This window comes from Taudactylus pleione, unplaced genomic scaffold (genome assembly GCF_031769625.1).
Source record: "Taudactylus pleione unplaced genomic scaffold, aTauple2 ptg000184l, whole genome shotgun sequence".
NCBI classification, from domain to species: domain Eukaryota; kingdom Metazoa; phylum Chordata; class Amphibia; order Anura; family Myobatrachidae; genus Taudactylus; species Taudactylus pleione.
Genome location: NW_028284586.1, coordinates 12,279,420 through 12,397,970, shown reverse-complemented (window position 1 = coordinate 12,397,970; position 118,551 = coordinate 12,279,420). Strand labels below are relative to the sequence as shown.

At 44.9% G+C, this 118,551-nt stretch overlaps 1 protein-coding gene and 1 non-coding gene across 5 annotated transcripts; both read left to right on the top strand.

Moving 5' to 3' along the window:
• Window positions 1-13,344: 13,344 nt before the first annotated feature.
• On the top strand, window positions 13,345-108,086 carry LOC148519746 (BOS complex subunit NOMO3-like). Of its 4 annotated transcripts, none has more exons than XM_088476183.1 (31): window positions 13,345-13,399; window positions 16,576-16,665; window positions 22,681-22,726; window positions 24,199-24,299; window positions 25,430-25,536; window positions 31,211-31,283; window positions 31,912-32,064; window positions 36,089-36,226; window positions 39,600-39,689; window positions 40,865-40,970; window positions 42,142-42,292; window positions 42,386-42,563; window positions 42,836-42,977; window positions 43,713-43,844; window positions 45,943-46,079; window positions 59,173-59,260; window positions 59,441-59,504; window positions 63,808-63,903; window positions 70,164-70,373; window positions 71,581-71,663; window positions 72,015-72,174; window positions 72,640-72,766; window positions 72,959-73,072; window positions 73,583-73,710; window positions 74,847-74,988; window positions 77,420-77,503; window positions 77,991-78,101; window positions 85,536-85,637; window positions 94,813-94,932; window positions 96,090-96,182; window positions 107,580-108,086. In XM_088476183.1, exons 2-31 carry the CDS (start codon window positions 16,645-16,647, stop codon window positions 107,709-107,711), a joined length of 3,429 nt encoding a protein of 1,142 aa, XP_088332309.1. In that variant the 5' UTR covers window positions 13,345-13,399; window positions 16,576-16,644; the 3' UTR covers window positions 107,712-108,086. The 4 variants fall into 4 exon arrangements, with proteins under 4 accessions (XP_088332309.1, XP_088332308.1, XP_088332311.1 ...); XM_088476182.1 differs by lacking the exon at window positions 13,345-13,399 and adding an exon at window positions 13,885-14,103; XM_088476185.1 differs by lacking the exon at window positions 13,345-13,399 and adding an exon at window positions 14,728-14,746.
• On the top strand, window positions 54,086-54,251 carry LOC148519747 (U1 spliceosomal RNA). The gene has a single exon (XR_015878914.1). It is a non-coding gene; the product is annotated as a U1 spliceosomal RNA (small nuclear RNA).
• Window positions 108,087-118,551: the final 10,465 nt, after the last annotated feature.

Here is a 118,551-nt window from a genome sequence, read left to right as displayed (position 1 = left end):
ACCTAAGGCTTGCTGAACACTGGCACTCTGACACGGGGGTTCCCAGCTGAAAAATACATGTTGAAATTGCCACTGACCCACTGCTTTAGTTTAATGTATTAAAATTATGAGTGAGGAAGTCTAAAAGATAACATACAGAGGGGCTGATTCAGCATTGCACGCATTGTGTTTGTGCAGAATGGGTCCTGCGTAATCGCACGCAGCCCATTCAATGCCTCTGCCTGATTGACAGGAAGAGGCATTTAAGGGGCTGTGCGGGGGGCGGGGGCAGCCGCTGTTGCCGGAAACAGGGGCAGGTCAACCCCGTTTTCTGGGAGTGACCAGGCCTCGTAAGCTGGCCAGCCTGAGTAAGCTGAGGCTTACTCAGCTGACCGGAAGCCCGGATGGTCGCGATGGTGATCCCAGCCTGCGACCTCGGTCGCAGTGCTGAGATTATAAATGCAGCAGGGGGTGTCATACACCTCCTGCAGCATTTGCATATCTGCAAGAACGGAATTGCAATGCTGCCTGCGTGCAGCTTTGGAATTCTGTCCGATGCTGAATCACCCCCAGAGATTGGGGGACGTTTCCTCTGAGAAAATAATGGCATTGTCTCCCAGCAGATAAGGAGAAGAATAACAAAATTGAACATATGTAAATAATAAGTACAATATTAAAATGGTATGCAGGGACGTTTCAAGAGCAGAGGGGGCCCGTGTGCAGTCTCCGTCACAGGCCCCCTCCTCTCAGTCTGGCAGCCGGCAGCGCATTAAGCACAGCACCATACTGATAGACTCTGGACACTAGAGTGTGTCCAGAGTATATAGCGCATGCACAGGTCACTGGGAAAATGGCTGCAGCGGCCATTTTCCCTGTACTGCGCATGGGCAAAACGACGGGAAAATGGCCGTGACGGACATTTTGTTTCCAGGCATTTTTACAGCGCTGACATCGGTGCCGACGTGGGACTCCGGAGAGGTAAGTATAATATGGGTGCAAGGTGTGCGGTGTCGGCCCCCCCCTGAAACCAGGGGCACCGCACACTCTGCACCCATTATAAATACGCCCCTGATGGTATGGTCAAATTACAATATAAGGAAAATGGGCAGAACTCTTGGACAAAGAAAATGAGGGCCTCCTAATTAGTGAATGCTTGACCAGTAGCTTAGTGTAATTTTACAATCCACATTGACAGCCATTGATGCACAGCCCAAATGGCAGTATGTTTATTTATTTATTTACTATATATATATATGTGTATATATATATATATATATATATATATATATATATATACACACATCTATAAACAGGAGATTATGCTGCTGACCTCAGTTCTGCTATATGTTCACTGAACCAGAGCTGACTTTACTTTTTGCTTACAGCTTCTGGGCATACTTGTCTACTCTCCCAAAACATACGGGAGGCTCCCGAATATCTTCTGCAGAGTATATAAAGATAAACCATATCCAGAACTTAGTGTTATATTGTACCATACCTGGGAGCAATGTTACAAAGGCACCCCATATCACCTGCCAAGTATACAAACTGACCCTTATTTCTTTCCAAATAAACAAAGGTGCCACAACAGTGCCAAGTATAATGTACTGTGCAATAGTGCTAAATGTAGTAAGTTGAGCCCCATCTAGTGGCAACCATACAACGTAGAGCCATATCCAATTGCAAGTATAATACGGTTAGGAAAACCATGTGCCACATATACAATGAGATGCAGTATCTGGCATCAAGTCTAATATGCAGAGCCATACTGTACCTAGGACCAATTCTAATATGCAGTGCCATACCTAGGGCCAAGTCTAATATGCAGAGCCATACTGTACCTAGGACCAAGTCTAATATGCAGAGCCATACTGTACCTAGGGCCACGTCTAATATGCAGAGACATAGCGAGGGACAAGTCTAATATGCAGAGCCATACCTAGGGCCAAGTCTAATGTGCAGAGCAATACCTAGGACCAATTCTAATATGCAGTGCCATACCTAGGGCCAAGTCTAATGCACAGAGCCATACCTAGGACCAATTCTAATATGCAGTGCCATACCTAGGGCCAAGTGTAATGTACAGAGCCATACCTAAAGCCAAGTCTAATATGCAGAGTCATACCTAGGGCCAAGTCTAATATCCAGAGCCATACCTAGGGCCAAGTCTAATGGGCAGAGCCATACCTAGGACCAATTCTAATATGCAGAGCCATACCTAGGGCCAAGTCTAATGCACAGAGCCATACCTAAAGCCAAGTCTAATATGCAGAGTCATACCTAGGGCCAAGTCTAATATGCAGAGCCATACCTAGGGCCAAGTCTAATGGGCAGAGCCATACCTAGGACCAATTCTAATATGCAGGGCCATACCTAGGGCCAAGTCTAATGCACAGAGCCATACCTAGAGCCAAGTCTCTAATATGAAGAGCCATACATAGGGCCAAGTCTAATGTGCAGAGCCAGACCTAGGACCAAGTCTGATATGCAGAGCCATACCTATGGCCAAGTCTAATGTGCAGAGTCATAACTAGGACCAAGTCTAATATGCAGAGCCATAAATTGGGCCAAGTCAAATCTGCAGAGTCATACCTAGAGCCAAGTCTGATATACAGAGCCATACATAGTGCTAAGCCTAATATGCAGAAATATAACTGGTGCTAAGTTTAATATGGGGAGAAATATCACTTGCCAAGCTACACTTGTGCATACCTTGTATGAAAATATCCTGTGTGTTCTCTAATGTGTGTCACCATTTATATTGTAATACTCTATATATAACAGAACACAATTACAATATTTAACCATTCTTTCCTATTACTTGTTACAGGATACATAGTTTGACAAATACCCCAACCACAATCTATGACTGCTGTCACTAATAAAGAAATTACTTTGTCTATTTCAGGGATACGTGCTTGCTGGACTCTGCTCATCATACTTCTTTTGCTGTGTATCAAGAGCTAGTGTCTTCGTTACCTTAATGCCTATAACTTTATTACTCACAAAACAAAATTCTTAATGCAAAAATGTGTGACTTTTCTGATGTTATATTCCTCAAATCTATATCTTTATATTCATAAAATTGTAGCATACTATTTACTGTAATAAAGCTTTTGCCTTTAAAATGTAATAAAATCAAATGCACTTCCCTTTATGTTTTATTTTTATTCAACTATATGATAACAAAACAACATACAGTACAAACGGTTTTAAAGTTTAAACAATTCAGCCACTATATAACATTATTGATTGTCAATAGAATCATGCTATATGGCCACCTGCCCTGTTCCCGATACCAGTGGCTGCTCCTTTAAGTATTACCTGTCCCCATCTCGGCACCCCTGCACACAGCAATGCTTATATACACAGAAGTAGATGGCAGACCACAACACAAGGAAGTCCAGGAGTAGGATAACAAGTGCAAAGGTTGGACATCAGTAGACAATATACATGGAAATAATAGGACAGGAACAGATCATATCCCTTAAGCACAAATGATGCTCTGGCACATAAGTGCTATGGAAGCAGTGGTGGCATTGGAGTTGGTGACACCCAGCACAGCAAGTAAACCCCATGTGTGGCTTAAAAGGTCGGCATGGCTTTGCTGGGAGGGGTTGTGGTCTCTCTGCACACACCCCCGTTCCAACAATCTGGGCTAGTGCTCAGCATTCCAGAAGATGCTGGGCGGCCTTCAAAGATTTTCCCTGCACTGCCGACTCCTCCTCACTGACCAGGAGCAGGGCGCTGCACTGTGATGTTAGTGTGTAGTGCCCGGCTCCCTGTCACTGAGGAGGAGCTGTCATTTTAGTGTCACCCAGTGCGGTACTCACCTACCGCACCCCCTTAGTGATGCTACTGTATAAAGGTGGCCATTATGGAAATATCACAGGTACAGATACTCCAGGATGATAATAGGTTTGTATACAGAAACAAGCACTAAAATAGATACTGTAAGCCAGTGTCGGACTGGGGAATGAAGGGCACACTGGGAAAATACAGTGGTAGGGGCCCATGTCAGCCACCACAGACACTTGGCTAACCATTAGGCAAATCTTGGTGTACAGTAGTTTCTATAGAAATTAACCAAGCCCCCATTTTGATCAGTGGTTCTGATCCTCTAGGTAATTGGCTGTCTATTAGAGTAGCAATCTATAATTTGAGGTTTGGAACCTGACACCTAGAAGAAGAAGGTGGGCCCACAGGCAGTGGGGCCCACCAGGGATTTCCCCTGTACCCCTGTGAGCCAGTCCAAACCTGCTGCAAGCCACATACAGTATTAAACAGGATAGTGACATTACATTTTCTAATCTGATAAAACTATTGATAGATTGTAAGCTTTACTGGAACATGGACTGATGTAAATGATTTTCTGTAAAGTGCTTTGTTATATGTAGGCCTATATAAATAACTGTTAATAATAAATAAACTTCCATCAACCTAACTCATCAGTGTTAAAATATGAGTCAAGCTTGGGTCTACATTGGATCCAGTCTTCTGGTAAGGTATAACCTATTACTTCTACAAGACTTCACAAACTATACAGACCAGCATTATCATCTTTATCCCTAAAATGTGCTCTTAATCTCTGGGATTGGTATGTGTAACCTTACTACTCCGTACTCCTCCTTAGCCCTCATCTGGCATAATCCAATTTTACCACTAGGAACAGCAGGAGCCAAATGTAATAGGTGAGAGTTTAGAATATGTGAGTTTAGCAGTAACCTCTCACACTTTTTAAACTCGTCCAATATAATAAAGTCCAAGAACATACAAACTCACATGTTTTTAAACTAAAAAAACTAACGATTTAAACTCTCATCCAGATGTTTTCCCATTTTGAAGGTAAAACTCAACCAATGTGAGAGGTTACTGCTAAACTCTCACATATTCTAAACTCTCACCCTATTACATTTGGCCTCAGGTGTCTGATTATCTATGCAGATTGTCTAGTGCATGTTGTGTGTGCCTATTCTGCTGGCCTCGCTGCCTTCTACTCCTGAGGTCTGTTATTGCAGTCACATGCTATTTATGTCATATAGGGGCTTGTCCTAGGAATGATTCTCATTGCTGCCAGCTGCCTTAAAAAAACACCTGTTGCATAACATATACAGTTTTCCAGCACAGCCTCTTTGTGTAAACCTTATGCTGTTTGCCTAAAACAAGGGATCATGTCCTCTAGTTAAATAAGCAAAAAATTGTAATATTGATGCAAACGTGTAAATATATTGTGTAGGGCGGTACTGGCTGGGGCCAAATAGGTGAAAATAAATTCCTAAATATATATGGTGGTCTATACCACAGCCTTGGAGAACGGAACCCCCAAACAGGTTCCGAAAAGTATATGTGTAATTATATATCAATACAAAGAAAATGTGCTGAGCATTATTTCCACTACATACAGTACATTATAGACATCAACAATTTACCAGACCAAGTATATAGATATGTTAACAGTGCACATACAGCATAAAAGGTACATTATCTAACATTTGCACCACTGTAAAAACTGTGGGCTTGATTCAGAGCCGCTCGCTGTTTGCGAGCGCTCGCTCTGAATCAGGGCGGGGATTTTTATTTATCTTTTTCTCCAGCCTGCTCTCAAAGCTGTGGGTGACCACCCACAGCTTGTGTGAGCGGGCTGGATATGGTCGTGATTATCACGACCATCCGGCTTGCGAGGAGACCCTGTGGTAGGGTCTCAGCTCTCGCAAGCCCGAGTGGACTCCCTGCTCTAATAGAGCAGGAAGTCCACTACTGACATCACGAGTGATGTCAGTAGGGCCGCCCACAAACGCCAGGTGTTCCTAAGGGAACGCCTGCGTTTGTGCAGCCACTCCCCCTCCCCGCCTACAAAACAGGGCGAGCTGTCAATCAACATCGAGAGCCGCCCCGTCTTGTAGCGAGCCCCGGAGCGACTGAACTTCAGTCGCTCGGTGGGGTTCGCGCATGCGCTCGTCGAAGGCAAACATCGACCCGCTTGCAAGCAGGTCTGAATCAGCCCCTGTGTCTCTACTGTTTCTGAGCCAAGTAAGGTATTTTGGTGATGACAAGCTTCAACAAAAGTTTTGCTATATGTGTCTTTTTGCATTTAGATTTACCATATATAGTACTCGCCACTTGATTCTTAACTACATTCTGGTATTACCACACTGTAGCACACAACTTCCATCATATTAATATTTTATTGCACCTTTTTACCTACTGCAACATTATCCCATATTTTCTCTAGCCACCTGTTACATACATACTTTGTCGGTTATAGCACTCACATGGTAGTGTTTCCATGCTCCTGCTGCTGCTCTGAGATATACCCTTGTTTGCAGCCGGTTAAAGGTTAGGGTACTTACCTAGTTGGATCAGGATTCTGACTGTCAGGATGCCACTGTCTATATTGTAACTGCAGACATCCTGACCGCCAGGATCCCCTACCCGACCCCAACAAAAGGAAAGAAAAAAAGCAGAGTCCTTTAATCAGTGCACAGGGGAAATTAATTTGAATGGTTCTAAGTAAAAGAACAAAAGAAAATCCACTCTTAAAAATGTACTTTAATTATATTTGTATTTAGTGTTTAAAAAGAAACTTTAAATTGATTATTTAATAACAATAGCAACTTATTTAAAAATATTGTATGATTGTGGTAGAAAATAAATAGAAAATGTTTTAAAATAAGTTGTAGTACCTTAAATTGATCTAATTTGTTCTAGTATTGGGAATTATAACAAAAATTAAGCTAGGCTAGTCTACCAACACAGGAAGCAATTAATTATCTCTTCAAAGCTAACACTATTAACTAAACAGAAACAATATGTATATATTAAGAGCTTTCTCTGAAATTATACTACTTGCCCATTCACACCCATAATTAATTACATCTGCAAATGTGGGGTCTCCCACATATGAAAGAGGTGAGTCCCCTCTTTCAAATTATGTGGCCTCCTTTGCAGCTATTGTCTGATGATCACCAGACAATACTGCCTAGAACTACGAAAAAAAAAAAAATTCCATCGATGGATAAAAAATCGATATAGTGAAATGAAAACAAAACAAAACAAAACATAATTTTAACTGCAGATTTTTTGTCATAGATTACTGCTCTTTATTATTTTTGAAAGGTGGATTGCTAGCGAAACAAGAACCTCAAAGCATTCCTTTGTGGTGTTTATAAGACGGAAAAAAATAATGTTTTCTGTTGGTTCCCTTTCTTGAAATTTCAATTGGGGTGATGTATTGAGTACACACTCTGTTGATCCAGACGCAAGGCTGACACAGGAGAATGGCACTAGGAGATTGTACATGGATGACGTACTAAGTACATACGCTGTGGCTTCAGACGTAGAACTGGCACAGGAGAATTGTATTATGAGATGGTACTTGGATGAAGTACTAAGTACACACACTGTGGCTTCAGGCACAGAACTGGCACAGGAGAATGGTATGAAGAGATGGTACTTGGATAATGTACTAAGTACACACACTGTGGCTTCAGACGCAGAACTGGCACAGGAAAATGGTATGATTATATAGTACTTGAATGACGTACTAATTACACACACTGTGGCTTCAGACGCAGAACTGAGATGACTCCAGGAGATTGTACTCAGTAGATGTACTGAGTACACAAACCGTGGACAAACACTAGGAACAAGTCACTAGAAGCAACGGAGCTTGGGACCTGGAACGCTGCAACAGCAAATATTCACTGAAAGTAACGACGTTGTACATGCAACTTCCTATTGTCCAGAGCCCAGCTAAATACCCTAAGGTAGCAGTCCATTGGAGGATAGTGTCAGCTGGCAGCAGCCAATGCTACCATTGGGTAAAGGGCTAATCAGGATATAGACTGTCATGGCTGCGTCCATGACGGTAACCGCAGGAACCACATCACAGAGCGAGCACATGGATGTCCTAGCAGACCCCAGGTATAATCCTCAGCGCATCATTCGCCACTGCACCAGGCGTCTGAGGAAGCCGGCGTTGAGGTCAGTAACGGCCGATCCTAGGTCGCAACCTGACAGCTACCCCGGGGTCGGTCTGTTGATGGGTAAGATGGGATAAGAGTAGAGCTGCACCTCTGGGCAGTTGATACATTATATCACACAGCAGCAAGTGACCCCGCACACAGCCTGTCACTGTGACACACACTTTCAGTTTAGCATTCCATAACTTTAATGTAACGTTTGTATGTTATCTAAACTGTAAAATAACTATAATAATAAAAGTGCTTACTACTTGCCACGTCAGTCTGGAGTCCATCAAACTGTAGTAGACTGATGTGAAAAGCTATTAAATTAAAATATTTATTCTCCTTGTGGTTTTCTGTTTAATTTGTTGAATTTTTATCAATTAATCGTTATAGTCCTGTCCTCATTAATACCCCATTTACACCACAGCTAAAACCTGGGTTATTGCTGGATTAACCCAGGTCGCTGCTATGTGTGAAAGGGGCCAGGGTTGGATTCCCGGGTCGAGTGACCCCTCAATCGAATCCGGGTAGTTTGCAGGGTTTAACACAGGAACGACCCATTTAACCCTGCAGTGTAAATGGGTAACCTTGGTCGACCAACCCTGGTCCCATTTACAGGATGGTGATTTCTGGATGATGTCATCTCCAAGCGCTGGCAGACCAGTTCCACTGCACCCGTGTGCAGTGTGACTGGCGCTGCGGTCTGAAGGGGAGCTTTCATGGGTCTGACCCGGTTTGGAACAGTCTTCCAAATACCGGGTCAGACCCAGGAACTTAGTGTATTAGACAGCAGTTTAGAATAGATAAACATTTGGGTATTTATGCCCCCAACTTTTTTTTTTTAAATCATTTAATTTTTTACTGTTCTGAGTATATTAACTTTTCCACTATCACAGGATGTTAGTGAGGACCCTGCAATTGTAAAGTGGGAGCACTGTGTGACTAATACTACTTTTCCAACTGACTGCCGGGTCGCACCCGGGATTAAGTTCACGCACCCATCCCGGGTGCAGCCCAGTTAAGACCCCTCACAGACAGGCGACAAGACCCGGTAATAATGCCGGATCGATTACATCATCTGGATCACGTGATGAGTCAGCATTTGGAGAGGATCTCATCTCCAAGCGCCGGCTCTTCCTATGCAGAGAAAGGGACCCGGGTCACATCGACCTAGGTTACCCGTTCACACTGCATCATGAGCATGTTCAAACCTTCTCATGACCAGTGCCAGATTAAGGTCCACATGGGCCTGGAGCTGAAATTTATGAAGGGCCTATTGTGTGACACCGCAGGGGGTGTTACCAGTGCTGCGGGGGTCTGACCAGTGATGTGAGGAGTGGGACCAGTGCCGTTGGGATATGGTGTGCACAGAGTCTGTGTTGTAGGTCGAGGCTAGCACCATGAAGGGCATATCTTGCACATTGCTAAACGGCCCTTCTTCCTGATGATTAGGAACGTGTAAAGAAACGAATTAAGGCACCAATAACATACTCCTTTTACATTGTGGATAACCAAAATAAGTGATAGGTGTTAAGTGATATGCCAGCAATTTGTTTTGATTATTTACATTGCTGTGAGGGTACTTTGCGCTATGTGCATCCTTCTGACCTTGTTTCGATTAAAATAACTAATAATTAATTATACGACTATTACAGCAGTACGAAATATGGCATAATAATAGTCGAGGGTCTCATTATGCCATAATTTGTACAGTGGGCCTGACTCAGATGTGTAAGCTATTGCTCAGATGCAAGGAAGCGGAGTATAATACCATCCAACTAAAATGCAAATGCAGCAGAAGGTGTCTTTGCTGCATCTACTGCAGCATCTGTATATGTTGCCTCTGATCACCATCTGCCCCCAAAAGGCAAACTATGCTCAGGGGGTACTGCGACCGTGATTGCAGGACTTGTTCTGCGCATGCGCCCCACCATCGTATATGTACATTGACCATTGGGTTTATTTACATATAGGATTCAGTCCCTGTGGCTCTTTACTGAGTATTTATGTGTATATGTATACAATACGGATATACACAGATTCTGTCACTGCACACAAGCATACCTTTTGCAGAGACAGTGCTGCAGCAGGCTTTTGGAACTCCTGGCTCAGCTGGACTGGGTCACAAGGAGGAACAGGATGCAGGGGCCGCCTTTACGGAGCTCAGCTGCTATATCCATGCGGCCACAGTAGTGGGGCGGCATGACGTCACATGGCGAAGGAGGTGCAGGGAGAGCCTGTGCAGCCTTCCACTGTGCCGCCTTTTGTATAATGGTGGCCAAATCCACAGCATAATTCCTGGTAAGGAAACACTCTGCATGTTGGGGAGGCTGTTGAGCACTGGAACCCCGTACACCCACCAGGTGACAGAGGGAGGTGTGTAACCTGGCATGGCTGGGGATATAGGCCCTCATTCAGAGGCGGTCGGAGGATGCAAGCGGTCGCTCAGAAACTGGACGGCCACTTGCATCCTGACCGGCCGCCTCTGTTGCAGTCGTTAGGCTGTGGGTTAACACCCACAGCTCTAATGACCGCTCGGGTGATGGTCGCGATGGTCAGAGACCATCGCGACCATCGGGGCTTACGATGAGACCCTAGGGTAGGGTCTCACTTGTCGTAAGCCCCGGAAAGCTTCTGGCTCTGTCAGAGCCGGAAGCTCTCCACTGACATCACTAGTGATGTCAGTGGGGCCTCCCCCAAATGGCAGGCGTTCCCATGGGAACGCCTCCGTTTGGCTGCCACCCCCCGTTTGGGCTGCCACCCCCCCGGCCCGGGGGCAATCAACATCGACAGCTCGCCCCCTTTGGAAAGAGACCCGCTATGACCGGCGCTGTCGGTCGTAGCGGGTCTCACGCATGCACACGAGGGAGCCGGCTCCCTCGTGCGCATGCGCACTGGCCAAACATAGAGGCGGCCGCCTCTGAATAAGGTCCATTGTCTTGGTGAGTGATGCAGCTGCGGGGGAGGGGGGGAGAGGGAGTACTTCGTGATGCATAGGTGCAAGCTCTTTAACCCAGCTAATGAGAGCTTGCAGTGGAGACTGCTGTGCGACCCTGGGGCCAGAGCAATTGTTACTTGGGAGAAAGCATTAGTTCTCCATTGGTGTGCACCAGGATCCCTAGGTGCCATGCATCACTGCTGCCCCTTGTCATGGAGCTAGCCGCCTATGTGCTAGCTGTGTAAGCATAACTGCGGTTGCAGGACTCTCCCCCCCGGCTATCACTGCCCATCTCATACCTATACGTCTCAGTTCAAGGCAAGCACATTGCGCAGGCACCGTAGCGCTGCCTGCTGCTGCTCTATGGGAAGTGTAGTTCTCAGGGCCATACAGTAGGTGCCCATTGGTCGCTGCGTGCACTGCCGTGCAGGGACACTACAGCTCCCATTGGGCATTGCGCGGGTGGGCGGGGCCTGATTGAGCTCGAGCTCTAGATACTAAAGTTAATTGCAGTGGCAGCAGGTACTGTCCGAGACTCTATGCCCTGGACTCGACCCCCAGGCAGGCAGGGAGGTGTGCAGTGTGAGACCTCAGTCAGCCGCTGACAGGAATTTTTTTTCCTGTCTTCAGCTGATCTGGGATGCTGTGGACCTATTTTCACTGGGGGCCTGGAGTTGTAGCTCCACCCGCCCCATTGTTAATCCGGCCCTGCTCGTGACGGGTCACTTAACCCAGCTTATTTCAGCCCTGCCCTTTCACGCTGCACAGTAAGCCGGGTTGCTGCGCGCTCATGTGCAATAACCCGGGTTATTGCTGCCAGTGTACAAGGGGTATTAATGTGAAGTTGGGGCATTGTGTGGCATAATGTTTACGAAGGCACCTCTGTGGGGGTTTAAACAAACAACTGCTGAGGAGAGAGTCTAGTAGTGTCTAGATTCCCTTTGCGGAGAGGACCCTGACGTCATCAGCTACTGTCCAACGTCATTCTCTACCATCCACGTGGACATAAAGGAGGAATATAATCTTGTGGCAAGCTTAGCGACCCACCGTTCCCGAAGTGTGGCATGCACAGCGTGCTCGCGAGGGGACAAGTTTCTTATTTATGGGCATGGAACCGCACTTCCGCCCTCACTGCACGTCACTTCCAAGTCCCTAGCGCGTAGGGAAAATAAGCTCAACCGTGTCTTCCTAGAAGCATTGGGGCAGGGGCCCTTAACAATGTAGCTATGGGGCCTACAAAGTTCTAGTACCGCCCCATATCTTTCCTCTGAAGGTAAGTGTGATAGATATGTATATAGATAGATAGATACAGGGCTTAAAGTGGTCCTGGAGAGGTGGTGGAACTCATCTCTCCCACCACCTACTCCCCACCCCCGCACCACGAGCTCTCTCTCTTGACTACAATGTTAGATCGCATAAAAAAGAAAAAAAAAATTATATATCATCAGTGATATTTTTCTGTCATGTCTCTGGGTTTTTTATGGGATCCCCACAAACTTGGATGCCCAATGTTTTTTTGCAACCCCTATGTATTGCCTTCACTTGATACTTTCCTTACCCAAATGCTGGTTTCTCTGACGAAATTCAGCCTCCCTAAGCAGACAGTGAGTGGCTCTCTGTTTGTGGGACTTCTGTGCAAGGACTTGGTGGAGGTGACGGAACTCAGGGCCTGATTCAGACCCACTCGCAAGCGGCTGTCCGCTCGCAAGTGGGTCGATGTTGTGCACTGAGCATGCGCACGACGGCGGGAGCTCCGTCGTGCGCATGCGCCAGACGCGACGAGCGAAGGACTTTCCTTCGCTCGTTGTGTCTGATCAAAGGGGGCGTGCTGTCGATGTTGATTGACAGCACGCCCCCTTTGGTGGGCGTGCCTCCCTGACGGGGGCGTTCCCAAGGGAACGCCTACCGTCAGAAGCTGCCCCACTGACATCACTAGGGATGTCAGTGGGAGTGATTTTGGCTCTGATAGAGCCAAAATCACTCCGGGCCTTGCGGTTGAAAAACTCAACCGCAGGCTCCGGCTCGCAGTGGCAATGGTCGCGATGGTCAAGACCATCGCGGCCATCAAACTGCACGCTCGTATAGGCTGTGGGTGGTGACCCACAGCTACACGAGCGTCCAGGAGGACGCTCCATAATTATGGAGGACGGCCCTCATTCAGAGCGTGCGCTCTGCTCAGAGCGTACAGCTCTGAATGAGGGCCTCAGTTCCATCCCGTTCCTGCCCACTTTAACTCCTGGATATATTTCCATACCTCCCAACTTTTCAGTATGGGAAGGAGGGACAGGGTGCGTGCCCGAAAAAGGGTGTGGCTTCCGGAAGGGGCGGAGCCAACTTAAAACGGGCGGAGCCTCGCAGCAACCCCCCCGTTTTCATCACTATAGGGGGCGTGCCCAGCACTCTCCAAGATGCTGGGCATCCCCCCAGGCTCTCCCCAACTCCCCCCCCCACTGCGGGACACTGCGGCCCCCGGGCGGGACAGTCCCAGAAAAACGGGACTGTCCCGCTTTGAGAGGTATGTATTTCTATCTATCTATCTAGCCAACAAAGGTGTGGCACTCAGCAGGTCATATGAAGTTAAACATACGATAGAAGGCTGAACAACTCTGACCAACGTTTCAGAGTTATTGATACACTAACTTCAGGATTATAATGTTAATTTGACCTGAGTACCGCACCTTTGTGGAATCTATTAATTTATTTGAGAAGGCACCGGGCACAGCCATATATCTGGAGTGTATGACCTGTTTTTTTTCTCTCTGTTTGCCCCTGGTAGTTTTCTTTACTCTTCTCACATGTGACCAAGCACAGTCTGACTGGCACTGATGTGTTCACACGACTGTAATTAGTCCTCCTGCCTCTAGATGGAAGAATAGCACCGAAATGGAATCTCTATAGTGGCGTGGCCATGACAACAGGCCAAGCTACCCCTGTCTCCCTGAGCCAGGCAGCAGGGCGCATGCGCACAGTCGCCGGCAGCTCCCAGCAGCCTGTGTCAGCGGCAGGAAGGTCGGGGCAGGCCGGCAGCAGCGTGCTCTCCGCTCCGTGGGAAGAAGGGAAACAGCGGCCTCCGGTTTACGTGAGAAAATGCACGCCCGGGAGTTATGGACTGTGCTCTGCACCCTGTGCCTGGGACGAGTGTGGGGAGCTGATGACATCGTGGTGGGCTGCGGGGGGTTCGTAAAATCTGACGTGGATATAAACTATTCTCTAATTGAGGTAGGTATACTGGAGGCAGGCTGCCATGTGGGGGAGGGGGACTCCTCTGCCCTGCACCCCAAGCGTCTGCTCCCCATGGGGCACTTCCTTCTTTTATGGGCAGGCCTCAGCCTCTCATTCATTCCCTAACTGCACTCCATAGCCCTGACCTCCTGGGTCACTAGTGTGTCAGAGGTAGCTCATGTGGACACTATTATTATTATTAGTGACACAGTGCTATACATTGTATATGTGTTATAACTTTACTCTCTATATTGGGATATTTCAAATAAATACAATTGTGGTCTAGATTCTATTGAAATATTGTTTCACTTTAATAGTGGTTCTAACAGCAGCTAGTGGCCATAGTGCACCATCTGAATAATGTCAGACCCTCCAACAGGACCCCTTCCATCCGGTACAAAATTCTCTGCTCCTGGACTTCCTTCTTAATTGATGATTGCAGACACCTGTGGTGAAACACCTGTCTCATCTAGTAACTAGTTCAACACAGGTGTCTGCAATCATTAATTAAGAATGAAGTCCAGGAGCATAGCATTTTGTACTGGATGGAAGGGTTCATGTTGGAGGGTAGGTAATGTCCCTGATACCAATTCCTAATGTGGGGTACTTACTTTGGCGACGGACCCACTGACCAATTTTGGTAAGCATACACGCTTACCAATCGGCGGCACGATAGGTCTGGCCTGAAGAACCCATTACGGCGCGCGGTTGTTTAGTTTTGTGGACATACATCATTCACATCTTATAGTATCTGTACATACTGTATATTGCATCTCCTGGGCAGCACGGCCGATGCATTATATCTGTGGAAGACGTAGTTCACAAATACATTGTGTGTACACACAGCCAGATGGACTGAACAATATATCATTTGTTGGTTCTATGAACAATAGATCGTCCAGTGTGTACCCAGCAATAAGCTTCACGTTTTGTGATTTGTTTTATGATTATTTTCATAACTGTAAATACAGTGCTCACTGTTACTCAGTCCCCTTTTATATAACAACACCTTCACTCATTGCCTGGTGTATAATAACAATGTATCCTATCAAATGTATCACTGTAGCTGGCACTCTGTCTCAAAGAAGATTTGACGAAGTATTTGTGTTCTAAAATGATAAACTCATCTCAAAATATTTCCTGTAAATACAAAAAAAAGTGTTGGACCTTTATAGGACAATAAGAACATCACATAATGTATATATTGATATTGTATTCTTTTGAAATGCTCCTCACCTTAGGTCTTATCGGTATTCTGATTCTATATACTATACACCAGTGGTCTCCAACCTGTAACTCGCGAGCTACTGGTAGCTCTCGGTTTTAATTTTGGTAGCTCACCTAGCTGCAGTACTTCCAAGTCAACTAGGAGGAAGTGACCCCTGACGTGTGCTCCCCCGTGGCATTGACGCCATGGGTGGAGCCACAGGAAAGTAAGTCAGGTGATTGCCGCATCCTCTACAGCAGTGGTTCTCAAACTCGGTCCTCAGGACCCCACACATTTCATGTTTTGCAGGTCACCCAGCAGATGCACAGGTGTAATCATTACTCACTGACACATTTTGAAAGGTTCACAGGTGGAGCTAATTATTTCACTTGATTCAGTGTGGAGGCATGGAAAACATGCACTGTTTGGGGGTCCTGAGGACCGAGTTTGAGAACCTGTGCTGTACAGCAACCACCTGAAATGGTTCCCAGCGGTTCCACCTATGGCGTCTATGCTACAGCGGAGCAAGTGACTCCCGCCCAGCCCTGGCGGAAAATCACACAGCAGCCCTGCCTATATCTTTTGCTCCTCTAATGCACGTACCTCCTTGCAGCCGGTAATTAACAGTGAAATGTGCCTGTGCTTAAATTTTATTTACAAACTACAACAATATCACTGTGATAATTAAGTGCATTTTTATTTAATATGAATTTTTTTTTTTTATTTCATTAAATGACCTTCAATTGTTTGGTTTTTAGCTAGATTTTTTTTTTTCTACAATTTTAGTAGCTCTTCAGGAGGTTTCATTTTTCTAAAGTAGCTCACACCTCAATTAACGTTGGAGACCACTGCTATAAACCTACTTAACATTTTTTATTTCATTTCATTTTGCAGAATTTCAATTACTGTTGTGGTTTTATTTTTTACATTTTGCTGAGCCTTGTGGGTTAGATTGCTTTATTATTTATTTTCGCAGACTACTGATTACTTTTACAAGGATTTTTCTGAATCAGAATACTAAATGACAAAGTTAATAGGCTTATATATTTAATGATTACATATTAAATTTAATTATCATATCTGTACATAACTTTGTACATTTGCATTATTTGTAAAATACGTTTCAATAGGTTATGTATACATTTATTAACCATAATATTGTTCATAAAACATTCGCTGTATAAGGTTTAAAATTGGTATACGTTCAAGAATAGCATTTCCTTAATTAAAAAAAATATTGCTTTTTTTAAATTTTGTTCTAGATTAAGTTGTACACCAAGCAAGGCACATTGAAATACCAGACAGACTGTGCTCCAAATAATGGATATTTTATGATTCCTCTGTATGACAAGGTAAGTGACCTTTGGCTTATAGTAGTATAGGCTAAAGTAAATGTTACTATGAACTAATGCCACATAATTCAGTATTACTTCAGATACAAGCTGTGCATTTTGATGTTTAGGCATCATGGGGGACAGTCACTTTCCCCAGGTGTTATCAGTCCTGACCAGGGTACCATCTGCCTGGAGTTTATATGTTCTCTCTGTATACTCATGGGTTTTTGTCACAGTCTTAAAACCTACTGTTATAGTAATTACTTCCTATGACACTGAGCTGTATACATGTGTCTGTGGTAGAAGAATGCGTAAGTTCTCTCAGGCAGGGATTTATGCAAATGAATATGTTTTATGCTGCATAATGCCAGTGCTATATGAATAAATATGCACTTGCCTCTACCATTCTAAAGAATAAAAAACCCTCTCAGGATCCTAACATCCACTCTTAACTATTGCCCTATCTCTCTCTTCCCCATTGATTCTAAGCTCATGGAGCATCTTGTCTTCCAACACCTGTCCACGTTCCTTTCCTCCCACTCCCTACTCGACCTGCTTCAATCTGGCTTTCACTCCACAGAAAATGTCCTTACCATTGTCACTGATGACTTTCTCCTTACTAAATCTAAGGGTCATTTTTCCATCCTAAGGGGCCCATTTATTAAGGATCGCATTTTGCAATGCGATCAGGGCATGCAGTACCGCACATGATCGCATTGCAAAATGCGATCATACCGGCCGTATGTATGACCCGGCACATGCAGGGAGACGGGCTCCGAAAAGAGCCCGTCCCTGCGATGTGGCCGGAGCGCATTCTGGGCTGCTGTGCATGCGCAGTCCCGCGGACTGCACATGAGTGGCGCCCATTGCCGGCGGAGGGATCTGGAAGATCCCTCCGCCGGCTGAAATGCGGGTAAGTGCCCATAGGACACAGCGGCTAACGCTATCTTCAGATAGCGTTAGCTGCTGGGGTCAATATCGGGAATGTTTTGCATTCCCGATATTGATACATTTTGCAGCATCGCATCCCCCATAGAAACCTATGGGGGAGCCGGCTGCCGGCAGCAATGGAGGGATCGCAGCAGGTATCGGAGATACCTGCTGCGGTCCCTCTTTCATACATCCGGGGGCTTACTAAGTATTTGAGGTAAACCCCCGAAAGCAGGTGTTTTCGGGGAATTTACCTCAAATGCACTTAGGTCAAGGAGGCTTAGGGGCCCATTTATCAATCAGTTGCCTCTGATACAGGTGCACACCCTCTCCTCCTTCAAACCTTACACACTCGTACACTGCCCTCTTACGGCTGTCCTCCTACCTCTCTAACTGTTCCTTCTCTGTCCCTATATTCAACTTCTCCTCCCGTTTTCTTCCTGTTTGTGTTCCACAAGCTTCTGTCCTTGACACCATTCTTTTCTCTGAACACCTCCTCCCTTCGTGATCTCATTAGCTCCTTCAGCCACCTGTATTATGATGATAAACAAATCTCCTTCTCCCCCTGATCTCTCGCATTTCAAATTGTCTCTCTTCCATCTATTCATGGATGTCTTAGCGCTTACTTAAAACTTAATATGTTAAAGACTGAGCTCATTCTTCCATCCCTTCTCCTCCCCACCTCTCTCTGTTGCTAATGCTGTCCTCTCTTCACGTCCATCCTTGGCTCCTCCCTCTCCTTCATCTCCAGCATTCATGCTATTTCCCAATCCTGCTGCTGTTACCTCTGTAACGTCTCCAGACACAGGCCCTTCCTCAACTGAGGGGCAACCAAATCTCTCATTCATGTCCTTGTCATCTCTTATCTTGACTATTGTAATTTATTGCTCTCTGGTATTCGTTATCCTGCCTCTCCCCTTTTAAATCCATCCTCAATTCTGCCCATCTCATTTTCCTATCTTTTCGCTCTGACTCAACCTCTCCCCTTTTGTAACTCCCAGCACTGTTACAGGGCTTTTCTGAGCTGGCAACGCCCCCTGAGTGCATGACATCATTCGAAGGGGCGGGACTGGCAGTGCCAGGAATTACAGCATTGCACGAAGCTCCAGGAGAGTGTAAGAGCTGCAAAGTGCACGTCTGGAGTGTCCCAAGGATGCTCTGGGCAGCACTACAGCAACGATTCTGGCTGCAGTGTGCCGTTCCAGCTACCCTGCTATCCAGATGCAGGGACTGTGGGTGAGCGGCGGTGCTGCCCACAGGGCTCTGTGCTGTGGTATTGCTCGCACATCCCTAGTAACAGCCCTGGTAACTCCTTCACTGGATCCCTTTCAAATACAGAGTACAGTTTCAGCTCCACACAATCGCTTTCTAACCACTCAATCACTTCTCCTTCTCCCACATTTCCAAATGAATTTCATGCCACACTCCCTCTCCGGTCTTCCTCGATGCTTATCACCTCTTCCTCATCAAAGGCTTTTCCTGCATTGTTCCATTCCTTTAGTAACTCAGACACTTTGTGGCACTATATAAATAAAAGTTACAAGGGTAAAAATAATACCCACAAAAATATACATACATTTTTTTTTCTTTAAGTGCACAAAAGAATAGGGTGGACATTTTAATTTCACTAATGTAAACTGTATTGTGTCTGTAATTTGTAATAATTGTTGAATATATTCAAGATAGTGTAATTGTAGATCCTGATATATTGTACTTGAATCATATGTATTCAATTAAACGTCTAGGTACTGTGCAAGTCCATATTCTACATATGTGCACAAATATGGATAGTGCATTCTGTTTGTTATTGTAAAAGGCTTATTCATTTTCTATATCTAATATTATGTAGGGAATTGATTGGATGTTGCATTGTTTCCCTTTTATTTTTCTTTATTGATAATTTTTATCCCCCCTATAGTTATGGTTGATTTACTTTTCTCTATTTTTGATGGTGTGTACTCACAAATACATGCTATGATTGTGTATTAACATAGAGATAATAGATCTCTATAATAAATTTGCTGTACAAATGAAGCTTATTCTAAATGCCTGTTCTTTTTCAGTCTGTGAACTTTGGAAAAATGTGTGTGATCAGAGTATGTTACTATAGAAGTCATTGATATATCTATTTTAATAACCATTGAAGCTCCTGAGACAAAAAATCTGTATGTACATATCCTGAGTCATCTATTTATTTTGGTTATTTTCTTTTAACTAAAGTATGTACTGCTCCTGTAAAAGGATTTTGCTCTAAAAACCCCAATCTGCTCCAAATGAATCCAAAACATATAATTGCAGTGTACTTACACACTTCCTGTAACTTGCAACATGTTATTGCTTAATGCTGTACTCCTAATTATTATTATTACCAGTTATTTATATAGCGCACACATATTCCGCAGCGCTTTACAGAGAATATCTGGCCATTCACATCAGTCCCTGTCCCAGTGGAGCTTACAATCTATATTCCTACCACATGTACACACACACATACACACTAGGGGTAATTTTTATTGGGAGCCAATTAACCTACCAATTTATTTTTGGAGTGTGGGAGGAAACAAGAGCACATGGAGGAATCTCAGGCAAGCACAGGGAGAATATACAAACTCCACACAGTTAGGGCCGTAGTGGGTATCGAACCCACGACCTCAGTGCTGTGAGGCAGTGCTGTCCCTTTTCCCCACATTTGGTAATTAAGCCATTTGTGATTTGATTTATTACACATTTGTATAATCTGTTTTTATTGAAATCAAAAATAGCACAGTACATATATGGCCTACATAAACACCAAATAAGTACAAATAACAATACAAATTCAATGGACCAATATAGTCACAAAACATGGAATAAAAAAAGAGAAAGAAAAAAGTCCCAGATCGACTAGTATTTAATCGTATTTTCGAACATTACTAAATAAAGTAAAAAGAAACATAATTGATAAAGTAAAATATATAAAAATTGTGAAGGAAAAAGTATACATAAAGAAAGAAAAATAGTGGGGAAAAGGAGAGGGTCGCTATGTCCTAAGAGGCGTTGAGATATGTATTTTGTATTCAGAAGACTCCTTTAAAGTTCAGCCAGTCATGCCAAGTAATTGTAAAATCTGAAGGAGATGATTTCAAAGAGGGGAGATCTTCCATAAACATATACTGATCTATTCTCTGAAACCATCGAGAGATAGGGGGACAAATCGAAGATCTCCAATAACACGGTACAGTAGCCCTTGCAGCATTCACCAGATGACGTAACAAGGATTTTTTGTATATGGAGACAGGAAGGTCTGATAAAGTTAGTAACCAAAACTCAGGTTTATCAGATAAAGGAAGACCAGTGATCAATTCTGATATCTGTCGAACCTTCCTCCAAAAGTCAGCTATTATTGGGCATTGCCACCAAATATGGAGAGGAGTGCCTACTGCTTGACTACAACGCCAGCATAAATTAGATAGATTTGGGAACATCCGGTGAATGTGAACAGGGCACCTATACCACCTAGCCAAAATCTTGTATTGAGTTTCCAAAACTTGGAGTGAGGAGGAACTAGCAAAAGTAATACTAAATATTCGTGACCATTGGTCTTCCGTTAATTCCCTTCCCAATTCATCATGCCAAGCAGAAACATAGGAAGGCATAGATGGATTGGAACACTCAAGACATAATTGATATATTAAAGAAATATGGTGCCTTGGCGGATCATCTGTCATACATAGAGCTTCAAACTTAGTCGGGATCCAGCGAGAACCACCAGTATTAAGAGAAGTAATATAGTGTCTTAATTGGAGATAAACCCAAAATGACCGGGATGGAAGTTGATACAGTTGTTGGAGATCTGTAAAGGATCACATTCCAACAGTTGAAACTAGGTGGGATAGACGTGTAATACCCGCTGTGGACCAACTAGATAAATTAGAGGCCGTAAGACCTGGGGGAAAATCCGGGTTACCTACCAGTGGAGTAGGTAATGAAGCGCATGGGCTAAACAAAGGGGAGTTCCTAAATTTGTTCCAACAACGAAGAGTGGGACCTAGTGTCGGGTGAGATAGGGACGGACATTTGACAATCCAAGGGAGTACATGGGAAGGTTTACCGACTATATGACCCACTATAAGTGTCCATTGTTTAATTTCAGATATTCTAGACATTTCAACAATCCTGGCCAGGTGGACCGCATAGTAATAATTAAGAAAATGAGGTAGCTGAAGACCACCTTTTGAGCGACTTTGAGTCAATACAGCTTGTGACAGTCTGGGCCGACCCGAACCCCAAACAAAGTGACCCACTAGACTTTGTAATTCCTTATAAAAGGAGACTGGTATTGTAATAGGCAACACTTGCAACAAATATAAGACCTTCGGTAAAATAGACATTTTCACCGTGTTAATCCTACCCAACCAGGACAGTTTCAATAGAGATCATCTTTGAAAATCTGCCTTAAATTGTTTAATAAGAGGGGGAAAATTTAGTTGGTACGATTTATTACACATTTATATGTTATCTGTTGTAGTTATTTACTTAAGTGCATTAATCCATGGTAGCACATTTAAACTATGTATTATAGGTTATCGTAATATACAAAGGCAGATTATAGAAAGGACCAGCTGGAGAGGTGTGTCACAACAATAAGATGCACCAAAATAATTAATAACAGCACAACCAATCCTATATCTGCTATTACAATATTCTTCTTATTGCAGTATATGTATAGATGTGTGTGTGTCTATAAATGTGTGTATTAAATAACATATATACATAATACATACATATACACACTTGTAAAAATATTCAGCTCACTAAAAGTCAACAGATTTGTCTGAATTACAAATGAGAGAGATTGTTTTAGACGATAGAAAATAAATACATCCTATTTTATGAATGACATCAACATTTGTTGCAGCAACCACAGGCTTCCTGAATTGTTAGTGTCCTCTAACAGTCTGTCATTTGTATCTGCCTAAGAGGGAAAGGATATGTTCATTACATTGCATCTGTAACTAATAAACTAATGCCATCTGTAGGTAGTGAGTGCTTGTTATGCGATACGGTAAGCATTTACAGCATCATAATGCTAATCGCAGTTCATTTTATCTTTTATTCTTGCAGGGGGATTTTGTTCTTAAGATTGAGCCTCCCCTAGGGTGGAGTTTTGGTAAGTTGCAGTTTCATCGCTATAATAGCAGCACTCATATCCCTGTGGCATTGTCTGTTTATGTTTTACATTCCCTCGTTTCACCTATTTGCATTAGTTAGATGCAATCATCAAATCCCACAGCACTTGAGAGGCCTTGCATGATCTTTCTGAAATCTTTTTGTGTGCTATAATACTGCTGCGTGACCGTACTTTGAGAACTGCCTTCTTGGTGCTCGCTTAATGCCTTCAGTCAAGGGATTAACTAGAACTTTGTGGGCCCCATAGCCAAATTTTTAAGGGGACCCCTCAACTCAGGTCTCCACCAGTGTGTGTATATATGTGTATATATATATGTATATGTGTGTGTATGTGTATATATATATATACACATATTAGTTTAACAATTCATATATCAGAAAGGCATGTCATAAAAATGGGCATAATACTCATCTAACTTCACCTGATGAGAGACCAAAACTGTGACATTAGTCCGGCGCCCTTTCAGTGGCAATCCACCTTCCTCATGAGCATCAGTCAACTAACAGAACCAGAGGTAAAATTGGCGCCATAACCAGAGCATGAAAGCCGGACTCACCTGTAACACTAAACTGCCATGGTATCAGTCGGTAGCCACGTCCCGGAAGTCATCGCTAGAAGTCCAGCAAGACCCGGGTCCGGTGCGTCGCTTGGCGCCAACGTCATCTGTATGCAGCCATGGGGAAACAGCTCCAGTCGCCAGCCAATCGGAACTCGCGGACCAGCAGCCAGTCAGCAGCGGCTGCTGGTCTGCGAGTTCCTATTGGCTCGCGACCGGCGCCATATTAAAAATTACATCGATGCTGTTCCTCAAGAGCTGCCGCATCTGCATACAGGTGCTGGTGGCCAAACACCAAAAAAGTAAAAAAAAAAAAAAAAAAAGCAGGGTGCAGTGGGTTGCTTGCAGGGCCAGCGGGCCCCCTAAGCCGCCGGGCCCCATAGCAAGAACACCCCTTGCACCCTCTGTAGTTACGCCACTGTCTTTAGTATCTGCAACTTATAGGGACAAAATACAGGGGCTAGGAGGAGGGTGAGGACGTCGGAGAAGTATTTTATCGTACAGTCCTCATGTGACAGATGCTTTGTACATACTAATACGCTTACTATAGCGACACATCCCTGTGGCATCACTGAAAGTTTTAAGGCAAATTCTACTGTGATTAAAGCGATTTATGGTGAATGAGACCAATAATATTCTATCAAAGAGCTACATTTGGAAGGCTATACATTTTAAGACTGTTGTATTTGCAAATGCTGTTTCATTTACAGACCGGTTTATAATGTATATTGGCACAGCACATTGCTAAACCAGTCTCCTCATGCACACTGTTGCTTACCATTGCAATGTGAGGCCCTGGGTCAAACAATGTGGACCAGCTGATATTGTACAGTTTAGAAGATTATATATAAACGATATACAAATATCTGCAAATGTGTATTTCTGTTCTGTGCAGAGCCAGCAAGTGTTCCCCTTCATGTGGATGGAGTAAATGACATTTGTACAAAAGGGGAAGATGTCAACTTTGTTTTTACTGGATTTTCAGTCAATGGAAAGGTAATGAAATATCATATACAGTTTACTGTAAATGAGATTAACACTCGTATAATTTAGTCTCATCATACATTGAGATGTGCTGTTCAATAATTATATAATAATTCTACTTGGTCAGTCCCGAGTCAGTGGGAGCATGTCTAACTTGGGACAGACTCATGCCTGTGCCACCCACCCTGCTAATGGCTCCCACTGGTGACAGAGTGAAGAGAAAGTGTGACCAGGGTAAGTGTAGGCGTCAATATGCCAGTATGTAATCATTTCTCAGGGTAGTTGAGGCCTTCAAAAAGATTTTATGCCCAGTTTTTGCTGTGGTCCTTACAGCCCATTCTAATTATCTTGGGTTGCAGGAAGGCAATATCTGGGGTGCACTCAGTCCTCTTCCATAGTTTGGAAGCGGAAGGCAATAAGCAGAGCTCCTGTAACAGACAGTGCAGGGTACCTGTCCAGTTGGTGCTCGTACTTGCTACACTGTGACACATGAACTCTGGAGCAGTCCATTTTCTTACCAATTCCAGGGCAGCTAGTGTAACACCAGGGAATCCTGTAATATCCCAGAGGAAATACACCCACACAAATTTAATGCATGCAGGAGTTTGCAAAATCGCATCCACAAACACTGCTGCAACTGCCTGTAAGCCTGCATCTGCTCTGTAACTGACAGCAGCAGAGTCCAGTGTTTGGTCCAGGAAACAAACTGATTTGGTTCCTGGCTACACAATCACACCACCAGGCATTGCAAGTAAATGCTATGGAGCTATGACCTTCTGTATTCATAATAGGAAATCCTTGTGACCTCACAAGGAATTCCATGCTCGAGATAAAGGACAAATTAATATGCAGTGGACATGAATTGGGTCTTCCATGAAAAATGCATCTACTAGCGGGTGTGAGCAGTTATAAGCATTAAATGCTGTCTCAGGGCTGCTGACTAGTTGATAGTGGGCCTCTAATTGAATAGCTCTAAGCACTTTGCCGGGGAGAAGAGACTGAAACACAACCCGCGGCTAATTGAATCTTCTCCGTAGGCAAAATGTGACTCTACCTGGACTACTCCTTCTTCAATGGCTATTGTATTCAGAGAAATCCATGGGTTTAATAACTGATCCTAAAATCTAGCAAATAACTTGCAGGTTCTCAGCCGAAACCAGAATTTGGGTCCAGTTGGAGTTCAGGTTGCAATGAGAAGAGTTGGGAGTGGAGTGAACCTACAAACAACAGTTACTCAGACAGGAGGAAGGTACGTTTATAAAAAAGTTAATGAAAATCTAAAAATTGTTCAAACTTTTAACAGGTTACAAAAATAAACTTGTTCCTACATACACCTATACTCTAAGGCATGGACTTTGCAAATTGGCTGCACCAGGCGCACCACCAGAGACACTATCACAAAATATGCGTATTATTTGTATGACTAATACGATAAAGGTACAATGCTAGTGTACCCTGAATACTGATGCTAACAATTTATGTAGCTTGTGTGTGCGACTTGGTCGCTATTCTGCTAAAATGGCAAAAGACGGAGGCTTGATACGATTGGGCCGGACCAACCAACCATGCCTCGCGCCACACATCATTATGCTTAATCTGCGACTTTATTTCAAATCCTCTGCAACAAAAATACTAATCCTAAGTACTTAAAACACTATAAGTGAATTTGTACGTGGCTATGATATGGATAAGACTCAAACTTCAGTAAAAAGTACAGGAATCACTACCTATGGCTGAGTGTCTTAAATCGTGCCAAAAAGGATGGGTGTATGAGGCTATATCTGATCTGCAGGTGGGTAATATATATATTAATGCAGCATAATCACTACAGAGTCACTTATATATACAGGACTTTTGATTATTTTAAGATGGTATGGATAGATATGATCTTGGATTATTGATTGTGTTATTAAAACATTGGAAAAAGTGTATGTACTGTATATTTGTATGGATATTTAGTTGTCTTAAATTAAACTTTGCTCGTGCTATGGCAGTAAGTGGTGTTATAGAAAATCTAAAGTTACCCCCCTTCCCCAGTCATTCATGTATTGGCCCCAATTCCAAAGCACTCTATCTAGTCCCACAAGCCAGTCACATAAGGAGGACTCAGGCTGCCATCATGGGGATATGGGGCTTCACTTCAGTAAGGATCCTGGGCTGTCAAGGGGGTCCAGCACTGATTATGCTATCCGCCACTTTACTGAGAGTTCTTCACTCGCCACAATTGTACCATGAATTTGTTTCCAATTCTGAAGCCATAGGGGCTGATTCTGAGTTGGGTGCAAAGCAAAAAAAGCAAGTAACTTTGTACCTGGACAAACCATGTTGCACTGTAAGGGGGCATATACATTTATTTATTTTTTCCTTCATGCATCTGGGGGACACTGCAGACCATGGCGTATAGTAAGGGCTTAGGTGCTAGCATTTAGTGGTTTAACTTTTTACTAGTATAAAGATTCTCCCATTCCTTAGTTTTAAATTAAGACTGGAAGAGTAGTTCAGCACTACCACAGCCCCTCATATCTTTACAAAGGTTGCGGCAGTCATGGCAATACTTCTAAGCCCTATGGGAGCAAAGGTTGTTCCTTACTTGGGAAATTTGCTTTTCAAAACGGATATTTTAAGGGCTGTGAAAGTGATGTGTGTGGCCAGTGACGGAATAATGTGATGTAACGATACTTCGCACGGGTCGTGCACACTGCACAGTTCGGTGTATGATGGTTGCGCAATGTGTTAAATGTGGTGCATTTAACAGAACCACGTTGTTTATTGCATAGTCCCATCTGTTATACAGTACAGCAGATGGGACGATGCGATGAAAGACCCTTGTGAACGTGAAATCGGGCGCACAACCTGCACGATCCATACGATATTTCAACGTCTGAACAATATATTGTGTAGTGTTTTAAAGCCCAGCTTTCAAATTCCACTGGTGGAATATCCGCTGGCTGGAGTTCAATGATCCTAAGTCAGCACATGAAGTTTTTAGGTCTTTTTGCTTCCCAGTTCAACAATAAAACAGCTAGGTTTTGCTGCACATTTCTAATAGATACCATTGTAGTATCATGGAGGTTCTGACTAGCCCTCATATTTCCACCAATTCCAATGTTCCTTTGAGTATTTACAAAATAGTTGCCACTTTTTGAACCTTTGCAGGAGGTGGAGTTGAGGTTTGTAATTTGGAGGTTGTTTTCTTCTAGAGACCCCTTCTGCTAGAAAAGTCTCCGAATGAAACGTTTTGACGTGTAAGCCTCCATTTCTATTGATGCATGAATATAGTTCAGTATTATGCACACAGCCATCTTTTCAGCCTAAAGTGGGGTCAACTCTTCATTCTTATTAGGAAATTGTAATACTGGCCTTTGCTAAATAAAGTAAGTCAACAGGGTCAGTTATGCCAGTTAGATGTGGTGAGAGTTTTAAAGGAAAACTGACCATTTTTTACATTTTTACGATCAGAAAAAAGGTTGGCGAGCATCTAAGCAGACTATAGCTAGATGGATTGGGACCATGATTCAGCAAGCATATAAGGGAGCTGAATGAGCAGTTCCAGCTCGAATTTTGGCTCATTCTACTTGCTCGGTTGGGACTTTGTGGGTGGAGTGGCAGAGTAGTCATGTGGAGCAGCTATATGGTCCTCTGTTCATACTTTAACCAAGTTTTACCAATTTCGTGAGTTTGATTCCAGGGGTGCTTCTTTTGGACAGTAAGTTTTGTGTTCAGCCACAGTTGAACATACCCTTCCATAGGGGCCGCTTTGTAATGTCACCATGGTCAACAGTGACTCCTTTATGGAGAAAGATTTAACGGTAGATACTGAAAATCCTATTTTTTTCCTTCATCTGAGCCCATCTGGGTGACACTGCGATCCCTTCCCTATATTGTTATGGGTGAGAATACTGCGACTTCTATCCTTATTTTTCTTCAACCTATTCTTGGGGCTTTTTAAGTTTAAACTGAGGAAGGGGTTAGAGGGGAGGAGCTTTATACTAGAAACAGTTAACCAGTTAAGTGCTAGCTCCTAATCCCTCACTATACCCCATGGTCTGCAGTTTCCACCAGATGGACTCTGAGAAATTTAACGGTAGGTACAATAAAAATCTTATTTTTTCTAATGCAGGTTAAATACTGGCTGCTTTTGCATGTAGCCCACAAATGCTGGACAGCTTTTTATTTATTTTTTTTTCCAATACATTTTTATTGAATTTTTAAAAAAGAAAAAACATAACAATACAATAGAATAAAATAAAATACAATACTGATAATAGCAATAATTAAGTAAAATAAAAATACAGGGGGAGAAAATATACACAAAAAAAAAATCAAGCGGTGAAAGGAGGGGGAGGGTACCACAATTCACATAAGTGAATATTACACTGTACAATTACGAAACATAAAAATGAAAATACAGTAATAAACAGATCAAACAGATGGCATAATATAGAAGAGTATCAGAACCAGGATAAAGTCTAATAATATAAATAGCTTATTTTGATAAAGGCATATTCCTAAGCAAAAGATCCTCACCATCAGTTACAAATTCCTGCCACTTAAACCATAGCATCAGTGGTGATGAAGTGAACGTGGAATAAGTAATATCTGCTGTTTCCATCAAAAATGCAAATTGTACCTTATGGATAATCTGATAGATAGATAGATGGTAGGGTAGGGGATTTCCATAATTGTGCTATTGCTGGCTGGACAGCTTTTTTTACACTGCAATTTAGATTTGAGTTTGGACACTCCCCTCCCAAATCTAAATCTCTCTGCACATTTTACATCTGACCCACCTGCGCTGCAACATGGTTTTACCAAGGTGCAAAGTTACTTGCTTTTTAATTTTGCTTTGCTCCTAACTCAGAATCAGCCGCATAGTGTCTGAGTTATTTACATTAAGCTGGCCACACACTAGACCAACTTACATCCAACCAGCCAACTTGTTGATTAGTTGGAATGAAAATCTGGTAACGTATGGGAGTAACTGATGATCAGCAATTTGCTCCTAAATGCCAGAAAACAGATGAAAATGGTAATTCAAACAAGTTTGTTAAATGTTTGATCTAAACTATTTGTTCAAACAACAGTTTTGGTCCATTTTCCAGTGTTTGGGAGCAAATTGCTGATTGTATTCCTTACCAGATTTTCATTCCAACCAATCAACTAGTTGGCTGGTTGGACAGATAATCTTTAGGTGTGTGGCCAGCTTAAGTCTCAGAATGGAGAGCTTGGAGTTCTACTTGTATGCCACAGGGAGCTACTGGATGCTATTCTCAGTCTCCATTCTGTGTGTCTGTGTCAGTGTGTGTGTTTTATCCCATGTTTGTCTGTGGAATAGACATGGTTGGGGACACACAGGGTTAGGGAAACATTGCATGTTTCATTTGTACATTGCCTCACAATTTCTAATGGCAGCCTAGTGAGGACCATAACGTTTGCATACATCTGTGTGTTGGATCCACTCAGATGCCACTCAGATGTTGGGTTTCTCACACCGATCATTCAGTGCCATTCTGCTACAGCTTTGTAACCATTGGATATTCAGTTTTGTCAATTACTGTTCATAAAGTTTAAAATTATTTATTTTGCATTTGTACTCAGGTTGGCATCCAAGTTGCACACAGCAGCTGCATGTAACTCTAGCTCTTGTGCATTGTACTTTTGTCCTGTTAGTGATGTGAATAAGATGCATATTCACTACAAAAGTGAGTGGCAGGATGCATGACGTGTCCGAGTTGCAATGTCCGTGGCATGCCAAATGGGGCTGTTTGGCGTGATTTGCGAATAGGTGTATATGGACACATCTGTAATAGTTTTCAGGCAAAACCAACCTTTTAAAACTTATATATATCCATGATCTCCCTGGACTCTCTATCAGTCTCCATCCTAGAGGGAAAAAATAATAAATTTTTTGGTTATACGGTTGTGTCCTCACTCACCTTTGCTATAGTCGCGTCAAACAGCCCCTCTTGGCGCGCTTGGTCCTGTGAGACTCTGCTAGAGCCAAGTGTCTTTTTTTTCATCATTCTTTGTCAAAAATGCGTCTAAATGTCACATATCAAATGAATTGGTACAGTCTCCTGGTGTGTCCTAGTTGCATTGCATTGCGTCTTCGACGCATTTGCGGCAAAGAAAGACGCTCCAGATCCATGCTAGCAGAGTTGCACGGATCTGACGGCTCGCTCATGCCAGGCATATCACGCTGCATGTTGTACTGAGGCTAGATGAGCAAGTAGACATCTGTATGTCTATCCCCCCTGAGTCCACAGATGAATTCTTACCTGGAAAGCTGTCATATTCCTGGAATTTATATCTGTTTTTTTAGCTAGCAGTTGTGTGAGTTTGACATTATAATATTTTACTTTGCAGTTAAATTTGGACCATTTTGATGCCTTTCATGTTCTTTACTGGGGAAATTCAATGTTTTTCTGATAATTTGTGTAGTTATATTGATTTAGTTCACTAAAGTACTTTTCAGTATTTATTTAAAGCAGTGGTTCTCCACCTCAACCCACAAGTTTTCTGTTTGTGGAATAGTTACTGACCCAGTAAAATAGATGAACTCACCTGTGCAAGATTAAAGAAGTCCATAAAACATGACCTGTTGATGGTACTTGAGTACTGGAGTTTAGAACTCCTGCTTTAAAGTATTAATTACATTTCTATGTACATTTAGGATAATTTTAGTACACTAGGAGTATTTGTTCCCTAGTTTTGATAATTGGACAGTCCATTTCCGTGTAGAGGCTTGTTAAGGTGCTTCTAAGCATCTTATGGAATTCCTTAGAACCACTGAAGTGATGACATCAGAACTCCACATTTTTTTCCTATATTATTTTCAGTAGTTTATACATTTATTAGAATCGCTTGTGTATTATAGTTCTGTAATATATCTTGCACACTTGACTCAATATGTTTTGTTAAAGGTTTTCCTTTAATAAAGTCCTCCCCGGAGAATATGAAATTGTTGCGTCTCATCCCACTTGGACTTTAAAAGAGGTAATCTTGTTATGTTTTATTATTGTCATGAAAAATGATAGGGTTATTCATGTCTCACGGCATCTTTTATTAATACAAACATGGAATGGCTATTTCAAAGAATCTTCTCATTTACTAAATTGCATTTTATATTTATTGAAGATTATTTTTAGCACACCCATTTAAAGGACAACTATTGCAAATTAAAGAGAAATAACAAACACAAAGGTTTTCATCTCAAAACATAATTTTTTTTTTTTTTAAGTGCATTGGCATACTAACAATCTTAATTTAAATATTTCAGTTAATTGGTGATTGGATTTTATTCAGATGCCCTCACCTAAGGCTTGTTGTGTCCATAATGCATCACACTCTGCAATCGTTCATTTACATGCGTTTGTAAGCATGTGCTTTTGCATAGACCCCAAAGTGGCCAGTATTTACTATGTATGATGAGATCATACATGGAAGTAGGACTGTATGTGTGGATAGTCTTAGAACATGTGTGGCAATATGCCTAAAATAGTGCATTTACTAGTATTGGCCACCTAAAATGTTACATTCTTTAATTATATTGATGGTAAAGATAGCAGAATGTGTTTTCTAACTCTATGCTGTCTTGTTTCCCTATTTATTTTCTATGTCTCAGGCAACAACAGTTGTTCAGGTGACTCAATCAAATGCCCATGCAGCAAGCCCTCTTATTGTTGCTGGCTATGACGTCTCTGGCTCTGTTCGGAGTGATGGGGAACCAATGAAAGGTGTAATGTTTCTGTTGTTCTCGTCATCCATCACGAGAGAGGTACAGCAACAATATTTTTATTGTTTTTGGAGTAATGAAGACATAGGGGTCAATCCAATTAGCTGCGATGATCTCGCCCCATAGGGCTCTGCTGCTAAATTCTGCGAATTTGGGTTCGGAGCCAGCTGCGAGGGGTGCTAGATGTGGTTCCGTTGCTGGCGTTTTAATGCCGTGGATTGAACCCATAGTGTCTCGTCATTATAAGAATTCTTTTGTGTTTGATGTTCATGAGTTATTTACAGATATGTCCTTATCTAGCCTCAATACGCCAAGCAGCGCAATATTCCTGGCGTCAGTGAGCCACCAGGTCAAGTGCAACTCTGCTAGTGTCAGGCGTCTTTTTTTTGCCAAAAATGCGGCTAAGTCGCAATGAGTTGTGGCTATGCCACACCAGGAGACTGTACTGATTAATTTGATATGTGACACTTGTTTATCGGTGTGTAGCTAAGGCGAAAAGTCGAGCTGCAATGTTTTCGCCACCTTCGCCTGTTTTTAGGCGATACTTTTTCCCTGCGCGTTCCCGCTTATCTCCGTATTCTATTCCAAAAGACGTGAAATTGGAAACACGCATAATCGGCGAATAGCGAAACTGGTGAAAAGTACCTAAGATTTTGAGGAAATCAGGGGGTCATTCAGACCCGGTCGCAAGCACCAATGTGCTCGCACCGATGTGCTCGCACCCGGGTCGATGGGTGGCCCTGCACACGCGCAGCGGCCGCACTGCGCGTGCGCAAGCCCCGGAGCAAGAGAGAAGCTCGCTACAAAAAGGGCGCGGCTGTCGATGTTGATCGACAGCTCGCCCCTTTTTGTAGGCGGGCCGGGGGGGTGGTTTCCAAAATGGAGGCGTTCCTTAAGGAACGCCTACCGTTTTGTGGGCGGCCGCACTGACATCATCAGTGATGTCAGTGGGGAGCTTCCTGCTTGATCAGAGCAGAAAGCTCCCTGAGACTTGCTAGTGCCCAGACCCAACCTTAGGGTCTGGTCGCAAGCCCCAATGGTCGCGATGGTAATCACCATCGCGACCATCACCCTGGTCGCTAGCTAAGCTGTGGGTGGTAACCCACAGCTTAGCTTGCGACCAGGAGACTGCACCAAAAAGCCAGAAGCAGCCGCCCTCATTCAGAGAGAGCGATCGTTTCTTGCGATCGCCTCTGAATGAGGTCCTCAGTCTTTACCCCAGAAAAAGCTGCACTAACATTAGAGATCAATATAGAAGTGGACTAATAGCCCTAATAAAAGTGTGTTGTGTTCTTAAAGTATCAGAATTGGCTCTTATATGCATAAGTGCTGAAAAATGATAGAAAGCAATTTCTTTTGTGAAAAATAAGTACCAAGGTTAAATTTAGGGTACATGAAAATGGGTACTGGCATATTTTGAATTCGCTAAAGTGAAGATTTAAAAAAATCTTATAAATACACATGCTGCAGCCTCGTGCAATCCCCAAAACACCCATCCTATCCATATAGTCCCCCCAAAGTACCAGGCCCCCCACTTTTTACCCATTTTCCAACACATTATACATTTTCTTCTAATAATTTTTTATTTAATCATCGAGGGGGGGGTGACCAAAGGGTTCTGGACCAAATCCCCATATTTGCACCCCAAAATAGAGATTTTGCACTTCCAATTCGCCTGCCAATACACGGAGAGAACTTTTCGCCTGTTCTTTTTTTCTGCTTAGGCAAAAACTTCAGAAAGGCGAAACTTTGAAAACAGGCGTAAAGTCCAAATTGGTGTAAACTTTTCGCTTAACCAGGCTTTTCGCCTCTAATTGAATTCGGCCCTGAGACTGTAAACAGAACTTGGCTTGGAGAAAAGCTGTGGCTGCTGCATCGCTGTACTCAGCATGCTGATTGCTGTGTCACTTGACCAGGCGCGCCAAGAGGGTCTATTTGAGGCAACTGCAACAAAGACACGTGAGGGCACATCTGTACATGCTATAAACATCCTCTTAGTACATGCCTATTTCAAATACAATCCATTCTAAAAATGTTAAGCCTGGGCCCATATTGATCAGCAATATATATGCATTAATTATCTTAATGTGTGTGAATGATTGTAAACCATCCATTTGGAGCATTGAAGAACTGTTCTTTATTAGAAACCAAATGTTAGTGTATCCATCTATGGAAGTCTATTTAACTACGTTTTTGTATGCAATTTGCTCAAATTCTGAGTGTTATATGCTGGATGGTAATGGTTCACATGGCACAGATTTATTTTTTAGGCTTATTGTTGCTCTCCCAACATACCTCTATTGCTGGTACATTATAGAAGATATACAACATCCTGTCTCGCAACTAATGAAGACTAGATATGTTTATATATCTTTACTTTTCCTTCTATGTTTATTTCTTTAATTTTTGTTTTTTACACCTGTATAGAAACCCCCTGGTTTCATTGGAGGCCAGACTAATACCACTTTCAGACAGGAAATGGCAACACGGATTTTTCCCAACTTTTGCGTACCGGGTGGTTTTACCATTCTCTGTCTGTACCCCCCTTCAGGCAGAAGTCCTGGGAATTTAGACTCAGGATGACCCTTTCAGACAGAAAAAGGTTCCATGTAAATCACCAAATTACCGGGTTGAAATGTTTAACTCGGTAATTTGGATTTCTGTCTGAAGGGGGTATAATAAATGTTGGGTTTTCTCTTTTGATTGTCTTTAGTAAACTAGGAGATGCCACTTTGTATTCATCATCATCATCATCATGTCTAGCTAAAATTACTGTTCATTAAGCCAGGGCCTCTGAGACAGCCGAGGGGCGCGGCTTCTGAAGGGGGCATGGCCAAATCCGGGATATGTGGCCACACCGCCTCTGGAAAAAAGTATAGGAAAATACTATACCCTGCACTGAGTGCTTTAAAGGGGGGCATTTATCCCGCTCAGCAGGTGGCCCGGGTTAGTAGTACCTGCCCATGCATTTAGCAACGCTATCATCTATGCCCCATTGCATTTCTTTATTTAAACAGTATTGCACTGGGCTCGGAAGTTTGCCATTTGTGTAGCCATATTTGTTTTTTGTCATCATTTGAGTGTTAATTAATTGGCACGTGTGGGAACAGTATGCAGTCACACTGTCAACATTTCATAATGTCAATTGTTATGATGTCGACATGGTTAAAATATCGACGTTTAACATGTAGATATCTGCAAAATGTTAACATTGAGAAAATGTAGACATAGAGAAAATGTTAGCATTAGGGTCTGAATGTTGACAAGATATACTGAACCTTTTGGAACCTACAGTATTGGGGTTTTCACCACCTCCTCAGGAAAAAACAGTAATTCAGAAATTTTGTATGCTGGGAATCAGTTGACCTAATTATACTGTATATAGATTCTATCTTATGTACTAGCGCACTGGCATAGATCAATGATCTGATTTTAGGAGGTACTGACCAGTATGGCTCACTAAACACTCATTCAAATTTCAAAAACTTTAAGATGACCATACACCAGAAATGGGCATCCTGATACTCTGCAGGGGTTGTGTGGGTGACTCTCAAAATCACTTTGCATTGCACTTACCTTCACTAACAGATTAAAATAGTACATTTAATCAGAAAGAAAGGACTATCTGTAATAACATATCAGAGGGCATTTTAAAAAAGTATTACAAACTCTAACAAATCTCGCAATTAATTAGGAAGGATTTGGGGGGCGCAGTTTTACGTTCGATAGGCCAAAACTGTTCCTAAGCCTGCTTGTTGCCCATTGTTGCTACAAACAATACTAAAAAAAAAGAACAGTATTTTATTTTGGAATAACCAATGACTGGACTGAATGGGACCTGTATACTGATCAGCGAGCATGCATTGGGCAATTACATGTTTGCTTATAATCTTTTTGATTTTTAACTGAAGATTTCTGAACATTGGCTAGAGAGATCTTCCTTGTTTATATTCTCAAATAATTCACCCAGGAATGTTCCCACAACAGGAGATGTAACACTTTTTTTTTATTTTTTTTACTTGTATGTAATTGCATGTTTTTTGACGTAGTATTTTCAACATTGCAGGATATTTTGGGCTGCAACCTGTCACCAGTGGAGGGCTTTGAAGGGAAAGATGAGTCTGTTTCCTACCTGTGTCATGCCGTCTCCAAAGAAGATGGATCTTTTACATTCCAGTCACTGCCAAGTGGGGATTACAGCGTGGTAAGTGAGGAAGGGTTATTTTAACTGTTTTTCTCCTGTCTAATGAACATCTGCTCGTTCGCTCAGACTAGGCTGCTAATCTCTTTTTAGCTGCAACTAACCATGAGGCTTTATTGGCTAAACCCATCAACAATGTCTCTTGCTGATTACAATAATCTGTTCACAGCTTTCCTGCAAAGTACAATTTAATCAGAGACATTTTGTGTTTAGTCTTTTCACTTTGACTGGATGACAGCACAAGCTTGTGTTTCAAATACACATCTAGGCCACAACAGGCGGAATATCTTCCAGTAGTAAGGGGTCTATTCAGCAATGATTTTTTGCATAAAAAATGTGGAAACTGAAAACAATGCCTTCTTTAAAATCGCAGGGACAGCGTGTTACCCTGCATAAAATAATGCGGAATAGCTTCCATAAATTTTAATAATTCATAAAAAATCGTGACTGTGTTGCCAGATAATATTCTGGGCAACATCGTCACTTTTGCTGAATAGACCCCCTAAGTGAGGTTATTGGTATTTAAAGGAGATGATCAGATAAATACTTATTTAGTATTGGTTAAAATTATTGTGTCACTTATTTGAGGTTTGGTTCCACCTTCCTCTCGTTTCAAACATGGTAAGTGATCACCGATGTGGTGTTTTTTTTTTTGTGGAATCCTTTATATAATATATTATATATTTAAATTTGTAGGTTTTACATTTTGATGGACGTGGAGAGGCAATTTAAATCAGTTAATTAATTTCTAGAGTATTCTGTCCCTTTTAGAGCAAGCAGGACACTAACTGTGGTAGTTTGGGCTGCTCTTTGTGGGTTTGTTTGATAGTTGCAAGTGTTGTAGTTGTAGATGAGGTTCTTTAGTTTCTATGTTCAGGAAACTCATGGAGTTGAATGTGCTGTGGAGGAAGCAGATGGGGGATAAGAGTCCGTAGTTCTAAGGTGTTGTGTGTAGAGTGCCTCATTAGCCCAACCATTCACCTCTTGTATGAGCTCCTATCCCCACTAAATATTCATGTGCTGGGTCACCCTATGTATATAATGTGTATATATTTGCATGCATGTGTCTTGTATGTTTTTATTGCTGGCAATATAGTGATTTGTGTGATGTAGACTTCTATCGCACACAGATGCATATTCAACTAACTGGGGTTTATTGCGCAGGAAAAAGATCTGGATTTCACGCCCGGAGTTACTCAATTATTCAGCATTTTCACTGCCCGGTAAACCGTGGGGTAAAGTGCGGTAAAATGCTGGAATCTGGGCTTTGCTGCACGTGAAACCCCAGAGGCTACATTTAACATAGATTTTTCCTTGCAGCTCCTGAGGAAAAATGAGAGTTATGTGGATATACAGGAACTGATTGAAGCGGTCCTGTCTGTCAATTGCCCCAGAATATGTTGGTTTGACCGTATGAATGCATAGGAGTCAACTTCTTAAAATGATTGGGACTGCTCTTTTATAGCCCCATTCCCATGATTGAAAAGTGCCATGAACCATAGACACATTAAGTAACTGCGTCAGCACATATATTGAGGCATTCAAGCAGCCACAGGATCTCACTTCTATGTACAGTATGTATGAATATACTGGTCAGAATCCGTGTCTCTATGTGCTCGGGCCTCCAGCAGGACCTATTCCACCTAGTACATAATGCTCTGCTCCTGGTTTGTTCCCACGTGTTGGCTAATGCAGGATCCTATTAATGAATTTATAGAAGTGTTCATTATAATCAGTTAAAGTTCAGCCATAGGAAATAATTATAGCTTGGGTGCTTGATTTATTAAAGTTTCTAAAACAGACAAGTGGAGTTGTTTCCCATAGCAACCAATCAGATTCTATAATTTTCTAGAATGCTATAGTGAAACGATCGCTAGGATCTAATTGGTTGCTATGGGAACACCTCTGATTTTTCGTTTTTAGCAACTTTAGTAAATATACTCCTGCAATGAGACCACAACTGCGAACACATTGCGTGCGTGGAAACACAATTTTGGACTTCTGCAGCTATTTCAGTTGCATGTAGCGTGCAGTCACACAGCCCCATAGACATCCGCAGCAAAGAGCAACAGTCATTATCACCTGGCATTACACCAGGCCACGTTGGGTGCAGAAGATCTGACAGCAAAGTGCATCAGTACTCTGCATACACTCCCACAGCATACCCACTTCCACATTAGACTGTGTCAACACACCCAGTTGCTGCCCATGGACACCCATATACCAGTAAAGGTGGGTACACACTGGGCGATATTACTGAGCGACTGCACGATTACGACATCGTAATCGTGCAATCGCTCAGTAATCGTGCACAAATCGTGCACTTTAATGTCGATAACGACAGATTGGCATGTTCAGGAATGATGGACAGTGCCTGCACTGAACGACTGATCGTTCAGTGCAGACACTACAGGGGATCAGGAACGACGGTACGATTACGATGTCATAATCGTACTGTCTTTCCTGATCGCCTAGTGTGTACGCACTTTTAGTGGAGATCTGTGCGACTTATGTACAGGTCAGAATATCTATGTACATGTGAATATATGCGTATCGAGCAACTGGGTTTCCCCTCATACCCGGCCGCCCCTCCTTCCCTCCCTCTGCACTACCTCCCCTCTTCCCCCTCTCTCTTCTCGACTTAATCTGGTGGGCGCGTCTTCCTTCAGCATGTGCTGCGCAGGGCAGGCACACCTCCTCTCCCTGTCGGCTCCATCTCTTGTCACTGACTGATGCTGGGAGGAAGCGGCCAAGCCTCCTCTCAGTATCAATCAATGAGGAGAGCCAGAGGCGAAGCCGAACGGGAGGACAGATATGCCTGGCCTGAGCAGCACACTGCTGGAGGACGCGACCACGGTTGGCCTGGCACCATAAGTGCAGGGGCAGGGCCAGGAGCCGGACCAGACCCCATAGCAGCTTGCACCCCTGCGCATATGGTAGTTATGCCAGTGGATGCATGTGTAGTGAGTTGGGATATTTGCAGCTGCAATGCGCGTGACCCAGAATCCGGTCCATTGTGCATACGTTACATATTAGTGCTCATGAAAACGGACCAGGCTTTTCGCTAAGTTGTAATTTGGTGCTCAAGCTTCTTTTTGTCTATTGCAGTATACATTGGTAACGCTGGCTATGGGTATATGGAATAGTGAACTCATGTGACATGATCGGATTACATTGCTAGCTGTGGTGTACAGATTGTTTGCCATCTGTAACCTGTATTGCTGACCACCCATACTGATACTCCACATTGTATGTGGCTCAGATGGGACCTCATGCTTAATTGAAACTTTTCCTATATGTCTCATTATGACTTGTGCGCAGAGAGGAAAAGCTCACTTATACATACTACCATTTCCCCTTTTCATGTATTCCTCAGATCCCGTTTTACAGAGGGGAGAGAATTACATTTGATGTTGCCCCTTCCAGGCTGGATTTCACTGTGGAACATGACAGCCTCAAATTAGAGGTAAAGCAAAGATTTGAGAAAAACCTATTCTACCATCTGACAGATTTTATTTTTATTTTTTTATCTACGTTTTAGATATTAAAGAGTAAAGCCATTTATTTAGTTGTGGTTTGTTATCAACTTTTGTCTATGTCTGAAAACCATTTAGATACAGTTTTAAGTAAGGGATTATTATCATTTTTAATTTAGGAGTGTTGTGCAGCACCATAAATAGGCATAGATCAAGATTACATGGGTACAAGGTAAATGTTTTTTGACTGAGACTGGTTCACAAATTAACATAAATTATTATTGATCTTTATTTATAAAGCGCAATCCACAGCGCTAAACAAAGTGGATGCAAAAATATAAAACAGGACAAAGTGGACATAGCATGACAAAGTGCATAAAAGTACAAGACAACAGTACAGACCTAATAGTACAAAACAACAATATACATGGTACTACCTAGAGAGTATCAGTGCTGTCTGATTTAGTAGCCCAGCTGATGTGCACTGCGGACAGGACAGCCACAGAGCTACTGACCGCAAAACGAATGCCATGGGGGAGGCCATTATAGTGTTGGTAGGAGTGCTTACAATCTTTAGGGGCAGGTTAGTCACATGGGTGACAGAGGTGTGTGGGGACAAAAGGGGTGGGTTAAGAGGAGATCTGGTAAGCTTTAATAATTAGATGAGTTAAGAGAGCACGTTTGAAGCTTTAGAGAGAGCTGGAGAATCTAATAGGGAGCTCCAGTGGTGAGGAGCATCATGGGAGAAGTGTTATCTGGAGGTGGGAATTGGAAGAGGTAATCAGTTGGGAAGGGAGGTGGCAGTCACTGGAGTTAAGAGGCAGGCAGGAGTGTAGAGGGGAATGATATTAGAGATTTGTAGGGTAAGGAATTTAAAGTGTACTCTATGGGGGACAGGTAACCAGTTTAGGAGTGGAGAGAAGCAGGAGTAGGCAATACCAGGTAGGAGAAGGTTGCAGTAGTCTTTTAATGACCATGAAAGAACACTCTTGTAGCACAGTTTAATGGAAGTTTAGGGAGGTTAAAGGGATGAGACTGTTCTTTAATTTCCTGTACGTTAGAATAGATTTTGTGACCAGTACAAATTTTGTGTTCTTAAATAATCTTTCTCTCTTTACACTATTCATTTATGGAGATATGCGTTTTTTGTTTTGCTTCATTCCAGCCTATCTTTCATGTGATGGGTTTCTCTGTCACTGGACGGGTTTTGAATGGGCTGGAAGGTGAAGGAGTTGCTGATGCTGTCGTTACACTGAACAATCAGATGAAAGGTAAAGTCATACCCCATACAGGAATTAAAATAAAAAGTCACTACTCTCAATTCCAGTCATCTCCACAGATCCAAATGCAGTAACATGAATTGTGTGTAAATACATTATGCAGTGGATTAGTGTTCATTCCAGGGCTGGAGAGGGGTAGGGTACCTGGCGTGAAAACGGGCATTATTACGCGCGCTGAAGGCATGGCTGATTTAAAAAAGGGGGGGTGTCCTTTAGACGTGCCTTCCTTTTGTCACTAGGGGGTGTGCCCTGCACTCATGGAGGTGCTGGGCAGCCCCAAAACTCTCCCTGCAGAGTAAAAAGATGCTGTGCGCATGTGCACAGCATCTACTCACCTAACGGTGACTGTTTCACCGTAACTTTTCCACCTGGTGGACACTGCGGCCCGTGGGTGGAGACGGCACCCGGCAGGCGCATTTTGCAGTTTTAAAATTGGTCCGGGTGCGACGCCATGCAAAAACAGTCTAGCGGGAACACTAGTTGACATTTCTGCATCACAGGTTTTTATTTAGTAATCTTATAGCTACTAAAGTTTCAGGGAATTATAAAACCTACTGCACAAGACAACCGTTGTGATGCCCGTTTCAGCCAGTCAAATGTTTGCTTTCATTTTCAACACTGCACTTTCAAGGATGATAGCTAGAATGTGATTGGTTGCTGTGGATAACACCAATGTTCCTATGCATCAGGTTTCATAAATGTCTCCAAGTATATTATTTTTTGTTTGGCTTGAGTAGGTGGATATGGAGCAACCTCTGGATTGGCAGTATAATGTACTCCCAGCAGCACTGTGTTTTAGGAGGCAAGCACCCGCAGGCTGCAGTGTCCACCAGGTGGAAAAGTTACGGTGAAACAGTCACCGTTGGGTGAGACCTTGTGCAGTTGTGTAAGTGAGGAGCTTTGCAGCATACTGATTTGTGATTTGTGGAGAGGAATGAATAGTACAGATTGAGTGAGTTAGATAGAGGAAGGAGCAGGGTCCCCAATTATACAAAGTGTTGTCTGACTCAGTCGGGAAGATTGTGTTGTCAAATGCACCTCTGAATTAAATAAAGTTAATTCTTTCAAAACTAGACTACTGTATACATGTAGTGTATATTCCTAGATGCCCAATACCAACTGAAAACTCTTTGTGTGATCCCTTCTTCCATACTACATATAGTTATAACAAACACCGATGGATCCTTCCGCTTGGAAAACATGACAGCGGGTACATACAGTATTGATGCTCAGAAGGAACATATATTCTTTGATACACTCACGGTGAAGATCGCTCCAAACACTCCACAGCTTGCAGACATCATTGCAGCAAGGTGAGGGGACCTGGGCCTTCCTGTTCTGCGTTCTTACTTCTTATACAGTAATGATTAGATTTGGTGACTGATAATAACATTTTGTCTTTGCAGATTTAGTTTGTGTGGAGTCATTTCTATCACACATTTTCCTGACAGTATTAAAGCGATGAGCAGATATAAAGTTACTCTAACCCCACAAGACAAGGAAAGGACATCTGTCCTCACCACAGAGTCCGATGCTCAAGGAGCCTTCTGCTTCCAGGCTAGGAGAGGATCCTACAACATACAGGTGCTATAATTGTGCAGCTAACATAATTATATATCACAAAGGGAGCAAATCAGCTGTGCTGGAAATCTTTTCATTATTTTAATTTCCCTATAATTTACCTTATATTCCAAATTGTGAAATAGATATAGATCTATATCTATATCAATCTGCTGAATTCATGTTTAAGGGATGCTACGGCAGACCCCACAAGATAAGGTTGGCTTAGTTTTACGTAGTGTCTCATCCAGTCCTATAGGAACACATACCTTACATCTAATCATCCCTTATTACAGGTTTACATACCGGAAGCAGAGGTGAAAGCTGGCCTTGCATTAAAACCAGCCGTGTACCCAGTAACTGTAACCGACAAACCCGTTATGGATGTGTCCTTTTTGCAGTTTACGGCATCTGTTTCTGGCAAAGTGTCCTGTCTAGGTATGTTCCTTCTGTGTGAAGCAAACTCTTAACCTTTTTTTGTTCTGGAAATCAGTGGTACTCCCTCGTCTGAGAGTAGCTAAGCCGGCACTACATGATAATAAGTTGCTGATACTTTTTTCTATTGGTGTCTTTGTTTTATGTTTTCATTTTACCTCAGCAAAGCAATCCATTCGTATCTCGTTCATAGACTTTGGAATTTATCCCAGCTGACTATCCGAAATCCCACCTAGTCATCGTCGCTGAAACTGTGCCAAACAAAATGGTGGCCACAGAACCCCTATGTATACACTTTATTGCTTGGTTAAATAGCCTTCATCATTATCTATGTGCTTTTGCAGCATCCGTATCCTGGTGCAGGAAATACATTCTGATAGACTGGTCTCGTTGTACGCACAACATTGCACAACTGCAAATCCATTGACAGGTAGTCACTAAACCTAGCCAACATGCAAACAGCCCATTACCACCCAGCTACGCCCCTTCAGCCACAAGTGGAGATGCGACTGAGTTGCGTATAGCTCAGTTGTGGAGCATGTGCAGTACAAAATCATGTAAGATCCATCTGCAAAACTGACCTGGGTTACAGCTCTGCATCACTCTCCTAGTGTACAGCCAATATATGAAGTCTCAGTATAGCTATTACATTACTTTACTAGTAACTATAATTAAGTATATTATTTGTAAAGTGAATGTTCTGAGGCAGCAGCTCAATGCTCCTTTCTGGTGATTCAGATGCCTGTGGGGACCTGACTGTGACATTGCAGTCCACGAGCCGCCAAAGAGAGAAGCGCACTCTGCAGGCTTCTAGCAAGACAGAAGGTGTCACTTTCAGCTATGAGGATATTTTACCTGGCAGGTATAAAGGTAAGACACATTCTATGCACACTAGAACCCTACATATGTTTCATCCAAACTTAAAAATATATATATTGCACAACCCTGCAGCTGCTGTTGAACTGCACATTCCAGCATGCCTACCACATTTTTAGCATGTCCTCATAGCAAAAGTGGGGCAGGGCATGAAAGGATGTGTAGTCCTAAAGCAGCTGGAGGGGTGCGTATTGCCCACCCTGCCCTAGATGGGTGACATCAATGCATCACTTAATTATGAACAAAACAAAAGGAAACAAACTAGTAGAACATACAGCTAAATGAACCTGGGGGATTGTTGAAATAAAAAAAATATATATATGTATGTATGTAAAAGTGTAATCATTCACATAAGTATGACTTCTAGCAATATGAAAATTCTCAAATGAGAAATAGACAGGCTTATGCAGTATAATACATGGTACAGCCATGAACTTCCAATTATTCACAAAGTATACAAAATATAACCACTTAATATCGCTGGATGTAGTATACAATTTCAAAGATACAGGATCGTAATGTTCTTATGAGACTATTGTAGTTACCTTACAGAATGTATTGATGGAGGGAGGTGTCCATAGCGAGATGACTTGCTGCTTAAATTAGTCTTCCTGGAGGACTCCAAATTTGTTTCAATTGTATTAGGTGTTCAATGCAAATACCCAGGAAATCTTGTACAGTACTGCAAGTTTTCATAGTCAACTCAACCCAAGCTCACTGGTTCAGTAATCTAAATCCTTATGCTCCTTGCACTCATATACTCTGCATAACATTATTTTCATACATGCATCAGCTGTGTTACCATCTGTTTCAATAATTCACAAGATTAAATCACTATTCAAAAGTTTTATCTGTCATTTAACCTACAATATTTATTTAGATTTGAATTTGTGTTCTCAGATTACCCACCCTCCATTATCTTACTTGTACACTAGAACTGTCAAACCCTACTCCCGTGTTTGTGCTTGTGTGTATTAGCATTTTGCCTTATTCATCTTATTTTGTACTAACTTGTTTGTCTGTCCCTCTAAAGCTGGCCACACACTAGACCAACTTACATCCAACCAGCCAACTTGTTAATTGGTTGGAATGAAAATCTGGTAACGTATGGGAGTAACTGGTGATCAGCAATTTGCTCCTAAATGCCAGAAAACAGATGAAAATGGTCGTCAGACAAGTTTGTTAAATGTTTGATCTAAACAATTTGTTCAAACAACAGTTTTTGTCCATTTTCCGGCGTTTGGGAGCAAATTGCTGATTGTCATTTGCTTTCATACCTTACCAGGTTTTCATTCCAACCAGTCAACTAGTTGGCTGGTTGGACAGATAATCTTTACATGTGTGGCCAGCTTAAAGCAGTGGTTCTCAAACTTGGTCCTCAGGACCCCACACAGTTCACTTTTTCCACGTCACCCAGCAGGTGCACAGGTGTATTCATTACTCACTGACATGTTTTAAAAGATCAACAGGTGCAGCTAATTATATCACTAGTAATTATGTGAGGAGACCTGCAAAACATGCACTGTTTGGGGTCCTGAGGATCGAGTTTGAGAATCTGTTCTCTAAAGTACAGTATTGAAACACTCTGATGGCCAATTAGGCTTCCGTGGACCTTGTTTGCCTCAGATAGCAGTGTAGCAGTGTATGTGCACCTGAAATGAGCAGTGATTCCAATATATTTTTCTTTGGTATTTATGAAAGCTGATTGAAACCAGTAGATATTGTGGTCAGGGTATTACTTCCATCTCACCATGTTTGCAGAGATTGATTAAACCAATTATGTGCCATATGAATTTATGGTTGACCAGAGCACAGGGGGGTAGAATCTGACCCTGTATGGTCAACTTCTGCTTTTTGTATTGCTAGATGCTTTTTGAAGTATATAATTGTTTGTGAATGGATGATAACAAAACTGATGAGCATAAAGTATGATAAAACTGAGCACCTTAATAGATCATTGAGTATCGCACTTGACTGCTGGTTGTAGTAGAAAGGATCGGACATTGTCCATCTTAGTAACCGCACAGCCCTTGTCTCCCTAATACTGATTAGGGATACTGTCATACTGTATTCTCTGTTCTTTATTCCCAAGCGAGCATCATCCAGGAAGACTGGTGTTGGAAGAATAAATCTCTGGAGTTTGAAGTCACAGACGAGGACATTGTTGGTATAGAGTTCAGACAGACTGGATACATGTTGCGATGCTCCCTTTCACATGGCATAACACTGGTGGGTGAGGAATCTAATGCAGATGCATAATAGTTCATTTATATACCATGATGTATTTATTATAACCACCATCTATCTTGGGACTTTTTAAATATGTTTTTGCTGATGCCCTAGTCTCCTTGAATTTATATTTCTCCTTCATCCACTAGGGGACACTGGAGTTCAAGACAGTGGGGTATAGACGGTGGTAGAGTAGAGCCTGGCACTTTAAATAATTCAGAAGTGTGACTGGCTCCTCCCCCTCTATGCCCCATCAGCCCCAGTTTTTAGAAATGTGCCCGAGAGAGCCGGTCACATAGGGCTGAGCTCCAGCCCACACTTAGTAATTTTACTTTTATTTTAACTTTATTTATTTTCATAGCTTCAACAAGCATTGAGGACAGGCTGACAGAGTGCTGCGTCTGTCAGCCTGCTACATGGAGGCATCAGGAGGACCCGCCACCACTAATAAAGAGTGCGTGTCCGGGTCCCAGGCACCCTGGCAGTAGCTCAGGGAGGGACACGCCACAGCTTAATATAGAAGCTGTGTCCGTGCTTCCCTATGCCTAGCCGCAGTCCTGATGCCAGCAGCTGGTAAGTATAGCTCTGTTCCCCTGACTAGCGGGGGACTGAGTTAGATCTGCGGCCCCTCCGCCCCCTCCCAGGCTCATACAGTCCTGGATTCCTGTTATAACGCAGCTAGTGTTATTACAAGGGGCGGAGCTACCGCGCATATAGCGCGGATACCCATCAAGGGAGACTGTTCAGACAGTCTGTAATTACATAGGTGCGCTGTGCACTGCCCTGCTACGAGCTGCTGGCGCATCTCTTAACATCCCTGCACTGCTGAGTCAGCGCTGGCTCACTTAAAAGAGTCTGACAGCGCTGTGTGACTGCTGCCGATGTGATCTCCTCCTCCCTCTGCTCTATGCCATAGTGGTGAGCAGCAGTGGTTAGTTTATTGCCGGTTAAGACCGGATGCAGTTAGCGCCGGGCCTCTACTCCCGGCAGTGAGGGGGCGTGGCTTAGGTCCGGCAGCCGTTACTGCACCCGGGGAGCAGGCACCGCATATTTTTTCTAGCCTCTCAGTTGGCGCGCACTACAGCGCAGGCATATGCAGAGACTGTCACTGTACAGAATACAGGCAGTCTGTAACTTTGCAGAGGCAGCTGCTTGCAGTGCAGGGAGAGGCGTAGAAGTTGGTGCCTGAAGACGCTGCACTCACTGTACCGCTGCTGGAGTTAGTTCCAAGCACATTTGTCTACCTATGACATAATGCAATATGGGTAGCTTTGTATACATGCCTACATGAGTTAAGTGTATGTATGAGTATATATGTGTATATTTCTACTTCAGGGTCCATAGGGTATCCACAGGATACCTTGGGGTATAGGTGTGACGTCAGTCGCAGGGCACCAAAGAGTTAAGCTTTCAGCCTCCCAGGATGCACTAGGTCCCCCTCCTATACCCCGCCCCCAGGCCAAGGCACCCCAGTTTAGTTTGGTGCCCGGCCGGAGTCGGGTGCACCTGTTGGAGTGGGGGCTAGAAGAGCCCCTGAAGCTTTTTCTTCATGCAGCTGTGGCTGCACATCTGGATGAACAGCATGGACAGTCAGTCCTGACGTCCATGCTGTCTTCCCTACACCCCGCCGGTACCAGAACGCCGGTACTGATCCGGGGATGCTGGTGGGCGTCTGGGGTCACAGCTAGCGGTGACCCCAGATGCTCCGGACCATGGCCGGATTCAAGGGGGACAGAGGTAAGCAGCGGGGTCCCGCGGTGGGGACTGGCTGCAGCGTGGAGCCAGGCGACCAACCTGCGCTTCCACTACCCCCTGGGACAGCGGACCGCAGCAGAGCGGTAGCGCTGCGGCGTCCCAGGGGTTAAATGCATGCCAGGGGAGCGCGCCTTCCCTGTCTCACAGCCGGCGCCTCCCCCGCTGCACACAGCCCTCTCTGCACTGTGCTGACTGGTCCTGTGTCAGCGCTCCTCCCCCAGGCCAGCTTCTCTCTGCTCCTCGGCGGCCATCTTCTCTGCAACGCATGGTGAACGCTGCTGGAAGTCTGGAAGGAAGCATCGTGGTCTGGGTCCCCCCGCATACCTCTCCTCCGCTGTGGCTCAGGTCTGTGTATGCAGCGCTGTGTCCTACCAGGCCCTGTGTCTGTGTAGTTGAGTGATCAGCGCTGTTAGTGCAGGAATTGTTATTTCTCTGCATTGTATGTGACTGTGCTAGCGCTGCCTGTAACTATTCTTCACTAAACTGTCAGCTTTATTACTGTCCCTGTTCTTTCTGCTAAAGCCCTTGCGGTGCGGTGCTGCAGGGTGGTCTCTCGCCTATTTAATACTTAATTGGTGAGAGAGGTCACATACGTGGTGCCATCATGTCTGAAAGTGATTTTCCCCTCCGGCTACAGTGTACCACGTGCAAAGTACCGTTAGCGGAGGGGGAGGGTAGCGCGGAGGGCCTTTGCCGGCAGTGTTGTCCATGGCGCGGCCTATTACGGTTACAGCACCGGTACAGGAGCCGCCCTGGGCTTGTTTCGCTCAGGCGTTAACAGCTTTAGTGGGCCAGTTAGCTCCGCAGCCCGCGTTTACTCCGATGGGTTTGTCCCAGCAGTCTGTGGTGTCGTCACCCATGCAGGGGTTCCCACGACAATTGGTGGTACCCCACAGTCTCCCTATTTCCCCGCTCCCGGGTTCTCAGGAGCCAGCGTGGGTTAACTCCCTGACGAGTTCTTTACAGCACTTGTCGGATGTATTGCAAGGGGAGTCTGTGATGCGGCCTCATAAAAGGCCGGTGGCGTCTCTGTCCGCTCCTTATGAGGATGACGAAGGGACGTCTGATGATGGGGAGATTCTGGATCCTTACGATCAGGAACCTTTCCATACTAAGGACGCTGATGCTAAGTCCAAAGTATATATTCCTGGACTTATTCGGGCGGTCCGCACAGCCTTGGTGATTGAGGACGAAGTTCCCCCAGCGGCTAAATCTAAGTATGCCTTTTTCAAAGATGTGAAGGGCGATGCCACAGTCTTTCCTCTTTCGGGTCAGTTGGTGGACCATTTAGAGGAGGCGTGGAAACAACCTGGCAAAAGATACCAGCCGCAGAGACGCCTGGCGGTGGCTTATCCGTTCGCGGATAATTATTTTGCTAAGTGTGAATCCCCTCCACAGGTGGATTCTCACGTGACCCGTCTTGTCCGTAGTGCCACATTGCCGATGCCATCCATGTCCTCCCTTAAGGATGCTACGGACCGCAAGGTAGAAATCTGCCTGAAGTCCGCTTATTCCCTTGCAGGGGGGGCAGCACGGCCGGCTATGGCCATTTGCTGGGTTGCCAGAGCGATGGAGCGCTGGGCGGATTCATTAGAGGCTTCTTTTGAATCCGACTGTCCGGCCGAACAAGCGGAGTTGATTGGCAATCTCCGTGATTCGGCCACCTACATCAACGAGGCGGCTCTAGACATTAGTACTCTGGTGTCTAGAATTTCTTCAGCAGCGGTAGCTGCTCGTCGCACCTTGTGGCTGCGATCCTGGAAGGCGGACGCAGATCCAAGAAAGGTCTGGAAGCGTTGCCGTTTACCGGAGAAGTTCTCTTCGGTCCGGATCTGGATAAGATTGTGGCCACGCTGGCGGCAGCCAAATCTGCTTGTCTCCCGTCGGCCGCTGCTCCTTCTGGTTCTGGACCATCGTCCTTTCGGTCATCTAGGGCCCAGGGCAGGCCCAAACCACAGTCGTTTCCTCGACAGGCTGGCCCTAAGAAATCGGGCAAGCCCCGGAAACAGGCATGGAGTACCAGACGTCCGGCCCCCAAGCCAGATGACAAGCCTGCGGCCTGACGGTCCGGGTCTCCCCTTGGGGGATCCCAGGGTGGGAGGCCGCCTGCTGCAGTTCTCCCGGTGTTGGTCGTTCACTACGACAGACACTTGGGTTCTGGAGGTGGTCTCTCACGGGTACGCCCTCTCCTTCCGGCACAGACCCCCGGCTCGATTCTTCACCACGGGTCTACCATCAGACCGGAACAAGGCTACGGAGCTGCGGAAGGTATTGCACACTATGCTCCAGGCTGGAGTTATAGTGCCTGTTCCATTCTCCCAGAGGGGCCAGGGTTTCTATTCAAATCTATTTTTGGTACAGAAACCCAATGGGTCATATCGTCCGATTCTCAACCTCAAAGCACTCAACAAGTCTTTGCGGGTCCCGAAGTTTCGGATGGAGACCCTACGGTCCATCATTCTGGCGCTGGAACCTGGGGACTACATGGTGTCATTGGACATACAGGACGCTATGGCGGTCATGGCGGCTTCTCTGCGGCTGCAAGGAGTCCGCATGTTGCCGTACTTGGACGACCTGTTATTGGTGGCAGGATCTCCAGAGCTCCTGTTACACCACTTGGACCTGACCATTGCACTGCTGCAACGGCACGGCTGGCTAATTAACTGGCAGAAGTCCACTCTAATCCCGTCTCGGAGGATTCTGCATCTTGGAGCCTTATTGGACTCGGGACAGCAAAGGATCTTCGTGACGGAGGACAAGATCTCTGCTTTACAGTCAAGGGTGCGCAGTTGTCTGCACAGCCGCCGGGTGTCCTTACACTCGGCGATGAGGTTACTGGGCTCCATGGTGTCGGTGTTCGACATGGTGGAATACGCCCAGTTTCACTCTAGACCTCTGCAGCACCTGATCCTGTCCAAGTGGAACGGGCTGCCTCAGTCTCTGAAGTTCCAGACGATTGTGCTCACCCCGGAGGTTCGCCTGTCCCTTGCGTGGTGGTTAAAGATGACCCACCTCAACAAGGGACGTCCGTTCTGGGTTCCAAATTGGGTCCTGTTGACAACGGACGCCAGTCTTCGGGGCTGGGGAGCAGTTTCGGGTCCACACTTGTTCCAGGGCAGGTGGACACCGACAGAAGCGGAGCTTCCAATAAATATCTTGGAACTCCGTGCGGTCTTCAATGCTCTCCTGCAGGCACAGCGGTTTCTCCAGGGTCACCCGGTGCAGGTCCAGTCGGACAATGCTACCACCGTGGCCTACATAAACAGGCAAGGAGGAACTCGCAGTCGGGCGGCTCTCGTAGAGGTCTCTCGGATCCTGGTTTGGGCGGAGCGCAATCTTCCGGCCATATCAGCGGTCTTCATCCCGGGAGTGCTAAATTGGGAGGCGGACTTTCTAAGTCGCCAGGACGTTCATCCAGGGGAATGGTCCCTGCACCCGGACGTTTTTCAACTACTGGTGGACAGGTGGGGTCTTCCAGAAATCGACCTCATGGCGTCCCGGCACAACAACAAGTTGCCGGTGTACGGGTCTCGCACAAGAGACGAAGGGGCGTCTCTGGTGGATGCTCTGTCCGTCCGGTGGACGTTCAGGTTCGCATACCTGTTCCCTCCGGTCTCCCTTCTTCCACGGGTAATCCGGAAATTCAAACAGGAAGGAGGGACGCTCCTGTTGATAGCTCCCGCGTGGCCCAGACGGCACTGGTTCTCAGACCTTCAGGGTCTGTCCGTGGACAGTCCTCTGCGGTTGCCGCTACGACCGGACCTTCTGTCTCAGGGTCCTTGTCTTCACCCGGACCTGACTCGGCTGTCCATGCTGAGGTCCTGGGGGTTTGCCAGCTCTGTGGTGTGTACCATATTACGAGCTCGGAAACCGTCTTCCGCGAGGATATACCATCGCGTGTGGCATACGTTCTTCCAGTGGTGTCGACCGAGAGGTTATGCACCGCGGGAGTTTCGTCTGTCTCGGATTCTCGCCTTCCTGCAAGCGGGACTAGATCATGGGCTTCGCCTTGCTTCTTTGAAGGTACAGGTTTCGGCCCTATCTGTCTGGTTTCACCGTAGGATTGCTACAATCCCGGATGTGCGCACCTTTATGCAAGGTGTTCTCCGTATTCAGCCGCCCTTTGTTCCACCTGTGGCGCCTTGGGATTTGGCTGTGGTCCTGAGGACTCTCCAAGGACCGCCGTTTGAACCACTGGGCTCAGTGGATATTAAATGGCTAACAGCTAAGACTGTTTTCCTTCTGGCCGTTGCTTCAGCCAGACGTGTTTCTGAGTTAGGGGCTCTTTCTTGTAGACCCCCTTTCTTGGTTTTTTCATGGGAACAGGGCAGTGCTCCGCACTCGGCCCGAGTTTCTCCCCAAAGTTGTTTCCCAGTTTCAGGTTAACGAGGAAATAGTTGTTCCGGCCTTTAACTCACCGGGTCTTTCCGTGGGTGAGGCCTCTTTGGATGTTGTGCGGGCCTTAAGGACTTATGTGGACCGCACTTCTTTGTTTAGGAAGTCGGACGCTTTGTTGTCCTCTATGGCTTCTGTAAAAAGGGTTGGCCTGCTTCAAAGCAAACTTTGGCAGCCTGGATCCGTATGGCTATTTCTGAAGCTTATCTTCATGAAGGCCTACCGGTCCCTCCTTCTCTGAAGGCTCATTCCACTAGGTCTGTGGGTCCTTCGTGGGCAGCTTGACGTGGTGCCTCGGCAGTTCAGATCTGCAAGGCTGCTACGTGGTCTTCTGTCCATACCTTCGTGAGGTATTACAGGTTTGACACCTTCGCCTCTCAGGATGCTTCCTTCGGGCGGCGGATTCTCCTTTCTGCACAGGAGCGTCCCCACCCTTAAAGGATACTGCTTTGGGACATCCCCAAGGTATCCTGTGGATACCCTATGGACCCTGAAGTAGAAAATATGAGATATGGTAAGAACTTACCCTTGTTATCTCTATTTCTACGAAGTCCATAGGGTTCCACAGGACTCCCGCCCTGTCGCACCTGTGCTGCAGATGGGCTTTGCTCTGGTCACCGGTTTTCCGTCTCCCTCTGGTGAGAATGTGATTCTTGTATGTGTCCAGATCTTTGTTCTCTCTCTTCCTTCTCCTCCTCCGGCCTATGGCTTGGTAACTAACTGAGGTGCCTTGGCCTGGGGGCGGGGTATAGGAGGGGGACCTAGTGCATCCTGGGAGGCTGAAAGCTTAACTCTTTGGTGCCCTGCGACTGACGTCACACCTATACCCCAAGGTATCCTGTGGAACCCTATGGACTTCGTAGAAATAGAGATAACAAGGGTAAGTTCTTACCATATCTCATATTATACGGGGCTTTCCTGCTTATATATACTGTCTGTTAAAACCAGTTTTGTTCTATTGAGGTTTCCAATGATAAAGCGCGGCGGAATACGCTGCGATATATAAGAACTGTTAATAAATATATAGATGAAGAGGACCTATGTGTATAGTCTCCCCTGTGCATAGCTGTAGAATCTAGATAGAACCTAGTTTGGTCTCTATTATAGTACAATGCTGAGGCATACTGAGCTGATTAAAAATTATGCACGCAGTGTAGCAGTCTTCCTGCTTACTTAGTCACGCAGCGGAATGGTCCATATAGAACTTGGCTCATCTCTGTAGTTCCTATATGGTGGTCAGATTCCAGCAATGAACTTGTTAGTACTTTATCTAGCAGTAATGTACTTCTATTCTGTAGGGGAGAGCACTTCAAAACTGTCGACCCCACAACTATCCTAACTGCTGCCCTACGTCATTGTGATGTCACTGTGTAGAGATAGTTGCGACTATTTTACAATTGTCTATCTCAAGATGGCTGCTGGAGTCTGTTTGATTAGGAAATTAATCAGTACTCACTAATGTCAGATGTTATTGAAGCAGTACCTCTACATATCATGGGACCCGCCGCCACTATTATAGCGTGAGTGTCTGGACCCCTGACACTAGCTCAGGGAGGAACATGCCGCAGCCTAATACAGAGGCTGTGTCCATGTCACTTTGCCCTCCGCATGACAAATATGCCTGTATACGTTAAATATAATGCAGTATACTTCATTGATCTGAGGTTGTCCTTTTGATCCCCACTTTGAAAAGGTGGGTTCAACTGGAGCTCAAATGGCTCACCTGATAAGGCAAGGGCAGAAGGCTCCCAGGATCTATACCAGTCTGGGACAGCGCGCTGCTAAAATATCAGGCCTACAGAGGATGGACACATGGCACATCAGCAGTCTCCCTGCGTGGAGGTAAGCCACAGTTCATACTTACCTGGCAGGGGAGATACCATGATTACAAAGGTGATTCTCCCAGGGCGAGGCGCATCCATTGCACTCTGGGTGTGCTGACCCCCGATGATTTCTCAAAATGCGGAAATCTCGACTGCATAATTTGTGGAAGTGGGGGGACTGCGTTCACGCTTTCTCCTGGATAAATTATCGTTACCTGTGACCTTGTATGAGGGTACATGTATACAGTGTATATGTGTGTATACAGTGTATATGTGTGTATATATGTATATATGTATATATATATATATATATATATATATATATATATATATATATATATATGTATATATATGTATATATATATATATATATATATGTATGTATCGCTTCTTATCCTTGCCATAAAGGCAGGGGTAGGATTTGTTCTTATCAGTTTTATATCTGATACCTTGCATATTTTAAAAAGAAAGATACTGCAATTGGAGGCTGGACTCTCCTGCTGCGGTGGGTTGGTACAACAACTTCGATTTACACATACTATGTATGAATGTATTTGTTATATGTGTGGGTATGCCTATGCTTCCGCAATCATTAGGTTACCTCTAATTCCACAGATGGGAAGCCAGCTGGGATTACCAGAAGCTGTTGGCTATAATATATTATATTGGCTCTATAGACTAGAGTCATGTTCTGCAGTTTACATTGTGATAGTCACAATTCCCTAAGGCATGGCTTCTAATATGGACCATATACTTGTCTGGGAGCCTTCTGGTAGTCCACACATGTATATAAGATAGGCACTTACACCCTTCTGGGGTTACAGTTTTGTTCCTGTCAGTTTATATCTACGGCGCCCCCTTTTCGGGGGAGTTATTATTATTACAATGTATGTGTATATAGGTGTATGTATATATACTCGCTTTGACAAAGGGGCACGTATCCCCCGAAACGTCGGCCTGTTTGTTTCAACATAGTTTAGATATACCTTTTTGATCACTATTTAAGTCTCGGAGTGCCGCTATTTGTGGTTCCTACTATGTATATATTTATATATTATATAGAGCATAATGATCTCCTGGTGCAGGAGTCTGACAAGTATACTTACTATGTTGACTTCTCATGCAACTATTTGTCTAAGTGTACGTGTGTATGTATACCAATATATTCATGTTCCTCGTATGACTACTTCCTAATAATTGGGAAACACCTGTTTTTTTTTTTTTTTAGCCCTAACTGGGGTTTTCTTTACAGATATATCCCTTCTTACTTGGGATAATTATTGCATTCTATGTCTATGTCTATGTACAGGTACCTTTCTCTGTATAGGTTCCTGTACTCCATATTATTGTTTAGTCGCATATCTCAATAAAATGAGGCTATAAAGTGGCCCCTGGGTACATTCCTATCAGTACATAAAAATCCAGATTCTATTCCATCCTCAGGGCTTACTTGGTTAAATGACAACAGACCACACTTCTGCTCCTGTGCCTGAAGGTCTAGGGCCACCCGCCGAATAGGCAGGGTCAGGCCTGGCTTGATTAGATTGGTGGGTATCCAGTAAATCATGGGCCCTGCGGTTCAAGTTTAATCCCTCATTGTGAACACTATGATTGTCAAGGGTCACTGGTGGGATCCATCATCAAATATGTAATATTGCTATGTGTATCTTGACCAGTACAGGGTCTTATTTAATTCTTTCACTATCCCGCCTCTTGACTAATACGCACTTAACCATTATAAGTGTTAATGTACTAATACTTACTCTAGCAGACCGTGCTTGGGGTATATGTATAATCTATATAAGGATACACATCCCTAATGGAACAAGCTCAGGTATAGAGTCCTGTAGTACGACCTTCTTGTTACCACTAACATTTTGCTAGTTTTCTACAGTCTCTCCTACGGCAACATCGCCAGACTGAAGACTGTGCTATGGAGCATTGGTTTTTAGCCCACTGAAGCTACTCTCTATTCCCGATGTGACTGGTTGCTGTGAGATGGAGAAGGTCAGTGACATTCTACATAGTTTCTAGAGGGCTTCTGATTGCTCACAGGTAAGCGGTACCCCACTATTGCCTCGGAAGATGCTCCGATTTCATGCAACCTGACACGACATAGCCGTTATTCTCCCTTATGCATCCTAGCTGCAGACTTAGTAGCCATCCACTCTTTTTAGCAGTAGGCTCTACACTTTAGAGCTTTCCTGGCGTGCATAGTTCCAACATTGAGAATGTCACTTTATTCTTCTGTTGGGGTTATAATGGACTGTGACTGTAGCGCCTTGGGGGTTATGCACTTCTTTATATTAAAGCGTGACAGTCATTATGTTCCACGCAGGGGGCCTGGTTGGTTTTCCTGTTCAGTACTGTGAATATTTTCATCACACTGACAGGTACCTGATGGGTACCTCTATGGTTGTCCTAGTTCTGTAGCCTTGCTGTATGGTTGCTTCCCTATATTGGTAGCTCTCACTGGGTGACTGTTGCATCCGTGCTCTTTAACTGCTAGGGTAACTGGGTTGTTTTTATACTATGTTCAGGACAGCAGTTGATACTGCCTACGCACTTCCATCATGTTGGATGTTGTTTGAAGTTTGTTGCTGTGGGTTTCTTTTCAGGTCGGCACAGTGGCTTGTGCTGTAAGGTCTCCACCTGGGATGCCCCATACACTAATTCGAGACCCGCCACAGGCAGTAGTAACCACTCAATAGGCAGACAACTGATGGGGTGCCAGACATTCTGCCAGTGGTCTGGTATGGGGATTTACAGCTGCAAGGTTTCAGTTGCTGTTTTTCCCTCTGTTTCTGAGTTGATTGTACTGCTGTCTGACGCTCTGAAAGGAATTGTGGTCTCGATTCTTTCAGAGCTGCCTCTGCCTCATGTCATTGGGATCTCTATCCTTATTGGAGACTTCTATGGTTTCACTCTGGTTGCCAACCTTGTAGTAGTTGGACCTCAAGAATGGTCCAGGGCGACTGTTCGGTCTTGTCTTTTGCTCCCTGTATACTCTTGTTAGGAGTCTGTGGACAGGATCAACTCTGTATCTGTAGATTGGTATTGTTATATGTATAACTATATGAGTTATGTCCAGCAGTGCTGGGATTCTGTTGTCTCCAAATTATACAGCTTCTCATGTTCAACTCTGTTCGTGCTTGGTCTGTTTCGGCTGAGCTTACGGTGTTCAGATGTTTTCATCTGCGGTTGTTCTCTTGCTAGCAGTATTCCATTCGATTTACGCTGTAAGGTGTGGATTTTCTATGGCTGTTTAGCAAGGAGCCTTGATTGTCTCCTCTGCTCTACAACACTTGATCTTCAGCTCTTGCCTTTCCATTAGGCCTACGGTTCTTGGTGATCCCGGTTTTCGGTTTTGCCAAGGGTTCGGCAAGTTCTCCGCGCTTCCCACCCGGGAGGTTGGCTTTGGGACGTCCCCACTGTCTTGAACTCCAGTGTCCCCTAGTGGATGAAGGAGAAAACAGGATTTTGGTACTTACCGATAAATCCCTTTCTCCGATTCCACAGGGGACACTGGACGCCCGCCCAGCGCTGCGTACCTGCCATTTTGTTTGGTTTCTTATAAGGTTGTGTGACTGCATGTGTTCCCTGCAGTTGGTTCCTCTGTTCTCCCTCATTCGGTCTTGTTCCGTTCTGTGGTCCTCTCCTTCTCCTCGTTTTCCTATGGTCCTCCGTCTCCTCTCGGGCTCAGTTCTTAAACTGGGGCTGATGGGGCATAGAGGGGGAGGAGCCAGTCACACTTCTGAATTATTTAAAGTGCCAGGCTCTACTCTACCACCGTCTATACCCCACTGTCTTGAACTCCAGTGTCCCCTGTGGAATCGGAGAAAGGGATTTATCGGTAAGTACCAAAATCCTGTTTTTGTTTTGTACTGTTTTTAAGGAGTCTGATCACCTTTTTGTTATCATTTTTCATTTACCTTTTCATGTGTATCTTATTCTGATAGATATTGTAGAAAAACAAATGGAATTTGCACCAGTGAGTATGACACCTAAATAAAATGAATGGTTGGGGGTTTAATGGAGGTGCCACCAAAGTTCCATTATTGGGAAGGCAGTGCAGGCATTTTTCAAAGGGGAAAGTTTAAAGTTTTAGCTTGGCTAGAACCAAATGCTTATGGGGAGCATTGATTTTAACTGATGGCAGTGAAATGTCTCCACAATGGTCGGACGAAGGCACTTCACTGTCTGTAATAGCGCTAATATTCACTTGCACTCCATAGAGATGCACGTTAAAATTAGCAATGTTGGGCTACCCATGACGGGGATGTTGTCTGTAGTCAGGATCCCGACAGGTTGCTGACTGTCCCAATCCCGACACATTGCGGCAGTAAGTATTACGGTTAGGCACTAGAGGGAGGGTTAGGCTGAGGGACAGGAGGGTTAAGGTTAGGCTGTGGGAGGGAAGGGGTTAGGGTAAGGGTTAGAATACTTTCCTAAATCCGTCTGGATTTTGACCATCGGGATGCCACTGTCGTTTTTCTGGCAGTTTGCATCCTGACCATCGGGATCCCTTACCAAACCCCCATGGTGCAGTGTTAGCACTCCTATGGTGTGCGCAGCTGTGAAGACTGGATCTCCCCCTTAAAGGGGAGTTCAATTAGGACTTTTAACTTAACAGAGGTGAAAATGGGAGGTAGCCTCCGGCTTTATCGTCCGAGGCTATTCAATGAGGCTCCCTATTTCACCCGATACCTTTGTTAATGTTCATTAAATTGACGTGTTAACGGGCGTTAACACACAGGTCCGTGAAAAGTTCACGGATTCGTCCATTAACAGGATCGCGGCACCCATTAACCACCTAGTTGTCAGGGATTTTTTTTCACTGCCTGTGCAGTGGAGAAAAAAAATCCCCCATAAGCGGCACACTTCGGGGCTAATTGAATGGCTCCTGGTTATCAATTCGCCTACGGTAAATGACTGCATTTAATTGAATTCCCCCCTTAGTCACTGTACTGAGTAACATTCATGTCTTTCTTGAACATTTATTACAAAGTCTATACTGCACTACCATTACGTAATATTTTCTTTTCATTTTAAAATACGCGTCTCATTCTAATAATAGTAAACATTTATGGAGTTTAATCACTATCCTTTCTTTCACACAGGAGTTTTACCAGGATGGGAATGCACCTGAGCATGTTGGGGTGTATAACCTAACAAAAGGCATCAACAGGTTCTGCCTTTCAAAACCAGGTGATTTTACAATATTGTCTGTTTTTGGCTGTATTATTCCTGAATTTTCTAGAACTGAAAACCCGATTCTTAATTTGTGGCAGATGTAGTTATTCCATGCTAGAAATATTTAACCTCTTCTTAATATATCATCTTAATACGTACATCTGCTAATGTCATGTTCTAATTTTTTTTTTTCAGGTGTATACAAAGTCACCCCGCGATCTTGCTATCGGTTTGAGCATGCTTATTATACTTACGATACGTAAGTAGTTTCATTATTGTATGATTAATTGTTGCTCAGTATACTCAATTTGTTATAAATTCTGTTAAATGTGTTATTGGTTTTATTACAGCTGTAGCATGTGCTCATATGGCAAGTCATGTTCTTATTGCATTAAACTGTCCATGCATTACCCTAAATCAGCTTCCAGAATGAATTTATAGTTTGCTGCTTGGAGGATTCAGGTTAGACAGGGTGTGCGCACACAATCGGCTGCTTTTTCCTCTGGCAGCAAGGCTGGGGGACCCTAGACCCCATAGGATTGCAGGTTGGGGCTGGAATTGGCACTTAAACTACTGTAGCTTTAAAACTAAGTTCAACCCCCCTCTAACTCCATCATGCCAGTCTTCTTTAGGTTAAGGCACTGAGTAGAGCACATTGGGGTGGGCTGCTAGGCTGCAGCCCCTTGTTGTAGCTATGTATTTCTTTGTAATCTTTTTTTATTTCTATTTAGGAGCTGTGCGCTGCTTGTAGCAGTGCACAGCATGAGTGCTGGCGGCTGCAGGAGCTGTTAGCCAGCTTGCTGTGTGCAGCTATGGGGGGAGGGGGTGTGTGCTCAGCGGGACCCCCCAGCATAACAGAAGAGAAGAGACCATCTGGACCCGATGACAGACATTTTTGAGGATGTCGGACGGCAGCGATGTCCCAGTTTGGCCAAACACACGGTTCTTCCGATTCAGGGCTTGCCCTCCTTTAAGAATCCGGTAGATAAAAAAATTGAAGGTTGTCTCAGGTCCATTTTCATTATCCGACCTTTTCAGGACTCTGTTTCGATGGCTTGAGCTATGCACTTCTCGCAGAGCTTCACAGTGATTCGGCCAGGGATTCCCTATTAGACTTGACAGAAGAGCTTCACAGGGTGGCTGAATCTGTGTGTGAGGCCGTGCAAGATGGGGGTTCAGGTAGCTTCCGGGGTTTTGGCTATGGCCGTCTGCTCAGCAAGCCCATTGGCTCCGAGCTTGGAGTGCAGATTCAGATTCAAAACTTTCCTTGGAATCTCGCCCATTTGGTGGGGGAGTTCTCTTTGGGCCGGAACTAGTTGATCTTATCGCCCAGGCTACTGGTGGGAAATGCACTTATCTTCTGGCTGCCCAAAAAGCAGGGTCCACGTTTCTGAGTTTTTAGCTCCTTTCGGGGTGGAGCATCCACTAAAGGTTAGCCTGCCAGGGCTGCTTCTTAGCTGGCAGGGGGGTCACTAGGAACCAATTTGTGGGTGCCAGCTGGTGCTCCGGGGCCAAGGCTATGGAGACACTTTGTCCCTGGGGTCTTTCTCCACTCGCTCTGCAGAGGGTGGTTTCTCTGGTTCAGAGACCATTGGGTGGCATCGTCTTCAGATGCCTGGGTGGTGGGCATCAATTCCTGGGATTACATCATCGACCTCAGGAGTCCGCCACCACATTGGTGCTCTTCCCCAGGATATGGAGAAGAGGGTTGCGTTGGACCAGGCTATCCCTTTTCTCCTCTCAGAGGGCATCATTGCCTCAGTTCCAAAGCAGGAATGGAAAAGGGGGGTGTTTACTCCCAACTTGTTCCTGGCTCGGCAACAGAAGGCTCCTTCCGGCCGATCTTGAATTTTCTTGCCTTTCACACCAGATTGGGGGTTGATCATTTTTGTATGGAGTCTCTCAGATCAGTGATTCCCAGCATGGAGGCCAGCTAAATTTTTGGCCTTTCTTGTCAGAGAGGCGTATATTCACGTTCAGATTTGGGCAGGTCATCTTTCTCTCCTCCATTTAGTAGACGGGACCGATCACTGTTCGTTCCAGCCGGACCTTCCCATTCATCATAACCATGGCTCAGCACTTTTTCACCAAGATCATGTCAGTGATGGCGAGCTTGCTGTGTACGGAAGTTTGCACGATCATACCTTTTTTAGATGATCTTCTCGTGAAGGCAGAGTTGGCCTCACAGTTGCTTACTCTACCATGATCGAACGGTTTCAGTTCTTCAGGATTACAGTTGGATCCTGCAATTTTGAGAATTTTCACCTGATCCCTTGTCAACTCCGTCAGTTGCTGTGGGTGGTCTTCGACACCTTTTATACTGTGAGTTTTCTTGTCCGACCCCAAGACTAAGACTCTACAGACATTGGTGACAACGTTACTGTTGGTGCCTCGTCCGTCGATCTTGTTGTGCATGAAACTGCTGGGCTGGATGGTGTCCACATTTGAGACTATTCAGTAGGCTGGATTCCACTCAAGGGGATTCCAATGGGAGATTCTCCAATATTGGACAGGGTGCTCGGCGTCCCTCTCCCCTCAGTTTTGCTTCTGTCCGACAGCACTCATCAATCCTTCTTTGATGGCTAGTTTCCGATCATCTCCTCCAGGGATGATCCTTCGTCACTCCGAGATCGCTGTGACCACAGACGCAAGTCTCCTAGGTTGGCATGCCATGGGTTTACATCGTTGGCTCCAAGGCCTTTGGTCACCATCAGAGATAGCTCTCTTGGGGGCCCTGTACGTCCTGGCTGCTGGCCAGTTCGGATTCAGTCAGACAGTGCTATGGAAGTGGCATATGTCAATCGCCAAGGCGACACAAAAAAGCGCTGCAGCGATGGCGAAGGCAGCCCGAATCCTTTCCTGGGCAGAGGTCTTTGTTCCAACACACTCAGCGGTGTTCATACTGGGAGTGGAATACTGCAAAGAGGTCTTCCTCAGCAGGCACAAGTTTCTCCCGGGGGTGTGGTGTGTCATTCCGGAGGTCTTCCAACAGTTGGTTCGGAAGTGGGGCCTTCCACTGGTGGATCTCATGGTCTCTTGACACAACTTCAAAGTTTCCCAGTTTTGTGCGAGATCCAGGGACCTGCGGGATATAATGGCGGTCCTGTGGGATTTTCATCTAGCATATCTGTTTCCCCAACCCCAATCTTGCCTCGGGTGCTCAAGTGCATCACGGTGTCCGGGATCCTAGTGGCACTGCACTGGGCCACGCAGGTCGCTCTATACTGACATTCTGAAAATATCGTTGGTCCCAGGTGGCATCTTCCACTTCGACCAGACCTACTGCAACAAGGTCCATTTCTTCGTGAGGACCTTCCTCTGTTGGCTTTAACAGCCTGGTCTTTGAGACAGAGCTTTTAACGCCAAAGGTTTTTCTCTCGCCGTGGTCCACACCATGATGCGAGCTTGGAAACCGGTTTCGTCTTGATATTACCACAGAGTATGGAAGTTCTACATATTTTGGTGTGAATGGAGAGGGGTTCATGCCTCCAAGTTTCGTCTCTCTCTTGTTTCTTGGCCTTCCTGTAGGGAGGTTTGGAGGCTGGGCTTTAGCTTTGTTCTTTGAAATTTCAGCCCTGTCTATTTTTTTTCCAACGGCAGTTAGCCCTTTATCCTGATGATCGAATCTTTTTACAGAGAGTGGTGCGTATTCAAACACATCATCATCCACTGGTAGTGCTGTGGGATTTTAATCTGGTGCTATTGGCTCTCCAACAGACTCAGTTTGAGCTTTTGGCTTCAGTGTAGCTTCAGTTTGTAACTTGGAAGCTGTTTTTTCTTATCGTTATTGCTTTAGCACGGCGGGTTTCCAAGTTGGGGGCTTTGTCTTGCAAAGCTACTTTTTCTCATTTTCCATGATGATAGAACTGTTCTCTACAGGTTTCCTAAATTCCAGCTGAAAGTTGTTTCAGCTTTTCACTTAAAAGGAAATTGTCTCTTTTGTTTTTCTTATTCCGCGACTTCTTTGGACCAGGATGATCTAGCTCTGCTCGATGTCATCCGAGCTCTGCAGGTTTCCTTGGACAGGACCTCTTCTGTCCGCCGCACAGTTTCTCGACGAGTTCTTTACACAGCACATAAACGTGGTTGGCCAGCTACACAGCAAACCATTGCACGTTGGATCCGCTCGATCATCACTCCAGCTTATTCTAATGCGGAGTGAACGGCACCAGACACGGGTGTCATCACATTCCACAAGGGTGGTGGCGACTTCCTGGGCAATGGAATACGGGGCTTAGGTGGAACAGGCCTGTCGTGCAGCTACCTAGTCCTCTGTCCACGCGTTTGCTCGTTTTTCTGCTTCCGGCGACGCCTCCTTTGGGCGTACAGTTTCTCCAGTCTTCCCTCCCAGCCAGGATAATAACTACATCCCGTCTGTCTGTCTCTCTCTCTCTCTCTCATATACATCTGCATTAGGTAATTCCTTGTTGTACCTGCTAAAAGTATGGGTCAGTTTATTAAAATGATAGAATCAGCAAGTTCAAATAAGGTTTCATTTTGTGTACAGTCAAAGCTTTTGTTTCTAATGAGAATGTAATTTGTGTGTGCTCTGTGATTAACAGGTCTTCACCCAGTATACTTACTCTGACTGCAGTGCGACATCATGTCCTCGGGGTCATAACAGCTGATAAACTAATGGATGTGACCGTTACTATTAAGTAAGAACAACAACTATTGTAGCAAGTAATCTCTCCTGTATCTCCTACTGATTATTACAGTTTTTTTTTTATTATTTATGACTTTTTCTATCCTGATTAAAATATTATTTGGAAGAATAAAACAATCATTTAGGTAACATTATGAAAAAGTAACTAGCATTTGCGATCGTTATAAGTTTGCTAATAACTCTCTGTCTGATGAATGAGGTTTAGCTCCTGGCATGTATACAGTCAAGTGAAACAATGCATGTTATATATGTTGCTTAATCAGCTGTCTTGGAATGGTGATGTACAGGATCTGTTTTGTTTGCCGATGTAAATGGTTAAATTAATTTGCTAAACCAGTGGTTCCCAAACTGTCCTCAAGGCACCCTTACAGTCCAGTTTTTCAGGATATTCCTACTTAAGCAAAGGTGACTTAATTAGTAACGAGCATAGATATCCTTAAAATCGGGACTGTTAGGGTGCCTTGAGGACTGAGTTTGGGGAACCCCTGGGCTAAATAATGGAAAGCCCACCTTGCTCTAGAACACACTCTCTTCCCGTGATGCTGTTTAGTCAAATGGGAATGGGTCCTAAACTAGACCTGTGCTACTTGTCAAGCACATATGAAAGGATTTAACAAACAAGATTGTCTATGTATATGTAGTGCACTCTCAAAGGAAATAATTCATACATAATAAGTAATTATTCTGTTAAGATTATTTAAATACAGCAAAATAAAAGTCAAACTGGAAAAGCGCTTAAAAAGTAGGAAACATTAATTAAAAACGTTGATAGCTTTGTATCTGTTATTTGTATGCTAGCATTTTGGAGCTGTCTTTGCTGGGTCGCTAGCTATTGCACAGATTTTTTTTCCCCTTCTCTTCCCCTACCTTCTCATCTCTCTTCCGTTTCCTCCAGTCTCCTCCTGTTGCTCCTCTCCACGCTCCTGCCATCTGCCCCCGTTGCTCCTCTCCACGCTCCTGCCATCTGCCCCCGTTGCTCCTCTCCACGCTCCTGCCATCTGCCCCCGTTGCTCCTCTCCACGCTCCTGCCATCTGCCCCCGTTGCTCCTCTCCACGCTCCTGCCATCTGCCCCCGTTGCTCCTCTCCACGCTCCTGCCATCTGCCCCCGTTGCTCCTCTCCACGCTCCTGCCATCTGCCCCCGTTGCTCCTCTCCACGCTCCTGCCATCTGCCCCCGTTGCTCCTCTCCACGCTCCTGCCATCTGCCCCCGTTGCTCCTCTCCACGCTCCTGCCATCTGCCCCCGTTGCTCCTCTCCACGCTCCTGCCATCTTCCCCCGTTGCTCCTCTCCACGCTCCTGCCATCTTCCCCCGTTGCTCCTCTCCACGCTCCTGCCATCTGCCCCCGTTGCTCCTCTCCACGCTCCTGCCATCTGCCCCCGTTGCTCCTCCCCACGCTCCTGCCATCTGCCCCCGTTGCTCCTCTCCACACTCCTGCCATCTGCCCCCGTTGTTCCTCCCCACGCTCCTGCCGCCGTTGTTCCCCTGTATGTAGTAGTAGTTGTTGTTGTTGTTTTTTATGAAACAATGCCCAAAACAGTTTGTTCTGTCTTTTTTTTTTTTTAAAAGCAAAGAAATAAAGACTTTGTTATTTGGGCGAGGCTATGGCCATGAATTGGAACTGCAATTTCAATAAAACCAAATATAGTTTTTATAGCCAATGTTCCGGGAGGGTGGGGCGGTTCAGGACAGCTGCAGTGTGTTCTGCATTAAATAATATTACTAACTATACTCCAATAATTAATGTTCACTACTCAACAACATTTAAAAAATTCTCTGCATCTGGCATGTGAATGTGATTTTGTGTTATTTAGGGAGCTGAATTCAGTGGAAAAATCTGATTTTCTCAAACACGTCATATTTATTAGCTATACACAAATAACAAAAGTTGTATTAGCTATGTCTGAGAAAAGTAAGAAGTGAAAATTTCAATTAATCTCTATAGAACTGAAATCTTCTCATCGTATTCATTTACACAATACTAATAAAACTACAGAAACGCTTAAAAACTGCGGAAACTAAGCTTCAGACACTTTTAACAATCCAAATTAGGCGTTTTGTAATTGTTAATAAAAGATAAAATGTAAAGTCACTTTGCTGTAGGGAAATAGGATGATGTGTGCCCCCCCCCCCCCCCCCCCCCCAATCATTGCAAGGTCCCACTGTCCTTGGTAGCGATGCTCCATTGTCAGAATGTCCTGATGAAAACGTTCTCCCTGTTTATCACTTACACTAAGGAATGAGGAAGATGAGGATGAAGATTCTGGAGGAATAGAGGATGAGGAATCTGGGCAGGATGCGTACCCCATAGTGCAGGCAGAATGGAGTCTTGCCCAGCACTTACTGTGATTAAATACTTTATTTTCTAATTAAAATTTTTCAAAATCTCAAAAACCTTACATGATATCACATTTATATTTATCAACTACCATGTAATTTTGTGCATAGAATCCAATGTCAGGTGCAAAATGGCTGTTGAGTGACAATCGATTGCTACTTAATAATCAGTGACAATACTCTGCAATCATTGTGTCTGCTTGCCAATAGGTAAGGATAGCTTAGGCATTTTCATGATATATGTTAAATTAGATGGACAATACATTGGTCTTGCCCTCATCCTATAACCATTTCTTTGTATTGTTGACATCTGTAATCAAGCGAGCCAACGGTGACTACTGTGGATGGAGAAGGGGTGAAATGAGTCTTTGCCCCAGGTGACAGAGAGCCCAGCCTCACTCTGTCAGTGTATGGTATTTGACAGCCAATATTTTAGCAGTTATTGTATACCAAATAGTGTATTTATTCCACCACCTGTAAATAATTATGTAGTGCAGTGCTGGTACAATTAGTAGTTGTTAACGGGTATTAGTTCCCATAGTGTTCGTTTATTGAAATGACAGAATGTGGCAGCCGACAAAATAGCTGGATGTGAATCAGTATTTTGTGCTGTTACATTAAAGTGCTAGCGCTTGCTACCTTTAGTCTGTGGTTCTGGTATGTCTTCATATGTTTTTAAATGGCCCATACAGGCTCCACAGTCTCAAGACTCAAAGGTAAGTATTACTTCTATCACACTCCCTCGCCTACCACAGAGCATTGCAGTGATTGCCATAATATACAGAGACCATCAGTGACCGCTATATAATACATAGCCCATCAGTGGCCACCATATAATGCAAAGAGCATCAGTAGCGCCATATAATATGTTGTGTGATAAGCCAGGATGTGCAAAAGTTGTCTGACAGTCCAACCTGCCTACTTCCTCTTTGTTCCCTCTCCATCTCCCTCCTACATGCATACAGAAACAACAACTGCCTGTCACAGCACTAGGGCTGAGAGAAAGGCAATGTTGTGCACTAGGTCCTTCTCAGATAATGATAATCTGACTTACAAAGGTAACCTGAGATGAGCTGGGAGGGGACATCATGAAGAGTGTGAGTGGTTTTTCCCTGTAAGAAGGCTTGAAATATGTAAAACATTAAGGGATCCATCTTATTACCGATACTTATTACCGGAGGCCATGGGCGTAGGAATGGGGGCAGACAAGGGGCTGGCTGGCCCCCCCCAATCATTTGAAAGGAGCAGCGGACGGTCAGGAGCTGTGCTTTATTGCAATAGGCTGCACGGCCCCTGCACCGTATGTAGAAGGTGTAATATGCAGTCTTTAAGTTAAAAAACACACATTACATCTCCTCCTCCATGCGGTGCAGGGGCTGTGCAGCCTATTGCTATAAAGCACAGCCCCTGACCGTCCGCGGCCACCACTCAGGTAAGGGCGGAGGGGAGGACAGGGAGCGATGACGTGCACCGGAATGATTTTATCGCTTTGACACCTCTGCCAGGGGAATATTTCATGTAGTATCAGTAATACTATTGAATATTCTTTTGCTGATGAAAACGATATCTTTGATATCTGCTTTGGTCCCTCAAAGATACAACCAGGTGATGCTTGATGTTTGCAGGGTTTTTTCGGTTATATTATGCAAATATTTGTTGGTAAATAGGTGCGTAATTAGTAACGTATATAAAAAGAAAAGACCAGAGAGCACACACAACAATATCAAAATACAGAGTCTACAAATAAGGATGGACACGCAGCCATTCAGTTTTTAATTTAGAATTCCTGTTTTTTGAGCACTTCCTATTTGATTTTGTTTTATTTCACTGTTTTTAATACAATCAATCTTAATTGAAATAAGTAAAAATTACTTTTTATGTATTAAATTATTTTCTAACCATGTGCACTACACCTAGACAATCTGGTTTCTTTCTCTTTCCATATGTTATTATTGTCTTTAGGAGAACCCCCCGAATACATGTGATATATAGTTTCTAAATATTAACAGGAATATGGGTATTTCTTTTGACTGATAAATGATCTCTTCTAGTGACCAGCCTCTTGTTCTTTCCATACACTACTTTTCCAGCAGCAAACTTTAGAAGGGATAAGGTGTGAACTCAGTTAGTGATTCTAATTTTTTAAAAATGTGTGACTAATACCTTTTTCTGGGCAGTGTTTTGTCTTTTTACTCTCTAGCTAGCCTAGTGGGTGGCAAGCTCATAATTACTGTAGAGGTTCTCAGAGTTGACCATATTTGGCATCTCTATATTGGGGTGCAGGCACGTCCAATTGTTATAAATCCATGTTATTCCATTTTTTTCTGATTTGAAACTAGTAATATTTGTACAGCTTTGATACTATTGAACCTTACACAAAATACTAATTCAGTAAGGTGAAACATACAAAGTACATGACACCTATTATTATAAAGGGCAAGTTCAGCATTTGCTTAATATCAGAAATATTTCTTAACATTAATTCATATAGATTTATTCATTTCACTTTATAATATATCAGTGGTTCCCAAACTTGGGGCCTGATTCAGACCCGCTCGCAAGTGGGTCGATGGTCCCCGACTGCACATGCGCCACCTCCGGCGTGCGCATGCGCGAGACCCGTACTGCGACTGCAGCTCCGTCCCAACAGGTCTCGCTACTGGACGGGGCGGCTGTCGATGTTGATTGACAGCTCCGCCCCGTTTTGTAGGGGGGTGTCTGCACAAACGCAGGCGTTCCCTTATGAACATCTGGCGTTCGTGGGCGGCCCTACTGACATCACTCGTGATTAGAGCTCTATTAGAGCAGGAAGTCTACTCTGGCTTGCAAGAGCTGAAACCCTACCACAGGGTTTCCTCGCAAGCCCGATGGTCGCGATAATCGCGACCATCGCCAGGCCGCTTACAAAAGCTGTGGGTGGTCACCCACAGCTTAGCGAGCGGCCTGGGGGCCGGAAAAAAAAATCCCCGCACTAATTCAGAGCGAGCGCTCGCAAACAGCGAGCGGCTGTGAATCAGGCCATTGGTCCTCAAGGCACCCTAAAGCTGGGTTCACACTAAACGATGTGTACCCAGCACAATGTAATTCGCGGCGGGACCCGGCAGTGGTGCTGGCATTGGCAAGTGCTTACACTCTTGCCGACAGCGACGGAACAATGGTAGGGGCATTGCTGCATTCGGTAGCATGGTTCCCACTGTCTATATCGCCCGTTGGACCTGCATGCACAGGAGAGCGTATCGTCAGCGACATAGCTGGTACACACTGGCCGATGTGCCCTATATGCCGTCCGATCGCCGGTTCGGACGACATATCGTCTAGTGTGTCCCCAGCATAACAGTCCAAGTTTTAAGGACGGTCATGTTTAAGCACAGGTGACTTAATTAGTACAATAGTCAGTTTGAATATACCATCTGTGTACAAGCATGTATATTCTTAAAATCTGGACTTTTAGGATACCTTGATGTCCAGGTATTCAAACTTGCTGAAAGGACAGAAACCTTGGTGCACCTGATAACTCACAGAAAAGTTGACTGTTAAAACTTTTCAAAGACTGCATTTAATATTAAAATGTAAGACTTATCGTATCCAATTTCTTTATATAATGCAATATTAGTCATCGGTCATTATCCATCAGTCTCCATACAAGGGTTTCTGATCTTTGTGGTTTCCTCGTTCCATTTTAGGTAGATTCTCCATGTGGCTGTGAATTTCCCCCTTGAACATGTCACTTATCTGGTTTCTTATCTGTTGTTTGAAAAAGGGGGGTTTAGCAATTAGCATAGGAAGGAAACAAGAGTAGAACACAATACTGAATGAAATGGTCTGTGTACCCTACAACTGCAAGGAAAGGGATATAAGAAGTACAAATCCCCTTTCTATAATTGATTCGCCGTCCTTGTTTCTTCCTAATATACAGATCTTCCATAGACAGTGAGCCAGCACTTGTGTTAGGACCATTAAAGTCTATTGAAGAGACACGCAGAGAGCAACAGCTAGCAGAGATTGCGCTTCGCAGGCTGGAGAGGGAGAAAGCGGGTGCAGAAGAGGCGGAGATACAGCCACCTACTCAGGAAGTTGTGGAGGAGCTTCAGGGCCCATTTACATATGAATTTTCCTATTGGGCAAGGTGAGGTCTCTACAACATGACGTATTTCTGTAATGTACATGTTTTGGCAAGGGAAATCTTCTGTTTTTAGGAAATGTATTATTTATGATCATTGCAAACTCTGCAACATAAGGCAGTTATTTCTGTGTGTAACTCTAAAATGAGCCTGATGCTTGATAATCTGTATGGTAAATGCAGTCAGTGTATGACTGGTATTGTGTGTGAAGTCCACTAGTGACTCCAAATAAGCCCCAGTGCACCTAGAAGATACCTGGCTGCGCAAGCCATCTGCTTATGGCCAAACTGGACAGTCTGCACTCAGGTCACCCTGTTCATCCACAAAGCCCATAAGGCTCCAGTACATACGCAGTTGCCAAAAATCGGGAGATTCATCCGCTGAATGAAGTTGCATGCAATTCGGAACCGTGCCCATCATGTAAATTGTTTTCTTTGTTCTATTTCATGGTACAGGTTGAGTCTCCCATATCCAAATATTCTGAAATACGGATTATTTTTGGCATGACTGAATAATGAAACCTTTTGATTTTTGATGGTTCAATGTACACAAACTTTGTCTAAGGCACAAAGTATTAAACATATTGTATAAAATTACCCTCAGGCTCTGTGTATAAGGTGTATATGAAACATAAATGAATTTCATGTATGTACACAAACTTTGCTTGAGCCACAAAATTATTGAAAATATTGTGTAGAATTACCTGCAGTCTGTGTGTATAAGGTGTATATAACACAGAAATGCATTCTGTGTATATATTTGGGTCCCATTCCCAAGATATCTCATTATGATATGCAAATATTCCAAAATACGGAATATTCAGTTATCCAAAATACCCCTGGTCCCAAGCATTTTGGATATGGGAGACTTAACCCGTATATATTTTCATTACAGCATATAAGTTACTTCTTTCTACAACAATTGTTAGTTTAACCAGATGGATGACACTATTTTTTTCAGCTTTTGTATCGGCATTGTGAAGCAATGTATCTGAATGGCAGGGCATGTGCAATACTGGAAGTTACTTGACTTTGGTTTAAATGATGGGTTAACAGTTTCTAGCAGCCAACAAGATTTGTATATATTCTCATGTACAATAGAGTTGTGATTCTCTGCGATGACCAGAAACATTTTAGTAGTGATGCTGTTGTCAGTTTTCTATAATGATATCACTAGCAGAGGCACTTATTACCATTGCTTTCCTTTCTATAGATCTGGTGAAAAGCTCACCGTGACACCTTCATCTAAGGAACTTCTCTTCTATCCACCCTCTGTGGAGGCTGTGGTCAGTGGAGGTAAAGGACATCTATATTAAGTGCTGTTTTGTGCACAACAAGTTTCTCAGTCTCCATCAAAACATATTGATGGTCTCTAGGCAAGGTGTGTTTACCGGAGCTTGGGCTAGATCTATTAAAACGTCTATAAAGGAAAAGTGGAGTTGTTGCCCATAGTAACCAATCAGGTTATAGCTCCCATGTAGCTACTGCCTTTTAGAAAATGATAGCTATATTCTAATTGGTTGGTAGGGACAACACCTCCACTTTTTCCTGTTTAGAAGCTTTAGTAAATCTAAGCCCATGGCTCATATGTTTTCTTTCCTAGAGATGGCTTCTTCATTGTTAATCTCATTGACACTTTGATTTCAGAAAGCTGCCCAGGGAAGTTAATAGAAATTCATGGAAAAGCTGGATTGTTTCTTGAAGGACAGATACAGCCAGAGTTAGAAGGTGTTGAAATTGTGATCAGTGAGAAAGGTGCAGCTTCACCTCTCATTACAGTGTTTACTGATGATAAAGGGTCATACAGGTTTGTACATTGCTGTGTTTTATATGTAATATATTCTGTATCTAATGATTAAATGGCAAATTCTGCATATTGAAGGACTAATAAATACATTGTCTTAAGTATTTGTCTATGTTAGAAGTAGATCTTTCATATAAATGTAGTTTTTTCAAACTGAAAACATATTTGAAATAAGAACAGAGTCAGTTAAACAGATTTTGCGAAGCACTCTGGACCTCCTGTCTGAAATTCTTTTTAAAGACTCTAATAGCATTATGAAAGTTAAATTTATAGCCCTGAAGTATAGCTGCATTGAGCTAATATGTTCAATTCTTTATTTATGTGAAAACCTTTTTACATGTTTATTTGTTAATGTTGCGAGATGCTTGCGTTTTGGGTTCAGTTGCTATTCAGCGATGAATATTTAGTTTGCTCTGTAAATGTCAGTTGCTTCCCATGTGACTATCCATTGGCCTATTTTCTGCACAGTGTGGGACCTTTACACAGCGACCTGGAGTACACCATTTCTGCTCAGAAAGAAGGCTTTGTACTGACTGCCATCGATAGAACAGTAGGAGACTTCAATGCTTTTGCCCTTGCTGGAGTTACATTTGAGGTATATCACTACAGATCATTAAGTGCTGTGCAGTATTTTAATAATGATTGTTAACCTGCTTCTATCTTGTTTTTTTGTTTAGTTTTGTTTCATAACATCAGAGAGACATTTTGTAGGGTTTACAGCAACTTCCGCCTTGATGTTCTGTTGATGGGAAAAGATTGTGTTACTTCATTGTGTGTTTCTCCACAGATCCGATCAGAAGATGACCAACCTCTGGCTGGTGTTCTCCTGTCTCTTAGTGGTGGGATGTTTCGCTCAAACCTTCTTACCCAGGATAATGGGATGTTAACTTTCTCAAATCTGGTAATTGAAGCATTCTGTTAATCACTTGCAGCAAGTATAATAAAATCTGAATATAAAAATATAACTGTTTATGGACAGGGAACTATTGATAAGAAAGAAATTTAAATTGATGTTTGAATACATCTTTTTGTGTCCCTTTTAGCTTTCTTAAAAGAATAAAATCAATTGCGTGTGAATGTTTGAGTTGATTTTTGGATCATCCCATATTCTACACCTTGAGGAACCGCTTTGTTGTGGACCCTTTACCCCAATACAAAGTGGATAAATCCATTTTGTCAGTTTAATCAATATTAATGAGCAGACAACCTATAAATACTCCAGATACTAGTGACATCACTGAAACCTGTCGCATGACAAGTTCTTAGCTACTAGTTACAGTAATATCCGTCCACAGAATGGCTGCATCCACTGCTTGTAAACGAATGGTCCACTTTATCAATAATTTAATAAAATGTTATGTACTATTATTTTCCCAAGCAAAGACAAGCTGAAGTAATGGTCTTGTTTCAGAGTCCTGGGCAGTATTATTTTAAGCCCATGATGAAGGAATTTCGTTTTGAGCCTTCTTCCCAGATGATAGAGGCACACGAGGGACAGAATTTAAAGATTAAAATCACTGGCTACAGGACGGCTTACAGGTCAGTTTTCAGTTTGGATCTTGAACTTTGACAAATGACACTTTAGAGACCACCTTTCCCTATTTGCTTGCTGTAATAAAAACAGTTTCTTCAGTTACGGGTTAGTATAAGGAAAGTTATTGCTTATATCCTTATTCCTTTTTTAGTCCTCTAATTCTTGCATTTTAATATGTATTATTCTGTCATATAACTTAACTTGTAGAATATATCCTTCCAAAAGACAAACATTAGTAAGTTAAGTTAATAAATATGTTTTTTAAGGGCTCAGCCTATTTTGTTGTAGCTTGTATAAAATGCCGGCTGGAATGTCATTACAGATAGGTATCTCTTGTATTGAGATTAAGGGTAATGTGTAGCTCTTTGAAGGTTAGAGTTCTGCCCACACGACAGTTCATCAAGTTGCCCATCACTGGCCTAGATCATGAAGCATTTGGTTCCACCACATGGCAATTTCAGTACTCAACCACCATGGTATTCCTGGGACTAGAGTCTGACTTAATTAAATAAGTGTGAGTGTTCCGCAGGAGTATTCACAAGGGTATAATATAAAAGCCTGCAATTGCAGGCATCAGCGACTTCCCGACAAGTCTGGCCGATGTTTTAAAGAAGCAATAATTTCATTATTAAATGCTTGCTACTTTAAGACATCGTCCGGGAAGCTCCCTGTAATTCGTAGGCTGTTAAATTTACCCGACAGTCTTTATCGTGGTTCTTTTAGAGTCTCCTATAACAGAGCCCGGAGAATTTTGAATTTGAATATGTTAATTTCACAAAGCCGAACACATCAAGCATCCTGCCGACTTTAGACAGTCTAGATCAGTCTAACTTACTTTCAGAATTCTTCATATTCTGATGCCCTTACAGTACAAGGGTGGTGGGATGGGTGACTATGAGTATTGGGAAAGTGATTTTCCAAAATTGCCACCACTTTTATTTTAATAATGACTGGGTTCTCCTTTTAGGTCCAACATAGCTTTTCTTGTATAAGTTTATGTTCTTGATCGGATCTGTGTGTACAAACATCCTCATAAATAATGTGCATATTATGGTGTGTACTCATAAAGCAATGATTGGGATATTGTTTATGAAAACCAGCTGGATAAGTGTTTAATGATAACCTGTCCATCTCATTGCAGTTGTTACGGAACCGTGTCCTCTTTAAACGGTGAACCTGAGCAAGGAGTGTCAGTGGAAGCTGTGGGGCAGAATGATTGTTCCATCTATGGAGAAGACACGGTCACAGACGAGGAGGGGAAATTCAGACTTCGCGGGTTAAGGGTGAGTGTAGATGTTCTACTTTGTCTTGTTTAAATTTCATTAAGTGATTGCACTAACTTTTTAGTAACAGAGTCTTAAAACAATCCCTGTGCAGTCACACACTCACTTGCTGCATCAATTGTTCTCCTATTTGAGGCATGTAGATATTTGTAACCAAGCGACATCTAGCTTTTTGTGAGGCTAGGAGACTACACTTCTGGCTAAGGTCCTGTAAGGATATGTAAGTAAACATCAGGAATAACTGCAGAATAACTGTGATTGGCCCCAAATGTTACTGCTATTTAAGTCTTTGTGCTGCTGGTAGAAGAAAAGCCTAGGGGAGGTGAAAAACGTTTCTTTCCTCTTGTGGAGGACAGCATAGAGCACTATTTTCCAACCATGGTCCTCAAGGCATACTAACAGTCCAGTTTTTAAGGATAGCCATACTTGAACACAGATGACTGAATTAGTGCCTCAGTAATTTTGATATAACCATCTGTGTTAAAGCATATATATCACTAAAACCTGGACTGTTAGAGTGCTTTGAGGACCGAGGTTGGGAAACACTGGCATAGAGGGATTCAAACCTGGTCTACCAACCTGGGAGCCAAGCATTTGACGGACACATCGCACTTGGCGGCAGTTTTGAGGGCACCTCTGTTTCTCTACTGGGATAAGCAGTTCAGTTCCTCTTCATATTCCCTGGTGAGGGGTATTATGGATTGGGGATAATTGCTTTCCTCAGAACGCCACTTGATGCTTTTTTTCACTGCTTGTCTTCCATGGGACAGGTAAAATGGCAGAACAGCAAGAAGCTATCTACATGTTGCTCATTGCATCAGCAGATCACAGGAGTACAGGGTTTTGTTCAAATGTATTTTTGGTAAATGTATCTACTAACTTGTGAGAGGAAGAGATAATGGGAGATTTAGAAAAATGATGCAGAACCTGATAAGTCATTCATGTGGTGGATATGGAAAAAAAATGTGATGATGGTTAGAAGAATAAATACAAAAATATCCATTATCACCACTTTGGATTATAATTATGATAAATCCAACCTGCTTTCCTACACATAGGTGGGTCCTTCTGGGTCTATGTTGGACTCCTGACAACAGGGGGTGCTTCTTCCAGGAGACTAGGTAGATTTATTACAGGAACCGGTAAGGCTTCCAGGCATTGTCTTACAGATGGACATTAGTTCAGTTCTTCATGAAGGCCCTGGGAAGTTTGTTTCCACATTCGAGGACATGGAGTTTGCATTCCAATCATAGGCAGTTTAGGGCTGTTGTTCTACATCACCAGTTTTGTTTATGGTATACAGCACAGGTCCACTTATGGTGAATGTCCTAGAGTTAAGGATGTGTTAAACACTATAGTTCAGGTACAACTTCTCGTGACGAAAGGACACGAGTTCAGTCAGACAATGCCACCACAGTGGCATATTACAAGGGAGGCACAAATAGCTAAATATAAAGGTGACCGCCAAGATTATGCACTTGAGACAACATTCTGGTAATATTGAGAGTGTTCATGCCAGGTGGGGAGAACTGGGGGGGCTGATTCTCCGTAGGCACATACTACAGCCAAGAGGCTGGTATCTCAACTAGGACATCTTTATATGATTGTGAACAGATTGGGTCAGCTGGACACTGACTTGTTGGTGTCTGCCCAACCTTATGGTGAAGTAATTTTGTTCAAGGACATGGTACCGACATGCGTTTCTTGTTTGTTTCATGTGATTTATTGGGTGATTTATCTGTTCCCAACAATGACCATGCTTCCCCATGTTCTTAGAGAAGGTGTCTGGGTACTGTTGATGGTGCTTGGCCATCCAAAATGGTCGTGGTACACCGCCCTTTAAGTAAAAGCCTCTTACCCAAAGGAAGGATATGTAAGCTCCAGAACGGCTTTATCATTGGCGACTATTACAACGGTGTGCCCATTGTAGCCATCATTTTTAAAAGTTTAAGTGTTTTCTGGAAACCATACTTAACATCAAGGAATTATCTGAAGGTCTGGAAGACATAGTGTTTTTGCTGTGTGGAAGGTGAGTATACCCAGCTGTTGTGGGAAGCTTTTGGACCAGTGTCTTCCAATTAAATAAATGAGAACTGGATTTTTTTTTTAACTTTCAACCTGTGGACCTTGGTTGGAAACATAACTGAATTCACTGCAGAATGGGGACATAAACAGGGAGGAACTTAAACAGCTTACAGATGTTTAAAATTCCAAAGTCCTAATAAAGACACCATATCACAATGGAAGCAGAGTCACTCAGAAAATACTGACTATGCTGGCAGACATACTTAATAAGGAAAGAAAGTGATATAATTTGGGAACAAGAGGCAGTTTACCACCCTATGCCCATTGCCCAGACCTATGTGTTGTTTTTCTACTCTCAAAATCCAGGCCTAGATATTTCTGTGACATTCTTTCAATGTATTTGCAGCCAGGGTGTACTTACCATGTGCAATTGAAATCTGAGGGAAATGATCACATTGAACGTGCCCTGCCACCATATCGTGCAATAGAGGTGAGTCCTAAAATTTATGATGAGCTGTGCCAGGTCTCCCTTTCACTATATAGAGTTGTATTCAGTGCATGAGAAATGCAGGTCCTGGCACACTTCTAAAGTAGGTAAATGTGGACGTTCCTGACCTGAAAAGAAATAGAATAGGTGCTGAGATCTCTAGTGTAATGTGCCTGGGGATGTTTGTACAGAATTGTAGAAGAACTCCATATAAATTCATAGAACTGACTATATTTTAGAGCAGTGTATCGCTGTTTCTGGGCTATTGGTTACAGTGATGTAGATGCTCAAGTCAGCGTATCCAGATAAAACACCAATGTATACAAAGAGTCGTGTGAATTCCAAAGATAAAGCTCATGAAATGTGGTATTTGTCTGTAATGACCTAGTTTGCTAGTTTCTACATTATATCCTGCATATATAGTTAGTTTGCAGTCATTCTTTTCCATCTGCTATCCAAGAGCATGCATGCTTTGTATTTTATTATTTAGGTTGGCAGCAGTGATGAAGATGATGTTAATATTATTGCCTTCCGTCAAATCAACCAGTTTGACTTAAGCGGAAATGTAATTACTTCACCTGAGCAACTGTCTACCTTACTGGTAAGTGTCCGCTTGTATCCAGTTCAGCTTTACTACATGATGTATATTGGTATTTCTGAATATGATCATTTTTGACACGCATCATACATCCTGATGGAATGGGTATGAAGTCCTGGCGGCTGAGTAGCCAGCAGCCCAAAGGGAGAAGATCCCTTGTCGGGTTTCTGATGACGGTATTGCGGCTGCCGGTCTCATAACTACATCTCTTCCTGGTCTAGTAACTGATTTTTATCATCTACCCTTGTTTCTTGCATAGACCACGTGCGTTTGTGTTCTTTTTCTTCTACAACTGAATTGTCATATCTTTATTGATTATAAGGTTCTGTTACAGCTTCTGGGTGACCAGACTGTGACGCTGTCACTTGTAGTATAAGTTGTAACTTATTTAATGGTAATGGGCATGTTATCTATTCCTTATAAAACAAAGTAAACAAACCATTGCCAGTAAGAAGCATAACTAATGGTAAGTTTCCAATTTATAATAAAAACTGAGTCTTGTTATTAAAAACTATTTTTCTACTTCAGGGTCCATAGGGTATCCACAGGATACCTTGGGTATAGGTGTGACGTCAGTCGCAGGGCACCAAAGAGTTAAGCTTTCAGCCTCCCAGGATGCACTAGGTCCCCCTCCTATACCCCGCCCCCGGGCCAAGGCACCTCAGTTTAGTTTGGTGCCCGGCCGGAGTCGGGTGCACCTGTTGGAGTGGGGGCTAGAAGAGCCCCTGAAGCTTATTCTTCATGCAGCTGTGGCTGCACATCTGGATGTACAGCATGGACAGTCAGTCCTGACGTCCATGCTGTCTTCCCTACACCCCGCCGGTACCAGAACGCCGGTACTGATCCGGGGATGCTGGTGGGCGTCTGGGGTCACAGCTAGCGGTGACCCCAGATGCTCCGGACCATGGCCGGATTCAAGGGGGACAGAGGTAAGCAGCGGGGTCCCGCGGTGGGTCCCCGCTGATCACATGGTCCTAAGTCCCCAGGCAGGGGGCTCCCTGGGGACTGGCTGCAGCGTGGAGCCAGGCGACCAACCTGCGCTTCCACTACCCCCTGGGACAGCGGACCGCAGCAGAGCGGTAGCGCTGCGGCGTCCCAGGGGTTAAATGCATGCCAGGGGAGCGCGCCTTCCCTGTCTCACAGCCGGCGCCTCCCCCGCTGCACACAGCCCTCTCTGCATGCTGCCGACTGGTCCTGTGGCAGCGCTCCTCCCCCAGGCCAGCCTCCTCTCTGCTCCTCGGCGGCCATCTTCTCCAGAACGCATGGTGAACGCTGCTGGAAGCGCTGGACGGAAGCATCGTGGTCTGGGTCCCCCCGCATACCTCTCCTCCGCTGTGGTCAGGTCTGTGTATGCAGCGCTGTGTCCTACCAGGCCCTGTGTCTGTGTAGTTGAGTGATCAGCGCTGTTAGTGCAGGAATTGTTATTTTTCTGCATTGTATGTGACTGTGCTAGCGCTGCTGCCTGTAATCTTTTCTTCTCTAAACTGTCAGCTTTATTACTGTCCCTGTTCTTTCTGCTAAAGCCCTTGCGGTGCGGTGCTGCAGGGTGGTCTCTCGCCTATTTAATACTTAATTGGTGAGAGAGGTCACATACGTGGTGCCATCATGTCTGAAAGTGATTTTCCCCTCCGGCTACAGTGTACCACGTGCAAAGTACCGTTAGCGGAGGGGGAGGGTAGCGCGGAGGGCCTTTGCCGGCAGTGTTTGTCCATGGCGCGGCCTATTACGGTTACAGCACCGGTACAGGAGCCGCCCTGGGCTTGTTTCGCTCAGGCGTTAACAGCTTTAGTGGGCCAGTTAGCTCCGCAGCCCGCGTTTACTCCGATGGGTTTGTCCCAGCAGTCTGTGGTGTCGTCACCCATGCAGGGGTTCCCACGACAATTGGTGGTACCCCACAGTCTCCCTATTTCCCCGCTCCCGGGTTCTCAGGAGCCAGCGTGGGTTAACTCCCTGACAAGTTCTGTACAGCACTTGTCGGATGTGTTGCAAGGGGAGTCTGTGATGCGGTCTCATAAAAGGCCGGTGGCGTCTCTGTCCGCTCCTTATGAGGATGACGAAGGGACGTCTGATGATGGGGAGATTCTAGATCCTTACGATCAGGAACCTCTCCATACTAAGGACGCTGATGCTAAGTCCAAAGTATATATTCCTGGACTTATTCGGGCGGTCCGCACAGCCTTGGTGATTGAGGACGAAGTTCCCCCAGCGGCTAAATCTAAGTATGCCTTTTTCAAAGATGTGAAGGGCGATGCCACAGTCTTTCCTCTTTCGGGTCAGTTGGTGGACCATTTAGAGGAGGCGTGGAAACAACCTGGCAAAAGATACCAGCCGCAGAGACGCCTGGCGGTGGCTTATCCGTTCGCGGATAATTATTTTGCGAAGTGGGAATCCCCTCCACAGGTGGATTCTCACGTGACCCGTCTTGTCCGTAGTGCCACATTGCCGATGCCATCCATGTCCTCCCTTAAGGATGCTACGGACCGCAAGGTAGAAATCTGCCTGAAGTCCGCTTATTCCCTTGCTGGGGGGGCAGCACGGCCGGCTATGGCCATTTGCTGGGTTGCCAGAGCGATGGAGCGCTGGGCGGATTCATTAGAGGCTTCTTTTGAATCCGACTGTCCGGCCGATCAGGCGGAGTTGATTGGCAATCTCCGTGATTCGGCCACCTACATCAACGAGGCGGCTCTAGACATTAGTACTCTGGTGTCTAGAATTTCTTCAGCAGCGGTAGCTGCTCGTCGCACCTTGTGGCTGCGATCCTGGAAGGCGGACGCAGATTCCAAGAAAGGTCTGGAAGCGTTGCCGTTTACCGGAGAAGTTCTCTTCGGTCCGGATCTGGATAAGATTGTGGCCACGCTGGCGGCAGCCAAATCTGCCTGTCTCCCGTCGGCCGCTGCTCCTTCTGGTTCGGGACCATCGTCCTTTCGGTCATCTAGGGCCCAGGGCAGGCCCAAACCACAGTCGTTTCCTCGACAGGCTGGCCCTAAGAAATCGGTCAAGCCCCGGAAGCAGGCATGGAGTACCAGACGTCCGGCCCCCAAGCCAGATGGCAAGCCTGCGGCCTGACGGTCCGGGCCTCCCTTTGGGGGATCCCAGGGTGGGAGGCCGCCTGCTACAGTTCGCCCAGTGTTGGTCGACCACTACGACAGACACTTGGGTTCTGGAGGTGGTTTCCCACGGATACGCCCTCTCCTTCCGGCACAGACCCCCGGCTCGCTTCTTCACCACGGGTCTCCCATCAGACCGGAACAAGGCTACGGAGCTGCGGAAGGTATTGCACACTATGCTCCAGGCTGGAGTTATAGTGGCGGTTCCATTCTCCCAGAGGGGCCAGGGTTTCTATTCAAATCTATTTTTGGTACAGAAACCCAATGGGTCATATCGTCCGATTCTCAACCTCAAAGCACTCAACAAGTCTTTGCGGGTCCCGAAGTTTCGGATGGAGACCCTACGGTCCATCATTATGGCGCTGGAACCTGGGGACTACTTGGTGTCATTGGACATACAGGACGCTTACCTGCATGTCCCTATTCTTTGGCGCCATCAACAGTTCCTCAGGTTTGCAATCAGCAGCGACCACTTCCAGTTTCGGGCGTTACCTTTTGGCCTGGCAACAGCACCACGTGTTTTCACCAAGGTGATGGCGGTCATGGCGGCTTCTCTGCGGCTGCAGGGAGTCCGCATGTTGCCGTATTTGGACGACCTGTTATTGGTGGCAGGATCTCCAGAGCTCCTGTTACGCCACTTGGACCTGACCATTGCACTGCTGCAACGGCACGGCTGGCTAATCAACTGGCAGAAGTCCACTCTAATCCCGTCTCGGAGGATTCTGCATCTTGGAGCCTTATTGGACTCGGGACAGCAAAGGATCTTCGTGACGGAGGACAAGATCTCTGCTTTACAGTCAAGGGTGCGCAGTTGTCTGCACAGCCGCCGGGTGTCCTTACACTCGGCGATGAGGTTACTGGGCTCCATGGTGTCGGTGTTCGACATGGTGGAATACGCCCAGTTTCACTCCAGACCTCTGCAGCACCTGATCCTGTCCAAGTGGAACGGGCTGACTCAGTCTCTGAAGTCCCAGACGATTGTGCTCACCCAGGAGGTTCGCCTGTCCCTTACGTGGTGGTTACAGACGACCCACCTCAACAAGGGACGTCCGTTCTGGGTTCCAAATTGGGTCCTGTTGACAACGGACGCCAGTCTTCGGGGCTGGGGAGCAGTTTCGGGTCCACACTTGTTCCAGGGCAGGTGGACGCCGACAGAAGCGGAGCTTCCAATAAATATCTTGGAACTCCGTGCGGTCTTCAATGCTCTCCAGCAGGCACAGCGGTTTCTCCAGGGTCGCCCGGTGCAGGTCCAGTCGGACAACGCTACCACCGTGGCCTGCATAAACAGGCAAGGAGGAACTCGCAGTCGGGCGGCTCTCGTAGAGGTCTCTCGGATCCTGGTTTGGGCGGAGCGCAATCTTCCGGCCATATCAGCGGTCTTCATCCCGGGAGTGCTCAATTGGGAGGCGGACTTTCTAAGTCGCCAGGACGTTCATCCGGGGGAATGGTCCCTGCACCCGGACGTTTTTCAACTACTGGTGGACAGGTGGGGTCTTCCAGAAATCGACCTCATGGCGTCCCGGCACAACAACAAGTTGCCGGTGTACGGGTCTCGCACAAGAGACGAAGGGGCGTCTCTGGTGGATGCTCTGTCCGTCCGGTGGACGTTCCGGTTCGCATACCTGTTCCCTCCGGTCTCCCTTCTTCCACGGGTAATCCGGAAATTCAAACAGGAAGGAGGGACGCTCCTGTTGATAGCTCCCGCGTGGCCCAGACGGCACTGGTTCTCAGACCTTCAGGGTCTGTCCGTGGACATTCCTCTGCGGTTGCCGCTACGACCGGACCTTCTGTCTCAGGGTCCTTGCCTTCACCCGGACCTGACTCGGCTGTCTTTGACGGCGTGGCTGTTGAGACGGCCATGCTGAGGTCCCGGGGGTTTTCCAGCTCTGTGGTGCGTACCATGTTACGAGCTCGGAAACCGTCTTCCGCGAGGATATACCATCGCGTGTGGCATACGTTCTTCCAGTGGTGTCGACCGAGAGGTTATGCACCGCGGGAGTTTCGTCTGTCTCGGATTCTCGCCTTCCTGCAAGCGGGACTAGATCATGGGCTTCGCCTTGCTTCTTTGAAGGTACAGGTTTCGGCCCTATCTGTCTGGTTTCACCGTAGGATTGCTACAATCCCGGATGTGCGCACCTTTATGCAGGGTGTTCTCCGCATTCAGCCGCCCTTTGTTCCACCTGTGGCGCCTTGGGATTTGGCTGTGGTCCTGAGGGCTCTCCAAGGACCGCCGTTTGAACCACTGGGCTCAGTGGATCTTAAATGGCTAACAGCTAAGACTGTTTTCCTTCTGGCCATTGCTTCGGCCAGACGTGTTTCTGAGTTAGGGGCTCTTTCTTGTAGACCCCCTTTCTTGGTTTTTTATGGGAACAGGGCAGTGCTCCGCACTCGGCCCGAGTTTCTTCCCAAAGTTATTTCCCAGTTTCATATTAACGAGGAAATAGTTGTTCCGGCCTTTAACTCACCGGGTCTTTCCGTGGGTGAGGCCTCTTTGGATGTTGTGCGGGCCTTAAGGACTTATGTTGACCGCACTTCTTCGTTTAGGAAGTCGGACGCTTTGTTTGTCCTCTTTGGCTTCCGTAAAAAGGGTTGGCCTGCTTCAAAGCAAACTTTGGCAGCCTGGATCCGTATGGCTATTTCTGAAGCTTATCTTCATGAAGGCCTACCGGTCCCTACTTCTCTGAAGGCTCATTCCACTAGGTCTGTGGGTCCTTCGTGGGCAGCTCGACGTGGTGCCTCGGCAGTTCAGATCTGCAAGGCTGCTACGTGGTCTTCTGTCCATACCTTCGTGAGGTATTACAGGTTTGACACCTTCGCCTCTCAGGATGCTTCCTTCGGGCGGCGGATTCTCCTTTCTGCACAGGAGCGTCCCCACCCTTAAAGGATACTGCTTTGGGACATCCCCAAGGTATCCTGTGGATACCCTATGGACCCTGAAGTAGAAAATATGAGATATGGTAAGAACTTACCCTTGTTATCTCTATTTCTACGAAGTCCATAGGGTTCCACAGGACTCCCGCCCTGTCGCACCTGTGCTGCAGATGGGCTTTGCTCTGGTCACCGGTTTTCCGTCTCCCTCTGGTGAGAATGTGATTCTTGTATGTGTCCAGATCTTTGTTCTCTCTCTTCCTTCTCCTCCTCCGGCCTATGGCTTGGTAACTAACTGAGGTGCCTTGGCCCGGGGGCGGGGTATAGGAGGGGGACCTAGTGCATCCTGGGAGGCTGAAAGCTTAACTCTTTGGTGCCCTGCGACTGACGTCACACCTATACCCAAGGTATCCTGTGGAACCCTATGGATTTCGTAGAAATAGAGATAACAAGGGTAAGTTCTTACCATATCTCATATTATCAGTGGTCTTTGATTATTATTTTAAATTAAGAAAAAAGAAACAGAGTGCTTTGGTTCAACACTAGTAGAATAAGTCATTGTCCTATTTTGTAAAAGACCAATAAAATATGCAAATTGATCACATAGCACACATTATAAATATATATATATATATATATGTATGTATGTAGAAAAATGTGTGTATATATCCCTCCAAAGTGATGAATTGTCACATACATATCTGTTCTTAAGGAAATTTTATCTAATTGTATGTAGGTACTTATATCTTTAAAAGCATGTGTTTCAGAGGTCTTGCACAATGTAGCAGAATATATTAGGTGATATAAAATAGCAGGTTCCACCAGTGAAAGCAAGTTCAACTGCAGATGATCCATGCAGCCTGTGTACCCCTGTAATGCAGTCAGTACTGCTCAGAACAGCGCTATGGTAGGGGCCGTGGAGGTAGACTCAACAGAGTAACCGGGGTGCACGGACACCACAGAAGTTGATAGCCGCTTGATTAATCAGCTGTTATGGGACTGTCCACACAGCCCTATTAGAAGAGCAGTGTCCCTTCCCTGTAGTGGATTAGATTGTAGCAAGCATATAGCAGCATTAAAGATGGTCAATACCCAAGATCCTTGATGAGTTTCTCTGGTTACACCCCAGTGTCCTCAGTAGAAATGAGTGTAGTTGCTTCAAATCGTTATATTTGACTTGAATAACTGCTTTTAATATTTTGTTTTTGTGGAAGCCCCATCCCCTCCATAAAGAAAGGAAACATCAAAAGCAGGTTATTTTGTATAGCACTGACAGTTGGTCTGGTCGTTGAGGTTCAAAGCACCTCTGGTCATGAATCATGTAAAATGCTACACTGGAACATGATTCATTGTTTGAAGAATTATTAACAGTTTGTCAGAAAGCTATGTGTGACACAAATATAACAATACAGTATACACATTTTATTGTAAATATTCTTATGCTCTATTTTTCTTTATGTAGGTAAAGCTCTATAAAAGTGACAACTTGGACAACCCAATACAGTCAGTGTCTCTGGGGCAGTCTCTGTTTTTCCACTTCCCCCCTCTGCTCCGAGATGGAGAGGTAATTATTTCTTTTTTTTGCATGGGTTTATATTACGGCATAAAATAGAAAGTTGAGGATGCCCATCCCTGGGTATACTATAAGTGGAGCCCTGCATTTGTAGTAGTGGTTCTACTGAAATGATGTATAGTTACCAATAGGGCAAGAGTGGGCCCTCAGTCTTGTAATAAATAAGGCCTCGATTACTGTGTGGGATTATACAGAAAGTATACACTATGTTCTCGCCCTTTGTATCATAGTTAGAGCCATGCCCAACACCAGTCTCCTCTTCATTGGTGGCTGAAGACACAGCCTATCATTTCTATGGGACCAAGGGACATCACTGTAGTATGAGGTACACAATATCTCATCCATGTTATTACTTCCTAGCCAACTGACTGTTATCATAGCTCCAGCCACAGGTGATGAATATAATAAAAGTATTGTACTCTGTACTGTTTTAAATCCAGAGCCAAATTGTAAAAGTACTAAACAAGAGCATCAACTTTCCTACTCCTTCAATTTGCTTTTTTTTTTCCCCTGTAAATTATTTTTGAGACCTGAAAAATGGAATGTACATGAGTAAAACATGCACATATTAACAGTAGCATTTTGACTGTATATATTTGCCATTCCTAATGTAGGTTTGTGCATTAAAGAGAAGCAAACTGCATGTTTCTGTTATAATAGCAAATTGGCTTTAGAAGTGAACCTATTCATATATAAATCATTAAATATTGTAGATTTTCCCAGTTTTTATTTTAATTGTTTATATTACATTTGAGCTTTCAAAAAATTACCCTGTAAGTCATCCCATGGTAATGGATAACTGACTGCAAAAAAAAAAAGCCTGCACTAAATGATAGAATGCAGAAGACACATATTTGCTAACATATGGTAAGGTGCCTCTGCTAAGGTGGTCCTAATACTAAATAATAATAGGCAAAAAGTTGAACCATCTCCAACGCTGGAGAAGGGAATAAATAAATATGAACTTGGTGTAACATAGGGTAAGCTGTGTATCTCACACTAATGCTGTGACTAAACTATCCCTTACACTCAGCAAGAGCTAATATTTATACTGGGACTGTTCTAACGAATATCACAGCTTTTACCACATATAATGATCAAAACCTTTTACTCATTATAGTGAGCTATATTATAAATCAGGAATGACCCAAAAGGAATGTAAATGATCTAAAATAATATTTTCGACTTCAGGGTCCATAGGGTATCCACAGGATACCTTGGGGTATAGGTGTGACGTCAGTCATCGGGCACCAAAGAGTTAAGCTTTCAGCCTCCCAGGATGCACTAGGTCCCCCTCCTATACCCCGCCCCCGAGCCAAGGCATCTCAGTTTCGTTTGGTGCCCGGCCGTAGTCGGAGGCACCTGCTAGAGGGGGGCTTAGAAGAGCCCCTGAAGCTTTTTCTTCATGCAGCTGTGGCTGCACATCTGGATGAACAGCATGGACAGTCAGTCCTGACGTCCATGCTGTCTTCCCTACACCCCGCCGGTACCAGAACGCCGGTACTGATCCGGGGATGCTGGTGGACATCTGGGGTGACAGCTAGCGGTGACCCCAGATGTTCCGGACCATGGCCGGATTCAAGGGGGACAGAGGTAAGCAGCGGGGTTCCGCGGGGGGGTCCCCGCTGATCGCATGGTCCTAAGTCCCCAGGCAGGGGGCTCCCTGGGGACTGGCTGCAGCGTGGAGCCAGGCAACCAACCTGCGCTTCCACTACCCCCTGGGACAGCGGACCGCAGCAGAGCGGTAGTGCTGCGGCGTCCCAGGGGTTAAATGCATGCCAGGGGAGCGCGCCTTCCCTGTCTCACAGCCGGCGCCTCCCCCGCTGCACACTGCCCTCTCTGCACTGTGCTGACTGGCCCTGTGTCAGCGCTCCTCCCCCAGGCCAGCCTTCTCTCTGCTCCTCGGTGGCCATCTTTTCTGAAGCATGGTGAACGCTGCTGGAAGCCTGCATTGGAAGCATCGTGGTCTGGGTCCCCCTGCATACCTCTCCTCCGCTGTGGTCAGGTCTGTGTATGCAGCGCTGTGTCCTACCAGGCCCTGTGTCTGTGTAGTTGAGTGATCAGCGCTGTTAGTGCAGGAATTGTTATTTCTCTGCATTGTATGTGACTGTGCTAGCGCTGCTGCCTGTAACTTTTTTTCTAAACTGTCAGCTTTATACTGTCCCTGTTTTTTCTGCTAAGCCCTTGCGGTGCGGTGCTGCAGGGTGGTCTCTCTCCTCTTAAATATATAATTGGTGAGAGGGGTCACATACGTGGTGCCATCATGTCTGAAAGTGATTTTCCCCTCCGGCTACAGTGTACTACGTGTAAAGTACCGTTAGCGGAGGGGGAGGGTAGCGCGGAGGGCCTCTGCCGGTAGTGTTTGTCTATGGCGCGGCCTCTTACGGTTACTGCACCGGTACAGGAGCCGCCCTGGGCTTGTTTCGCTCAAGCGCTTACAGCCTTAGTGGGCCAGTTAGCTCCGCAGCCCGCGTTTACACCGATGGGTTTGTCCCAGCAGTCAGTGGTGTCGTCACCCATGCAGGGTTTCCCACGACAATTGGTGGTACCCCACAGTCTCCCTATTTCCCCGCTCCCGTTTTCTCAGGAGCCAGCGTGGGTTAACTCCCTGACGAGTTCTGTACAGCACTTGTCGGATGTGTTGCAAGGGGAGTCTGTGATGCGGCCGCATAAACGGCCGGTGGCGTCTGTCGGCTCCTTATGAGGATGACGAGGGGACGTCTGATGATGGGGAGATTCTGGATCCTTATGATCAGGAACCTCTCCATGCTAAGGACGCTGATGCTAAGTCCAAAGTATATATTCCTGGACTTATTCGGGCGGTCAGCACAGCCTTGGTGATTGAGGACGAAGTTCCCCCAGCGGCTAAATCTAAGTATGCCTTTTTCAAAGATGTGAAGGGCGATGCCACAGTCTTTCCTCTTTCGGGTCAGTTGGTGGACCATTTAGAGGAGGCTTGGAAACAGCCTGGCAAAAGATACCAGCCGCAGAGACGCCTGGCGGTGGCTTATCCGTTCGCGGATAATTATTTTGCAAAGTGGGAATCCCCTCCACAGGTGGATTCTCACGTGACCCGTCTTGTCCGTAGTGCCACATTGCCGATGCCATCCATGTCCTCCCTTAAGGATGCTACGGACCGCAAGGTGGAGATCTGCCTGAAGTCCGCTTATTCCCTTGTGGGGGGGGCAGCACGGCCGGCTATGGCCATTTGCTGGGTTGCCAGAGCGATGGAGCGCTGGGCGGATTCATTAGAGGCTTCTTTTGATTCCGACTGTCCGGCCGAACAGGCGGAGTTGATTGGCAATCTCCGTGATTCGGCCACCTACATCAACGAGGCGGCCCTAGACATTAGTACTCTGGTGTCTAGGATTTCTTCAGCAGCGGTAGCTGCCCGTCGCACCTTGTGGCTGCGATCCTGGAAGGCGAACGCAGATTCCAAAAAGGGTCTGGAGGCGTTACCGTTTACCGGAGAAGTTCTCTTCGGTCCGGATCTGGATAAGATTGTGGCCACGCTGGCGGCAGCCAAATCGGCTTGTCTCCTGTCGGCCGCTGCTCCTTCTGGTTCTGGACCTTCGTCCTTTCGTTCATCTAGGGCCCAGGGCAGGCCCAAACCACAGTCGTTTCCTCGACAGGCTGGCCCTAAGAAATCGGTCAAGCCCCGGAAGCAGACATGGAGTACCAGACGTCTGGCCCCCAAGCCAGATGACAAGCCTGCGGCCTGACGGTCCGGGCCTCCCTTTGGGGGATCCCAGGGTGGGAGGCCGCCTGCTGCAGTTCGCCCAGTGTTGGTCGACCACTACGACAGACACTTGGGTTCTGGAGGTGGTCTCCCACGGGTACGCCCTCTCCTTCCGGCACAGACCCCCGGCTCGATTCTTCACCACGGGTCTACCATCAGACCGGAACAAGGCTACGGAGCTGCGGAAGGTATTGCACACTATGCTCCAGGCTGGAGTTATAGTGCCTGTTCCATTCTCCCAGAGGGGCCAGGGTTTCTATTCAAATCTATTTTTGGTACAGAAACCCAATGGGTCGTATTGTCCGATTCTCAACCTCAAAGCACTCAACAGGTCTTTGCGGGTACCGAAGTTTCGGATGGAGACCCTACGGTCCATCATTCTGGCGCTGGAACCTGGGGACTACATGGTGTCATTGGACATACAGGACGCTTACCTGCATGTCCCTATTCTTTTGCGCCATCAACAGTTCCTCAGGTTTGCAATCCGCAGCAACCACTTCCAGTTTCGGGCGTTACCTTTTGGCCTGGCGACAGCACCACGGGTTTTCACCAAGGTGATGGCGGTCATGGCGGCTTCTCTGCGGCTGCAGGGAGTCCGCATGTTGCCGTACTTGGACGACCTGTTATTGGTGGCAGGATCTCCAGAGCTCCTGTTACGCCACTTGGACCTGACCATTGCACTGCTGCAACGGCACGGCTGGCTAATCAACTGGCAGAAGTCCACTCTAATCCCGTCTCGGAGGATTCTGCATCTGGGAGCCTTATTGGACTCGGGACAGCAAAGGATCTTCGTGCTTTACAGTGAAGGGTGCGCAGTTGTCTGCACAGCCGCCGGGTGTCCCTACACTCGGCGATGAGGTTACTGGGCTCCATGGTGTCGGTGTTCGACATGGTGGAATACGCCCAGTTTCACTCCAGACCCCTGCAGCACCTGATCCTGTCCAAGTGGAACGGGCTGCCTCAGTCTCTGAAGTCCCAGACGATTGTGCTCACCCCGGAAGTTCGCCTGTCCCTTGCTTGGTGGTTACAGACGACCCACCTCAACAAGGGACGTCCGTTGTGGGTTCCAACTTGGGTCCTGTTGACAACGGACGCCAGTCTTCGGGGCTGGGGAGCGGTTTTGGTCCACACTTGTTCCAGGGCAGGTGGACGCCGACTGAAGCGGAGCTTCCCATAAATATCTTGGAAATCCGTGCGGTCTTCAATGCTCTCCAGCAGGCACATCGGTTTCTCCAAGGTCACCCGGTACAGGTCCAGTTGGACAACGCTACCACCGTGGCCTACATAAACAGGCAAGGAGGAACCCGCAGTCGGGCGGCTCTCGTAGAGGTCTCTCGGATCCTGGTTTGGGCGGAGCGCAATCTTCCGGCCATATCAGCGGTCTTCATCCCGGGAGTGCTAAATTGGGAGGCGGACTTTCTAAGTCGCCAGGACGTTCATCCGGGGGAATGGTCCCTGCACCCGGACGTTTTTCAACTGCTGGTGGACAGGTGGGGTCTTCCAGAGATCGACCTCATGGCGTCCCGGCACAACAACAAGTTGCCGGTGTACGGGTCTCGCACAAGAGACGAAGGGGCGTCTCTGGTGGATGCTCTGTCCGTCCGGTGGACGTTCCGGTTCACATACCTGTTCCCTCCGGTCTCCCTTCTTCCACGGGTAATCCGGAAATTCAAACAGGAAGGAGGGACGCTCCTGTTGATAGCTCCCGCGTGGCCCAGACGGCACTGGTTCTCAGACCTTCAGGGTCTGTCCGTGGTCAGTCCTCTGCGGTTGCCGCTACGACCGGACCTTCTGTCTCAGGGTCCTTGTCTTCACCCGGACCTGACTCTGCTGTCTTTGACGGCGTGGCTGTTGAGACGGCCATGCTGAGGTCCCGGGGGTTTTCCAGCTCTGTGGTGCGTACCATGTTGCGAGCTCGGAAACCGTCTTCCGCGAGGATATACCATCGCGTGTGGCATACGTTCTTCCAGTGGTGTCGACCGAGAGGTTATGCACCGCGGGAGTTTCGTCTGACTCGGATTCTCGCCTTCCTACAAGCGGGACTAGATCATGGGCTTCGCCTTGCTTCTTTGAAGGTACAGGTTTCGGCCCTGTCTGTATGGTTTCACCGTAGGATTGCTACAATCCCGGATGTGCGCACCTTTATGCAAGGTGTTGTCCGCATTCAGCCGCCCTTTGTTCCACCTGTGGCGCCTTGGGATTTGGCTGTGGTCCTGTGGGCTCTCCAAGGACTGCCGTTTGAACCACTGGGCTCAGTGGATCTTAAATGGCTAACAGCTAAGACTGTTTTCCTTCTGGCTATTGCTTCGGCCAGACGTGTTTCTGAGTTAGGGGCCCTTTCTTGTAGACCCCCTTTCTTGGTTTTTCATGGGAACAGGGCAGTGCTCCGCACTGGGCCTGAGTTTCTTCCCAAAGTTGTTTCCCAGTTTCATGTTAACGAGGAAATCGTTGTTCCGGCCTTTAACTCACCGGGTCTTTCCGTGGGTGAGGCCTCTTTGGATGTTGTGCGGGCCTTAAGGACTTATGTTGACCGCACTTCTTCGTTTAGGAAGTCGGACGCTTTGTTTGTCCTCTATGGCTTCCGTAAAAAGGGTTGGCCTGCTTCAAAGCAAACTTTGGCAGCCTGGATCCGTATGGCTATTTCTGAAGCTTATCTTCATGAAGGCCTGCCGGTTCCTCCTTCTGTGAAGGCTCATTCCACTAGGTCTGTGGGTCCTTCGTGGGCAGCTCGACGTGGTGCCTCTGCAGTCCAGATCTGCAAGGCTGCTACGTGGTCCTCTGTCCATACCTTCGTGAGGTATTACAGGTTTGACACCTTCGCCTCTCAGTATGCTTCCTTCGGGCGGCGGATTCTCCTTTCTGCACAGGAGCGTCCCCACCCTTAAAGGATACTGCTTTGGGACATCCCCAAGGTATCCTGTGGATACCCTATGGACCCTGAAGTAGAAAATATGAGATATGGTAAGAACTTACCCTTGTTATCTCTATTTCTACGAAGTCCATAGGGTTCCACAGGACTCCCGCCCTGTCGCACCTGTGCTGCAGATGGGCTTTGCTCTGGTCACCGGTTTTCCATCTCCCTCTGGTGAGAATGTGATTCTTGTATGTGTCCAGATCTTTGTTCTCTCTCTTCCTTCTCCTCCTCCGGCCTATGGCTTGGTAACTAACTGAGATGCCTTGGCTCGGGGGCGGGGTATAGGAGGGGGACCTAGTGCATCCTGGGAGGCTGAAAGCTTAACTCTTTGGTGCCCGATGACTGACGTCACACCTATACCCCAAGGTATCCTGTGGAACCCTATGGACTTCGTAGAAATAGAGATAACAAGGGTAAGTTCTTACCATATCTCATATTATTAAAAATACCAATGGCAGAACAAAACCTCAAACTACAGATGTGTCCTCAATCAGTATAGCTGCAGTCGGTCCGAACAGCTCCTCTCAGTGCCAGATCCTGTGCTACACTGGTAGCACCGGGCGTCTTTTTTGCAGAAAATGCGTCTTAGTCCCAATGCAATGTGACTAGGGTGCACCATGAGACTGTTCTGATTAATTTGATATGTGACACTTGTATATCTGTGTGCAGCAGCCACAGCTTTGTCAGGTTCCATTGTGCTTCGTATATAATATACAATGGTCGTATATCAAATAATCAGTAAAGTCTCTTGGTGCTTCCTAGTGACATCGCGTTGCATTTTCAACAAAAAAAGACACCTGACATGAGAAGGGTTGCAAGGGACCTGGCGGCTCACTCGTGCCAGGCATCTCGTGCAGTGTGGCATATTGAGGCTAGATGTATGGGGTCATATCTGTACTGTCCTGAATAAACAATTTTAATAGGTATAAAATCCTCCCTGTAGTATAAACAATAATTAATAAAAAAATGTATACTGCAACGCATTTCAAGGGGCCTAGCTGCTTCCTCAGGCAGTGACCGTGAATGAGGGTAGTCAGATAAATAGCAGAATATATATGGGCCATTTGTTAATGAAGCGAATATTGTTACATACTGTAATCATTGAAATCGCAGTGTCAGTAATAAATGCAAGAAAGGTTTATAAAATAAAAATAGGGGGAAACCTAGTGTGGGATGGATAAAAATTGCATAAAGGTGTATGCAAATATACGGGAAATAAATTAAAAATAAAGTTTGGAGAGAACCATAGAGTAGAAGATCTGATCTATTTCTATGATCCTTTATATCCACAGTATTGGATACAGTTGTACACTATGTTATAGGCCGTCCATAATGTGCGAGTTCTCTCAAAACATACCTGTTTGTATAAAGTAAATATGCAAGAAGATGGTCCTTTTAATGACACAAATTTAGCAAAAAAAGTAGCATCATAATAGCCAAAAGGTAGCATGCTACTAGTGAAATCAACATTGCTGGCTATCCATAAGACTATCAATCCCATGGTAATGGATAACTGACGGCTAATCGTGGAAAACTCATGTGATACATATAGAGTGATCTATGACCTATAGTGCATGACATTTCACTTTTAGCCGCATTGTCAAAAATGTTGATTAGTTTTCACACTGGATACTTCCATTTAAGGGTATCCTATTGGCGTCGCCCATACATAAATAATATGAGCCCCTACACTGGCACTATAATACATATAGGCGACTCAGCAGACCACTGGGGTGTACGACATCTGTACATCATTGTGTGACTGAGTCTGAATCTGTGTTAGAAGGGCACTGAAGCAGCAGCTGCAGTTTTCTCTCACGTCAAGTTACATTGTGCTTCTTCTGTGACGGTGTACATGTGTATAACAAATGCCTGTGCGTCTAGAATCGCAGCCTAGCATCTCTGGTACACTGTGAGCGGCTTTTTGATGTGACTGCATGGGACTAATTTGCAACATTTTCAAAAAGTTACAGTACACTACTCGTCACAAAGAGTCTCCGATGCACCAGGCGTCTCACGCAATATGGTATAAAGATGCCCAGTGTATGAGGACGTGTCTATATATAGATAATATAAGTATGTGTATATTTATATATTCTAGTAATTTACAACTCATGTGGCCTTTCAGTTGAATAGTAATTGTTGACCTCGCAACACTTTGTAAGATTCTATTCATGAACCAGCAGTTAATGATAACCTGTAATTCTGTATTATATATATTGTTTCAGACAGTAAATGTCTGTCTCACCATGCTATGTACACACTACATATGACAAGAGTGTTGCCTGTTTGATAAGGCCAAGGCATAGATCATTGATCCATACGATAGATGTGACTTCCATAGTCACTGAAGAGCAGTACATGCATGAAGCATGTACTATGTTACACACTGCTCTTTTTGTGAGTGTGTGTCAGAGTAAGGTGAGTGATGGGTGCATTTTAACACTCTAATGCCATTATACAGATAAATAACATTTTACTATTTGCTTTCTTTCCCCCTCTCTCCAACTTAGACCTATGTTGTACAGCTGGATTCTACCCTACCAAAGTCTCAGTATGACTACACCCTGCCCCAGATTTCCTTCAGCACACAGGGATACCACAAACACATAACTCTGATGTTCAACCCTACAGTAAGTCTTACATCATTATTCCTGTTTCATCATCATTTGTTTTCTGGAAATCATTACTGCTTCCCATAGATTAGTCATGTATGCTCATTGTACAAACATAACCCTAGACCAGTGGTCCCAAAACTTTTTCGAATCACGGCGCCCTAGAGTATCAGCATTTTTTCCATGGCAGCCCTGGGCCAAAAGTTTCTTATTGAGAAATGCAGCAAAAATGAAATGAAGTAAATTGTGCCTATATGTCACCCCTAGGGTCAGTTATGTGGTGGCTGACAGGGCTGCGCTTCTTTTTGTCCACAAATTTTTTGGCAGTCATTAGCACTGGTTTTGCCTATCACACTGACAAAAAAAATCATTTTATTTGGTACTGGACCATCAACCTGAGACACCCCTGCAAGTTCCCTGAGGCACCCCAGGCTGCCACGGCACCCAGTTTGGGAACCACTGCCCCAGACCATCTCTTTGATTTGGAGCAGTCTGGAAATTATACAATAACATTTATACTAACATAACATAATATGTTGAGGCTCTGACCTTCCATTTAATCTACCGTCTGTTTGACACCTTTTGACTCCTGATTAATAAATTCCATTTAATCCCATCAAGAACAAATGTGGTTTGTACTCCTATGACAAGACCATTTTTAATAAGTTCTGCGCTGTCTTTAACTGTTACATTCATTAGAAGTGACTTATTAAATTAAAAAGGAAAGTAAATACTACAGAAGGCAGCTTGGAAATGGGAGGGAACAGAATTATAAGGGGGGGCGGGCCGGTGGCAAATTACAGCACATATGTAAAAATGTAACTAAATGCCCAGAAGGCATTATATAGCAGCTCAAATACGGGTAATTATAAATATGTGTTGTTTAGACATGCTACACAACATAAGAAGGTTCAAGAAGTAGGATTTGGGCATTAGATGAAAAACATTTATGCAATGGATATATAAAATTGTGTCTACAACTTTAAGGGTACCCAGCAATCTCTTACTTTCTTACTTTTCGTTATGTTGTTTAGGATCATTAGTCTGCTGTATAGCACTGCCAGATTTTACTTTTGTAAAGGTGGCGGGGATAAGGAAATGTTCTAACCTAAATACATTTGTCTGTATACTATTGTGCATATATCTTTATAATCATCCTTTTGTTTTACTTGCAGAGAAAATTACCTGAGCAAGATGTTGTCCAGGGCTCGTATCTTGCACTTCCTTTGACCTTGCTGCTGCTTTTTGCTGGCTACAAGTATGACAAGGTAAGTCCATCTGCTTTGCTTCCCTTTGCATAGTGCATTATTAGTGTAATAGGTGGCACAATCTGAGAGCTACTTAAACTGTACATAGACAGCCAGTGTTTGCAGGGTGTACGGCTTCTCAGCAGCCTGAGATTTTAGGGTCATTGTCACATTCTGGACAGATGGTGGACACTTGATGCCTTCCTATACTGGTTAGTTGCGCCATTACGGGGCTATTGCTTCTGTGTGCCAGTATGCTATTGCTGCCCTTCCAAATTGGAAAATGTATTAACATCAAGCCTATTGTACCCAGTTGCAGCAAGAAATCATATAAAATGTAAAACCTTGCTGAGTTTTAAAGGATAAGTAGAAATTTGCCTCAAACCTGAACTGTAAAGCCCTCCTAATAGAAGGATAATGCATTACTAAATATTACTTATCTAGGTGCAAGTTTTTATTAGTTGCGTCAAGTTTTGCTTTCCCGCTTTTGGATCTGTCTTCCACACATGATCTCAATTGCCAGTAATATTTGTAGACAATTAATGCTAGTTTCATTTGTTGTGCTCGTGTCTGCTACAGCTTCATAGGTGAACCGGTTAATATCCCGGCAAAGAGGATGCCGAGGCTTAGAATACCGGTGCCAAAATCCCAACACCTGTCAGAATACCTACTGCTGGCAACTTGAAAATAAGTAGCGGGGGTTAGGCACTAGTGGGGGGGGGTTTAGGTTTAGGGTGCGGGATGGAGGAGGTTAGGTTTAGATATTAGGGGGAGGGGTTAGACTTAGGCACCGTGGTGGGAGGCTTAGGGGTAGGAGAAGGGTCAGGATACCTACATAGAGGTGTCTGTATACTAAACCTGTCGGAATGTTAGAGTCGGGATTTTGACTGTCCGGATCCCGAGCGCCGGCATCCCGTACCCCCTTAATAGTGGTGCTCATTGACCATCTCTAATTATAAATTAACAAAGCACTGTCATTCACCACTGTGCATGAGCGAGGATCAATATTCAGTCTGCCAGCACTTTTATGGGGTCATTATAGGCAACTAGTACAAATATGAGAAGCTTAGCCAAACCTTACAGGGAGCTCATCCTGTGCTCTAACTAATGAAGCATTAAAGCAAGCAAATTTTACGGTACAGTTATCCTTATCGGTAGGGCTCTGGTTTTGCTACAACTGGACTTGTCCTTTTAAAGCAGGCTACTGAAACGGCATACAATTTAATGCTGAGATCTTTTATTTTTATATAACTGACTTTGTTTGGAGACTTTGGAATTTAGTGTAGGCCATCAAAGCAAACAAATCTGCCCTTCGTGTTTAGTCAGACTATAAAAAGAGAGTAATAGATGACTGCGCTTTCCTGAAACTGTAGGGTCTAGTTAAATACACTGTAGCAGTAATTTCTCATTACGATACTGACCTTTTAGTGTATTGATGGTAATTGCTTAGCAGCCTGAAAAATGACCACTGTGTTTCTATGGTCTCATTACATAAGAAATCTGATATGCCAGTGAGATCTGCACTACTATCCGTCACGCTTTCTTTACCCGACATGTGTAAATAGTTTTTGGCTGAAGAATAGGTCAGACTGCCAGGCACTGCAAAGTCGGGACAGATCCAACTCTTGAGTTTTATGTGTTTTTTGATTTTAGATATTTGAGAGCATTTTACTTTTTATTGTTTTGGTTTAAGCGTTTGTTTTTTTTTGCCTGCATCAAAGTAGCAGTCACCTATCCCACACTCTGCCTATACATATTAAGCTGCCCAATTGCTAAAGCACTAGTCCATTTTCTATGCAGTTTCCACATTGATCAGAATTGAAGCATGATTTATTTAGATTTATCTTCATGCTAACCTTTCGTGCTTGCACTATCCCTCCTGTGCTCGCTCTATAACCACTTGCTTCTGGGAGGTGTATTTAACTAGTTCAGTCCTACTATGGCTGAATCCTCCTCACTGCTTTCTTTAGATCAGGGTTTCTGGGAAGTAGGTGAAATGTTGACATATGGGGCTCAATCCAGGACATCCTGGGATGTATTAATTTAACAGTAGGTCACAGAAACACAGCAGGCTTAGAAAGAGCAGTAGCTTTAGTAATAGTGATGTTATAGCTCATAACAGTTGTTATAAACAACCCCACTTTAAGATAGTAGATGCTACACACTTACATGTGGCTCTTTTGCTATCTATAACAAATTTACACAAACATGTTGGCAAGAAGTAATATAGGCTCCCTTTTAACCAGTTCAGGGTGATTTGGTTATTCTTCTCTTAAATCAGTCTGGACTATGCTTTTAGTTTAACATTATCTTTAGTGGCAGCCTGGATGTGTTATTGTCACCCCTGTCCAAGCTCTGCCAGGGTAAGCATGGCTAGGCCCTTTCTCCTATCTGGATTCAACAAGTCTGGATGATTTAATTTTTAATCTCCTGCCCAAATTTCTCTCTCCAGGCACTCATCGGGGGAGACTGAAGTCCGTACACTCTGTAGTGGAGCAGGAAGCTTGGGCACTTTAAAAACTTTAAACGCAGGCTTCCCTTCTATACCCCTGGCTGCCTGGGATACCTCAGTTTAGATTACGAACCCATTGGAGCCAGACATCCTATTGTAGTAGTATTTCTGTTTAAAACATTCCTCTTTTTTGTTCTTTAAACTATGGCATTCCACAGCCAAAGCTGGGGATGACTGTGATGGGATCGGAAGTGACTGTTGCGCTGCCACAGTTTAATACCATCACCAGGTCTTACATGGCGAATAGGTAGGTGCATGGTGCCTGGGGCAGTTGAGCAACCTCTGCAGGGTTGCTCCACATTACACATGCGGGTTGCTGGATTTTCCATCCCCATAGGAATTTCCCAGCAGTTCAGGCACAGCAGTCATTTCCAGGGAGCAGCTGGCAGCAGCAACTCACTCTCCACACCCTCTTATTTGCAGGGCTATTCTCAGTATTTGGCCTGTGTCTCACTTGCAATTTAGCCCTGAAATGGTGGAGCAAATCTCAACCACAATTGTGGCGCAGTCTATAACAGAGCTCCCACAGATCGCCGTTGTCTTTTTTTTTAGTTTGTTCTCTCCCGAGATGTAATGGGTAGCGATATTGTTTCATCTGGGGTCTTGGACCAACCCCCTTGGCCTCTGTTTCCTCAGCACCTGATAATCCATCTAGGTCTCTGGGAATGGCGCAGTCATCTCCTGCAACTGCCCGCTTCCTTTCCTGACACCACTTCTGGATTAGGGAAGTCACAGTTTGAGCCTCCTCGCTGTTTATATATAAGAGAAGCTGTTTCCTTTCCATCTCCTGCTCAGTTGCAGGACCTGATAGTTGATGTGTGGGCCACACATGATAGAAAGTATCAAGAGTCCTGTAAACTGCAATCTTTTATTCTCTTCCCTAGTAATTTACATAAAAATGGGAATCCCCACCTAAGGCCACTACCATCTCTATTTCAAACTACCTTACAAGATAGGAAGATTGATACTGCTTTTAAAACGGTTTACACCGTGTCAGGGACTTCACTTAAACTCAAACTCAACTTTGCTTCGACTAGGGTAAACAAGACTGTAGTGCAGTATCTGGAACAATTGGCTGGGAGCCTAGGCTTTCATAGACTGTTTAGATAAGCAACGAGTGTCACCCTCTGAGCTGCAGGAAATCCAATCTGCTAACCGGGGTGAATTCTCCAGGCTTGTTGTAGACTCGTGTTTTGGAGACAACTCCAACTATATAGGCTTATGTGTGGATCCTCAGTTACACGTTCATCCTGATTCCTTACCAGTGGATGATCTTCCTGGGCATACTGTTTGCCACTGTTAGCAGAGGACAGGTTTTACCCGGTACAGGGAATGGTGAGGTACCTTTTGGCTAGCAGGTGAATGTCTGTATGAATATCCTTTGCAAGACTGTTTGCCACTGTTAGCAGAGGACAGGTTTTACCCGGTACAGGGAATGGTGAGGTACCTTTTGGCTAGCAGGTGAATGTCTGTATGAATATCCTTTGCAAGACGATGTCCTGTTTAATGCAGTGCAATTTGCATAGTTACATTTGTAGGCCTTCCAGATCTAATTGATTTTGAAATAGAAACACTTCAGATTGCCCCAAGTGATCCATTTCTTACTCTGCTGGTAATTGCACCTTTGGTTGTGCAGCATGAAGTTTCTGCTGAGCAGAAGTATTGGGTGGCCAGCTAGTCTTTTGTGAAATTTTAATAAAATATTTTCCTTAAGCAAATAATAAACACTGTAGTCACCCTGCTTTATACTTGAAATCCGAAATGTAAATTTATTATTGTTGGTGTACTACCTACATCCATCATTCTAATCCTAACACCACCATTTCCCCAAATAGTACCCGGGTGGCTATCTTCTGATAGTACCCGGGTGGCTATCTTCTGATAGTACCCGGGTGGCTATCTTCTGATAGTACCCGGGTGGCTATCTTCTGATAGTACCCGGGTGGCTATCTTCTGATAGTACCCGGGTGGCTATCTTCTGATAGTACCCGGGTGGCTATCTTCTGATAGTACCCGGGTGGCTATCTTCTGATAGTACCCGGGTGGCTATCTTCTGATAGTACCCGGGTGGCTATCTTCTGATAGTACCCGGGTGGCTATCTTCTGATAGTACCCGGGTGGCTATCTTCTGATAGTACCCGGGTGGCTATCTTCTGATAGTACCCGGGTGGCTATCTTCTGATAGTACCCGGGTGGCTATCTTCTGATAGTACCCGGGTGGCTATCTTCTGATAGTACCCGGGTGGCTATCTTCTGATAGTACCCGGGTGGCTATCTTCTGATAGTACCCGGGTGGCTATCTTCTGATAGTACCCGGGTGGCTATCTTCTGATAGTACCCGGGTGGCTATCTTCTGATAGTACCCGGGTGGCTATCTTTTGATAGTACCCGGGTGGCTATCTTTTGTTAGAACTGAGGCTTGAACAATCAGGAGATCTTTGACAATAGTGTTTTTTGTATTAAAAGGGGGGTGCCGGGATTGAAAATAACATATTCTCCTGATTAGGTGAGGTAGACATTATTCACCTTTAAACGTATTCCAAATTTCACATTGCCTGTTGCATGCTAAATAAAAGCATAGCATGAACAGCAGTGGTTAGCATTGCTGACTCACAGCACGAGGGTCATGGTTCCACTTCCAACCAGGGTGCTATGTGTGTGGAGTTTGTGTGGGTTTCCTCCCACACTTGGCTTCTGACAAAATTACCCCGTGTGTTTGTGTCTATACGAAAAACCTGTTCCTTTATATAATAGTATTAGGTCAGGTTACAGGACTTTCTTCTTCGGGTTCCATAGGGTCCACAGGAATTACCTTTTTGGTATGTGGTTGGAGTGATCCAGGCACCAAACCGTTAAAAGCTTTAGCTCACAGGATGCACTGGGGCCTTCTCCATATATACCCCCCCCCCCCCCCCCTGGCTACAGGCACTCACTTTGTTTGTTCTGACGCCAGGGACAGTAAAAGGTGGTGGCCATGTAAAGCCAGAGCACCCAGTTTGTAGCCATACAGCCTAAGGGAGGTGGCAGCCCAGACGCTGGCCAGAGACAAGGTTTCCCTCGTCTGGGTTGCTTCTCCCTGCTTCCCTGTCATATGAGACGCCCAGAGACCACTTTCAGGTGCTCTACTATAGCTGCGAATCTCAGAAGGTTTGGTCAGTCTCCCTGTATACCTCTCCTGTATACCTGGCCAGGTTATACAGCGCTCAATATCCTACTAAGCTTTTGTGCTTCGTAGTTGACGAAGAGCCTATTGTGTGTGTGTGTGTGTGTGTGTGTGTGTGTGTATATATATATATATATATATATATATATATATATATATATATGATATATATATATATGATATATATATATATATATATATATATATGATATATATAATCTCTTTGCATTGTATGTGACTTATGTAAGGTCTGCTGTGTGTTATACAGCCTTTTTTTTCTGAATAACTGTCAGTTATAACTATCACTGCTATTTCTCCTCATGACCCTCTGCTACAGGTGTGTGGGTTATTTTGGGGGTGAACACGGTCACATTGTATTGTAGTTGCATAACATTGTATTGTTTTATGTCTAAAGATAAAAAGAAATAGGAGGTTGAAGCCCCTGTGCTGGTTTCATGTACGGCCTGTAAGGCGGCTAGTCCCCTCAGGATTTCATAGAAGATGGATTATGTGGTCTCTGTTATAAGGAGTCACCACATAAGTCCAGCCTACCGGCTGGACTGATGTGCTGACTCCTTATAACAGGGGGCAGGAACCCCCTTGGGCTTCTTTTTGGCACAGGTTGTGAATCGTTTCTCTACACCCATGCCGACCCCTACTATGGGGTTCCCTCAGCAGCTACAACCTACTATGTTTATGCATCCGTCCCGGGTGGATGTTTATGCCCACTCAAGCCAGAGTATGGCTCCGTCCCCTGATGTATTTCGGCAAATGCTGCAAGCAGGCATGCTGGTAGTGCCTAAAACCAGAAGGCGGTCAGCTTCTTCTGATCAGTCTGTCCAGCCTGCAGATTCTGATGCATCTTCAGATGAATTTGAAGAGGTACAGGGCTCCTCTCAGGAGTCTCTCTCAGGAGAGGAGGACAATCTGGCAACAGTGGATGTTCCCTCTTTAATTAGGGTGGTCAAAACGATTTTAAACATAGATAGTGAAGAGACAGAACCAAGGAAGGGTCAGGTGTTCAAGCGCCAGAGGGTCGTAAAAGCTGAGTTTTCTAAATCTGATCAACTCTCTGAACTTATGGGGGAAGCATGGAGTTCTCCGGATAGACTATTCCATGTTACAAAGAAGGTTACATCTTTATCCCTCCCACCTGACAAATGCGCTAGGTGGGAAGTTCTGCCGACTGTGGATGCTCATATAGCACATCTGGTTAAGAGCGCCACATTGCCCATATGATCTGCATCCTCCCTTAAGGATTCCGCAGATAGAAGACTTGAAGCAGTGTTCTTCCCAAGGCTGTTTTCTGCGGGCGCATCGCCCGGTAGAAACAGTCTACTGCCCTGCACTTCCCCCCGCCCCAGTGTACCGCATTCCCGGTCACCCTCAATGTGTACTTGTTGACACGAATGCCGGATGCGATGCCAAGCTGCACCAACGTCACGTTCTTCACATTGGAGGCTCTGTGTCCGCCGGCAATAAGGACATGTTAGTGAAGGTTCCAGGTGACGGGACAGGGTGCATTGTGGCGGGGTATGTGCTGGTCAGGGGAGAGTGCCGAGCAGGGGATATGGCATTGGTGTGGGGGGTAGTTGTCCATCACAGTGCAGGGGCGGTGTCAGGCTTGAGGGCAAAGATCCCTCCTGTATAATAGTTCAGATGGGATCAGTCACCTGAACTGATTAAAGAGAGCCTGCAAGTGGGGCCAGTATCTGTAGAGCTGTATAAAAATATATTCTGTGTAGCCTGCAAGTGGGGACAGTATCTGGGCTTCTAAAAAGAAGAGAATATTAATATGGGTATCTAAAGCCATTGAAGAATGGACAGGGGCACTGGAAAATACTCTTCCGGTGGCTTCTATAGATCAGCTGACGATCATCTCCTATATCAAGGAGGCAGCCTCCTATCTGGGAGAGGCGGCATTAGATGCTGGTATTCTGGTTTGTAAGGCATCAGCTGCCTCAGTTGTTGCTCACAAAGCCCTATGGTTAAGGGACTGTAAAGCAAATGCAGGGTCCAAAAAGGCTTTGGAATCCCTGCCGTATACAGGAGGCATTCTGTTTGGCACAGAATTGGTTAATATTGTAGCTACTTTGGCGGCTTCCAAGGCAGCTGGTCTGCCTTCAACGACTACCCCTAGGCCTAGTCAGTCGTCATTTTGTCCCTTTCGCCAGCAAGGAAAGCATAAGGTATGTCTTCCTTTAGACAACAGAGTTCTCATACAAACGAAGAGATCTTGGGAAAAGTGGTCTCTCGAGGGTATGCCCTTACTTTCTGGAAAAGTCCCCCACAAAGGTTTTTTTGCACAACTCCTCCCTCGGAGTCTGCAAAAGCCTTAGCCCTCCAGCCGGCCATTCTTTCCCTGCTGGATTCAGGGGTAATAATCCCGGTCCCGTTGGATCAACAAAGAAAGGGTTATTATTCCAATCTATTTTTGATCCGGAAGCCCAATGGGTGCCACTGGCCTATTCTGAATTTGAAATTTCTTAAGATTTTTCCGGCTGCCCAAGTTCCGTAAGGAAACTCTTCGGTCAATTGTTCTGGCAATGGAACCGGGGGATTTTGTGGTGTCCTTGGACATTCAGGATCTGCATGTGCCAATTACACCTTTCCACAAAAGGTTTCTGCAGTTTGCGGTTCAGCAGCAACAGTTTCAATTTCAGGTGCTGCCTTTTGGTTTGTCAACAGAGCCAAGGGTCTTTAGCAAGATAATGGCAGTAATGACTGCCTACCTCAGGCATCAGGGAGTCGGAATACTACCATACTTGGACGACCTCCTGATATTGGCACAGTCTCCAGAGGTATTGCAGCATCATCTCAGACTGATGATTGCCTGCCTACACAGACACGGCTGAATCATAAATTGGAAAAAGTAATCGCTTTCTCTAGTACAGCAGATGGTGCATTTAGGTGCACTCCTGGATTCTCTGGCACAAAGGATATTTCTGCCAGGAGACAAGATTGTGGCCCTTCAATTGCGGGTTCGCAGATTTCTCTGCAATCAGACGGTGTCTATCCACTCAGCAATGCAGGTTCTGGGGTCCATGGTGTCTACCTTTGACATGGTGGAATATGCTCATTTCCACTCCAGACCACTTCAACAGCTGATCCTCTCCCAGTGGAACGAGGTGTACCAATTAATAAAATCACAGATGATCTGTCTTTCCGCAGAGGTTCGGCTTTCCCTCTCATGGTGGTTGCAGACATTTCATCTGAACAGTCCCTTCTGGATTCCAGATTGGGTGCTCCTCACTACCGATGCCAGCCTCCGTGGATTGGGTCCAGTGACTGGTCGTCACACCTTTTAGGGAAGATAGACGACCAAGGATGGTCACCTATCCATAAACATCCTGGAACTTCGTGCAGTATTCAGAGCACTCGTTCAGGCACAGGATATACTGAAGGGCAGGTCTGTCCAGATACAGTCCGACAACACGACCGCAATACCCTACCTCAACAATCAGGGAGGCATGCGAAGTCTGGCAGCCATGGCGGAAGTGACAAACATTCTGATCTGGGCAGAATGTCATCTTCCAGCAATCTCGGCAGTATTCATACCCGGAGTCCTCAACTGGGAAGCGGACTTCCTAAGTCGGCAGGATATACACGCCGGGGAATGGGCTCTTCATCCAGATGTCTTTCAGATCCTAGTGAACAAATGGGGACTACCATAGGTAGACCTCAGGCCACAACCGCAATGTCCCCAGCTACCGGTCCAGAATCAGGGATCCCGCAGCCGATTTTGTGGACAATTTCCCTCCTCCCAAGGGTCATCAGGAAATTCAAGCAGGAGGGCAGAACAGTAATAGTGGTAGCCCCTGCTTGGCCCATACGCCATTGGTTCACAGACCTTCAGAGTCCCTCCATAGACACTCCATGGCCTCTTCCTCTAAGGCCGGACCTGTTAACACAGGGTCCCTGCCTGCATCCGGACTTTCCCTGTCTCTTTGATGGCGTGGCTCTTGAATCTTCCATCTTAAGATCCAAGGGTTTTACTACTTCTGTAATTCAGACGATGCTTAGGGCATGGAAGCCCTCCTCTGCCTATCTCTATTACAGGGTTTGGCACTCGTATTTTCAATGGTGTAAGCATAGAAAATATGATCCTGAAGTTTTTAGGGTCTCAGGAGTGCTTGCTTTTCTCCAGGCTGGGTTAGACCGGGGTCTTCGCCTGGCCACCCTGAGGGTTCGGGCATCTGCACTCTCGGGTTGGTTTCAGCAAAGGATCGCTCCCGCTGCCTGGTGTGGACATTTTTTCAGGGTGTTCTGAGGGTTCAGTCTCCCTTTGTTCCTTCGGTAGCGCCGTGGGATTTGTGTTTGGTTCTCAGGGCTCTACAGGCTCCCCCATTTGAACCCCTGAAATCAGTAGACCTTAAGTGGTTGACAGCAAAGATGTTTTTTCTTCTTGCTATCTCCTCTGCCCGCATGGTCTCTGTTTTGGCAGCCCTTTCTTGTCGCTCTCCTTTTTTTATTTTTCATCAGGATAGAGCTGTTTTTCGTACCAGGGCGAATTACCTGCCTAAGGTAGTATCCTGTTTTCATGTAAATGAAGAAATTGTGGTTCCAGTCTTCAGACCTCTCAGTAGGTGAAGCTTCTCTGGATGTGGTGCGGGCCCTATGTATCTTCGTGGATCGCACGAACTCCATTAAGAAATCGGATTCTCTTTTTGTGTTGTATAACTGTCATAAGCGAGGCTGGCCAGCTAACAAACAGACTCTGACAAGATGGCTTCAAATTTCTATATCTCAGGCTTACACACAAGCTGATCTCTCTGTTCCAAACACAGTGACAGCACATTCTACTCGAGCTGTGGGACCCTCATGGGCGTTTCGTCATGGTGCCTCTGCTGAACAATTGTGCAAGGCAGCCACGTGGGCTTTCGTCCACACTTTTCTCAAATTTTACGCATTTGATACTTTTGCCTCTCCGGATGCTTACTTTAGGCGTTGGATTCTCCACACAGGAGGGTCCCCACCCTTAAGGGAACTGGTTTGGGACATCCCCAAGGTAATTCCTGTGGAGCCTATGGAGCCTGAAGAAGAAAATAAGAGTTATGGTATAACATACCTTTTGTTAATTCTTTTTTTATATTTCTTTGATGTCCACAGGGCACCCACCCTAACACACCTGGTGTTATTGGGTAATCTATTTTCTTTTGTATTTCAATTATTCCCTCTTCTTAGAGAGAGTGTTTTTGATGTACAATTGTCCTTACTTCTCCTCTTTCCTTCTCCTGTTTTGGGCTTCATAACAAACTAATTGCCTGTAGCCAGGGGCCAGGTATATATGGAGGAGGACCCAGTGCATCCTGGCAGCTAAAGCTTTTAAATGATTGGTCCCTGGATCACTCCAATAACATACCCCCAAGGTAATTCCTGTGGATCCTATGGACCTCGAAGAAAAATAGTTAACAAAGGTATGTTATACCATAACGCTTATTATTCATATTATATATGGAATTTTAAGAATTTCACCGATAAAATATTGTATTGGCAGATTCCATTTGTTTAATCTTTAACGGAACAGATGCTATGCTAAATACCATCCACTTTTTTGGACTAAAGAAGCTGTATAGTGAATATTCTTTGTTAACTTTAAAAAAAAAAAAAAAAAAGAGTAGACATTTCAAAACCAGTAAATAGAATGAGCAATCACGGTGGAAGAAGCTTTTTTTTTTTATTATTTATTTATATATAGTCCCTTGTCTAATAGTCATTATTTTCTTGTCTCCCCTATCGCCAGTTGGTTCCCCTGCTGCTACAACTGTCAAGTCGTCTGCAAGGAGTACGTGCACTTGGACAGACAGGAGTTGACACCAGTAACCCAGAGGATGCAAAGAGACTTCAGAAAAGACAAAAGACACGGCGGACGTAAAGAAAAGGTACCATGGTGTGAAGTGACATTGAAGTCATGCCTGGACCCTTGGGACATGTTATGAAAATCCTCCTCAGTTTGGAAGAAACTACAGACTACAAATACAGTTTTACAACAGCACGCCATCTTTTTTTTTTTTTTTTTTTAATTAAAATTTGCTTTGGACATTTCGGGTGTAAATAAGATTTATGCAGCCTGATTTATCTCGTATATGAAAATAATTTGACCACTTTTTTGCAATTTTTCCACTGGAAATACTTTATTTTTTATCATCTCTGAAATACTTGATGACTATTGAGACTAACACAAATTAATTTATCTGCATAACTCATTTCCCAGGGAAGCTAAATAAAAAGTGCTTTGTTTGCCTTTTTACCTTGCTATGATATTTTGAGTTTATTTCCCTGAAAATTTGGAACACCGTACTCTGCGTTCCCAGCGTAAGGGCTTTTTCTGAGCTGTACATCCTATATAAAAGCTTGGCGATAATAATGGATTGCCATAAAGTCTGTTCTCGATAGGTGTATTATTCTTCTTTAAAAATGAAGGTGCTTAATATAATGTATGCAGTACTATTTAAGTCTGCATTTTGGTTGTGCCAAAACAATGTGCGTAGTGTGTCCTTATATATAATGGAGTCTTTCTGTACTTTGGAACACCATTCCTAAATTATACTAAATAAATTTAAAAAGAAAAAACCCTCCTTCATTCTCAACCACATTGGGGGTCACTGCTGTACCTTGGGGTATATAGGGGTTTATTACTGGAGCAGGGCACAACTACGCTATAGACTTGTTGGTCCTGCTCTATGCCCCTTTCCTGTAAAGACTTGCATTTAATAAAAAAAAAATTCTGTATAGGATTATTCTATTATATTTACTACATTAGCATGTAAATGTGTTTAACCGAACGGCAGGCTGCAGTGCTGATAGCTGCTGTTCTGCCACTCCCATATCAACGAGCTCCTGGCAGTTTAGGTCACCCAGCCCATGGAATGAACTGGACAGGGGGATCTATGGCTTGTAATTGCACCCGGCTAAGTGTTTATCTGTCCCGCCCCCCCCCCCCCCCTCCCCCATACATGTGTCCTACATCTATCCTCAATACGCCATGGAGCGCAACATGCCTGCCGTGAGTGAGCCGCCAGGTCTTGTTAAACTCTGCTGTCGTCGGGCGTCTTAGTCGCACTAGGAGATTGTGCTAAATAAATTCCATATGCAACATTTGTAGATCTGTGTGCGATGCGGTCTGTAACCAGAGCTTGGCGTGGAAAAAACCGCGGCTGTTGCATCGTAGCACTTTGTAGGCTGATTCACTGACTCAGTCCCTCACTGATATACAATTATATCAAATTAATCGGCACAGTCTCCTGGTGTGTCCTAGTCGCATCACACTGACTTAGACGCATTTTCGACAAGAAAGACGTGAAAAAGACGCCCAGCACTAGCAGTCTCACGGGACCTGGCACCTGAGAGTGGCTATTTGGCGAGACTGAAGCAAATATGAGCGAGGACACATCTGTACGTGCTGGGGACAGGATTTCTACGCGGTCTGCTCGGAGCTGCAGGCATTTCCCTCCTTGAAGTAGAGAGCCCATACCGCCATTGATAGAGAAGGAGTGCTGCTATTCCAACTTAGGGAAGGTGAGATCAGTACAAGACACACAGGGGCAGCCAAGTTACCCCTCTGACGGTGGGGACAGAGCTGACAGACGGTCCATGATTAATATGACTGGGGCGACCCTCTGTGAGGGAGACCCCTTTTATTTTTTTTGCTTTAGCTCCTGTTACACTCACACACTGCTAATGTGCCTTATAGGGCACCTTTTTAGGTCAGAATTCTCTGCGTGCTGTATAATTCTACCTGTGTATGTCAGTATTTCTGCAGGAGTGAGAGTGAGAGACTGACTGAATATCATCAGACACTCCATTTCTGAAAGACCCAGTCAGAACCGTGGGTATCATTGTCCCCATTCCATGAACAGAAAGAGGCCTGAGGTATTATTCACACTGGTTCCTTGTTCAGAAACCGATTCCGAAACAGGATTATTTCTTCCTCCACTAGGGGGCACAGGGATGACAATGGTATAGTCTGGAGAGGAGTGTCTTCACACACCCTGCAGCTTTTAATTGGGTGTTGACAGGAGCGGGCACCGGTTAGGGGGGCTGCTTTATGTGACCCCCCCCTTATTTTTAACAGTGGGCCACCCTCACTGCTGCTCCAGTGACCCCTGCACCAGAGGCCGCAGCACTGGTGACTGGGTCACCCGCGGACTCCAGCACAAAGGAAGGTCATCTCTCGCAGCCGCAGCCAAACGCACAGGAGATGACAGATAAGTGGCTCCTTGCTTGCAGGGAGCTGCGTACTCGCGGCTTTCACAGCCGGTCTTGGATACCATCGGCAGTGCTGGTAGTGGGGGCTCCGATCCTCTCTGCTCCACCCATTAGGTCACCAGGGCACTTAAAGTACAGGATTTGCTGAAGCAGCAGTGATGGCCATTTACCCTGGGGTCTTCACCAGACGGGGGAGGCAGGCTCCTCCTGTCAGTCCCTCTCCCACCTTTGGAGGCATGGACTCGTCCTAATAGGCACTTCCAGATATCTAAGCGCATTACTAACTTTTATTCGCTACCGGTTGCAGATAGGGCCAGGTGGGAGCCCCCCCTCCGGGTTGATGCTCATATTGTCCAACTTATTAGATCATCTATCCTCCCTGTTCCCAATACGACGTCCCTTAAGGATCCAATGAATAGGAAGCTGGAGAAATCCTTAAGATAATCTATTATAAAGCAGGTGCTATAGCTCGCCCAGTCCTCGCATCTGCTTGGCTGGCTAAGGCTATCGGCCTCTGGGCTAGAGGACGGTCTCAGTTCTGGTATACACAAAAGGGAGTTATTGTCTATTATGGTGCAATTTCGGAAAGGTGGCCTCCTACATGGCTGAGGGGGCCATTAACACAGGAGTCTTAACCTCTAAGGCAGTGGTCAGGGAACAGGGGTAAATTACCCCACATGGGGTAAAAATGAATTTCCTCGGGGTAACGGACGGACAGCCGGGCAAGCATATGAATCATTCTATAATATAGAATGATTCATATGCATGCCCTGCTGTGCCGCAGGGAGGCTCTAAGCCGACGCCCGCTGAGATGTTGTTACCAGCGGGCGCCCAGCTCCTTCCCTGCAGCGCCGCGTTAGCCGGAGGCTGGAGTTCTCTTCTGAACTCCAGTTTCCGGCTCTCTCCATGCGCACTATGGGAGAGACGTCATGACTCCTCTCCCATAGTTCCGAGGAGCAGCTGGGCGGACAGGACGACGGCGGATGCAGGAGCGTGGATTAAGGTAAGTGGTTTTTTTTTGTACAAGCGGCACTACAGGGGCATAACTATGGGGGTACTACTACAGGGGCATTATATGGAGGCACTACTATATGATTTCCTTCCAAATCAAGGGGGTAACGTCGGCGTATCTAAATATATTTTGGGGTAAAAGATAAAAAAGTTCCCTGACCCCTGCTCTAAGGTCTTGGTGTCTGCAGTAGCGGCCGAAAGACCTCTCTGCCTGTGCTCCTAGTGTGCTGAGACAGACTCTAATAAGTCTATGGATGCCTCAGGAGAGTCGACTGTCCATCCGCGTCCTGGAGCTCCGAGCGATGTACAGAGCGCTTTGCCTAATGCGGTCTTTGCTCCAGTGTCATCCGTTCAAGGTAAAGACGAATAACGCGACCACCGTCATGAAGGAGGTCGGCCTCATTCTTCACTGGGCAGGGCATAATCTTCTTGCACTGTCAGCAGTGTTCATCCCCTGAGTCCTAGAATTGGGAAGCTGACTTTATAAGCCACCAGGATGTTCACTCGGGTGAGTGGGCTCTACATCCGGACGTCTTTTCAGCTACTGGTACATTGTTGGGGACTACCGGACATAGATATGATGGCATCTCGTCACAAAACCACCAGTTACCGAAATACTGCTCCCGCCCCAGGGATCCCGACTTTCTCTTTGTAAACGCTCTGGTGGTACCGTGGATGTTTCCGCTCATGTGTCTTTCCTCCAGTCTCAATTATCTTGCACGTCCTTCGCAAGTTCAAGTTAAAGGGAAACCCGGAGATCCTTGTGGAACCAGATTGGCCAAGGTGAATCTAGTACGCGGATCTTCTGTGCCTTTCCATCGACACCCCACTGCATCTTCCTATGCAGTCGGATCTTCTGTCTCAGGCCCCATGCTTCCATCTGTATCTGGCTCACCTCGCCTTGACGTGGTGGCTCTTGAGATGTGTCCTGAGAGTGAAGGGGTTTTCCAGAAGGGTCATTCGTACCATGCTTAATGCCCAGAATCTCTCTTTGGCTACCCCATTTTTGGAAGTTTTTTCAGGGAGTTCTCCATGTCCAGCCTCTGGTGGCTCCCAGGAACCTATCTTTGGTTCTTAGGGCTCTTTAGTCGGCTTTGTTTGAGCCCTTAAATACAGTGGACTTGTGTTGGCTTACGTGGGAGACTATCTTCCTGCTTGTCATTGCATCCACCCAGAGTGTGTCCGACTTGAGCGCTTTGTCTCTCTCCCCGTTTCTGGTTTTCCCACTCAGATAGGACTCACTTGGGCTACCTTCCCAAGATGGTTCTCTCTTTCACATTAACCAGGAGATTGTGGTCCCATCTTTCAGAGTTCTAGATTCTTCGCCGGAAGATGCCTCTGGATGTTGTGAGAACTCTCTGGATTTATGTGGACAGGACCAGAGATTTCCACATGATGGATTCTCTATTTGTACTGTATGATTTTCACAAGCGGGGCTGGTCGGCTACTAAGCAGATCTTGGCCAGGTGGCTCCGTTTAACTATTTGACAGATCTTCATGCCCCTGCCATGGTGACTACTAATTCCACCTGATCCATGTGAGCCTATTGGGCGGCTCAATGTGACGCTTCTGCAGAACAGCTGTGTAAGGCTGCCGCATGGTCCTCTGCCCACGCTTTTATTTGTTTCTATGCATTTGACGCTTTTGCGTCTTGGGCGAAGGGTTCTCGGTGCAGCACAGGAGCGCCCCCTCCCATAGGGGAACAGTTTGAGAGTCCCATTGTAATCCCTGTGCCCCCTTAGTGGAGGAGGAAGAAAGGGAGATTTAGGATCTTACCTGTAAATCCTTTTCTTCAACTCCATTGGGGTCACAGGGTGCCCACCCTGACACATCTGGCTGATGGGGTTAGTTCCTATAGTATCGGTTCTGTTCACCTTCCCTATATGAGTGGTTTTGAGTGTCTGCTTTTCTTCCTTCTAATTCCTTGCAGTGGGCTTGCTAACTTAACTGGCTGCTGGAGGTGGCATATAGAAGAGAGGAGGCCTGGGCTGCTGGGAAATAAATGTTAACTATTTGTTGCCCAGACTATCCTCTCTGGGCTATACCCATTGTCATGCTTGTGCCTCCTATGGGGTCAAAGAAAAGGATTTAACAGGTAAGAACATAAATCTCTTTTTTCAAACACATCCTAAATCTATACCTGAATTTGCGAATGGACAAATTATGGATGGGGTTATTAATTCAGTCAGGAATTCTATGAAACAGAGTTCCTGGCTCCTCTAGATTTTAAAGACTATTATTTCCATATAGGGCACAGTCTTTTTTTCATATTGGGTTGGACTGTGGTGACCATGGATGCCAGCTTACATGGTTGTGGGATGCAGTGACCTTACACTTTGACTCCTGGGTCTCTGATCGGAAGTTACATTATTTCTGTAGAGCAATGTCCAGGCATTCTTGAGAGGCAGACTAGTGAAAAATCAGTCGACAATATGATGGTGATGGCGGTTGCTTATATCAGTCACCAAGGGGGATCCATGAATGATTTGGCCATGCAAGAAACTTCCAAGATTATGCATTATGCGGAACATGATGTTCCAACCATTTTGCTAGTCTTTCAAGAGCAAACACGCAAAAGTTTCAAGCAATTAACGGAAGGTGTTGACAATAAGAACTGGACTTGATGGCTCCTTGACTAAACCACAAATGTAATTACTGTTGTATGAGAGATCAAGATACCAGGATGGCCCCTTGGAACTACATCCTAGTGTCTGTGGCAGTTGCCATCAGGACTTGATCAATCTAGATTTGATGGCATGGCATTGGGGCCATGAACTTATTTACCTATGCTCTCAAACCAACGTCTTCTAGATTACAATTGTATGGAAGGATGGTCTTGTATGGTGTACAAACCAGTTCCCGGTTCTTTTTTTTTTTTTTTTTAAACACATCTTCTTTTTGGATTTGGGATTGTGTCTTGCTTATCTCAATACTCAGGTTTTCTTTTTTACTTTTTTTCTTTCATCATCAAAAGCTGTCGATATCCCAGAAATGAATACTTTCCCTCAGTGTGTTTTAGACATACAACCATCTTATGTACTGCCCATGGCCAACTGGGACCTTCATTTGGTACTCACTACTTTGCAGTAGTCTATGCTGTATCCTCTTCAGTCCGTTAAGCTGAATTTGCTAACTTGGAAAGTCGCCTTTCTGTTACCCTCCTTGCTGATGAGATCTTGTTGCTCCTTATTTCATATTCCAGAAATATGACAGATTGGCAAGCTTTGAAACAGTCTATTGTGCGATGGATCATAGCAATCATTCACCAAGCCTTTGTCTCTAAAAATGTCCTTTTGAAAATCTGGTCACACCAGCCTCTGTTTATATGATCCCATCGGTTCGGTTTACTCTAGCTATTTGGGAAAGACTTCAAGTGTGCAGGGACTTAGCTCCTCACCCATCCCCTATGTTTCATCGGGGTAACTGCAACATTATGGCCTCTGTCTGACAAGATATTCAGATTGATAGATTTCGACATGTGCAAGGTAAATTCTCACCGTCCTCATTTGTAGACCTTCAGCCTAGCCACTCAGTTCCTTCCTCATACCACTACCAGTACCTACAAATTTTGATCTTTTATCAATAGCAAACTTTATCCCATATTCTTCGGACACTGACCCCATTTGATCACCTTTGCGTCTATTCCATAGGTTGTAAAGTTAATATACCAGTTTTATATCATTCCATTCTGGCACCAGCTTCCCCTGATCGAGAACCCCATAAATTGACTTGGGAAACTGACATTTCAACCCCCATGGATGGACAGCCATTAGATCCAGAAATGCTAAGGCTTCCATCAGTGTGGCTATTAGGGAAGCATGCTACAAGGTCTATTACAGATGGTACCTGGTGCCATCTAACCTGAACAAGATGTTCCCAGTGACATCAAGTTCCTGTTGTTACACTTGATGGTCTTGTCCCATTATCAGCTCTTTCTGGGACCAAGTATAGCATTTGATTTAAAAATCAATAGGTCTATTGGTAGCCTATGAAGATTTTATTGCACCTTTAAGTGCCCCACTGCAGCATACTGACAAACATCTGAGCAGATTTGTGGGCTATATTTAGAACGCTGCCAAATCTCTGATAGTTAAGAACTGGAAGTCTCCTGTAGCACCTTCATTAGCAGCCATCTGGGCCCGGGTTCATTTTGTGGCCTTCATGGAATACATCACAAGTTTGCAAAATAATTCAGTGGCCACCTTCCAAAAGATCTGGTCCCCATGGTATCAATCCCAATCGTTCTTGTTCTCTCTCCCCCTCCGTCTTCTCTCTTCATTTGACCTTGTTTTTTTTTGCTTACATTTGTTATTATTTTCTTATTCTCCTCCCTTTCTCTTCTTTTTTTTATTGTGTATTTATATATACACTCCCTCTCCCCCCTTCCCCTCCCCCAGGACCTAGGCCTGCCAAGTGGGCCACCGGTTATACATCCTTGTTCAGCTGCAGTGAAGAGAAGGTACTGCACTGTGAGGTGGAGAAGATAAGAGGGATGTGTAATCTGTACACATTGATTTTGTTGAAAGTACCAATAAATCTAGAGGTTCAATTTTATTGGCCGTTTACATTTTTATTTCCATGAATGGGTGGGTAGGGGCCCCAGTGCATTGCTTTGCCCAGGGCCTAAAATGCAGTTAAGACGGCCCTGCACATACATGTGTTTGTGTTTATATACAGTAGGTGTATATTTAATAAGAAGATGCTCATTAGTCCTGATTTCTCTCTGTCTCCCCCCCCCCTTCCACCCTTTTTTTTTTTTTCTGTCTTTTTATAGATCACATGAGAAGTTCTCCAACAATGCATTTGGTCTGACCATATGCATTGTACTTTTTGGCTGTGCTTACATATATAATTATAGGGAATTACTGTATATGTTGCTGATATTGGGAACTATGGTTACATTTTGTGATATGTCTGAAATATATTAGGGTCATTCCATGTGACTAAAGTTCATTTTTACAGTTTTAATGCACCACACACAAAAATAAATCTGAAATTCAACATTTAAAAAATATGACCGTAATATATGGGGTACTGTATGTAGTCATAATGCTTAGAAGCAGAAAGAAAATGTACTCTTGGTAGTTAAATTTTGTTTCTATGTGTGACTCATGTTACAACAGAATCGACATAGGAACTGAGGGGACTTGTATATTTATTTAAACCTGCTCTCCTAATTATTTTTACAATATGCTTGCTATTCTATACACTTATAAGATCCTAAGCTTATGATTGACATACAAACAAAAAACTCAATGCTAACCAAACTATACTTAAAATCAATTTTGACATGTGACTCATGTTACATACGAATGTAACTCGCATTGTCCCCAGTCAAAGGGCTCTGTTACAAATTATACAAACCTGTAGCATGTATGTTAATTAATCAGTGCAGGCCTGCTTATCTTCCTGATTACCTGTGAAGATGTATAAAATGATCTGGTGATGATGGCCAATTCCATTTGCTGCCAGTTTGCTCCATTGTGCTCGCTAGTATTCACCATCTCTGATGTCCTTGATCTCACCTGGGTAACGCTTTCCATCATATTCAACATAGAACCAGTCACCAATGTTAACCACATCATCTGAAGTCACTGTGACAGTTACATTAAGTTCATCAGTAGAAAGAAATTAAGTTGAAAATGTCTTGGCATCTGTTCTGATACAATTTAATTTTCATGTATTGTGTCCTATATTTCATGGAATGACCCATTAGCTTGTACAGTACATAAGGCATTATATTATTATTAAAATAGGGCATGGAATAAAGACATAGAGTAGTTACTAGCTGCATTTTGTGTTAAGAGTGTTTACAGATCTCCCACCATTCCTGCAAAGACTGTAGAAGTACTGTATGGCTGTTAAGCAGTGTTATTTTGATATGTGCTTTTGTATTACGGGAAGTTTGGATGTGTAGGAATTGCAGATAATGAAATGCTAGGATACACCTTCATCACACAGTCACGCACCAACTTGGTGGCAGATCCAGTGGGGGCAACCAGGGCAATTGTTCTCCCCCGTAACACTTTCCTCCTGTCTGCTACCGCTTGCCATTATATATAGGAGCGCAGCAGACCACTTATGTGCAGCACATCAGGTAGGGAGAGAGCAGAGAGTGGTGCTGCTCAGCGGCATCAGCCTCCCTCCCCAGTCCAGCACATACTGCTATGTGCTGTGTTGGGGATGGTCCAGAGAGGCTGCTACTACAGAGTTTCCGCAACACTGTACAAAGGGCAAACATAAAACAGAATTACAAGTACAATACATAGCAGTTAATCTACGGACATAGCTATAGTGGATGCAGGTGGTGCCGTTGCTATGGGGTTCAGAGGGCTGGGGGTACCCTCACAGGCACAGCTGAACTAACCAGTGAAACTGGCACAGTTGTAGTGTAGACTTATCCTTGATTACAGCCAGTGTTGGACTGGGGCATGCTCCAATACGGACCAATGCCAGCCACCAGTCCATGTTCTTACTCTCTCAAGTAAGTGACCCACTAGAAGAGTAATAATGTCTTATTTGAGTGCGCAATCTGGAACCAGACCCAAAAGGTAGCAGGAAAGTCCCCCGGGCAGTGGGACTAATGTGGATTTCCCCTGTCACCCTGTGGGCCAGTCCTACCCTGATATTTTTTAAGTGAACAGAGGGCAGGGATTGAAGTCCAAGATTAGAATTGTCACAGAAAGAGACAGTGCTGAAATTAAGATCTACCCTCAAAGTGAAATAGTCTGCATTTTTTGGTTAGTCACTGCCACCTCTCCCCCTGCTTTTGCACTCACTATAAACTGCTATCTTCTCTGCAGGCCCTGCAGATGTGGAGCTGCTGTGTAACATTCAAAAGTTGTCAATGGGGAATGAGCCCTAAAAGTGCCGCAATTGGCAAAGTAAAAAAAAAAAAGAGATCAGTGTGCTATAATCTCTTATCAGCCTAATGGGGAGACATTCCAGTGAGTGGTGTGTGTAATGGATGTTATAAAGTACTGGGGGCACTGTAATTAGCATAATATGAACTGGAGTGCACTATATTGTTATATAATATAAACCTGGGCTTTGTAATGTCACACAATATGGACAACTATGAGCACTACATTGTGGCATAATATGAACTGTGGTTACTACAGTGTGATATAATATGAACTAGAGGCACTACAATATGGTAATAATTTGTATTGGCAGCACTTCAATGTGACATACTGTATGGTGAACTGGGGGCATTACAATGTTACATAATATTAACTGGGGGCAGTTTGTGGTATAATGTAAATTAGGGCACTTCTATGGTGCATAAAATAAACAAGGGCATTCATTTACTATGGGGCATAAAATTGGGCAGGTTCCCATTCAAAATGTTGCTATGGGGCCCACAAAGTTCTGGTTACACCTCTGGGGAGGCGTAAGTACAAAGCAGAGATCAAAATAATACTGTAACATTACGGGCCAAATGTAATAGGGTGAGAGTTTAAAAAATGTTTAGCAGTAAACTCACATTTTTACAT

What these genes read in the sequence shown, in the direction of transcription:
- LOC148519746 (XM_088476182.1), top strand. Translation starts at nt 13,972, where the DNA reads ATGCACGCCCGGGAGTTATGGACTGTGCTCTGCACCCTGTGCCTGGGA. An exon ending in CTCTGCTCCGAGATGGAGAG is followed by an intron (nt 85,638 to 94,812) that starts GTAATTATTTCT and finishes TCTCCAACTTAG; the next exon opens with ACCTATGTTGTACAGCTGGA. An exon ending in CTCTGATGTTCAACCCTACA is followed by an intron (nt 94,933 to 96,089) that starts GTAAGTCTTACA and finishes TTTTACTTGCAG; the next exon opens with AGAAAATTACCTGAGCAAGA.